Source organism: Oppia nitens, unplaced genomic scaffold, assembly GCF_028296485.1.
Source record: "Oppia nitens isolate AA-2021 unplaced genomic scaffold, nextdenovo-longstitch-racon4-pilon3 scaffold4_pilon_pilon_pilon, whole genome shotgun sequence".
Taxonomy (NCBI): domain Eukaryota; kingdom Metazoa; phylum Arthropoda; class Arachnida; order Sarcoptiformes; family Oppiidae; genus Oppia; species Oppia nitens.
In genome coordinates, this window is record NW_026533232.1 from 3,780,972 (window position 1) to 3,925,150 (window position 144,179).

General features: G+C 25.6%; 17 protein-coding genes across 25 annotated transcripts; 10 read left to right on the forward strand and 7 right to left on the reverse strand.

The window, feature by feature from the left end:
- The first annotated feature begins 4,197 nt into the window (after positions 1-4,197).
- Positions 4,198-6,719, forward strand: LOC128960064 (homeobox protein Hox-B4-like). Of its 2 annotated transcripts, none has more exons than XM_054306134.1 (2): positions 4,198-5,219; positions 5,974-6,719. In XM_054306134.1, exons 1-2 carry the CDS (start codon positions 4,580-4,582, stop codon positions 6,384-6,386), a joined length of 1,053 nt encoding a protein of 350 aa, XP_054162109.1. In that variant the 5' UTR covers positions 4,198-4,579; the 3' UTR covers positions 6,387-6,719. The 2 variants fall into 2 exon arrangements, with proteins under 2 accessions (XP_054162109.1, XP_054162110.1); XM_054306135.1 differs by having other exon boundaries at positions 4,198-5,207.
- A 28,422-nt stretch (positions 6,720-35,141) lies between these two features.
- On the forward strand, positions 35,142-35,918 carry LOC128960237 (meiosis-specific coiled-coil domain-containing protein MEIOC-like). The gene is made up of 2 exons (XM_054306309.1): positions 35,142-35,441; positions 35,499-35,918. The coding sequence occupies exons 1-2, from the start codon at positions 35,238-35,240 to the stop codon at positions 35,916-35,918; spliced, it is 624 nt and encodes a 207-aa protein (XP_054162284.1). The 5' UTR covers positions 35,142-35,237.
- A 4,470-nt stretch (positions 35,919-40,388) lies between these two features.
- Positions 40,389-41,489, reverse strand: LOC128960072 (uncharacterized). Its single transcript, XM_054306143.1, has 2 exons — positions 40,973-41,489; positions 40,389-40,735 (listed from the first exon to the last, which is right to left on the reverse strand). Exons 1-2 carry the CDS (start codon positions 41,387-41,389, stop codon positions 40,472-40,474), a joined length of 681 nt encoding a protein of 226 aa, XP_054162118.1. The 5' UTR covers positions 41,390-41,489; the 3' UTR covers positions 40,389-40,471.
- A 375-nt stretch (positions 41,490-41,864) lies between these two features.
- Positions 41,865-43,635, forward strand: LOC128960238 (DNA helicase MCM8-like). The gene is made up of 3 exons (XM_054306310.1): positions 41,865-42,194; positions 42,258-42,609; positions 42,668-43,635. The coding sequence occupies exons 1-3, from the start codon at positions 42,114-42,116 to the stop codon at positions 43,633-43,635; spliced, it is 1,401 nt and encodes a 466-aa protein (XP_054162285.1). The 5' UTR covers positions 41,865-42,113.
- Positions 43,636-45,950: 2,315 nt separating this feature from the next.
- Positions 45,951-68,864, forward strand: LOC128960056 (cAMP-dependent protein kinase catalytic subunit alpha-like). 7 transcript variants are annotated; one of them, XM_054306119.1, is made up of 10 exons: positions 45,951-46,032; positions 57,279-57,983; positions 65,261-65,478; positions 65,974-66,072; positions 66,250-66,332; positions 66,833-66,959; positions 67,021-67,116; positions 67,191-67,209; positions 67,278-67,546; positions 67,847-68,064. In XM_054306119.1, the coding sequence occupies exons 1-10, from the start codon at positions 45,984-45,986 to the stop codon at positions 67,985-67,987; spliced, it is 1,806 nt and encodes a 601-aa protein (XP_054162094.1). In that variant the 5' UTR covers positions 45,951-45,983; the 3' UTR covers positions 67,988-68,064. The 7 variants fall into 7 exon arrangements, with proteins under 7 accessions (XP_054162094.1, XP_054162095.1, XP_054162097.1 ...); XM_054306120.1 differs by lacking the exon at positions 66,250-66,332 and adding an exon at positions 66,593-66,675; XM_054306122.1 differs by lacking the exon at positions 67,847-68,064 and adding an exon at positions 68,074-68,864 and having other exon boundaries at positions 45,952-46,032.
- A 21-nt stretch (positions 68,865-68,885) lies between these two features.
- Positions 68,886-70,646, reverse strand: LOC128960071 (nucleic acid dioxygenase ALKBH1-like). Its single transcript, XM_054306141.1, has 2 exons — positions 70,631-70,646; positions 68,886-69,885 (listed from the first exon to the last, which is right to left on the reverse strand). The coding sequence occupies exon 2, from the start codon at positions 69,883-69,885 to the stop codon at positions 69,046-69,048; it is 840 nt and encodes a 279-aa protein (XP_054162116.1). The 5' UTR covers positions 70,631-70,646; the 3' UTR covers positions 68,886-69,045.
- Positions 70,647-71,065: 419 nt separating this feature from the next.
- Positions 71,066-72,959, forward strand: LOC128960060 (actin-like protein 6A). 2 transcript variants are annotated; one of them, XM_054306128.1, is made up of 6 exons: positions 71,066-71,208; positions 71,276-71,521; positions 71,594-71,694; positions 71,754-72,500; positions 72,582-72,668; positions 72,750-72,959. In XM_054306128.1, the coding sequence occupies exons 1-6, from the start codon at positions 71,184-71,186 to the stop codon at positions 72,828-72,830; spliced, it is 1,287 nt and encodes a 428-aa protein (XP_054162103.1). In that variant the 5' UTR covers positions 71,066-71,183; the 3' UTR covers positions 72,831-72,959. The 2 variants fall into 2 exon arrangements, with proteins under 2 accessions (XP_054162103.1, XP_054162104.1); XM_054306129.1 differs by lacking the exon at positions 72,750-72,959 and having other exon boundaries at positions 71,754-72,529; positions 72,582-72,646.
- Positions 72,960-74,035: 1,076 nt separating this feature from the next.
- On the forward strand, positions 74,036-75,995 carry LOC128960061 (hydroxysteroid dehydrogenase-like protein 2). Its single transcript, XM_054306131.1, has 4 exons — positions 74,036-74,363; positions 74,452-74,615; positions 74,678-74,821; positions 74,885-75,995. The coding sequence occupies exons 1-4, from the start codon at positions 74,350-74,352 to the stop codon at positions 75,811-75,813; spliced, it is 1,251 nt and encodes a 416-aa protein (XP_054162106.1). The 5' UTR covers positions 74,036-74,349; the 3' UTR covers positions 75,814-75,995.
- A 326-nt stretch (positions 75,996-76,321) lies between these two features.
- On the forward strand, positions 76,322-88,568 carry LOC128960055 (tyrosine-protein phosphatase 69D-like). Its single transcript, XM_054306118.1, has 11 exons — positions 76,322-76,716; positions 83,432-83,743; positions 83,930-86,122; positions 86,184-86,407; positions 86,554-86,600; positions 86,666-87,269; positions 87,334-87,427; positions 87,495-87,571; positions 87,631-87,885; positions 87,948-88,235; positions 88,298-88,568. The coding sequence occupies exons 1-11, from the start codon at positions 76,623-76,625 to the stop codon at positions 88,379-88,381; spliced, it is 4,272 nt and encodes a 1,423-aa protein (XP_054162093.1). The 5' UTR covers positions 76,322-76,622; the 3' UTR covers positions 88,382-88,568.
- Positions 88,569-92,334: 3,766 nt separating this feature from the next.
- On the reverse strand, positions 92,335-93,084 carry LOC128960074 (uncharacterized). The gene is made up of 2 exons (XM_054306145.1): positions 92,953-93,084; positions 92,335-92,892 (listed from the first exon to the last, which is right to left on the reverse strand). The coding sequence occupies exons 1-2, from the start codon at positions 92,999-93,001 to the stop codon at positions 92,450-92,452; spliced, it is 492 nt and encodes a 163-aa protein (XP_054162120.1). The 5' UTR covers positions 93,002-93,084; the 3' UTR covers positions 92,335-92,449.
- A 543-nt stretch (positions 93,085-93,627) lies between these two features.
- LOC128960239 (uncharacterized) lies at positions 93,628-96,508 on the reverse strand. The gene is made up of 7 exons (XM_054306311.1): positions 96,192-96,508; positions 96,023-96,111; positions 95,438-95,568; positions 95,167-95,375; positions 94,988-95,104; positions 94,712-94,935; positions 93,628-93,790 (listed from the first exon to the last, which is right to left on the reverse strand). Exons 1-7 carry the CDS (start codon positions 96,339-96,341, stop codon positions 93,628-93,630), a joined length of 1,083 nt encoding a protein of 360 aa, XP_054162286.1. The 5' UTR covers positions 96,342-96,508.
- A 937-nt stretch (positions 96,509-97,445) lies between these two features.
- Positions 97,446-98,756, reverse strand: LOC128960070 (mitochondrial coenzyme A transporter SLC25A42-like). The gene is made up of 5 exons (XM_054306140.1): positions 98,700-98,756; positions 98,512-98,559; positions 98,148-98,446; positions 97,827-98,083; positions 97,446-97,750 (listed from the first exon to the last, which is right to left on the reverse strand). The coding sequence occupies exons 2-5, from the start codon at positions 98,542-98,544 to the stop codon at positions 97,446-97,448; spliced, it is 894 nt and encodes a 297-aa protein (XP_054162115.1). The 5' UTR covers positions 98,545-98,559; positions 98,700-98,756.
- Positions 98,757-102,604: 3,848 nt separating this feature from the next.
- On the forward strand, positions 102,605-104,740 carry LOC128960057 (ankyrin repeat and BTB/POZ domain-containing protein 1-like). Its single transcript, XM_054306126.1, has 10 exons — positions 102,605-102,765; positions 102,830-102,948; positions 103,017-103,164; positions 103,238-103,397; positions 103,472-103,634; positions 103,697-103,908; positions 103,978-104,139; positions 104,219-104,419; positions 104,483-104,530; positions 104,581-104,740. Exons 1-10 carry the CDS (start codon positions 102,710-102,712, stop codon positions 104,737-104,739), a joined length of 1,428 nt encoding a protein of 475 aa, XP_054162101.1. The 5' UTR covers positions 102,605-102,709; the 3' UTR covers position 104,740.
- A 699-nt stretch (positions 104,741-105,439) lies between these two features.
- Positions 105,440-108,394, forward strand: LOC128959414 (mediator of RNA polymerase II transcription subunit 16-like). Its single transcript, XM_054305358.1, has 4 exons — positions 105,440-105,652; positions 105,728-105,874; positions 105,952-107,704; positions 107,773-108,394. Exons 1-4 carry the CDS (start codon positions 105,591-105,593, stop codon positions 108,370-108,372), a joined length of 2,562 nt encoding a protein of 853 aa, XP_054161333.1. The 5' UTR covers positions 105,440-105,590; the 3' UTR covers positions 108,373-108,394.
- A 1,725-nt stretch (positions 108,395-110,119) lies between these two features.
- LOC128960567 (endoplasmic reticulum junction formation protein lunapark-B-like) lies at positions 110,120-111,912 on the forward strand. The gene is made up of 3 exons (XM_054306684.1): positions 110,120-110,532; positions 110,599-110,843; positions 110,899-111,912. The coding sequence occupies exons 1-3, from the start codon at positions 110,506-110,508 to the stop codon at positions 111,902-111,904; spliced, it is 1,278 nt and encodes a 425-aa protein (XP_054162659.1). The 5' UTR covers positions 110,120-110,505; the 3' UTR covers positions 111,905-111,912.
- Positions 111,913-112,030: 118 nt separating this feature from the next.
- Positions 112,031-113,750, reverse strand: LOC128960569 (3-hydroxyisobutyrate dehydrogenase, mitochondrial-like). Its single transcript, XM_054306685.1, has 2 exons — positions 113,613-113,750; positions 112,031-113,076 (listed from the first exon to the last, which is right to left on the reverse strand). Exons 1-2 carry the CDS (start codon positions 113,677-113,679, stop codon positions 112,163-112,165), a joined length of 981 nt encoding a protein of 326 aa, XP_054162660.1. The 5' UTR covers positions 113,680-113,750; the 3' UTR covers positions 112,031-112,162.
- Positions 113,751-126,824: 13,074 nt separating this feature from the next.
- LOC128960241 (homeobox protein Hox-A1-like) lies at positions 126,825-129,764 on the reverse strand. Its single transcript, XM_054306312.1, has 3 exons — positions 128,873-129,764; positions 127,093-127,331; positions 126,825-127,019 (listed from the first exon to the last, which is right to left on the reverse strand). The coding sequence occupies exons 1-3, from the start codon at positions 129,762-129,764 to the stop codon at positions 126,825-126,827; spliced, it is 1,326 nt and encodes a 441-aa protein (XP_054162287.1).
- Positions 129,765-144,179: the final 14,415 nt, after the last annotated feature.

A 144,179-nucleotide genomic window follows, 5' to 3' on the forward strand; every position in this document is an offset into this window, starting at 1 on the left:
TTACTATTTGTATACTTCATAAAAAAGTTAGTCTCACTTTTGATAAAATATATGACCAAAGGTGACGACCCGACAGCACTGGTTTGTCCGCAAAGAGATTATGCGATAATTTGTCAATTTTACGAGCACTGGTAGTCTAAATGCTGTATACACTCTACGAGCAATAGTTGAGACACATTATGTTTAAATGGTTTTTGAGAAACATTTATTAAATAGCAGTGCAAAGTGAGAACAGCCTCATGCAGTGCTTCACTACTCTATGGAAACAGTTATTAATGCTATTGATGTGTCTATATATTTGATAGCTTGTCCTCACAACCCATTAGGACATACATACCATTGACTTGTTATCAATACTTTTAAGTCTAATTTAATAATTGATTACAAGTATGTGTTTTGCAATATATTATACATTGTAGTTAGTAGTAGTAGTGGAGTGTTGTCCAGTGGTATATATGGTAAATATTGATATTATAATGTGATACATCCTAGTGCTCTACATCTACCCTGTAGATCCGAATTTGTCTACTTGCAAATAGCAACCAATTCGGTTCTAGAGAGGTTTGTGTGGGGCATACGAGGCTCCGGTATATCAATGTATATCAATGTATATCAATATCAGTACCATTGGCTCCACACTAACTGTGCTACCGCTTGTCAGCAATTTTGAGACAATTTTCAAATGTAATTATAAAATTTGAACTCAAGTTTGACTATTACTTTAGTGAATGCCTTTAGCATTACATTTGGTTTGTATAACGTTAGCAATGCTTTCACTTGAATTCACTGAATTATATCGACTCACACATCGAGTTCTTGAATCCAAAGTTAATAATTTTGTGCTAAAAGTATGACTAAAAGTATAACTGAAAGTATAGCTAACTTTAAAAGTCATTAATCGTTGGCGTCTGAGTTGCTGTAGAAATGATGGATTATCCCAATCACGCACTGCCTGTGATTATATATTATTACAATTGCATCTGTAATTGCGTCCTCACTAGTTCTGTCCTCCCAGTCCTCTCATTCTCTCTATGTTTTTCAACCATTTTTTTTTGTTTTCTGCTTTGCTTTTAACTTTGGAATTAAAAACTAAAAGTTTGAATCACTGATTGAGGTCTAGTCCTCTACCAGTCTTGAGTTCTGAATTTGCTTTTTAAACTGAATAAAGTATTGTTATTAAAAATACATTTTCACTCAATAACACAATTTGCTTGACATCCCAGTGCTAGTGACTGTCACTTTGGTCTCACATATCCCCCACTTTTGACCCCTACTTAGAGCCAGAAATCAGCCTTTTTATAACTAACAGAAATACTACTTGAAAATAGTGAGACAATAGACACGAATTGTTTGCTTTTTCTTTTGACAAAAACTTATACTAAAGTTTGTGCTCTTATTATTCAATGGTTTGGGTGAGTGACGGGTGAGTGACTTCCGAAAGAAGTCCACCAAAAGTTATAACTTTTTTTCTCTCATTCAAATTGTTTAGAGAAATAAATATATTTATAAATAAAATATATTATTTTTGTCAAAGAATGTGAACTCAATTTGAGTGGCAATTGAAATGTTAGGCTGTTGTGGCAGTGATGGTAGTGTTGGTAGTGTTGGTAGTGTTGGCTGTTTGTTGGTTATGTGTTGGCACAAACATAATGAAGACCTTGCCGTCTGAAAGTTCTGCCATTTTTGCTCATCAGAATGTCAACCGATATGACTGATCACTGGATTCCCTATTGGGCTTAACATAGAGTCAACAATTTCATTGGTTCTGATATGTCTCCAAATATGAGATTTCTATCATTGCATTTCACAAATATATTTATATATGTATTCAATATATTATATGCTAAATAATAACATTACTTTACAATTTTTATGCCATTTATTATGTAAACATAATACGCAATCTAAATATTAAAATAATAATAATAAAATATTTATTTCATAACTTTTATCATTATTTATAGTAAATAGTGAAAGTAAACAATTATAAATTTATATAATATAAAGATAATTTCAATATAAATCCAAAAACATACAAACAATAGTGAAAACATTAAATAAATTAAAAAACAATTTGAATATATGTTAAAACATAAGAAATGCTATATTTATGTGAAGGCAAGTGAATTAGTATTTAATTGAATGAATAGCAAAAATGTATTGATTAGTGGATTAATGGTTAATATATGCAAACTAATCATTTGTGAGTTAAAGCAATGAAAAAGTCATTTTCAGAAAGTGGTTCGTCTTAAGAGTTGAGGCCTCCCCTCCCCTCCCGTGCGATGCAATGCTTTTAAGCGAAAATAAATTGAAAATAAAACAGATCGCGACATAAAATAATATTGATAGCTATGGTATTTGAAAAGCACCGGCACTTTCATATACAGTATATATATATATATATATATATGTCTCATGTTTTATTTTAATGTTAACCATCTATTGTTTTTTTGTGCAAAAAGTCATTCATATAAAGACTATGGGTGCCAATAGCACATACTAATTGTGTATGCCATACATAGTAGAGACATATTAAACTAAAATAAATCTAATCTTATCTGATGACGATATAGTAATTTGTTATTTTGGTTGTTTGTAAACTTGAGTCTAAGTAAAGTAACACTATGTTTACTATGTGAGAGAACCCATTTGGATAACATTATCATAATTATGGACTTATTATATAGTTATATATAACAAACTTATGCAATGTTAGTTAGTAAAGGTAGCAAATATCATATTAGTTAGTATGGTTGGGCACAGGGAAGTCAACTGATTACTTGTCCTTTAATTCTTGTGCATTCACTATAACGCTAGACTTACTGTTTTTATGTATTATATATTATATACACATTATATAGTGTACAATACAGTTGCCTACTATACATTGTTATAGTACTAAACTTGTATATATCATAGTATTGATGTATGCAATGAGACAATGGTTGTCATTAATGTGAATATGACGTGATGTCATATTATCAGTTCAGGTGTTACACAGCAAACCAATACATGCATGTCTGTGCTCTCTGTCATTACATTAATGAGTTCTCAGGAGATACAGGAGATGCCATTATGACATGTATTGCATATACACACATACATACCACACACACACACACATACATACATACATACAGACAGACAGACCATTGAGTACAGCACTGCAATACATTTGGCACAACTCGACACACACTTCACCAATGAATCCAATGAATATCACTGTAAACGACAACTTTTATATCAATATATGACTCCCTATTAATATGATTGAAAACAATTGAAAACAACTAACTTATTAAAATGAAATTTCTTTCATATTTACCATTTATTGAATAATCTATTAAATTAATCTATTATATCAAATATATCAGAAATAGTTATATAATTAAATTCATTTTTTTAAATTGCACTCATTTGCTGAGATAGTTATGTTATGTTTCAAATTACCAATGGATACAAATAGCCTGAAAATTATTTTAAATAGTTTATAATATATATTTCTAATATATATGTCTAATATGAAATATTTTTCGTATTTGTGTTTGTGTTTATGTTATAATTATGAATACTATAAGTATGTATTGTTATTAAACATTAGTCGGGAATACTATATTATTTGTACTGTATATATACATTATAAATATATTGGTGTGTAGAAAAAATAAAAGAGTAAACGGGGGGTAAACAAGTTTGTTATGCCAGCCATTGAATTGAGCGTTGCTTTTAGTTTTTTATACATTTTGCCAAATGATAGGAGAGTCAGCAATGCTATGTTTTTTACAAGTTTACAAACTGAGCTTTGGTAGGCTTACATCCTGGTCTACACACTATGCACCAGCACCAGGATGGCAAATAGTTATAGCAGGTATATCATAGAAAATTACTGAGAGAGAGACTTAGGGAGGAAAAGGAGAGGTGTGTATATATTTTGACTTCAATTGTTTGTATGGGGAGAATGTAGACTCACTTACTCTCAGTTTGCTTCAACTCAACTGATTTAGTATTATATCGTCAGTAGTATTGAAATATAAGTCTATGACTGGAGTGATCAGTGTTTGCAGTATTAGAAAGAGATATGTTATATACAGTATATATACTATAAAATATATATATAATATATAAATACACTATATATATATATATATATATATATATATATATATATATATATATATATACGATGTATGGTATATAAGTAGTTGCGATAATATATAAGTTGGTATACAATCGTTGGTATCTGTAGTTTGTGTAGCAATTCTGCATCAATCTATACTTTAGCTGGTATTGTAAGCTAAGCTAACGTAGTATTAATAGTATACTGTGTATGTGTGCCGACTCTGTTTGGTATATAAGTTGGGTATGAGTGGTGTGTAGGGTGTAGCCCATAAGGATGGGTAATCCATCACTGTCATCGATTACATTGTGACGAACCCCCCATGGTCACGATAGAGAGAGTTATGGTTGGCCTACCGCTATCACGTGCTTATGCTAATATGTGCTGTTGAGGTGGAGCCTGAGCACAGTTAGGCGACATCAGCAAAGAAAAATTATTTCCATCCAATTCACCTCAAAATTAATGGTATTATTGGTCATGAGTTCGTTTTTGATGAACTCTTCGCCAGCGGCCTATGCGTCGGCCGATCCGAAGTTTCCACCGAATGAAGAGTATTCGCAATCCAATTACATTCCGACTCTTCAGGACTTTTACGGAACCAGTGCTCAACAGACTGCTAATGTTCCCAATACTCATCAAACTCATTATGGATACCATCCACACCATCCGGCACTCAATTATATTGACCAAAGTCAGCAACAATATCATCACCACCACAACCATCATGTCGGGCCTCCATCAGCTCCTCCACAGTACTATACACCATGCAGTGCTGGCGGTATGGGTGCCGGTGCGGGTCCTCCGTCACATGGATCCATTCATCATCAAATTACAGCACAACATCAAATATCACCACATCATCAGTCGTCAATTGCACCTCAAATGTCACATATGCCACGAGTATCGAGTCCATCGGCCCTACACCGATCGCCATCACCAAGAACTCAGGCCTTAAGTATCGTTGAACCTCCTTCTCCTGGTGATTGCGGTATGTCTGTACAAAGTGGTAGTGACTCGGGTACTGGCAATGGCAACGGTGGCGGACATCCGGTGATATACCCGTGGATGAAGAAGGTTCACGTAAATCAAGGTAAATGCAAAGGTAATCACTTTCACCCACTCTTTCACCAATACTTTCACTTTATATTTATTACATTATCTCTGTTAGTGGTATCATATGTTTACATGTCTTAACAGTTAGTTTTAGTGTTTAGTTGAGACCTAACTCTAATAGAAAGCAATATATTTTGTCACATAATAGAGTTAGTAATACATGTGCCGCCTTTGCATACAAACCAATAATAATAAATCTTTTTAGCCGCTTTCTCTTCTCTCTCTCTCTCTCTCTCTCTCTCTCTCTCTCTCTCTTTCTCTCTCTCTCTCCCTTCCGATGTGATTCTCTAGTTTTTTTGTAATAATCTGATGGCAGACCTTTTCTTAAGTTGCCATCGATGGTACCGAACTAAACATAAGTCCTAACAATTTGTACCTTTCCTTCTTGGCCTCGACTCGATCGCCAATTTATCCATTATTTGTATGCCATAGACAGCACTGTTATGCATATGAATGATATAATGACTGAACTATTTGCCAACTTTTAAAAGAAAATTTTTCATACGATATACGATAGACTACATACTGTTCACTCTCTCTATTATTATTTATAGTATTATTATCATTGTATTGTTACAAAGTTTTCAAAATACTATTATTATTTAGTATTAAGAAAAACTTAAATATATACAATAGTATGCAATAGTATAGTGTTTAACAATAAGTCTAACAGTTATTTTAGTTTTATTGTTGTTTTGGCTTATTAGGCAATTAATTATATTTGTTGTGTTTTGGTTTAACAGTGCAAAATGGGACCACTTTTGGTGGAATGGAGCCCAAGAGGCAGAGGACGGCATATACTAGACATCAGATATTGGAATTGGAAAAGGAATTCCATTTTAACCGATATTTAACCCGAAGAAGACGTATAGAGATCGCACACTCCCTGTGTTTGAGTGAACGACAGATTAAAATATGGTTTCAAAATAGACGAATGAAATGGAAAAAAGACAACAAACTGCCGAACACTAAGAACGTGAAGAAAAAGAATCAACAAAACAATAACCAACAAAACAATACCAATAATAGCCAACAACAACCTCAACAACAACCAAATGCTCACGACATAAACCCAATGCAAATGGCAGGACAGCCACCAAACTTGCTAACTGAACCAAAGAGTGAGGCGCCCACATATGGACTGACAGAATTGTGAGGACATATACCATCACACCATTACTCGATAGACAGTCACACTATCATCACAACAATTACTTTAATACAAATAGTTACTAATCATTATTGACATATATGTGTATCTCATGTCATTTAGCATCATTGAAAAAACAACAAAAACTAATATATTATATAACATGTGATACAAATCAGCGATATTTTACTGTTAAATGAATTGGCTGTAAACTTATGAAAACTCATCACTTGATTGACAATAAAACAAATCATCATTTAATTCACGAATTTATAGACCAAAGCGCCAAACGGCTACATAATGACTATTAAAAAAAAACAAACAAACTTTGGGCTAACATTTTTGACACATTCCTGTGAATATATGTTTATTCATTATTATAATATTATATTATTATTAATATTATAAGTATAATCAAAGAGACAATTAAAAAGTTTAAATCTAATTAATTAAATGAAGTGTATTATAGAAATTGATGGCAAGTGTGCAATGATTTCAATCATCTTATTTCCAAACTATTCTGGGTTTTCATACTTTATTATCCATTAGTTTATTATTATATATAAACTACTTTATATATATATATATATATATATAATGTATATTTGACTATTAATTGCAAGAGACTATAAAAGTGTACAGAAAAACATATATGATATCATGAATTGTGAAGATCGTTGGCCATTAACACCCAAACACACCACTGTCTCCAACAACACGGAGTGACGAGTCATCGACTGTATGTCCAGACTATACTATAACTAATATAATATTTTGTTGCTATTTATATCGAGAAATGACAAAATGATATTTAAATACAATATAGAAATATAACAATTGATGACTATATATATATATATATATACCAGTGATTAACTTAAAACTATAGCTTTTCTGTACATTATTGTCAAAATAAAATAAATAAATATAAGTCTGTCTGACAAAAACTTAAAACTTTAGTACTGATTATACTATGAGAAAAGCAGCATAACTTGCATACTATATATACATTCATTGTATAAGTGATGGCAAAGTTTGGTAGAAATTGCTGATCGATTGGATTTTATGATTAATTTTCACTCAAACACATCCACATCAATGTTCCTCTAAATGTTATACTTTATCAGCGCTTCAAACACCGCAACCAATTGAAGCAATTTTCCCGAAATCAACGTATTATTGATTATTTCGTACCATTTCTTTGTATGTCTCTCTCAATCATATACACTGCCTCACTCCCTGTGCTCTTTCTTTCTCTCTCTCTCTCTCTCTCTCTCTCTCTCTCTCTCTCTCTCTCGCTTATTCACCCCCTATACCCCTCTTTAAATTTTAACTCAAGTTTTTGTGATTTGATAATAAGGAATGTAAAATTGTTACACAGTTTTTAATAAAACTATTACTGAAAAAAACTAAATAGCAATAGAAAAGTAAATATAACGTAATAGGAAAATGCTGTATAAATTAGATTTAAAATATATTGTTTAAGTAATGTTTTGTATTGAAAAAATCAGTCATTAATGAAATCTTTCAATAAATTGATGATAAATATAAATATGTTATATTATATAACAAACAAACATAAACAATTAAGCGCTGATAATGTCGGATCATATAAACAAATTTATAGAAATTGCAATTAATTTATTGTGATCGATAATATGATATAATATTAATTCTAATATATATAACATTTTTTATTCAATTCGCCGCTATTTTTCAATTACTAAGTTATTGTATTTTGTTTACAATTATAGTGTATTTAGATTTTTATTAATTATATACTAATATAAAAAATTAGTTATAATATATACAGTATGATTGTGTAACAAAATAATGATTATAATAAAATAACAAACTCAGTGATATAAGAAACTTGATATTTATTAGTCCGAAATTTATTACATTTATTATTTAAAAATTACTTTTAGTATTTTTCAAATATCTCATTAAATACAATTTATTTATTTTTCCACTATTATTATTATATTTACTATTTAAAATATATACTCTATTTATGAAATATAATATATATTTATGTATACTAATAATAATTCAAGTGAAAATAATTTTTCATATGATTTTTTGTTAATAATTACTGTACAATGAAATATCAAATTATTGCTAATAATATGATAGTAATTAGTGTTAATTTATTAAATGTATTTACACATCATTGACTTAAAAAACAAATCGCTGTAAATATTTAAAATGTATTTTGTTTTTTAATGTAAAATAAGAATTATCTTAAAAACAAGATTTTTTATCTAATTAACAAATTTTTAAAGTATACATAACTTTATAATATCTAATGTTTACAAAATAATACCTGCAGTCTGTATGCTTTATTGATGTTGTTTTGCTATATAAGAAACATATCATTTTATTTTCCAATAAATAATTCACTATTTTTTTATTTAAGTTAAAATAACATTGAAGCTATTTTTATTTTAAGTTTTGCTATTTATGTGTTCAATCAATACAAATATAAATTTATATTATAAACATTTTTGCCTTATTTTCTACATTTTGCATTGTTATGCAAAAAAATGTCTGTCCACTACTGATCACTGTATTTCATGGCATCTCTTTTTAGATTGTTATCGTCTCTCTCTCTCTCTCTCTCTCTCTCTCTCTCTCTCTCTCTCTCTCTCTCTCTCTCTCTACTGACACTCACAATAACACATTTACTTACTATTAGAAAATAATTATTTTTTTATTTTTTTTATCTTAGATTTAAGTTGACTAATCTCATAATAAATAGTTAATGTTAATAATCTAAGATAATATTAACTTTTTATATAAATTTTACTAGTTAAATAGTTAAAACTTATATAGTTAAATACTGTATGTTTGAGTAAAATGCATTTCAAATAATTTTATAGGAAACAAATAATATGTTATTTATTTTCATTATAATATTTTATGTTTGATTGTTGTCGATATCAACATTTTCGGGTAAAATATTGATTTATGTAATACATAACACAAAGTTCCTTATAATGAGTCCAATGACTAAAAGAGATCTCTGATTGTCATGATTTTGTGACATTACTTAATACATCAATTATTTACTTTTATTTGTGTATTTATATTTTTGAATTATTTATATAAAAATAATATTTATTTATTGATACATTTGTTTAAGACATAGCTTTAAAAACAATTAGAATACTAATAGAAAATACTACTTAAAAATTGTTTTATTTATATTATACATGAATTGACTACTAATAAAAATCTAATTTATAAATAATAATTTATATAATTATATTTTACATGCATTTAATTAATACAACATAATTGCTAAATATTAGAAAATAATTTCATCAATAATATGTTTAACATAATATATTTATGTTTGTATGCAATAAAAATATTTTAAACATAATTGAAATACAAATAAATTGAATTGAATTATCTCTTCATTTGTTAGAAAAGTTTATATAATAATATGTATGATTTGATAGATTATTAAGTAAGTGCTTAGAGTGTAGGGTAGAGTAGAGTTAGTAGTAGTTAATAGTGATAGAGTGTCTCAATAGTGTATAGTAAATATGGTTTAGTATGGTTTAGGTTATGTATGCAAATGGCACCTCCAATAGTGGATTATATTACACGCTTGCTTACGATGCGCTCAGGGCTGTGATCGATGGGTCTGGCGATGAAGTCGCTCACCAAATCGTCCCTATCTTTCATACTTAAACTCATAGATTTGAAAACCTTAATTCACAACACAATTATATCATAAACTACGGTATATACTGTATATATATATGACATTATATATATGACTGTTTTTTGTTAATAATTTGATAATATTTGCCACTTTTGATCCCAACATATTTATCAAGTCGTATACACGTCATTACATAACATGTATGGTTAGGTCTCTCATTAAAAACAATACTCACAATAACTCATTTACTATTATAAGTGAGTTGTATTTGTAGTGCCTCTGGGCTATCATCCATAGCTTTACATGTAATACAGTGGTGAACAACAAACCCCATAAAATTTATTATAAACATTATCTCTATTAAGAAGTCTCTATGTGTTCCTTCATTACCAGTGCCTAAACTGCCTGTGCTTTGCCATACAGTATCTAATATTAAAGATAATTAAATTCTTTAAATTGATTCAACATTTTTTTAAATTAATAAATTATGCCACTAATTATTTGTGTTTATCTTTACTTTTTCATTCATAATTTTACTCATATTTTTCATTCATATCATTATATAGCTGTAAATAATATACTGTAGTTTGTAATGATAAATGTGTGTATAAATTCAATGTATCGTATTATTGTGACTAAAACATAAAAATATATATTTAAATAAATTGTAACAACATTTTATTAATTTGATTGATGTCTATAGTAGTACTTGAAAAAACTACAATATATATCAGTATATAAATGTGATTAGTTTAACTATTTGAGTATAATTAATATAAATTTCTATATCTTGTTATATCAGTTGTAGATATTAGTAGACAATATTTACAAATCAAAGACCTCAATATTATGTATTAAATAGTAACATAAAAATGATTTAATTTTGTTAATAATAGCAATTCATGTGAACAGTTTACTATCCATTGCAATATTTACCACAAATATAACATATATATCGGGAAAGTGTTGTGAAAATATTGTAAGTATTTCTCGTGTGATGCTATGCTATAACTCTAATTATTACTTAGTTTTGATAGTGTTTAACATAGACTTGTATATTGCAATGACTATCGCTTGAATGCTCAACCATTGACAGCATATATAGTAAATGAATGGCAAAACAGATCAACTCAAGTGAGGCTTTACTCTAAATCAACTCTTGTATACTAACTATAGTTACCAAAACATCATATAATCTACTATATGTTATAACATAGTTAAATTACAATTAGTACAATTAATATATAATTTTATTATATGATATTAATATATCATTTCTATATTATGCCTCTAAAATTTTTATAAAATTTCATTTAATAAAATAAAAAAATAATTATATAATAAATTATTGATTTTATAACAAAATGACCAGAATCGTTTTATCTGTATTTGACAACTCTAATGTATAGAGAGAATAGAAAAAAAAATTTGTTTGAGAATTGATGTTAAGCTCTATATGTTTGTATTGAGACAGAGGTAAGGGAGATAAAGAGCACTGTTTACCATTAATGAAGGTAATACTCTTGAGAGGATCATTGCATCGCACAAATACATCACTATATCCATAGCACTCAATATAGTTGAAGAGCAACCATATAACATATATAGCATATATAACACATATAGTCACTACTTGTTGCTCTCAAACTATCCCTAATACCACTTCTTTACTTTTAGTTTATTTCTATTTACTTAACTCATAGTCATTATTTTGACTAAGATTTTCAATAAATTGATTGCAATTTTGTTTGTTTTTAGAGTGCATTTTCGCTACAATTAGATTCAACTCTTAACGCAATCAAAACACTGTTTATATGATTGTAATCATCAATAATGCCAATTATTTTTATTTCTAATATTATCACTTTTATGTTACTTTAATGCACTTATTAATAATTATTATATTTTATTAATGCTTTTAAAATTTAATATTATAAACTTTATAACATTTACTTTTCAAAATTGGTTTCTCTATTAAATTTTGTTTTGACTCCTAAATACTCTCACTTAACTAAAATGTGTATAATATTAGACATTAATTTTGTGATCTATTGATCCATTGATGAACCAAAAGTCTTTTTTAGGGTAAAATGTTTGTCACAATTGTTATAAAGATAGGGACAAAAGTTTGCGTCCAAACAATAGGATGCACAGAAAGGATTGTATGTATGGAAAGGGAGGCAATAAATAGAGTGATGTCTCTCGTGAGACACCATTCCTATCTCTCTTATACTACAACAAACCCTTTCCTTTAGGTTTTTCTTTCTCAGCTTTGATTTATGACTTAGATTTACGACTTTTGTTATAAAGGACAGTCGTTTTCAGTCAAATACTATATATTTCATAGCATTTTATATATCATTGCGAAGAGAAGTGCTATACACGAAGCAATGAGTAAACTACTCTATTGGTTCAATTGTATATAAATTTCATATATGTATGGTATGGTATGGTATGGTATGGTATGGTATGGTATGGTATGGTATGGTATGGTATGGTATGGTATGGTATGGTATGGTATGGTATGGTAAAGTAGTATAAAGAAATTGCCGCAAGCGGTGGCTTGTTTTAATAAGTTATGTGGCTTTTATTACTTACGTTATATATATACAGTGTATTATCATATGATTTACTAAAAGATGGGTTGTTTTTACAAATACAAGTAACAGTGATAATTGAGTTTTGCTAACATTATCTTAATTGCTTAATAAAAAATTTAGATATTAAGCTATAGCTCACACATATAACGGACAGACAATTAATTTGACAATCGGTCTGAAATTGACTAACGCTTTCATTTAACTATCGCTTTAAACACTGTCTGCTATTTTTCATTCACTTAATAAGTACAGGCAATAAAATTTAATGTGTTTTTGCGTTATTAATAAATAAACAATTTATTGCAAAATTTTGTATGTAATATGTTATAGACTGTAAAACACTCATAAATTATATAACAAACATCCAAACGACACACAAATTGTTTGAAAGCGTGAAACTGTTATTTTAAATAAGAAAATAATTTACTACAAAATTATTACAAAAATATATTAATTTATTTTCTCGTTATTTAACTCTTAAAATGCAAATGATTACTGAGTAGTATATGGTTTTGTTTTCAATTAAGCAAACATTCAATCGGTGTTGTTGTCAGTTGTGTCCCTAATTTATTGTCAGCTCAATGGGCGCTAATTACCAGACAATCCGATTGACATAAGCACTGGCACTCCAACTCCATGTTTGCTTAATTTGTATACTCTTTCTGTCATTTACACTATCTTTTAACACACACACATATCCACACCACATATGCATTTATTTTAATGAATTTCTCTATAATGTTTTTTGAAAATTATTTCTTAATATAATGTCTTAAATTTCAATGAGTTAGTCATGTTATTCATATGATGCTCACTATTGCCGTCCTCGCTATTAACTGTCTTACTCTACCTGTCTATCTATCTATTTATCTATATATTTATTTGACTCGTTTGCTGTCTCAGTCTATCATCAAAAAGTGCAGTAAATGATGTGTTGTTGGTATCAGAGCTGAACCGGTTGTGTGAAGAAGTGGTAGAAAAGAGCAAAAAATTGTGTTCAGATGTAATAAGAATGGAATGGAAGGCATATATTATTTGTTTGATAGTATAGTAGAAATAAGTTATAATCAATTTGATATTATATGCATTATATGCCATCATATCCTGGAAGAAATGCATTTTTCCCATGAGAGACACCGCACCGCCATATAATACCAGACCTTTTACTCAACACTATACTTAATAGCAATGGTATTCACATTTATATAAATGTATCATATTATATGTATAATGTATTATATATATATATATATATATATAATATTTAATGTCTATCCGAGTATAACGAGTAGAACCCAACAAATTTAGTGCATTCACCTTATTTTAAATGTTAACTTTAGCCCCGAAACTGGCCAATCATTTGGCAAATTTATATATAAATTATATATTTGTACTGTATATTCACATATGTATTAAGCAATTTGAAAGTTTTAAATTCAAGACATTCAGAATATGTTTATTTCATTTATGTTTGACTTCAGTTTTGATGCAAATGTCATTTAATTTTTTTGTTTTTAAGCTGTCATTTGTTTTCACACAAAAATTCTGGTTTCCATAAGACTCGTATTTATGAAAAAAGTTTGAATTTTAGTGACACACACACATACTGTATATATATATATATATATATACTCACTCATTCACTCATATATACATATATATATATACGACATATCTCCCACCCATAAGTCATTAATATCAATTGGTTATACTGCCTGCTGTCTAACTTTGGAACTGTTAGGTCTGTCCATAGGGCCGGTGTCCCAAACAAACATTTTTCGTTATGAGTTTACGTACAGTGAATGTTTGGTTTGACATATACATATGCATATGCATATGCATATATACATTATTAGATACAGCATATGATGCATATATCCTTGAATATACTGTACAATATAGCAATTGGCAACTTTTATACCGGTGCTCTTCTACACTGTGTTTGAATTGTGGATTTTCCCAGAAACCCAAAGAGTAAATCACAAGTAAAGCATTAATAACACAGTGTTTTGTGTTTAGTTTTGACTATAAAAACAAACACTTTATATGACATTAGGAAATATTAGAAGAGTTAACAAATACTGTATATGTATTAAATGAGATAGCAATGAATCGATTGAAAATAAATGGCATTTTAAATATAGTATTATTTTATATAAAATATTTGATTGAAAGCAGTATTAAAGAGTTATGCATCTGTTTCGCATATATATAGTAATACAATATAATAGTACTATATATATATACTAATACATACATACATACATTGGTGAATACAGTAGTTTTTATTATATATAGCATAAAGTTGTGTCGGTTTTTATATCAAAATAATCATTCTTTTCCTTTAATATTATTTACAAGAAAAATAAGAGAAAAGACAGTCATTGATGCGATACTCTTTGATATAACATATCAGTTGTTTTCCCCAGCGGTAAGTGCACCGGTAGATAGAGAGTGAGTGAGAGAGAGAGAGAGAGAGAGAGAGAGAGAGAGGACAGTGAGATTTGATGTTATAAATGGAGCTAAAGTATAGTACATGATTGCTTGAGTAAGCTTGCGTGTCACTGGCGCCATACTGACCATCACTGAGACTCCCAAATCACAGATCGCATATACATTCAAACTGCATGTCTTCAATGGTCTCTAACATTAGCTTTACATTTGGTCCGATAGCTAGTCGTGTATGGCTTCAAAACACTGTATATTATATATAATATAAAAACATTCATCTCTTCAGTCAAATTCAAAAATTACTGCAAAACATTATTCTCAACTCACTATTATCTCTGGGGTATTAAAATACATATAAAAAATACAAAACAAATATATATTTTATATGTCTGTTTACAATATATACTATATATATCGAAAGCTAAAATAAGTATTATATAAATGATATCAGTATTTGATATAAGCTTATTTATATAAATAAAAAAAATAGTATTTTATCATTTCACAGCATCATGTGTTAAATTAAAACTTGTATTTTAGATCATCTGAGAAACATTTTCAAGTATATCAGTAACAAAATGTAAATTGATATTATTGTATAAATAAATAAATAAAATATTAAGTATTTTTTAGATAAAATAAAAATAAAATTGCATTTAGAAATAAAACAAAGATTTTATATTTGTTTTTGTAATATGTTTAATAAGTGTTATGAAAATTCATGTAAATTAAAATAAACACATGATTGCAGAGAAACACCGGTTTTTGTATAAATTACTTTTTAAATCATCCATTGAATGAATAAATCTGAAGTTATTATATAATATATTATAACTGAGTTTAGGATGAACAGAGAGAGAGAGAGAGAGAGAGAGAGAGAGAGAGAGAGAGAGAGAGAGAGAGAGAGAGAGAGAGAGAGAGAGAGAGTCGACCATTGTAATGCTTTATGATATATACGCTATATTGTCGCTACTTTGTATATAATTGTTATGGATATGGTTTAAGCAATAGTATACAATTCATAGAGTTTATATTAAATGTATATTAGGTATTGGTATTGGTGTGAGTCCTTTAAGTGTCGGATGAATAATGTGAAGAGTCTGACCGATTGCCACATTAAATAAATCGCAAACAATTTATTATTTCATATGAAAACATAAATTTTCTCTCTCCCTCTCTCTCTCTCTCTCTCTCTCTCTCTCTCTCTCTCTCTCTCTTTCTTTCTTTCTTTCTTCCACTCACTCACTCACTCTCTCACTATTATAGTTAGTCAATTGTTATCAAATTTAAACATATTTTATAGACTACAATATTAAATAACATGTTAGCCATTAATTGTATATTTAAATGCAATAATTCATTTATTGATTAGATTTCTTAAAATATTCATATGTTTGATATTTTTAATATCATTTGCATTTTATTTGAAGAAAAAAGAAATTTTGATTAAATGTTTGACCAAATAATGTATTTTTGTTGTCAAACATTATAAATATAAGATAAAAATGGCCGTAAATAGAGAAATAGTTGTTTGAATGCAATATTTGGATGCAATGTATGGAAGAGATGTTTTGATAGCCCCGAGGTTTTCATGATTTTTTTGCAGAGTTGAACCCAAAAGCTGTCACTTTTATGAATAACTATTGGTTCACCAAATGATTGATTACACTATTCCTCACAATGACGTCACCTATAGGTCTCGGCAATAGCAGGGATGGCAGGGCGGACACAACACAAACATTTACTACCAGTGCTGCCGTTTATTTTGCCGGTTATAATCTAATGTCTCTTATGTTTGCTGTAAAAAAAGAACCAAAGAATTACAAGAATATAACATAAAATAAAAGTCCAAAACAACTGACGAACAAAAAAACTGTATAACCATTGGTTTGAAATTATTTTAAATATAAAATTAGAGACAAAACATAGGAATATAAAAATAGTGGGTTAGAAATGATAGGACAGAGGGATATGCAATGAACTCGTAGTTTAGCGCACAGTCGTATAGTAATTGCCTTTTAATTGCTTCGACCTTGTTTTGGATGGAGAGATACACAACTGATACACAACTATACCATTAGACAACTATCCAAAGCTCATTCAATATTACCAATATTATGGTTGTCGTTACTCTTTTTTTCTATATTTCTATCTATCTTTCTATTTATATATCTATTATTTAATAGATTGTGAACACTATTCTTTATTTTTTATTTAACTCTTTATATTATAATTCATATGAGGGCTGATATAGTGTACCACAAAATGCAATGCAATGGTTGTGATCAATAAAAAATCCGATATATAAGCGTTAGTGTATGGACAGGGAGTTGGTATGTGTATGTGTGCCCCTAAAAATATTCTTTGAGCAAATGCAGCTGTCAAGTGATGTTTCTTTGTGCATGAAAATGATGAATGACTCCATGACTGCACACACACACACACCAACACTACCAGCACCAGTACAACCAGAAAACTCAACTTCACCACCAATAGCACAGCCAAATGCAGACTTTGCTCGCAACACATATTCATATTCAGATACAATATATTAAATATAGTAAATGCGAGACAACAGTGAGTAACAAAACTGAATTATTAGTTGTAGTCAAAAGTTTGTTGTATATAATGGCATCACATCATAGATAGTGAAACATTGAATGAATAAAAATACTGACCGTCGCATTCAATATATGATAGTATTATATATCTTAAGCCTGAGTTGTCTCATCCATCGATGCTCTCAATGCTCACATCCCTTACTTTGTGTGCTCTGTTTGTGATGCTGTGGTTTTACATCATATATGAGTTGAATTTAAGCATTGCATCACTATATGGCTGACAGCCAGTGCCGCACGAAATGAGAATAATTAATGTTTTTGATGACAGCAAAGCATGTTTTGCAGCACAGGTGCCATACATTTCTGATAATTAAAAGCACATTCAATGACTCACATTAGCATTTCATTACAATTACTTAAATTTAATCAAATATTATAGAATTAACTAGTATTTACTTTTATCTTAAGATTTTCAACTTTACACAATTTATAAAATCAATTATTATCATATAATACAGGTATATATAAAGTATATATATATATATATATATATATATATAATTTATAGACTATTTATATCAACAAAAGATTTATTTTCAAATATGAATTCAATTGGATTATATCTGACCACTAATAACACACTCTTCACTTGATATGAAGTCAACGATATTTTAAAACAAACAAAATTTAATATTTTTTAAGCGATATTTTGTTTTATTTATATTTTCTTTAAACTTATCTTACATAACATTATCTTTGAATTTTAAATTTATTTTATTATTTTGCTAAAATGACATTTATCATAGAAAATACTAGCATTTATAGACAGACAGATAGATAGATAGACAGACACACACACACACACACATACACATACACATACACATACACATACACATACACATACACATACACATACACATACACATACACATACACATACACATACACATACACATACACATACATGAATACATACTATACTGTATATATATAGTTATTTTATATATGAAATAACTTTTAATTGTCTTTTGATAATCATATGCATGAGTCTTCAATGAAAATCATTTTTATTTATATAGAAATAACAATAGGTATAAATATTATAAATTCTGTATACTATATATAGCTTTGTAAATATATCTAATATGGGAAATGATTCGTTGAGAGAGAGAGAGACTTTTATATATCTTTAGTTTTTATGTATAAGTTATGAGAGAAGTGACTTTCATTTTAAAATGTATTCAATTTTTAACCAAATGTTTTGAAGTATAGTGAATGTAAAGCAAGGATTGATTTGCATATTTATTTTATAATAAGATTGAATTCAACTCACAAATCATTTGAATTTAAAATGAAAACTTAGTATTAGATTACATGTCAATTGCATTTCAGGTGAAACTGCATCTATAGCTTTAGGGCTTTTATCATTGCAGTGTTTTTGATGTGAAGGAATTGAAAATATATTATTTTAACGTTTGATTTCATACATTAACATATGAAATGATAACTTAAAACTTTGATAAAGTCTTAAATTTTAAGTTGAATGTAATGTTTGCAACACAAAAGTGTATGTAATTCGCATTAGTTGAGTCCCTAATAGCAGTGCATCTATGCTTAACATATGTTTTAAAAGCAATGTCTCTAATTGTTGTCTCATGAGGACAGTGAGCTCAGCACAGTATGACTGTGTCCTCCGTGACCTACCCTTAATGCGATTTCTAATTTTCTCTCGACTTAACACTGCTTATAAATTTACCAAATGAATGATCGACACTACTATAGAAAAATAGGCAAACATTGAAACACCAAAAACAAGGCATATATTAAACATATATAATGTATATAAAGAATACAAAATATATAAACATTGTATTGCCATTGATAGACACCAAATAGTAGACCATTTTAAGTGAAAACATTTCTATACTGATTCAATGTTCAAGACTTGGGACCCAACTGTCCATTCGCTTGACTACTTCCTCACAGCACTCCACATAACAGACCAATCCATCTAATGATTGATGTCTTCCTATACATTTGATCCACAATTTCTAACACAACCATCAACTCTGTTTCATTCACTTCAATATAACTATTATTTTTTGCAAATACCCTGTTTTTGATGTGTTTATCCTTTGGGAGCATTTGTATTACAATTTTCCATTTAATCGTCAAAAATGGAATTTGTGTAAAAATAGTCAACAAAAATATGTTATAAATATATTAAAATAAATTTTAATTTATGTTTAATTTATTGATTGCATGCATTCAATGATTCATAAATCAAAGTCAAGCATTTAATTAAATAATTGTTTTGATTTGATTTAATGCATCAAATCATATGTTATATGCAGTAAATATAGAAAATGTTTTTAGATTTGCCAAAAATTTATACCTTAAAACTAAAAACTAGTGTAAACTCATGTAAAATGAGAGTTAAGCTGAAAACAAGTGACACATATGAGTGAAACACGCATTTGATTGTCATTTGATTGTCTGATAATTTCATGTCTTTTTGCTTTTCATTTCTTTTAGCAATTTTGTGACCGATTTGAAGCTCTCACTCGACATAACTTTGACGGAAAAGCAACGCATAAATGGATATTATATGGAATCCAATCAAAATGTGATTTACTCGACTCAACTCCAGTTCCACTCAACTCCCAGCCCTTCCACACAACAGCTCTCTGTCTCTCTCTCTCTCTCTCTCTAACGTCTAATGCATGGCTTTGAGTGTTAGCGCTATGAAAGCAACTGACGACTGGATCGTTAAAAAGGTATATCAGACTAAAGTTTTTTTATCGACAATTGTAAGGCATATGAGAGATAATGCATGCAATGAACGACAGACAGACTATACTTTTTACACAACTTTTTGCTCTCAAATTATAGTTTGCGCTCAAAATTGAATATATAGTGAAAATAGTGAATACACTCAATAATATGGTTGTTTCTTTACTATATATAATACTATACTATCACACAATATATTATGCAATGCAACTGCTTTTGATGGACAGCACTGAGATATATATATATATAATAATAATATTGTAGACTCTCTTGAATTATATTGCGTGACATAACACACACCCATATAATACTTCCACTTTTTTGTTGGAAAAAAACATTTTGTTTCATATATTTTTAGTTCAGTTGTAGTAGTAGTAGAGGTTCTCTCCCTTTAATTACTTCTTCCCCCATTTATTGGCGCACAAGCATATTGTGTATATTTATTATACAATATAATATTGTATTAGAGGTAAAGCACCTATAATTCAAAACATATTTTCATTATAGACGAGAATTGTTACAACAAAGTTGGGAATATTAAAAAATATTTAGATTTTTATAATAATCATATTGATGTAGTACTCATATTAATAATATATCAAATGATTTGTTACATTTTCTTTGATGTTATGTTTATATATATATATATTTCTATACAATATGTTTATAAAACGAGGGATGAAAGCAAAAGGTCGTGAATGTGGTGTTTCCCTAAAAAATAAATGATAAACTATCACACTATGAATGTTAATCTTTTAACTTATAAAGTAATTAATTAAATAGTAGTTTTAGCGGAATATTACTAAAAGACAAAAAATAAACGAGTTTTTAATATGCGAAGAGAAATATATGAGAATAAAAACAAATCATACATCAAATCATACATTTAAAGCAACACTCATTAGCTTTTGGAGGCAATCCGAGTATTTAATCAACTTTTTCAATAAACTCATATATCTTATATTAAATACAATTATAACAAACAAACAAAAAAAGAGTTTCACTTAAATTAAGTTCATTTAATTTGATGGAGTTTTGCCCAACACTGGCAAACCATATGACTGGTTTACATTATATATATTTTTTTAAATGTCAAATATATAAGTTATAAAAACACTAATTTTGTCATTTTACTAACTCAAGGCAATTCAAATTTTAGCATCACTTATAAGCATATAAATTAAAATAATAAGTATAAACCAACTGAGTTACGTAATACTGCTAAGTATATTATGTCATACTTTAGTTTGTATTACAATATCATTAACTCTTACAAAACAAATGAAATTATAAGAAATTATTATAAATTTTCCTCCATTAATAGTAAGCATCTCTTTAATTGACAAATTGAATGGTATAGACAATCGACGTATTTTTATAAAACTATAAATCAATTCATGTTTATTTACTTGTAATAATAATAAGACATTAATTTTTATTTAAATAATAGCGGATTTAAACGCTATTTTTAAATATTTAGTTTGTGTTTTATTTTGTGTTTATTTTAAAACAAAATTGTTTTTATTAATAAACTTTTTGATAAAAACATGTTTAAGTGTTATTTTATTATTTTTATTATTATAATTATGAAATAAAGCCAAATGTTTTAAATGAGTTTTGAATTATTTTATACCACACTAAAAACAATAACTTCAATAAAAATATTATAATTTAAATAATATCAATATAAAAAACATAATAATCACAATAAAACTTACTTATTTTATATAAAAATTGTATATACTATAATAATTTTTAAAAACTATAAATATTTAATTTTATTGGATATTTATTATTAATGTGCAATTTTATTAGTTATGTAATAAAAAAGTGTTTTATTTCGTAAATAATAAATTATACATTTTATATATTTTAAATTAATATATAAAACAATTAATAAGTGATAAATATAATTCTAAATAATTGATTAAATTTGTATGACATATATTGTTACAAATTAATTTTTAAAAGATTATTATAATTTATACAAATAATAAATGGATTGAGTTTAAAGTCTACTACTGTTAAAATTATAGTAACAAACAAATATAAATGAAGTCATATATTGTGCCAATGAATATAACTATATGATAGGTTTAAATAAAAATTGTATGTATGTTAAAGTGTTGTCTCAATTTATTAGACATTTAATTGTAAACCATCACTAATTGTATTCAATTACCAATAGCTATCCAAATGACATGAATGATGGAGTGGGCTATAAGTTATATTTATAAACCAATCGATAGATTCGCTTCAGACTAACCTTAAAATATAACATTATATATAAAGTCTTATTGCTATATCTTTATGTATAGTTCTGGCAGATTATATCTCAAATAAAGATATGTATGTATTTTTTTACGCAAAACACGATTTAAATCTCTTATTCATTGAAATATAGATTACTTTATTATTTAGTTATTCTATAAAACATTAGATAAAGTGGACAAACTCGGTGTACTTTAAATTATCTTAAGTTTAAAGAAATAAGTAATTGTAATTTATCTCAATTTTCAATTTACATTAAATGTTATGTAGATTTTTTAGCATTAGTTATATATTGAATTTAAACAATAATTTTTTAGTTAAAAGACAAATAAAAAATATTTAATCATAATTAAAATAAACAAATTTAAAAATGTATTATTAAAATTGACTTCACTATTTTTGATTAGCATTAGACATAATCTTATTATAATTTATATATTATATAATTATTATTATATATATATATATAATTAAAAGTAGTTAATTTTTTAGCAAAATTGATACAATATGATGCTAGTTTTTTATCAATTTAAGAACATTGTATTTATTTGAATATATTACTATAATGTATACTAAAAATATGATAAACAGGTAGATAGGATGACATTTGTTTCATTGATGGTTATCGAGGCATTTCTAAAGCCGATTGTCTATTGAATGTATATATGTTATGATAGTATGAATTTAGTAATCAGTTCACGTTTATCTTACATTACTATATAGTCTAGAGTCTAATGATAACACAAAAATGTTTGTCTCAGTCTTTTATAAAAAAAATCACATTTATTTGTAAAACAATATTTTGGTCAATATTTTTTTTGGTGGTATGACTTATGACATATTTATAAACTATCATCAAAGCTATTCAAAACTCATTTCAACTGACTTTTACTACTTTTAACAATACATTAAAACCTATGTTATGACAATAGTCTAATAGATAGGAAATAAGTTACCATACGCTTCAAACACATAGTATTTATATGATATATAAATTGCATACATATATATAACTTTATATATATATATACATCAAACATGATAATAATATTTCTATTATCCCCTCCTCTTATTTTCTTATAAATAGCTTCTGGTTATTATCTGGTCATAAAACAAGTGTTATGTTTATTGGTGTTTCAATTTGCCAAAAGATAAGCTCATAATTGTGTTTTTCACTCATATTATGTTATGGAACGATAGGAACAGTCAGTCAGTTCTGAACAAACATAATGTAATAACACCTACAATATGTTATGACTGCTACACACTATAGACTCAATTATTCAATTGGGTTGGATATGTATTATTGCTCTAAAATTATTTAACAAAAAAATTAAATTAAATATGAGATCAAATTTATTTGAGTAATGAGTTTTCAAACTGAGAGGTGAAGGCGTGCGCCTATGATAGGTGTAGGCACTCATACTTATTAGATCTAACATCACTATTCATAAAATTGCATAAAATTGTTAACACCATTACTAGAGACAAGTCTAACTATTTACTGTTGATTTCAAGAAATAAAATGTAATATAAAAAACTAAAAATACATTGTTTGCCCAAAAATATTAATGTATAGTTAGTTATACATTATGTCATTGTTGTTGTTGCAAAAGGCAATCATATTTTAAATATGTATTTATATGATAGCAATACCCCAAAAGCAGGATTACAATAAGGTATATATATATATATATATATATTGAATATATGATATTATATGTAATAAAATAATATATATGTTGGGGTTTGTCGTCGTCTGCGGGCGTATTAAATTGCATTACAAAGTCCGTACTGTTAGCCCAAACCTATTACTATATTATATAACATTACTATAAGCACTAAGTTATTCATTAGATTCGCTTTTCATAATACAATACTTTTTATAAATATAGTATACAGAATATATATATATATATAATATCTCTATAATATACAAATGTATTATACATATTGCATAATACAGGAGACCGAGTATTACAAAACTTGAATCCCTTGAGATTAAAGGATTGTTGTGTTATATGTTTATGCTATACCATGGCTCGGGTGGAGCCAAATGAGAGAACAAAATATAATTTTCATAATAAGTTTTGTTGCTTACCTTATATTGTATATTAAAAATTACATTTTATAACATTTTCCTTGTCTTTTATTATCACTGCACTCGTAACATACATATAATATAAACTATGTTTTATAACAATTTTAGTTTTTATTAAATCATGATTTTAATGTTATAACATTTTTTGAAAACAACTCACTGAACACTAAACCATATGAATACTGTTTAAAACAGTTTGGATGACCGCAAGCCAGTTGTCCACCAGTTGTCCGACTCTCGAGTGGTGAGAGGACAACATATTTCATACAATGACTGTATTGTGAGTTAAATGAAAATATGCTCTTTTTCTGTGCCTTACCATTAGGTTTCTCTTTCTCTTCAGTGTTGAATGGGTCCCAATGGGTCCCTATAGACCACTACTGCTGCAAATGTCTCATTGATTTGCATTTGGTATTTGTCTCTCTCTTTGTCATATAAATAGTGTTTTACTATTATTTGTGTCAATTTAATAAAATTTCTGTAGAATTAAATAAAAGGATTGTTAAAATGTAATGAGTTTTAAGGTAAGCTTCCGTGAAAATGGGAGCTCAGTTATGATATTTTAAATAAATGTCTAAAAAGCATAATTTATCACTTTTGGCGCTCAACAGGAAAGCCAAATAGTTTCGGCATTGGTTCAGATGTGGCAAACATACCATACAAGCCATTGAATTGTACCAAAACAGCTCATATACCAGTTGTGAATCACTGGATCTTTAGCTTGTTGTGTAGGTTTGCTATATAACTATACCCTAATACCACATAAACTTATTATACTATAAATACTGTATATGGTATGTATGTATGTATGATGTATGCAATGCTCGACTTCAACAGCGATCTTCATTTGGATGTTTGTTATTAAAAAGTTTAACTTTTGCTTTTGCTTGACGTGAATCTGATTAAAGTGAATGTATTTTATTAAAAATATTTTACACATCAAACTCATTGCAACTTTAACGCTGTGTATACAGACTACACATTTTGATATTCCATATATACTGTATATACAGTCTATACATACACTCGCTTCTCATGATTGTATCACAAATACACACACACACACACACACACACACACACACACACACACACACACACACACACACACACACACAGAGAGAGAGAGAGAGAGAGAGAGAGAGAGAGAGAGAGATGTATTGAAGTAACTATAGTATGTATAGTACAGTATATACTGTATATATATCTATATATGAGTGCTGGTGTTTGGCAAACTCGGTTGTGTTGTGCTGTGCTATTGTATGTATAGTAGAGTACTGGCAGTGCATAACACTAGAGATCATTAATATCTTTTTGGGCCTCGTTTTTGACATTTTCGATCAGAAGCAGCTTAACTGCAAATACTGCAAAAAGGACGCAACCTTTATATAAACTGAATCAACCGTTCCTTACTATCCCTACTCACATACAAACCAAACCAAATTCACTACAATTTATTCAACTCAGAGATATCAGACTATTATTTAAGACAACAGTAACCAAGTTGTTGGTTGTATTCATATCAATATTACTGAAGTTATATTATATATAACTTATATTTAAGATAGAAATATAATTATATCGATATTAGCCGATTCTTGTAATTATACACTTATGAATATCTATTTATTTTAAAGTTCAAAATTTATCTAATTTATAATAATTGATTAAATATTAAAATCATTAGAAATAAGTAATACACAAAACAAGAAAATGTAAAAAATTATTATATATTTTTTTCTCTCTCTCTCTCTCTTTCTTTCTCTCTCTCTGGAAAATTAATGAGAGGTTAAATAGTTAAGCATTTTCTAACAGTTAATATTTTATAATTTTAATATTTTAGACGCTTTTCTCTATCTATACATAAAATATTAAGTGAATGTTTGCTGAAAGCATAACAAAATTATATGTACAGTATATACACAGTATATTGCATTAAAATACAATCGATTCGTTTTTATATATGTTTATAAGTGTATGATAGTAAAGAATATTAGGTTCAATATTGTGATCAATACTATTCAATAGTGGTTTTATTGTCACGCAATGTAAGCAACATTTGCAATAAGTTTCTCTACTTTTAATCGCATTTCATGTGAATGTGAATGTCATGCAATGCAAAAAAAACTTTTCTTTCAGTCGACTCACTCCTCCTTTTTCTACTCAATACATAAAATCCAATCTTCTCTCTCTCTCTCTCTCTCTCTCTCTCTCTCTCTCTCTTTCATCTATATTTTTTTGTACACAATATTCACAAACACTATCTATTTATTTCATAGTTTTTTTCAATGGTTGGCCTATTTTTCAAAATATATCCTACAATCCTTGTCTTATAGTTAAGTAACAACATTACATATTAAAATAAAATTAGTTATAAACAATTGCTTAGTTTTCTACTGTTTGTAATTTTTAAGAACCCATAAAATATTAAAAATAAGACAAAGCAATAAAAAAATATTTTTCACAATTAAAGCATAACTCGTTATGCCATGAATTATAGTGTGAACATAAATTCATACATACATACACATGAATTTTAGTTATACTTATGAATGTTCCCAACGGGTTGTCACCAAAATAGTAGTCACACCAGAATGGGTCAGGGAATCCATGGTATTTCTCCAGACATTAGTGCCAACACTTAAGGGACACAACGAGTCATTTGAAAGCTAAGAAACAATCGGTTCAAATGACAGTCAGTTGTGTTTGTTTTGCTATAATTTAATAAAATTCAAATTTGTTTGAGTAGTTTGCGAGATAGTGAGCGCCCCATGAAATTGAGGCCCACATCGAGTGACAAGAAATTAAAAATCAATTAACGATTATCACTAAAATTAATGCATTCATTTGGTAGTCAATAGTATGGGCAAAGAGTAGCCAAAGAAAATAGTCATAACTACAAGTACATAAGTACTTGACTATCTCTCTCTCTCTCTCTCTCTCTCTCTCTCTCTCTCTCTCTCTCTCAAACACACACACACATTTGGTATTATTAATTGCTGTTTGCATTTTATTTCAATTTTCAGATCATTATATAGATTTACAAAACCATTAACTCATATAATTTATTGCTATCAAAACAATAACTCTGAACACAACAGTCAGTCAGTGAAATGCTTTCTAACTTTTAGTGTCAAAGAAACAGTGTGTCAACAAATTGATGTAATTTTTAACAATAAAATTTTATAATGAATTAGATAATAAATTTATCAATGTTTATCTATGTCTCATAATAATATTAACCAAATAATTGTCATTTAATTCATCAAATCTAGTTTTTGTTTTCATAAATATAGTATTGTTTTATAGCGAATTCTATATAAAAAAATGAAATAAATTTGAAATATTATAAATATAATAATAATGAAAATATTAAGACAATTTTTATATAAATTATATTAGAAAAAGTAGATTTATATGGATCTCTCTCTTCTCTCTCTCTCTAACATGAATTATGGCGAATATATGTGATGTATAGTATTTACATTATACAGTAATGTGAATTGTATTTTGTTATACCTATATATACTTTAGTTTATACATTGTATATATATTATAAAAGAGTGGCACTGAAGCACATCCATCATTGGATTCACCATTTCATAGGCACTCATAGATCAATGTCGACGCCTTGTGGTCGACAACTAAATACTATTTAAATTGTTGTCATATTTATTCACATTTTTATTATATATTATATATTTTTATTATTATAAAAGACATTGACTTGATTTCTCTTGTTTATTATTTAACAAATATGACAATTAAAACAATAAAAAAAATATTTATTACTTATTAAACATTTTATTTATATATTAAATTAAAAGCATATTTTGAACGAGAATTTTTTAAGAGAATTTTGTGTTTTGATATTATTAAACTAAATTATAGGGAAACCTATGCATAATATTAGTCAATTTTTTGTTATAATATAAAATGTATTAAAAAAAATCATTGAATTTTAAATTGACAAAAGTATTGCCAACAAAACATTTTACAAATCTTTGACTTTAAGATTTACTTTGTTTAAGATATACAGTATATAAATGAAAATAAGTGCTAATTTTTATCTGGCAATAATAGTTTATACATTTTGAGTAACGTTTGAGTAAATTTTTGGTGGTTCAGTGGTTTATAATTTTATACTTTTTTGTACAAAATAACTCTCTTATGCAATAAATTTTGAACAAACCATTTGTTAAAAAGACAACAATATGTGTTTATTACAGGGTTTATAAACTATATAAATATCACTTTATTTAAGATATTTATGTTTATTATTATAAAACTATTTTTGAAATTTAAGATTGTAATAAAATATTAAGAAATCATATAATTTAACATTTCAATTATTTTTTAAACTATTATATACTGTATATATATTATTTAACTTGTATCACATTTTTAAAAAATTTAATCACAACATCACATTTACTGATTGAATGATTTATTAATTCAAATACGGTAACTTTTAACACTTACTTTCATTAAATAATTTTTTATTTAAATTTTTGTCTCTTTTTATTACAAATAAAGTCACGTTTTCTCTCTCACATTGTTTTTCAATTAATCTCTCCCACGTCTCTCTTAAACATAATTTTTATCAGTTATATATTTATACATTAGTCCTTAATCTTAATTATGATTCATTACAAACATTAACTAAAATGTCTTTAATTTTTTTTAAATAGTATATTACAAGTTATATAATGAACCGCAACACTAATGAATAAGGCGTTAAAATACATTATTTTCAATCCTTTGCTAACATTATTTAATACACCTTTTATTTTATATGCCCTCAAAGTTATCTCTCATATGGATTGATTGCAATTTAATTAATATTAATTTAATTTTTATTATTTTATTTAATTTTTCTTGAATGAAATTATTTATGCTTAACAAGTTAGTTATAACATTAATTTATTTTTATATTTTTTAAACAAAATAATTTAAATATAATTAAACTATCTATAAGTTATATAATAAATTTATTTATATAATACACATAATTAATACTTTATGGTCTGTGTGTTATTAATAGGTTTAATATTAATTAATATAAATTTATTTCGTTTATAATTTATTTGATCAACTCATAAAATTATTAGTCATATAAAACAAATATAAAATAATTGATTAATATTGTTTTTATTAAAACAATATAAACTAAATATTAAATATAATTAGATTATAATAAATAAAATGTTTTAGATTTAAATAAAGTTGTTAATATATGCACATTTAACAGAATATAATAATTTTAACTTTTAAAATTGTCATAAAAACATTATTGTCAACACATTACTAACATTAACTGTTTTGACAACAATTCAGCTATAATTTGCCATCAATTATACATATATTTATGATATTTACAACAATAGACTTTATTCAAACACAATTAGTCTATTTATGAGAAAGTTTTGATTTATTAAGAATAAATGAGTAATAAATTAAACTTTTAAATTACTTTTTTTTGATAATACAATGAAAATATTACACATTGCAAAAATGTTGACTAAATTTATGTGACATTTATATTACTATTTTACCGGTTTTTGAGTTCATTTTTGCATTTATGTCTAACCTATAGTTTTCATGCAATTTATTTTTTACTAAATACCGGTATTATATAATTATTATTATATTGATATAATATATATATATACTGTACATATAATTTTAGACAAATGGCAATTCCTCATTGAAAATAAAATACTAAAATCAATTTAAATTGAATTATATTTTATACTTTATCTATCTATATATTTATTACTGTCTCTAGTTTTATAGATAATTTATATTAAAAATGCTTTAACTTTATTTCAATTTATATATTATTTTAACTAATTGAAAATGACTACAACTTTAATATAGCAGAAATTTTTATATTAATTTATTTGATGCAGCATAATATGTTTTTATTTTGGTATATAATAAAATTTATTGATTAAACTTTTTAAAAAAATTATTTTGATATATTTTACTCTATTATACAAGTTGCATACAGTAGACATTTATATATATATATATATATATATATATATATATATATATATAAATGAATTTTAATATAATGTATAAAAATTTATTTAATGTAAATTATTTGTTAATTTGTGAGTTAAATATTAATATAATATTTTTAGAGATTTTAATTGAAATAATTTATAAGAGATTTACAAATTACTCGAAAATTATTAGTTTTTCAAATGATTTATGAATTGTTTATAAAGCGGTCTCTTATCGATCATTGAGTTAAACGATAGTCTATTGAATAGTACCTATTATTTAACGCACTACTGCTATAATATAAACACTACTAAAGATACTAAAAACATATAATAGTTATAAATATTATATGAATGCACTACTCTTTCCCTTTTACCAAAAAATATCCGATTTAACATTATTTTAAAAATACTGTATTATATAACTAATAAATTTTTAAAATATAAATAATTTAGATTATAATATATCATTTTGTAAAAAATTTAATAATTCTTATTTTTAATTTTTTAAGTGAATATAATAAAACAATATTGATAAATTGATTATAACACAAATTAATAACATTTTTATTTTTGATAATAGTATTTTGAAATATTGCTAATATTGTACTTTAAATGCTATGCAAAATAAACTAAATTTAAGATATTTTTAAGACTTACACAACAAATTGATGTTTTCTAACTTATAAATAAATATTTTGCTAGTTTTTAGTAAATATTTTATTGAATATTATCAAGTTTATATTAAATACTTTTCATGCTTTAATTATAATTGCTTAGTAGTCTTTATTTATTTAAATTCAATATAATTATTGTTTAATAGTTATTTATTACTGGCAATAAAATAATTATTATTTATTGTTATTGTGATTGTATAGTATAAAATTATAATTTATAACAGTAAACTTAAACAAACAATAGCTTATAAAAATATTTACATAATAATTAATTTTATTATAAATAGAAATATTATTAAGTTTTTTTTGGTCATTTTGTGAATGTTTAATATTGTTATAAGGCATGAAAATATGCACAAAAGTAAACATTTTTGTATTCATATATTTTTACAAAAGTCATTAGATATTAAAGTCAATGATAAAGAATTATATGAATTGTATATGAATTAATGGGAATTTTTATTTCAATTTATTTTGATTGTTAAGAAATTTATATATAATAATAGTTATTTAAAATATCCTTGAATTTAGTGTTTGTTGTTTAGCTGACCTGTCTATAATTTAAATAATATAAAATTTTAAATTATATACATTTAACAAATTAACAATTGAATTGAATTTTCACAAAAAATTAATAATTGTCATTAAATAATAAAATTGATAATTTTATTAAAATATTTCAATCAATTTCATTTTATTTATTAGCATAGTATCTACCTGTACTATATAAATATTTAAATAATGTAAAAAATAATAATACAATAATACTTTTAATTTTAATTAATTATTTAATTTCATTAAATAATCTTAAATTTTTACTAAAAATAAATACTGTATACTAAAATATTAAAATATTATAAATAATGTGCGATATATTATATTACAATACCAATACCAGTAAATATAAACAATTTTATGTGCAATGTTATCGCATGTATAATATAACAAACCCTATATAGTATATACATTATTAAATTTTTAGTTACAAAGCATGAAATGTATGTAATAGACATTTTCAATTTTTTACGAGATTTTATTGAAATTATAAAAATTTTCACAAAACTACTTTTTTGTTTCTATTTAATGTTTATAAATTATTTTTCGACAAATCTTTTAGTACATTATGTAAATGAGTAATACACTAAACATATAATTTTTTAGCTACCAGTTATTACAAGTCAATTAAAACAACAATTAAGGTATTACAAGCTTGTTATATGTAAATACATTTTTTATAAGTCTAAACAAAAATTATGTAAAAATAAATTTTGTATTTTTCATGTAAATATAAATAATTATAATTATAATTATAATTAAATTAAATTTATATATTATTATATTACTACATATTTATAAAAATGTTATATACAATATATACAGTATTTAATTTTAGTAATATAAACAATAAAAATATAAATAATTGTTTATAAATGAGACGTTTTATGAGATTTAATTAATGAGAAGAAATGAAAGTTAGGATAATTTGTTGGTTGTTTTAATGAATATAAATTAATAATAAATAACTTTATTTTTCATGAAAATCAATGCTTTTGGGTATTTCTCTCACTCTCTTTCAATCAGATTAGAGCGTAATTTTCAAACTCGTTATTATGTTATATAATATATATATGTATTTATATATAAACATATATTAATTTATATATACAGTATATATATAGTATGAAATAATATGTTATAAAAACTAATATAAAAGACAAACAAATCGTTTGTTTAATGGATGGCAAATAAATTCAGCAATTATTCACTTTTATACAGTACTTCATATTATGTAATAAAAACAAATTTTTGCAAGCAATTTAAAACAATTAATATGACATTAATTTTAATATTTATATTTTTCTTTATATATATGTATATAAAGAAAAATATAAATATTAAAATATATATAAACATTATTTTAAACCAATCTGTCATTAATTAAAATAATTTATTTAAAAGACTAATAAAGCAATAAATCAAAACAATTGCTACTTTTCTATTTACTACAAAATATTAACAGTACTGTGTGTTTGATATTAAAATAAATACTAATTTGAAATTAGTTAAACACAAAAATCAATTTCTACAATAAAAATAGGATTTAAAACATGTATTAATGTAATAGAATAGATGTCCATATTTTAGTGTCTCTTTAATTATGTCCCAAATTTAAGCTTAAAGTGTATGCCTTAATAGTTTGTGCCATTAGAGGCAAACAATGTTTAGTGTCGACCGATATTTTCCTGCATTTACCAGACATTCATTAATCTTAAGACTTGTGCCGTTATGTTATATAATGTAATGTAATGTTATGTTATGCTATGCTATGCTTTATAGTAAATTACTATCAGTACTATTGTATGACTCCCACAGCACCACTCCATCACTTTTATCCATATATTTCCCACACTATATCACATTCATTGCCAATATTTACAGCTATTTTTGTTTTATTTTTTTTTTAAATAAAAACATAGTTATATGAAAAATATGTATTTTGATTAAGTGTTACACATTTGTAATTTTATATTATTTGTTTATTTTTATTGACGATTCAATAACTTTTTTGAGAGTAATTTACTAAAAATTATATTTTATACGCTTATAAAATACATGTATTATAATTACTGTTATCATCAATTGTGTAACATTTTCTTATATTCATATAATCTATTATTTTTAGTTATTGTTGTTGTAAACTACTAATTATAAGGCAATTAAAATGATAAATCTATATAACTGTGCAAGGTCAATGATTTTACATAATATTGTAAATAAATATAGTTATACATTTATATGTATATATTTATAATAATTTTTCAATTACTCAATTAATTTAAAGTAATAAATCAAAAGTTTTAGAATTTTACAAAAAATTGATTTACAAAATTAGGTGTCACTTACTAATTGCTACATAATTTATAAAAAATAATTATTTATTGTAATTATCACTTTTTTAAATCTACAAAATAACTCAATTAAGAGTATAACAACTTTTATTTTAATTTAATTTGATGTAAAATTGTTTATTAAACTAATTGGTTATTATTATTATTATTATGTTTTATTATAATAAAATTAAAAAATTGAAATGAATTGAATAGTTAAATGTTAAGTATAGTTCAAATTTGTATATAATATTAATACAGTATTAATACATAACTGTGTTTAAGCTGTAAGTGTAGGCCAATGACAGTCGAGTCCCAGATTTGAGACATACATTGCCTGCAATACATCTTCTCTAAAAATCTTCTCTACAATAATTGGCGACAAAATATGTTATATATTATTAATATAAAGTTTAACTCAATTAATAAATGCATTAATAATATTAGTTATGATTGCAATTAATTAACTTAACAAAACATTTGCAAATATATATGCAATTAATTAATTAGTTTATTAGTTGATTACACTATCGCACGCTTTAGCAACTAAATCAATGCAACATTGCTTTTGCAGACCTTTTGGAGACAACGATTGACCGAATAATTAAGTAGACATAATATAGCCCTAAATGGTATTAGTTATGAATAGCTGTCACTTGTGTTGAATGCATTGTATTATTGAATATAATTATTGATGAGTGAAGTCAAGTGCCATACGATTGCATTGATTTCATTGTTTGTCATTTGAATGAATCAATGCTTTCATTTGTCTTAAGCAACAACTCATCCAAAATACTAATCATTATTATACTGTATATCATATCAAATGGCAGATAAAGGAGTTTCGGTTAACCAGAGTTGGGATCCATTGAATTATCCGCAAAATTTGTTTGCAAACACAACCGTACGACCCGTGCGATCGATTCGAGCCAGAAGTTGGACCAATTGTCTGGAGTCGACAAATCAATTGCAATACGAATTAGACAAATGTTATGAACAACTAAAACATTTGGAAAAAGACAGGAAAAAGGTTTATATTTTACATAAACTTTATATCAATTAACTAATTGTTTGATTGTTTATACAGATTGAATGTCAACTAAATGAAGCATTTGTTGGCCACAGGATTTCGTCGGCTAATAACATACCGATTCAACGGATGCCACCAAATGCTACCAAAATTGATAAAATCATTACAGATATGTCTCGAGAACACGCAAAGGTCATCACAATTGTCTACAAAATGGAGCAATTGATGGGTCGAGAGTTAGCCGATACCATACATAACACTTTGGAGAAATGGGTGGAAACACTTCGTCATTTGCAAATGAAACGCAAGTTTCAAATGCAAAGAAATGCCATCAATACTGTGGTCAATGGTTTGTCTGACGATCCGCTTATGGAGCAGATGTGTGCCGTATTGAAGGTGTTGTCACTGACAGTGCGATCCGTGCGAACAGCACTCTGGTCTTCGTCGGTCATCAGTCTTTACGATACATTTCAATGAATTTCAATAATTATTATACTTTATTATACACTTCTTGTAATCCTATCGATCAAAGTTGTGCCGCATTTATATGTTATTTTAAAATTAGTTTTATTTTTTATTTTATTTCTACTTTTGTTTAATTACTGTGTATTTGTTTTTTTAGATCAACTTATAATCAAAATTCTTTTGTTTTTAAAGAAATTGAAAATTGATTTTTATTTATTAGGACTCAATTTTCAACATTTATATCATGAAATTTTGTTTAATCAATTTAAGAAATTTTTTTGTTTAATTATAAATAATATAAAATTTCAAATTAACTAAGCTTTTAAATTATAATTAAAAACTTAGTTTCAATTAATTTATATTAATATTACTTAATAAGTTTATTTACTTTTATAAATGTAGTTACAGTTATTGAAAATCATTGTCTGTATTCTTAGTTAGAAAACATATTTTGTTTGCATTTCCTATTATTTCGATATTTTATTTATCGAACTTATTATTTAAAGTAATGTTTTATCAAATTTTATATTATTTTTTACATTATATTTCATGTATAGTCATCTGATATTTATATACCTTTTTATATGCGGCACAAACTTTTATGCACTTTTAATAATTGTAAAAAAATTATCGAAAATAAAGTTTATAAAAACCTCAAATTTATCATTTATGTTATTTAAAGGACCGGTATATGAATTTTTTCTTTAAATATAATATTCAAATTAATTATATAATAATTAATTTATTAAAATTAGATACTTTAATCATTAGTTTTTTATTAGTACTAATGATTATAAAATTAATATATTTTAAAAGTGGTTTAACAAGTGAATTAAAAATAAGTTGTTTTTGATAATTTCGGATAAATAATAAATTAGATTATTTTACATCCAATAAAAATGTTAATACAGTATTACTGTAATATTATAAATTAAGTTTTAAGTTTATATTTAGTTATTTTAATACTCCATCAATGAATCAATTTTCGATTTCATATTATAATATCTACGGTAAGCTTAAAACAAAGTTTTTAATAATTATATTTTAAACTGATATAAAAAATACAGTGAAATATTAATAGTATTTAATTTTTGAGTACAGTATAGACCCGCACTTAGATCCCCTGGTCATCAGTGGCTATATGTGAAAATGTGGGGCAATAAGTGAGATATATCCCCCCACCAAATGTTGATTTTAAAGAATTATCAAATACCCCCCACTATTAAAATAATTGAAGTTTTTTGAATGTCTGTAATTACCCCCCTCTTAAAAAATGAAATCTATTGACCGGTCTATTTAATGCCAAATAATGGGTAATTTTCAATTTAATGACCGATCGTAAGCTGATTATTGTGTTAATTATTATTTCTATCATTACTGTATTATCATATATTTAATTTTAACTATTTTAACATTAATTGCTATTAACTGGCATTTAATGATTTTTGATTGCAATAACCGATCTTACATATAACACTACCCCCAATCGTTACTTACCCCACGACTTCACATATAACCCTAGTAGGAGGGTATTTGTGAGATACAGCCCAATACCAAATGTTGATTTTTAAATTAAAAAATTTTGTCAGGGGGCTATATGCGGGTCTATACGGTACATTAACATTATTTATTTATAAATATATTAACTCATAACTACAGTAACTTTAGATATATGTGACTAAAATTCTGGTTTTATTCAATAAAATATTTGCTTTAAAACATGAAAATATGTGACAATATTTGCTTATAATTGTTTTGAAGTCTAAATATGTGATTATATTTAAAATCAATTAAGTAATTTTGTGTTACACTTAATGATAAAACAATATTTTATATATTTCTTATTTAAACTTAAAAAAACAATATAAAAATATTTAGCTTTAATGCAAATAATGCTTTCACTCCTATTGTCTTTTAGTAGACATTAGGAAATTGTAGAAAATATATCATAAATATTGTTATTAATCTACAAAAATTAACAAATAAATTTGCATTCATATAAAATACTATTTTTTTAAATTGAATACAAATAATACATAATAAAAATGTAATTCAACTATTATTTTACATTATTTTACAGTTATATGCGAAATATGTGCTTATATTTGATAATATATGACTACCTTTCAAAATATGTTGTTATAACTTATAAGTGTTTATGTGACTAAAACTTTTGATATAATTATTAGTTTTCAATCAATTGCTTTTATATCTAATTATTTGTTAATATCTTTAATCACTAAAAATATAAGTTATATGTGAAATAAATGGTCATAACTTAAAATAACTTCTCATAGATTCATCAAAATCGATGTCTATTGTATTATAAAATATTATTGTTTAAAAATAAAATAATAAATGTTATAAATATACCTATTTTAAAATTTTAATTTGTTAAATTTAAAATTAATAATAAAATTACTGTATGTATAAATAAAATATATAATTTATTACAACTATTTTTAAAAAATAATTTAAGTATCTTATTGTAAAAATACAAGTAAAAACTAAATATTAATATATAATAAACATTAAAAATTATTTAAATTTTCATTAATATTATATAATTAAAGTTAGAATCAATGAGAGATATATTTGACAAAACATCGGCTCATTTCAGTGTTAAATATATTAGACATAAAAGTGAACTTTTATTTTGAAAAAATATATTGTTTTCATAAACTAAAAACAAAACAAAAACCTGACTTTTGTTAAATCAAATAATTGATATCTAAAGTAATTTTATACCTTATTTTTATAAAGCATTTTCTGCAAGTATTTCTCTCAAAGTAAAGTATAAAATCGTTTTCATTAAGATATATACTTAGCATTACTTTTATAGATAAAATTTATTAATCATTTAGATTTTGATATTTATATTGACATAAAATATTAATACAAAAATTGCAAATAATATAATAAATACAATATATGTGTGCTTTACCTCATACTTTCTAAGTATGGTTTTTATTAAGTATTTGAAGTCTACTTTCTCTCAAAGTTTTGTGTTTTTGTTAACTTTAAAAGTCAAGTATAAGTAGTGTTTTTATTAAGAAATTTTGAAAATACTTTGAGAGATTGCTTTATGAAGACAGGGTATTAAAGTTAAAACCTTAAAATATATGTTATAATTATAAAATATCAATATTTAAAAATAATAATTAAATAAAATTTATGACAATATTATTGATAAGATAAAGACTTGTGATATTAATTGCCGACATTCAGTGCATTCATCAATAGGTAATCACTTAAGAGATATTCAAATATACGTTCACTTGAATTGTCAAAACATAAATACTTTCTCTTAAATAAAATAAAACGCTTTATTTGTGTGACCCATAAAATATTTTATGAAATACTTTAATACATCAGCGAGTCTTAAACAGCGGCGATGCTATTAATTACAATTACAATCTGGTCAACAATTGGTTCAATTAAAAAGTGACCAAGGGCAATGTTGTAGATAATTTTTAAACAGTCGACTGCAATTATATGGCAAATCATTCAATCAATTAAAAAATGACCAAGTACAATTTTATTTAGTTTAAAATTATCTACAACATTGCCCTTGGTCACTTTTTAATTGAACCAATTGTTGACCAGATTGTAATTGTAATTAATAGCATCGCCGCCGTCGCTGTTTAAGACTCTGTTAATAAATTTTAATAAAATCCTATATTAGTCATAAAAGTTTTATCAGATATAATTAAAAAATGGAAAATCGTAATTGACCAACATAAATTTATTTCTATAATATAATTTATAAACTAAATATCATACTTGCCTTGAAAACTAAATTGTCAACAAAATTAAATTAAAATATTTATATATTTATTAATAATAAATCTGATTGATAATAGGTATTAATATTTCATAAATCAATATTATATATAATATAATATTATAACTTATGATTATATTATCACAATTACCATCTCTTAGCCATTAATTGACTTAATGGTAATTATTTAAAATTGATTACTACTTTATTTTAAAGTACAGTAATTTGAAAATGAATTTTGAAATATAAATTATCTATGAATTCACTCTAAATATTGTATAACAGTATATCACGAAATGATATTTACGGTAATTTTAAAATGAATAATACTGTATATACCGATACTTATATAACTCTACACTCCTTTTCCTAATTAATTTAAATCTATATATATATATATATATAATTAAATATAGTATAAAACGGTATTTCATAAATTTTATAATCATTGATAGCAATTAGAAATATATTAATAAATGCTTTATCGTAATACATATTTATAAACATAACTCTTGTTAATCATATTACAGTATATTCTAACATTAAATATTTCAGATAAATTCAAAAATTGTTGATAATATACAGTATTTATATAAATTTATTTTTATAATTAATATCTAAATTGAATATTATTTATTATTAATTAATTATTACTGTAATCTACAATAATTATAATTATTACAATAAATCATTGAACACTAGATAATAAAGTGTAAGACAATCCTAATTTATAACATCTATAATAAGCACAATTTGGTTAATAATTAAAACAATTATTAACTCATTGTTGATCATTGTTGAGGAATACCTTCCTGTTATGGAAACCTTTGTCGTAGTGTTGCCACGACTCGGTTCGGATATCTTTAGCTGGAAATCGTGGGTCACCGGGAAATATGGTTTCCCTATAGAAGCTGATCTGAGGACCCCGATACTTTTCCCAATGCTCACGATTGTATTTCATGTAATACCAAACACCTAATACAGACAGATATATGAGAAATCCGCCGCCCATTAACTGACGAGTAATCTTCGGCCAATTCTGGTTCTGTAGACATTAATTATATTTTTTAAAAACTAAATTAATATTTTTATATTTTAATAATTTTTATATATTAATAATTATGATAAACATAATAACGAACTTTAAATATTAAATGTTTTAAAATATCAAAAATATAAAAGCATTTTAAATATTAATTGAATATCTTCTTCATTAGATTGAATGTAATTAAAATAATTACTAATAAATGTAATAATTGAGTAAAAGACAAGACATGACAACCTCTCCGGGAATAAACTTTTCAAATATTCCCGATCTTCTCAACCAATCTTCAAACTGATCCAAAGGCCAGCGATAGAAACGACGAATCGGATTGTGGTATTCATTATAGAGTTGTTTCACTTCAAACGGTTCCGATGGATGCAGATGTCTGTCGTGAATTGTCTTTATCCTCCACTCTCTCTGAACATTGTCGAAGTCAGGTCCGAGTCTTTCCCTTTCGTGTTTGAATCTTCCGACGATAGACATCGGCATTACACCACTGGTCGGATGCATCGGATATCTCGGGTTTTCGGCAAAGCTTTGCGTCGATGCCTTCGCGTATATCTTCTTCAGTTCTCCTTCACTGTTGTCTGGCTTGTGGTCACCCGAACCGTGAGATCCATGAGATGACCATAACTTTGAGGTCAAAAAAACCATTTCTTATGATTTGTTTATTTATTTTATTAAATATTATTAACGCTTTGGTTATAAGTTATAACAGTTAAAATTTTTTTACAATATCCTGAGACGACAACAATGTATAATAATACATGTTAATTTTAAAGTCCTATTCATTAACTAAGTTATCATATTTACAATTAGAGTCTAAGCTTTACAGTCATTGTAAGCATTAAATATGATAACTTAGTTAATGAATAGGACTTCTATTACATTGTTGTCGTCTCAGCAATTCGTAATATAATTTTATAGCGATGTCTTATCAATTGAAACAACAATCACGTCATTACTTATTCAACACTTTATTTAATTAATATTTATTTCAATCAAATCATTGATTATGTCATTCATAACAACATTTATTTCAAATTAATTTATCAAACAATTAATCACTCATTCATTCATTCATTCATTCAATTAATTTAATTATAATTCAAATCAATTGAATAATAGATTCACTGAAAGTATTTATCAAATGAGTCACTCATTGATAGCATTACTCAAACTATATTTAAATTGAGCCCAAAATCAGAGCCTTTTTATGTAAAATGAATGCAATGAACGCATGAATACAACGAAATACACACTCAAAGTGTGTAACACTTTATGCAACCAATCATTACATTCAAGACGTTATTGTTGTTATCAGTGATCGAGCGGTGCATTTGAAAGCATCGGCAGTCGGGACGCGACCACTGGACACATGGCTCACAGTTGGCTACAATTTGATGGACAACCCGATGATATGGCGGACACAATCAACTACAATATGAACGCCATTCAGGTTTGTATGACTTGATTGTCACCAATTGATGTCTATTTATGTCATTCATTCATCTGATTGCAGACCATTCAAAATGAACCCAATTTGTTGCGTCTGTTGACGGCTTCATTGTGTCCACAAATATATGGCCACCAATTGATCAAAAGCGGACTTTTGTTAGCACTGTTTGGCGGTGCAAAAAAACACGACAAACAGTGTCCACAAATAATAACGAGAGGTACGGTTCACGTACTTATCTTCGGAGACCATGGATCACATAAAGACATACTTTTAAAGAGTGTCCACTCGTGTGGACCGAAAAGTCATTATATATGTGGAAATACAGCAACAATGAGTGCATTGACCACACATTACGTCAAGACTAACAAAGATAATCAACAATTCGAGTCCGGAGTACTTGTCTCTCAACAAATGGGTTTGCATTCAGTTCTCATAAATGATTACTTCATTTGTTTATTTTGTCATTTGTTTAGCCATTTGTTGTATCGATGAGTTTAATGCCATGAATACAGTACAACAGCGGGCCGTACAAGAAGTTATGGACTACCAATTGGTTTGTTTTCATCGCAATGAAAAATACAAACAATTGGCGGCTAATACAGCAATTATTGCTGCCGTCACTCCTATTAATGGTCTCTTTGATAATGCATTAAATGTCTGGCAAAACACTAAACTAAGCAAATCTTTGTTATCAAAGTTTGATCTGATATTTAATTTGATTGATTTTCCGGATGAAGAATTAGACACAAAGTTTTCCAATGATTTACTTGTAATGCACAGCAATAGTGCTAAACGAGTTAAAAATAATCAAAAATTTTGTATACAAACCGATAATAATAATAATAATAGAGATGATTGTCCATTGAAGACAAAGTTGACATTTGGTGCCAATGATGAAGAGCCAGATTTAATTCCTCACCAATTAATTCGTCAATATGTTGATTACGCGCAACAATTTATTTATCCAACAATATGTGAATCAGCAAAGAATTTATTGGATGAGTTTAGTCGAAATATAACCGAATCTCAAATCAGCAAATCTGTGACCAGAAATCGAGAAACACTTTATCGATTGACTGAAGCCAGAGCTCGGATTGAATTAAGAGGTGAAGCAACAGAAGAAGATGCTCGCGATGTCATTGATATCGTTAGACATTCAATAGGAAAGGAATACTTTGTGTCAAATGCCATACAATCTATGAAACAATTGAACCAAATGTCGAGTTTCGGCAAAAATAAAAAATTGAATCCAAAAAATGTATTGAAATCTTTGCAATTATTTTGTCAACAAAACCAACAAAACGTATTGTCCGTCGACCAGATTATTGACATTTGTTCCGCATTTCAATTTCACTCAAGAGATGACGTTTTGAGAGTCATTGAAAAACTCAATGAAGAGTCACTTCTACTTAAAGTAGGCGTTGAATATAAGTTACTTTAAGTAATAAATTATTTTATTTTATCAAATTATTTATTTTATTATTTGTTATCACATTTTGAGTGTAATATTTGAAATTCCTATAATTATTTATCAAAATATGAACTCATTTATTACATATTATTATGTTTTGTATTATTGTAAACTTAGTTTGCTATTCAATTTCATTATTTTGTTGTTTTGTTAAATGCAAATAAACATTAAATATGTAATGAATATAAGACATGAAAATATATTATCATAAATAAATACATTGTTGAATATATTACTTTATATACATATAATACATATACGATTAAATTCATAGTGCATTTAAATGTAGAACTCATTAGATATTGTGATTATTGATTTTATTATAACTTTTTATAGCAAATAATAAGAAACAGAATGAGAGACTCTCAGAGAGAGAGAGAGAGAGAGAGAGAGAGAGAGAGAGAGAGAGAGAATAGCTGTACAAACATTGCAGTTAATGAAAACTATGATATAATTGTAATGTATATTATCGTAAAACACATAATCTAAAAATGGAAAAGTTATTTATGTTTAATTATATTAACAATAGTTAGTAAATGATAATTATATTACAGTATATGACTTTTAATACATTGATACTAAGAAAATCAATTTGAGTTAAACTTTATTGAATTTAATTCTTAGATTATATATATATATAGTATTAAAGAATTATTAAATTTTAGGTTTTAGCATAAAGTGTGATGTATAATAATATAAATACAATAATATTTTGAGTAAAAAAATGGTAAATTTATTAAAAACAATAGTAAATTTTTGTTTATTTTTAAAAAGTATTGCGTTTATAATTTGTTGTAACTCACATTTATTATAGTTTAATATTTATTTAAATAACATAATGAGACAACTATTTAAATAAATAATACATTAAAAATTATATTTATATTATGATTTATGCATTTTCATTGACTGACTATTAGTTATATTTATATTTACTGTATATAATGTATTAAATTATAGCGCATAGTGAATGTCACAGTTATTAAGCACAGGTAGGCATTCAATAAAAAGTCATACAAATGTGTATTTGTTAAGTGCTTTTCAAAGTAACGATAGGTTTTTCAAAAAAAAGTTGTTTCAATTATGAATTATGTGACATCAATCTCATCTCATTGACACTAATCATAAATCGCTTTTCAATTATAATGGTATCAAAGTTTTGTCAATTTATAAATTAATAATTTAATGGAAATGTAATACTAATATATATTTGACTAAAATAATTGATGCAAATATAATATTACATTTTAATTGGTTTTTATATTAATAGTTAAACAATTTATTTTTTCTGTATTATTAAATAAGTATTATCAGACACTTGAATAGTCTGTTATCATAACATATTTGGATCATAACATCAAATTTAATCAATTTATAAAACTATTTTTATTTAACATTTTATATAATTACATATATTTTTGAGACTCTCACTTAATAAGTTATATGATTAATAAAGTGATCGATTATTATATACTGTATAATACAGGTATTATTATTATTGATATCCAATCAAATAAATAATTTTCAAGAGAGTAGTGATAAAAGTTTTGCAGTGAATATCAGTCAAACATTTTTTAACAGTTAATTTCATCATTAGTTTAAATGTATAGTCAATTAAATAGCCAACAAATGTATGTATTTGCGCACATTTGAGACCAAAACTGGTCATCACTTGTAATCATTTATCATATAATAGTTTTGTCAGTCTTTAATGAGTCGCGACTTCAATCACTTTGACGTGACTTTGCATCAAATCTAACGTTATATATAATATTTATTTACCGTATTTACTCACATATACAACATTTTATAAATGATTTAGTATTGGCACTCGTTTTTTGCTGTGTTGTCACCGCTATTACATATTTTTTACTCACAACTCTAATGTCATTATAATAATTGCGATACAAAAATCATAATATTAATCGTAATATTAAATAATAAAATAATTGAAATCTAGTATCTATTGTTTGATAACTCATCATAGATATCGACTGATATCTATCCTAATAAGTAATTATATTAACGTTTAAAACACTTTTTAAACTTAATTTATAACTCTTTCAATGATATGCTTGTAATAATTGAATAGCAATTGTGTAATACAAATGTGTTGAACGCCAGCTAACTATACACCGACTCTATACCAGCCTATTATTAATCACTGATTCCCATTGTATTTCAATTTTAACACTAAATCACTTTCAATTACAACTAATTATTATACAACTCTTTTACAGTTTGGATATAATTATAATACGGATAATAATTGTTAAAATTGATTCAAAATTGACAATTAATTATTTACATTAAACATAATGTCATTCAAAAAACTTTTCAGCAAAAAGAAAAATAAAGGAGGAGATGGTATGTCTTATTTTTATTACATTTATTATATTAGAAATTATTTAGTATTTAAATGTAATTTATTTGATATTATTTTTAATTTTTTAGCTATTTTTTAAATAATCAAACAAATAAAAAATATAAACATATGATTATTTGATTAGTGAAAAAATAGCAATTTATATAATAGAAAGTCTAATTTAAATACACATTTTTATAATATTAATAATTATAATGTTTAATAATTTTTTGTTTTAAATTATAAGTTTGCAATTAATATATTTATTTTGTTTTTATTATATCAATTTTGTTTTAAAAAATTAAAAACTATTATATATTTTAATTATTAGTAGTAGTAATAGTATTATTATTATTATTATTATTATTATTATGGACTTATCGTATTGGTGTGAATAGTCTTATGAATTGTGAATAATATTATACGAAACTTAAAAATAACTTAAAAATCATTAAATTTTTTATATAACTTAAATAATATTTTTTCTTTTATAGTATTTAAATAATAGCAAATACAGTAATAGATATCATAAACATTATATCTACTTTATTATACTTTATAATGATAACTAAAACAAATGTGTCGATAATAATATTCAATGCAATGGTATGATGTGTACTAAAAACCATATTTTTTAATGACATGAATACCTTTACGATTTAAAATGTAGTTATTTTTCAATATTTTTTGTATTTGAAGGTTATTTAATGCGTATTTCAAACAATTTTGCATTAAATTTAATATATAAATATAAGAAATCACTTTCACTTATATCCATTTATTTAATATATTGAATATATTTTAAATGAATTAATTATAACTTAAATATAAAGTCTAATTAATTTAAAAATAAATCAAGAGGTAAAATTTAACTTTAAAAACTGGGATAAATTATAACTTATTTATAATGTATAAAATAATAATAATTTGACTTACGATGTATTTTTTAATTGCACTTAAATAGCATTACATACAATAATTTTAAATACTGTATAATGTGTTGCAAACAATACAATCTATGCTTAATATAGAAATCAATTGATATAAATAGTGTTATTTGGAGGACAACTATTAGCACCAAATTTTTATTTTATAAGATTTTAGTATTGAGAAACATATGATGTAATATTTATCATTATTTAACTATTTTTCATAATAATTCATAATAAATAAATAAAATTTGTTACATTAATTTTATATGGATAATAAATTTTAAATATAATATTATTTATTAACTTTTTACAGTATATCCATTTGATTACTGTTAAAGTTTATATAAATTATGTAAAAGTATGTCTTATTATATATTAATTTGCACCTCAATTAATTCAGTTACAAAAATAATTATTTTTAAAAATTTTAATTAGCGTATTACCTGTATATTTATAACATTAAATATTATTAGACATTGGACATAATTTTGAGTGATATTGCAAAATATAAATATAAATTGACTAGTATTATAAATAAAAATTATTATTTTATATATCAATTTTTATTACATATTTAAGAGCACTATATCATAATGTTAACATACCGTACAGTATATTGAATTACAATACTATACTAATAAAAAAGTTATTTTATGAATTAAAAATGAGATTACATATACTTGTAATATTGTAAATGTCTGTAAATCAACAAATTAACAATTAATATAAATTAATACATTATATTTACAACTTATACTAAATTATAAAAATATATTTAATATTTTAATTCTACAGTAAATTAATATTTTTATTTTATCTCTGTGTTTAAGTTAAATTATTTGCTTATGGTTATATAAAACATATCTGATCCAGTTAAAATAAATATATATTGTCATAAAACTATTTTAATAAAAATAATTACTCTATATATTTTATTAAATATTTATTCTCAATGCTATAAAACACATTTATCTGTGATTAAATAAGTTGTATCAAAATATAAGCATTAAAGTGTAAATACTTTACAATATTGTTTTACAAATTTTATTATTGATTTTCAATGTGAGGCAAATTTATAATTACATAGTTATAATTAGTTTTTAAAAACATTTTTCTTTATAAATCAAATATTCAATATTCAATATGTTATATTTTAATGTATTTAATCAACAATTATATTATTGCCATACACTATACAAAATGCTCATAAATTTGTTGGATTTACTAATATTAGATAAATTATGATTTTTTATCTATCATTTGCTGTTAGATATTACATGAGTTCAACATTTTCTGTAATATTTAATCGTTAGTTTTCAATATTATTATCATTCATGTGCTAGAAATGAATATTTTATTTACAAGTGTTTTAAAGTATAGTTTTATAATTATTAAGTTTTTGTGAACAGTTCCCGGTTTATCAGTTTTTTATAAATATTATTAAATATATTTTTTCAACTTATATTCATTAATTAATTAATATTCACTTTTATCGGACCATTGATTATTTTATTCAATTAAAATGATATATTTAAAGGAAATATTTTAATAATTAATTATTTCATTTGTCTCACATTACACGTGAAAATTGTATTTAAAGCTATATTCATACAGTACTACTAATACTAATTTTGTTGTTTTCATGTTTTGATGACAAACTTACTAATTATATTTGTAAATATAATTTTGAAGGACATTATTAAACATTATTAAATTGTTTATTTTTGTCTCACAATTATTATAAAAAACAATATATATATAATTATTTCTAATTATAAATTAGATATTTATTTATTAATGATTGCTTCGAGCAATAATTCATTGGTATATTTGCTTATAGTTTCACATTTCAACAAAACGTACTAATATTTTGTTAGAAAATAAGTTATTGTCTAATCAAATGACCGCTAAATCAATGCATATATTTTTGCATTGAGAGACACTTGTTATTACAGATATCTAGTGATGTAAGTGATTGAAAATTTTGAATATTCAGATAATTCAGTTAAATATTCAAGAATTTAAAAATAAATTCATTCAGTCGTTTGTGGCGACCTCTGGTGTCAAACTTTAAATTAGATAAAAACATGTATACATTTCAGATTTTTAAATGATTTTTAATTTAATATAATATTTTCAAATAATCTTCGATTATAAATAAAAACAATTTCGAAAATCGAAATTTAATAAAATGAAAACTGATAATATTGTTAAAATAAATATAAAATTTAAATTTAATTACACAAATAAATATTTAACAAATTATTTTTATCGTTTTATTGTTCAGTTTAATGTTTTTATTGATAATCGTAGATTATTTGAAGATATTTTAGTAAAATAAATTGAATAAATTTTCAATTGAATATTCGACTTAAAAATAAATTAAACTGAATTTTGCATCACTACAGATAGCTTAATGAGAGACAATTTTGCATTTTTATAATAATAATAATTATTATGTGTAATAAATGTAATGTTTCAATTGATAAACTAATTTAATTTATCTACATTTTAATTTTATAGTACAACTAATATATATAAATATTTATAAATTGCAAAATACGATCAAAAGGGGTCACACCTTGTGTTACACTATCTCAACAAACATAGAGTACTAACAAAGTTAACAATAAAAGTAAAATAATTGAAAAAAGAGTTGTCTGTATTTTAGTTTTTTATTAATAGACAAAAGTTTAATAATCAAATATAATGAATAGGGGTTTAGATTATAATAATATAGTAACTGAAATAAGTGTTTATAATCAATAAATTAATAATTACTGTAATTTTAGAAACAAATAGAATTTATAAATATAAGAATTAAATTACTGTATTTTGTAAAAATCAAAAATATATAAATTATAATTTATATACAATTTTTTTCCAAAGTAATTATGGTTTTTATTTTATCATCTGAATATAGCATTTAATATTGTATACAATTTATAGCTATTATCTGCAACAATAAAAATTCATATTACATTTTTAACTATATATGATATTTCTAAAATACTGTTAATTTGAATATCAATTTTAAGTTGTTTTTAATTTTACATTTTATAAACTTACTTATAAAATTACATAAACTTAAATATTTATCATTATTATTATTATTATTAATTTTTAAAAAATATTTTTTAGTCATTATTAGTGGTAATTTCTAACTAAATATATCCACCGAACACATGACTAGTGGACGCTATTCCCGAAATTTTATAATAACTTATAAATAACTATTTCAATAATTATTAAAAAAAATATGAGCATTAAACTGTCAAATATTGCAAAAATATATGTATAATTACAAAATATTTTTTACAGAAATTATTTAAACATATAAAATGTTTTTAATTCATATTATTTTTAACAATAGAAATAATTAGTATATTTATGTATATAATTCTTGTAAATATAATGAATATAAATGAATCATATATAATATTATTTGCAAATATTAAAAAATAATTATTTGTTTTTTTTGACAATACAATTATTGACAATTTTTTCTAAATTAAAAAAATATTTTAATAGATAAAATTCTGATTTGAAGAAAAAAATCAATATTTACATATTAATTATGTTTTATTTTAATTTTTTAATGATATTTAAGATAATATATTTATAATTTAATATAAAATTTACTCTATTTTAAAACTTAAATTTTATTTGTTTTTCTGTATATATATATATAAATAGTAAGATTTTATCGATTAATAGGAATATACTGTAATAAAAACATAAATATACCGTATATTATAAATGATATATTGTTTAAATATGTTTGTATAATAGGACAAAACATTTATATATTATGCAATAAATAAAAATTTTAATTTATATAAAAAATTAAGAAACAAATTCACAATAAAATAAATGTTTGTGTAGTGTGTTATTTTAGGAAAAATAATTTTAAATAATTTATTTATAAATATACAAAGTAAAAAAACTAAGAATACATAAAAATATGTATGGAAAAGTTGATATCATTGTTAGTTATTTTAACCATTTTTTCAATCAAAATTGAATTTTTAAATAAATTTTGTTTACTGTTATTATATAAAAATCTCAAAATTTTATTTGTTCACATATTTCACTAAATTTATCACTAATTTGTTTTAAACCATTATTATACGATATATAAATATTTGCTTCAAAACTTTAATTGGTATTTAATTATTTTATATATAATATAATTATTATTTCAATATTTATAACAAAATGCTGTTTTAAACTAATGTATAATCAAATGATATATATATTTCATACTAATGTAGAGTAAGTATACCTACATGTGATAAGATGTGTATTTGTTTGTTTCAATACTTTTGTTTACATTAGGGATTAATTTTTCTACAATAAGAAAGCCTGGTGTGTATACAGTGTATACACTACACACTATAGATGTGGGAAAATAAAACTTTTCTCAATATTAAATATCTATAGAAAATTTCATTTATTATTCTACTCTTTGATCTTTATATAAATTACAAATAAATTTAATTGAGTTAATTCAAGTTAAAAATAGTTATAAAAAATAGTTTTAAAAAAATATCTCACAAAATGGTTTAATTGGGTTACTTTTATTATAAATTCATTTTATTAAAAAATAATAATGCAAATAAAACAAAATTAACATGGTCAAATTTCTTTTAGAACTTTGTTAGAAATGATCTTTTTTGTCCAACTCTAATGTGTACTCAATTTTCGACAATAATTAAATGTTTATAATTATAAAACTCTTTGAATTTTATTTAATGTCATAAACTTAATAGAGATTTTCTATAAATTGTAATAATTAAAATGTTGAAATTAATTAAGAATAATTATTTTTAGGATTTTATTATTATGTAAACTAAAATTTAATGAATTTGTTTTATAATTTTATGTTCAGTTTTAAATAATAATTTTAATTTTTAGTAGAAATGTCACAATTTTAATGAAATATTTTTCTTTCATTAATTATTTTTATTTTTAACACTTTAAATGTATTATATTATATTGTTTTTTGTCAGAAATGTTTTATAAGAAGTTAATTAAATTAAAGTCAAATTAAGATTAAACTTACTTTTAAGTTGTTTTAAAATATAAAAATATTAATTATATTTTTTCTTAAAGAATATCTGATATATAGAAAAATATAGAAAATTAAGATTATGTTTAAAAATAATGAAATATTAAATTTTTAAATTTAGTTAATTTTATATATATTTAGATAATAATTATTTCAAATCTAATGGTAAGAAAATATTTAACAATTTGTAATGTTTGTACTGTATATAGTATTATGCGATAAAAAATGTATCGCTTATTATGAAATATTATACAACAATAATCAATAAATTTATACGCTTTGACTTTTTCAGTGATTTATAAACAATAATTACATATATTTTTATAAATGAGAATTTACTTAATATTAGTTTATAACTTAAAGTAGAGTTAAAACAAAATAATTATTTTTACAAAAATTATAGTTTTATTAAATTTCATATTAAATTTATTTCTATAAAATGTCAACATTTTGTTTCTATTGAATATATTGTCTAAAAGCAAATGTAATTATAACAAGAAATGACATTTTAGTTGAATCGTTATTTCAAATTAAAGCGTCGATATATCCATTGATTTTATGATTATCACGAACTCCTGTAAGTAGTGCATCCTATAACTGAATTCTATATTTCCGTCCGACAGTCTGTTCAGGACTTTTTGAATTTTTCAAATTTTGACTTTAGTTTTGGATAAAGCGTCAAAAATAAGATATAGAGGATCAGGGTCAAAAATGTTCTACATTTTCAAGAACTTAGAGAAAATGGCGTCCAAAGTTAAAAGAAAATTTTTTAATTTTAAGTTTAGATTTTAATAAAGCATATAAATATAGTATAAATTGTAAAAATATTTTATATTTAAAAACAAAATGGCGGTCGAATTTTAAAAAATACAATTTAATTTAAAATTTTGATAAATTACAGAATATAAGTATCAAAATATTGCTATTTGATACCCTACATGACTAATGTTGAGTTTATTTCGTCTTACTGTTTCATTTGATAAATGCTTTCTATTGCTATCAAATGGTTTATATTCTATTTTATCAAATGATTTTAAATCTAAATTAAATCTATAAATATTTAAATTATTTTAGTTTTACTGTAATATGTTGTATAATATTTCATAAATTCATTAAAAATTCTATTTTAATAATTCTAGAGTAATATCTGATTTATTATTAATTGAAAAATTAATTTAAATTATCAATATCTTAAATTTTTTGACATTTGTTTTTATTATACTATTATTCCGTTCATAATATAAAATATTTAAACATTATATATATACAGTATATATGTATATAGTTTTGGCAAAAAACAAAAATTTTTAAGATAATGGAGAAATTTTTAGAAAGTTTCCAAAAGATATTTCTGTCTATGTTCTGTTCTCTCGATATTAATTATCTTTGTAACAATACATTATGATTATGATTATAATTAATAATTAAATATTTTTAGTATTTTAATTAATAATTAAAGTAAAATTTCTATAAAAATTTATTCTTGAAGAATTTACTAGAAATTATTTTAGTTAAATTTATTAGAAGTATATATAATATTTTCCTATATCTCTAATTGTATATATCATTAAAATCTTTTATTTTGTATTAAGTGTCTTAGCATTGTTATAAAATTACAAATATTATAATGTTTTAGTTAATAATAGTTTCATTTAGTTAGTAATAAAAATCTGGATTTTATACAATATTTTCGTGACAAATAAAATAATATTTACAAAATTATTAATAAGTATAAAATATTTTAAGTTTAGAATTTCTGTTTTCTCGTTTATTTATATACATTAATAAATACAAAATTAAGACAATATTTTTAAAGTATTTGCAGTGTTTTATTGCAATATAAAAATATTCAATATCTAAGCTATAAATTTTAATAAATTGATCGATATTTGTAGATTTTTTTTCAATATTGAGTTATTTTACTATAGATTTTTTTATCAAAGTATAATATGATTTATTGTTGGTATATCAATTTATAAGTTATATAATGACAAATATATATTAAAAAAATTAATTGTGTATTTAATAGACATTAAACTATTATATGTTTATTTATTATAAATATAATTAATTGTAAATTTCTTTACATATTAAAAGAATTTAATTATATATTTACTATAAAATAGTTGAAATGCATGGATAATGATTGTGAACTAACGTTAAATCTTATTTTTGAGACAATCATTAGTTGAATTGAATGATGAAAAATAATAGTAAATCTAAATCCAATGCTTACAAGTGTTGAGAGATTTGATGATTATTACCATTGATGTGCAGCGCATGTGCTCATAGACTCAGGTACTCGTTGTGTCTGTTCTCTAGTTTGTAGGTAATAGAGGAACAACAGGCAAAACATCCAAACAATCTCATCTCATGTCAACTCAACTGCCTTTTCCTCTATAAGTTCATAGTCTTCGAGTTAATAAAGACTGTGTATATGTTTATATGTGTTAGAAATAAATAAGTGTTTAACAACATCACTGACCATCACTTTTTTATGTTGACATCAATTGATGTGTTCAATATCACCTAAATTTCTATCAATTATTAGTTTTAATTAATTTAAATCTCATATTTTTAGTCATTTACTTCATTGTTTAATAGTATTTTATTGTGTTATTATATGTATGAAAGATACTGTAATACTAAGCGATCGTATGAATTGTATTGATTGATCCTCCCGTTCACTGCTCTCGCAATCTCTTTCTCTCTCTCTCTCTCTCTCTCTCTCTCTCTTTCTCTCTCTCTCTTTCTTTCTTTCTTTCTCTGCGTTTTATGCTCTCTGTGTATCACAATATTCAAACTACAGTATAAATGACGATAATATACGAAGAGACACATATCTGACAAACAGTTTGTCTTTTTATATTTCATATAATACTTTATCATTTGAATACATGACTATCATCTCAACTAAATTTTCAACCAAACCTCTGCATCAGGTGTTTCCATATATCTATGTTTTCATAGTTTTCAAAGATCTACTCATTTTTTGATGACATGTAATCATTATAACTCATTTGTGATAACCATTTGTTTGCCATTTTATAGAAATAATTATTATTAATTGGTGTAATTGAAACTATTAGTGAATATATTTACTGCATTATTAAACAATATTATAACACAATTTGCAAATGAGGTAAAAAAAATTCTTTAAACAATCAATATTTTCTGTGATTGTTGTTTCAATTTGTCTCAAAGTTTAATAAATTTAAATTAGCTTTCCTTAAGAACATGTACTTAATATTCTTGAAGAATATTCTTTATAATACATGAGATTTTATTAAAATCCTCTTTTCATGAAATATAAAGTAAATTATTATACAAAATATTTTTTATCAAATAATCAGTTCTAAAACGTCAACCTAAGTATGAGTATATTAAAATAGATCAATAAAATATTTTTTAATAATATTTTGTTTTTTAAATATTTAGATAGTATTTACATTAGTGTTCAATCGTTAATATTTATGTACTATTTTACAATAGTTTACAAAAGTCTGTTAGTTTAAAAATAATTTTTATTAAATAATACAATAATGAAATTTATTTAACTTTTATTTAACTGCAATGAAAATTATATCATTTGTAATAAGAGATGCATTATATCGTAAAATGAAAGTTATGTTTCAGTTATTTTTATATATGTTAACCAATTGCACTGTAAAATTCATTTCATGGCATAACGATAAACATATAATATATATTAATATATATATTTTTATACTTTAAAATATACAGTAATTCTTACAGAAACTAATAATAATAATATTAAATAATATTAGATTAAATAAATAATTGTTATTTTAATACATTGTATAAAAATTATTTTACTATAATATATGTTGAATGATAAAAAATATCATTATTATAATCATTATTTAAGTTAGTAAGTTAAGATTTGAGTAGTTATAATATAATATTTTAACAATAAGTTTAATGACTCAGATTTATGTTGATTAAAATAATTTCAATTTTTAAAGGAGGAATTATATCTTGAAATATCTATTAATTTATAAAAATTTTAGTTAAATAACATATTTTAAAATACAAATGGTATTTATATTCAGTAAATATATTTAATAAATTTAAATATTATTAATAAAAAACAGTTAGGTGTAGAAAAATGGTATTTATAAATCAGTTTATTTAAACTATTGAAATTTAAAATTTTGAATTTTAAACAAGTTACTAAACAGATTTTATTTTTTAAGTTATTAAATATTTTATTTGCGATCTATAAATCTATAAATTGGTATATTGTATATTATAAGTGTGCTAAATATATATATATATATTGTAGTTTAATATCTATTGTAAGTAAATATTAAAATCTATATAACAAAAATAAATAATTTCAAATATTCTATAAATTTGATAATGTATTGAAATATTGTTTTTATATATTTAGTTGAAAATATGGAATATATAAAATGTATCAAGGATGATTAACATTGATTAACTATTGGGAATAAAAGTCTTGTATGACATCCAAATCTAATGTATTGTTTTACAATTTGCAAAACAATAATTAACACAAAATTGCAATAATAGTCAACATTGAAATGAATATAATTTTATTGTTGAAATAATTATGTCATTAAACTTTAATTTGAATGTTTTCTGTTGAAAAGCGTTTATATTTATATTTTGTTTATAGTATAAAGTGCTGTATTTAGTATTTATGTTTTTATAGTTATTTTTATACATTTGCTGACATCACAAACACACACTTATATAAAATATCGTTTTCATTGATAAGATCTTACTTTAATTTGTTGATATTAGGAATTACACTCTTGGGAGAGGAACGGGTTGTTTAATAGAGATGCTATGCTTAGGAATAGATAGTGAAATAGAGATGGTTTGGGACGAGGAGTGCGTGATGTCTATACATACTGTTTAGTGAAAACTTTTGTCACTATTTGATCCCCTCTTTAACTATTTATAGTGTGTTTGTATGTTTACCACTATATGAAATGATATGACTAGTAAATAGACTGTTATATATGTTATATAAGTTTTGAGAAAAATTAGTCAAATCAGTGTGAATGTGACACAAATGACACGAAACTTATTTACTGAAAATAATATATTTTTAATTTAATAAACAGATATTTTTGTAAAGCTTTTAACGTTAAAGTTGTTTTATAAGACAAATAGAAAATATACTCTATATATAACATAAATTGAATTTAAATTAAAAACTAATTATATTTTTGCATTAATTAATACATTATAGTAGTGCTGATTAAGTCGAAATCAATTCAAGAACAGTCGCAATCAACTCTTGATTTGGACAGTCGTCTTAAAGAGTCGTCTTCATTGTATAATAAGTATTCATTGTCTGAGGCTTCGCATACGTCACAAACATCTCACGGAAGTAAAGAATCGACATATTCTTCGAGTTCGGGTTCGTCACTGAATCCATCAGTTGGACTAAATCGTCAGACATTAAATAGTGATAACAGTCTATCAGTTGGAGCGCAGGCATCGCATAATAGGAGTGATAAGAGTGCGCACAAAGACAAGCAGTCAGTGAAGCCATCAGTGGCTGTAGTGTCATCAGTGCAGCAACACATCAGTCATCCTACACAAGAGTCACCACAAGTGTTACACCACAAGTATAAAAGTCGATCGGAAGCAGCACAGGGACGGTCGGGTAGTCAGTCGACCAATGAGTCGAACCATTCATCATCGGCACAGACACACCATCACAATAACATACATTCAAGTGGAGGAAGTGTCAAAAGCGATACATTTATTAAAACAAATTTGAAAAACAAATCAACTGATCATTTGGTTCAAGAAGTAAATAATTCTAGAGATACGACTACCGGTCGTGAGTCGGGTGCCATCAGTGGTTTGAGTGCTACCAGTAGTGTCATTAAGTCGCTAACATCAAGAATGCCTAAAGTCAAGGATAAGGGAGGCGACACCTTTGACTGTAAGTCAACTTTTAATCAATTTCCTAAACTAACTGTTTCTAAAATTTGTTTGATATGATCATCAGTGCAAACCTTAGAGAAACACATTTTGACTTTTTATTCAATTGATTTGCATTTATATTCTTTAATATAATAGACTTTGTGTTCCTATTTCTAACCGACTTTCAAACTGAGTGTCTATTTTTAGTAACACAGCTATGAAACAGGAGTCGAGAGTTTGCTCCCTGTGCTTGTTATGATGATTATAACACAACTATATACTGTACAGTATATATATATATATATAACATACTCTTGACGATTAAAGATTTTTCAAATACACTACACTTGTGTTCAGTACTATTAGTGTTACACTATTATATATATATATAAATACTGTATATATATAATATATAATATATAATATATAGGTTATTTAATCAGTTTTATTTTTAGAGTAATTCCTATTTCCAATTTCATTGATATTTTCTAAAAAATATCAATATAAACATGACTTTCCATTTATTAAGTATTATTTCTTTTTTATTAAGTCATAATGCGATGATTTGTAGTAGTCTTAACAAATCATTAGTAAATCCATTCAAATTATTTTATTATATACTATTTGATATCTACACACACACACACACACACACACACACACACACACACACACACACACACACACACACACACACACACACACACACACACATCACACATACATATATAATATACACACCACTCGACAAAACTGCTGATTTGAAATATTCTTATATGACTTACATAAATGTAAATTCGCTTATTTCACATCAAAGATATTTTGAAAAATAATGAAAATAAGTAAATAATTTTAAATTACTTAAATTAACTTTATATATAACATAATTTAGTTAAAAATATTATATATTTATATATTGTATATAAATATACAAATAAAAATTTAATTATAAACATTCAGTTACTTTTTAATTTAGTTTAAATGGGAAGATATATAAAAATAGTTTTAATTTAGTCCACAAAAAACCCTATGATTTATAGTTTAAATAGAAAACAGTGTTTTGTTTTTGAAACTGTATTCATAATCTAAATTTAAATTGATTTTAAATAGTTTATGCAATAATTATACTTAAATGACATAATCTCTTGACATAAATTATGTAATCAAAATTTTGCTTGTTCATTTTTTGTTGTTGAATCAAATTGCTTTAATTTAAAGTATAATCTGTTATTTACTAATTGATAATGATTTTATAAATATAATTTTTATTTAGTTTTTTACATATTTAACATATTAAAATTTATTGTATTTTGACTATCGTATTATATAATTATTAATAATCTAAAATAACAGATACAGTATTAATATTTTTATAATATTTATTGATTTTTTTATAAACAAATGTGTTTTTGCTTTTCAATGAATGATGATTTATGGCTTATTTCTATACTTTCTTTATAGCTATATATCAACAAATTTGTCAAATATTATTATTTACAAAATATAATATATATTTGCTGTAATCTAATGACTGTTATAAATGACAGGGATTTATATTTTAGTAAACTTGCAAGGTGATTTTATATTATATGTTTGTATAAAAATATTGTGAAATTAGAATTTATTTATATTTTATTATTTAAGATTAGTATAATTATAACAAAAATCTTTAATAAATAGTATTTTCTAAATAAATTTCAAGTATAACGATATTAATGAGTATGAAATATATTAAATAAAAATTAAAATATTTAAAACATATTTGTTTAATTTAATTCAAATAAAACTGTCATAAATTACAATATTTGTTTCAATTACTGTCTTCAATAAAGACGTTTAAATATTATATAAATTTGTATTTACTGTATATATCTTATAATACCATTATATAGTGTATGAACTAATGAAAGTAAGTATTAATAGTATTGATTGAATACTTGAAGAACTAAACCAATAAAAAGGTGTTTTTCTTAATAATGTATTATATATTATCAGTGAAAGGATTTACCGGAAATGTGCGAACTTTTTATCCGTATATTGTATTAGAAGTAAAGCTCACAGAAATTTTTTTTGAAGACTAATGATATAAACACATGACTAAACCAAATGACTAATATTTAATTAGATAAAAGTATAACATATTTATATATACTTATTAATGTAGATTTATAACTAAAATAAATTATAAAACGATATATTATATGTGTGATAATAGTAATTAAGTTTTCAAGAAATTAAAAATATATTAACAATAAATATTGTCATTTAAATTTCATTAGTCATACAATTTTTTGTGTAAATTATTAATAAACATAATTTATCCAAACTTTCCAAAATGTATTATATTTTAGGACAATCCTTGAAATGCATATTAAATTTTGTATATAGAGAGACACTATTTCTCTAAGTATTAATGATTGATAAAGTATTATTTAATGTAAACATTTCATACAAATATTGACAAAATAATTGACAATTTTTAAACAAACTTTCAGAAAAGTTTGTTTCTAAAACATATGTGTCTGTCTGTGTCTGTGTTTGTCGCGTTTTTTGCGAATTTGAAATTCTGACTTCAGATTTGGATAGAACATCGAAAATAAGGTATTTTGGATCAGTATAAAAATAACACCTCTTGAGGAATATAGACAAAATGGCGGCCAAAGTATAAAAACAGACTTAAAATTTTGACTATTAATTCATATAAAGCTTTTAAATGTATAATAGAAGTGTTATAAGTTAGACAAGTGTTAGCCTATCTTGCCGTTAGCAAAGTCAAAATGGCCGCCAGTTATTAAAAATTTTGAAAGAAGTGAAATTAGATATAATTATGTATAGTATAGTATAAAATAAATATAATATAATTCATAATAACTCACTCATATTATCAATGTATATTTTGGTCATAATATGACTCATAAGGAATAATATATATCAGTAATGATTTTTTTTCTTATAATTCGATTGTATAAAAAGTAATTTATGTCATCAAAGTTTGTTTTTGGCAATGCTATATAGCATTCTCATTTTTTTAATAACTGCAATTTCAACAAAAGAGTTTATTTATTTTAACATTTATATAACAATTATATTAATAGTTAATTTTTAAAATTATTTTTATTTTAAAACTTTGAAAAATGTTAGGAAATATATTTATTTCCAATAAAATATTTGTTTTTTAATCACATTTTATAATTTATTTATTTTGATTTACATATGATTATTAAATGTCTTGAAAATTGATTAATTAATACTTTAGATCTCAAGGAAATTAAATTACTATATTATGATACCTATAGATGAAAAAATATAATTACCGATGAAAAAAATATTAAATAAATTCTTATACTTTTATTATGAAAAATTTAAAAATCTTATTTCAATGCTTTAGATGCAATATAAAAGAATTTTCATTTACATAGATTTTAAAATTAAAACTATAATTATTTTATAAAAATATCCAAAATTGTTTAATTGGTGTTATTAAATACAATTGAGTTTTAAGTTTGCAAATACAGTGCATGATAATATTATTGTGTAAAATGATCTAGGTGTTTGTAATACAGTATTTTCAGATATGTGTAAAATAAATCAAAATAAAATAATAATACTATTGTCTAAAACATTTACGAGTTTCTCAATAAAATAGCTCAAATAATAATGATAATGTTAAAATAATAATTTTATTAAGTTTAAAGAAATTTAATAAAATTAAAAATTAATTTTAAAAAGTAAATTGTTTAAAATTTAATTATACAAATAATTTTATCGTATACTACTATGCGAAAATAACATAATAAGCATTTTAAATTTTTAAATATGGTCATTTATATGTAATAATTAGGGTTTGATCAGATTCCCTCCCTCGTCTTATTTTCCATAAGTTCCTTATATTCCCTCTTCCCTGGGAATTCCCTGGGAAGACATTTCCTTGTGGTACCACCTATCGTACCATAACTCACATTACATAATGTTTAATTAAAAACACGTTTGTATAGTAAATGACTGCAAAATGTATTTAATGTTTTTACTAAATGTTTAATAATATTTGAATCATATTTTGATTGAGTTATTGCTAACATACTGGTCCCAATTGAAACACATAGTCATTGAGATTAGGTACTTTATAATGTATGACAAATTATATTTTCCCTTTCTAACGATCAAGGGAGGGAATATAATATATTTTCCATATTTTCCGGGAAAATTGGAGGGATTTTATTTGGGAACTTCTCTCCCTGGGAATCTCAATCTAACCCTAGTAATAATTAATTTGTAATAATTTCAATTAAAAACATTATACTATCAAATTTAAAATTAAATGATATAAAAATTGAAATTAATATCTTAGTTCAAAAATTGTATAATATTTTTAGTTTATTTATTTTCTAATTCATTTTTATTTAGTTATTGATTTTTTTTATAAAATGTTATAACATATAGTACTTGGCTTTTATCTTACTGAGCACATGTATGTGGGAAAAGTAACATGCTACATTATATCTGAAATAAATAATACAAATATTGTAAAACAAATGTGATAAAACTATATTATATATTTTTTAAAACATACATTTTTAATAAAAATTAATTAGTCATTTTTTATTTTATACATTAGTGATTGCGCATAATAAAAATTATTATTATTATTGAATAACATTTAAAAATAACTGTTAGTGTATCTTATAATGTGATATTAGAAATAACTTAATTATATTTATAATATTTTATAATTTAAAGTTTTTATAATCATTTTGATTTACTGGTTTAAAATAATTAAAAGTATTTAATATTATTTTAATTGTCATTTTTATATTTTATTAAAAAATATTCAAGAGTATATAAGCGATGGAATTTCTATATTATTTCTTATAAAATTCAAATACTTTTTAATTAATAATCAAAATAATTTTAAAGACATATATTAGTTATACTTTACAAATATGTATCATAACTACAAATATTAGTTAATTTTATTACAATAATTTATAATTATAAAAAACTGATTGATCTATTGTAGACATTCTAAAAATCTATTTTATATAATATTTTAATTATTTCAATACTTTTTTGATTATTTAAAATTTATAAAACAGTTAAAAGTAGACGTATTGTAAAAAGTCATATTTTAATATTTACATTATATTTGTAAATCCATACTGTATATATATACAATATATATATAGCTAATGTTATACAATTTACAATAAAATTATATTTATTTATACGGTATCAGTATTTTTATTAAGTATTAGGTAAACTATTTATAATATATTAAATTATGATTTTGTTGTAATAAAATAAAGTATATATTTAAATGTAATATAAATAGTTAACAAAATATTATATTTCTCAGTCTCTTTAAGACTAGTAATCTAAGACTATTATTATTACAATTATTGCAATGAAAGACATGTTGACAAATATCCCGGATATGTCTATAGATTTCGATTATTTTCTATTTTTATATTATTTATTGTATTTATACTTAAATGAATTGCAATTTGTATATATCATTGATTTAGATATATGTACTTTAAATACCTTACAGTAGTTTAATTTATCAGAAAATCTATTTATGAAAATTAATGTAGCATGCACATTTATTTATGTACAAGTACTATTTATTATTATGCAATTAAGGGGCGTATTTCATACAATTATTAATATTAAAACTAAATATTATTATAAAAATTTATTATATAATATATCAAACTAATTTAATAAAATGTTCAAATATATAATTATCTAAAATTACAATCAATTAAATATTTACTATAAAAAAATAAAATAAAATAACTTAAATATTGTATTTACTTTTTGAAAACAATATTAAAATTAGATTTGTAAAATTTAAAATTAATTTTTTATAAATATTTAGTCTAAATATAGAAAATATATAATAAATTTACAATATATAATATTTTTCAATAATTTTTTACTAACACTAAGTTTTTAATATAATAATTTCTATGCATATCGTTAGAGAGATTTTTATTTAAACTTTTATTATAATCTTATTTCGCCTAATATTGTAATTATATTTTTTCACGAACTCCTGAAAGGAGTAATTATATTCATTCTATAAGTCTGTCTGTCTGTCTGTCTGTCTGTCCCACATAGGTCAGTGGTTCGAATCCAGGCTCTGCTATAAATTATTTTTTTATTTTTGTTGTTGATTTTTTAAGTTAAGGAGTTCGTATGGAAATGCTTTTGAAGCATTCTCAACTGGTTTTAGTTTTATATTTAAAAATAAACTAAATATATGTCCTGTAGTTTATCAAAACTAAAAGCTAGACTGACCACATCATTTTGAATGTTCCTGCATTTTTTCATCTAATAGTTTACTTGTATATTTTTTCTTTAAAAATAACTACATATTGAACTGCATGATTACAAAATAACATTATATTCATAATTTTATTAATGATTATATTTTTCAGTATTTTAACGAAAAATGCAAATGAATAAATAATTTTTATATTAGTTATTACTTACGTTTGATTGATTACAACTGATTTTTAAATATATTATTTAAACTATAAATACATAATATAATAATATTAATTTTGTTTTATACATGTATTATAGTTATCTGTGTCCAATCCTCTAATTCATATATAATACAGGTATTACCTGTTAAGATGGTTAGTCTAGATTTTTGGGTGCTTTAGTGATGTTTAAAGGGTTCATATATTATATGCTGTAATCTATTAATACAATCACCTGATTGTTGAACACAAATGATAGCATCTAATAGACACTACATATAGTGAATGTGTGATAGAAAATACATTTGTAATAAATATGTTATAAATGATGAGTATATTAGTGATTGAAATGCAATGTAAATGTGTGTAACCAAGCAATTAGTTATCAAATATGAACTTATATTATATTATATGATATTTTTATAGGTTTTTATTAAACTGTTAGCTTAGGTATGCATTTAATGATAGAATAAGAGGACGTAATTGATGTGTTGTTAGGACTATATGTTTGAGTTGTGTGTCGATTGTGTCAAAGTGTCGGCCATTTGAGTGATTTAAGTGAAGGTTTGACTGGAGTTACCATTGATTGCAATACTTATAGAGATATCATATTATGTTTGTATATATGTTTGTTATGTATGTATGAGTAGTGTTGGACAGTGTGTTAGTGGCCAGTCATGGGTAATGCCCCGACATCTAAAAAGGGCGATCCCACCGAAAATGGTACCATTGATGACAAAACAAACAAATCTATTACTATTTTTTGATACCATTATTAATATTATTGTATTTGAATTGATTTAAACAGTTAAGCAATTTCTGGAAAAAGCCAAAGAAGACTTCGAGAAGAAATGGTCGACTCCTTCATCAAACACTGCATCACTCGATGACTACGAGCGCATCAAGACGTTGGGAACCGGCTCTTTCGGTAGGGTTATGCTTGTGATGAGGAAACAGGGAGTTGGAGGTGGAGGTGACCAACAACAGGGAAAATACTTCGCTATGAAGATACTCGACAAACAAAAAGTATTGTTTTCATAGTTTACGCTATTATTTGCTATGATTTTTATATCAATTGTACGACCAATTAATTAATTAATATTAATTAATTGTATGTTATATTATAATGATATACAGTGTATAGAGTAGTATATATGATAATATAGTTGCCATTAAGTTACTCATTAAGTGGTAATTCAAAAATAGCACAGTATTTGTAGTATACTTGAGGATCAAAGTATTGAGTTGTCTATAAAATTAATTTTATTGAGATATAACTCACTTATTATAAGAAAAAATGTTATAATTGCTTAATATAATAGTTTATAACACTATAATCGACATTTAAAATATTTTATTATACATTGTTATCATTACAGTAATTATAGCATTGATTTTAATATTGCAATAATAAAGTTGAATATTATTTTAATTAATAATAATTAAAGCTATAATAAATGTTTTGTAATAAATTGTTAGAAATATTAATATTAATATTATTACTATAATTTGATTGAATAGGTGGTCAAACTTAAACAAGTGGAACACACTTTAAATGAGAAACGAATTTTACATGCAGTAGACTTCCCATTCCTGGTTCATCTAGATGCACATTTTAAGGTACCATGCTTATTTTAGTTACATTACAACTTATCATGGTAATTATATATATATATATAAAACACAGAAAAGCAATTTTGCTTGAATTTAAAGTCAAATCAAAAAAAAGATAAAAATATTTTTTTTTGTTAGATTTGATGTTAATTTGATTGATAAAATTGATTTAATGATTGTTAGGATAATAGTAACTTATATATGGTAATGGATTATGTGCCGGGAGGGGAGTTGTTCTCTCATTTGAGACGAATAGGAAAATTTAGGTACAGTTTATCTCATATAATGACTACTAAATTAAGCTCAAAGACACTACTTCTTTGTCTATCGTGTTTTGACTGAACTTTTAATTTTTCGTCTATTGCTCACAACTGACCAAAATATTGTTGATATGCTGTGAATGTATGAGATATTGTCTCTGTGTTGATATACTTATAATACTGTAATAATACTAAATGATTGATAATGTGATGTACTGTGCAATGTATACAATGTATGTGAATGTGTGTTTGGCATTGCTTTGTAGGACAATTCCTACTTATATATGGTGTTGGAGTACGTGCCGGGAGGAGAGATGTTCTCACACCTCAGGAAAAGTGGAAGATTTAGGTAAACCCTAATCTCATATCACTCACACCTTTCCCATTGTTTTTCTTTTATTTCAAAATTGTTTTGTTTTGTCTAATGCTTGTGCTTTGAGCTAAATTTTATTAATTACTATAATTATAATTATTTAAAATAATAATGTTTGTATTGCATAAAACAGTGAACAGGCGGCCAGATTTTATGCCGCACAGATTGTATTGGCGTTTGAATACTTGCATTACTTAGATCTCATTTATCGGGATTTAAAGCCCGAAAACCTTTTAATTGATCAGCAGGGATACATCAAGGTATTGATTGAATTATTATACATTTATTTAGTCAATAATTTAACATTTGCTCATACATTAGGTAACAGACTTTGGTTTTGCTAAACGTGTAAAGGGTAGGACATGGACTTTATGTGGAACACCTGAATACTTAGCCCCAGAAATTATTTTAAGCAAAGTATGTATTTCTTTAAACAATGTGTTGATAATGAAATTTATAATTTGTTTGTTTTTTTTTAAATTTAAAAATAGGGTTATAATAAAGCTGTCGGTGAGTTATTTTATTATGCTAAACTAATTTAATTAGTATATATTAACATTCAATTTAACAATTGATAGACTGGTGGGCATTAGGGGTATTGATATACGAGATGGCAGCCGGCTATCCGCCTTTCTTTGCCGATCAACCGATTCAAATATATGAGAAGATAGTGTCCGGAAAAGTCCGATTTCCTTCACATTTTAGTTCAGAATTGAAAGAATTGTTACGAAACCTATTACAAGTCGACTTAACCAAACGTTATGGCAATCTTAAGAACGGAGTTAATGACATAAAAAACCATCGATGGTTTAGTTCTACCGATTGGATTGCTGTCTATCAGAAAAAGGTTTGTTTTATTTAATATATTTTATGCCAAATTTCATTTGAATGACTGCTTATTACTAACCAAACCAATGTTTTAATGCATTTTTTAAAATTTCATTTTAATCTTAGTTTTTAAAAATAATTTTTACTTCTTTTTATTTGCATGTTATGTATTTCACAATTAACAAAATTTTCAAAATATTAATTTTCATACTAATACTTATGGCTCACTTGACACCCAATGCATGCTCAAACCTGCACGTACCTCACACACCCATGACCTGCACGTACTGACCCATATCCTGCACTTATTGACCATTAGTCGCCGAGAGTGCCTCTGGTGCCTAAGCTAACACATAGCGGAGACACTCGTCATTTTGAACAATACGAAGAACTTCCGAAATCTGTATTCAATCGACGAAATGTCGAGAACTCATTCTGTGAAGAATTCAAAGAATTTTAGCCCTAAAGTGTTTCTCATAATATAATTATCGTCTAATTTATACATATATTTCATTTTTCTGTGTCCCTATCCGGTGCTGTCGTTAGGTTGAGGCGCCATTTCTGCCCAAATGTAAAGGACCGGGAGATACGTCCAACTTTGATGACTATGAAGAGGAGACTCTGCGCATATCGAGCACTGAAAAGTGTGCGAAAGAATTCAGTGATTTTTAAGACAAATTCACAAATAAGTCATTTATTATAATTATTAAACTATTATCCCAACTGTTGGCTCAATCATCACATAAATGGACACAATTGAAGACTGAAATGACCGAATCGTTCAATCAAAGAAGTGCAAAATAATTACCCGACTTTCGGGAAAACCGATTCTCGATTCGATCGCTTCCGTTATTATATGATACCTAATCCATGAAATTGTTTTAAAACTAAAGACTAAACAATATTTTTTCATCAAAGTAGTGAAATTGACAGAAGATATATCCATGAATATGACCATCATTTTTGAGCTCAACAGTTGACAACAAAACCATTAATAACATTACCTTTCGGTGCAATTCTTTGCTTTGTTTCAAATCATTGTTTAACTTCAGGACTCATATTCTGCTCCAAAAAAACAATTCTATAATTTTTATTAATATTATGCATTCGGACAGTGATTGAGTGCCACGTCTTGTAAATAGTGATATTAATTACTTTTAGACACTTTATTATTATTACCTAATACTACGGATCGGCAGCAAACCATCAAAACCATGTCAAACAAAACTAAAAACCCATTAATTATTATTGAAATTACAAAATTTAGTTAACAATTGGAATGGTTTAGGGCTTATTACAAATTATTATATATAAATATATATATATATATATATAAATTAAATTGAAATACAATATAAAAACACTTTCATCAACTCTAGTCGTTTAGTAGGATTTTACAGCTTTTAAAATAAATAAATAAATAAATAATTTAATTATTAAAAATTGTAATTTGACTAAACTGTAAGTCCTTTTAATAATAATGATAATTAATAACAAATTTAAACAATTGAAAAATGACTACAAAGACATTTGTCTTATATTGATATTAATGCGTTTGACTTTTTCATGTTTATAATTAACTGAATCGTTGAATACTTTAGGAATAGCATGAAATGCTTGTCTACTTTGGGACGACATTATCAACAAATCTCCATCTCTGAGATATATAGAAACTACGGGTTTGGTCGACCATTTAGTGGTGTCTCCGATGAGGAATATAGCAGTTGATCCCAAACTTAAGCTAAAAAGTGGTGCCGTCTTATTGGGTTCGGAGTGATCGGAATGCGGACATAAAGTGGAGCCGTTATTATAATAGTTGATTAGTCCTGATTGACCATTGAATGTATTAAATCCTAACGATTGACTTATGTATTCAAACAATTGCTGTATTTGTATGGGTATAGGACTGTCATTGGATTCGTCGTACATTTTGGTGTCCCAATTGTGGTGATAACCAAAGCTAATCCATCTTAGATTTGTGTCTTGTGTTGGCGGCAGTGATATATTTGCTTTCAAATGATCGCATTCAGTGTATGGCAACTCTTTTAATAAATAATGAAACCATTTGTTTGACGCCTCTTTAGTCAATATCTGCGGCACAACAAGTAGTCCATCGACTGAATCAATTGAAAACATTTTCCAATTATTAATGTCACGAAAGTCTTGTATTAAAGGACTATCAAAGCGATTGTTGTTTCTATTGATAGCAATCTCTTTGATTTCATGTCTCGTCTCTAAATCGACTTTCAAAAAGTCTATTATCTCATTGTTTGATGATTTTAAGTATTCATTATTCTTATAGTACTTAAAGATTGGTTTAAAACAATCTCTTTGATTATCCAAACAATTGTCAGACATCTGTAAAGAATATTCTTAACTTAAATATTTCAATAAATATAGAAAACATTTTTATTTATTTTTAAATTATATTTTATATAAGATTTATGTTTGGCTTTATATTTATTGACACATTGAGTGCCAATTGAATAGCAATGCATGAGTTATATAAATAAATTGCTTAAATTGAGGCCTATTTTAAGCTTACGATTAAAAAACACTTTAAAATAGCAAAGACTATGATATGACTCGCATTTATTGTACGATATATTTAAACATAAAATCAAATTTCAATGCAAGCCTTAACACTGCTATGATTTTATATGTAATTTTAGACAATTAATGCATTCAATGACGTATTGGACACTAATTATAATCATATTTTTTATATGAATTAATAATACATTTCATACTAATAACTAATCATATGATATATATCTGAAGCACTAAATGTGCCAAAAATATGTCATTTATATCATTTCTAATTAGAAATTTAATAAATAAAAAACAAAATATTTATATCCATTTTACTATTAAAATGTTATTTAAATACAATGTATTGTATACTAAAATTAGTGATAATAAAAATAACAATACATTTAACATATGAGGTGTGTTTGATATTTGATAAAACAGTTTAATAATTAATTTATTATTAAGTCAAACAAATGTAATGAATATATTATTAAGTTTTAATTGATATTAAAATATATAATAGTTTCTAAAAATTATATATTTAATCAAATTAACTAAAATAAATTAATACCTCAAATGTAGTAATTTTGATTTGTAAACATTTAAAAACAAAACAAAAAATAAAAAATTGAATTAATTAAAAATAAAAATCACTTCAAATATTTATTACATAATCAAATTAAAATTATTTGTTATTTACTAAACTCATTATTTTTAAATCATTTATTTAAAATTGATATCAATTTTAAATTTTTACGTTAATTAGCGGTTTATTAAATTATATAATTTACACATGTATTACAATATTGTATCGTTTTTATAATTTAGCCAAAAGAGGGCATTTTTGTCAATTTTTAATAATAATTATTATTATTGTTTATATTTTAATTTAATTAAATGAAAATTAATATATAATAAATAAAAAAAATGTAAAATTTATCAAATTTTAAAAATCCAATTAAATCAATAAATTAAATATAAAATAATAAATGACTTAATCATTAATATTCAACACATTTGATTGTATTGACAGCGCATGCGTTCAATGCTTTCAAAACATTTATTAAAAGAGAGACAATTGTTTTGATTTGATTGTAATTTCAGTGAATTATTGTCATTAAGTGATGAGTGGAGGGGTTTATGGAGGAGGTATGACATTAGGGGTGGGCTTAGTATTAATGACACAGACATAACATTTGATGTCTTTACTAAACAGACGAAGTCGGAGCCCTTGTCTTCGACATCGGACACTACTCTATACGCGGCGGATATGCCGGTGAAGACTCACCTAAAGCCGAGATACCAACGATGGTGGGCGCCATCAATGACTTTGTAGAGACCAATGCTATGGACATCGATGGACAACAATCACAGACACAGAAGAAGTACTCGATCGATACGACTGCTATTCATTCGCCGCGAAAAGGCATGGAAATGACCACTTTCTTGAAGGACGGGATGAGTAATGATTAACAATTATTTTACACTTTTATCATATATTTGAACCACAAATTTGTATATTATTTGCTTGAAGTTGAGGATTGGGATCTGTTTGAAAATATTATGGATTACACGTACAAAAAACATTTGAAATCGGATTCAATGTTACATCCGGTTCTGTTCTCTGAAGCGTCGGTTTGTGAATATCTTTTAGTAATTGTTTTCAACACTTAACCAATGATTTGTCAATTTAGTGGAACGTTAGGGCAAAGAGAGAGAAGATAACGGAAATTATGTTTGAAAAGTACGGAATTCCCGCTTTCTTTTTGGTGAAAAATGCTGTTTTGGCCGCATTTGCCAACGGGAGAGCCACTGGTATTGTTTTGGATTCGGGCAGCAGTCAGACATCGGCTGTTCCCGTACACGACGGTTATGTCATACAGCAAGCAATTGTCAAGTCTCCACTCGGAGGAGATTTCATAACAATGCAATGCAAAAACTATTTTGAAGAGCACAACGTCGAAGTTGTGCCATATTATGCAATTGGATCTAAAGAGGTTGTTAAAGAGGGTGAACCTGCAAAGTGGACACGAAGAACAACTGTTCCAACTGAAGGACTGACGAAGACGTGGCAAAATTATATGGTCAAAGAAGTGATTCAAGACTTTCAGGCCTCATGCCTTCAGGTGAGTGATTCGCCTTATGATAAGGAAATGGCCGATAATATACCAACCGTTCACTACGAGTTCCCCAATGGATATAATCAAGACTTTGGTTCCGAACGATTTTTAATACCAGAAGCTCTGTTCGACACAATGAATATTAAAGGTATTACCGCTTCTGTTATGGGAATGTCGCAGATTGTCACCACAAGTGTTGGAATGTGTGACATTGATATTAGACCATCACTTTATGGCTCTGTTATTGTGACGGGAGGTAATACTCTTATCCAAGGTTTCACTGATCGTCTTACTAGAGATTTATCCACTAAGACTCCACCCGTACGTCAAATTACAAGTTATTATTACCGGTATATTGTTTTATCATTAATTAATATTTATATATATATATATTAACCACAGAGTATGAGACTTAAAGTTTTGAGCACAAACTCGACGGCTGAACGACGTTATGGCGCTTGGATTGGAGGATCTATTTTGGCATCACTTGTATGTTTGAATTATCAACAATAAAGTTACCGATATATCAATTATATTTATTAATAATTATAAATATTTATTATATTTTAGGGTACTTTTCAACAAATGTGGATTTCTAAACAAGAGTATGAAGAAGGAGGTAAAGGACAGGTCGATCGCAAATGTCCTTAAGTAGTGGTATAACCACTTGTTCCGCCAAATCTTCACTTTTTTACTTTAATCTCATCATAAATTAACATTTTATAATTTCATTGACTAAATAAATGCATTTTAATTATTTATTTGTACCCTTATTAAAATTAATGAAATGTATTGTACAACAATATTATGAAATAAATACTTATAATAATATACTTTATTATTATTTTTGAATCACATAATAATATGGGAGTGAATTAGTGCACTAAATCCGTTATTTATTAAAGTTATAAAATCATTAGTAGTTTTGCAGTTAATATTGAATTAAATAATTCTTTTTTAGTTTAAAATTACATTTTTATTTCCTGTAATCAAAAAATAATTCTTAAGATTTAGAAAACTTATTTAAAAAATTTAACAAAAATATTATTTAAACTAAAGATCGTTAATTAATTAGATTTTTATCACAACTTTCATTTTTTTTTAATTTGTTATAATTATTTTACAAATTATTTTTAATTTTGATTTTTTACTGTGTTTAAAGTAATGTATAAATAACTATTTATTTAAAAAATATAAGTTAAGCTTTAAATATGTTTTTTCTAATAAAACAAACTAAAAATAAATCACAATTAATAAAATATAAATAATTAATAAAAACAATTAAAAAAACAAAATAAATTGTATGTAAAATTTTGATTATAATTATATTAAAATATAATATATTATTTCTGAATCACACAATAACATGGAAGTGTTTATAATTTTTAGTGTTAAATAAATATTGCTAAATTATTATTAGCAATATAGCATTTAAACTAAAAAACTAAGTTTTCATATTTCAGATGTCATTAAAATTTTAAAAACTTATGGAAATATTTTTAAAAATAAATGATTTATTAATTTCTTAAACTAATTGTATTTAACTGCCGGTATATAAAGTAATAAAATTGTAGTTTTCGTAAGATTTACTTATAAGTTAAAAATTATATTTTGTTATTAAATATATTATTTTGTTTGATATGATATTTATTGATAATTTGTTTATCATTGAAAAAGTTAGTGAAAAATATGGATAAAACTTGTTTTGAATGCAATAATGGGTCGAAAAGAGATCGTTTGGGCGATTGGTTTGTATTTGCACTCAAATACACTCTCATTGGATCTCATTTATAAATATACGACAAATAACTTATTTATGCAACAAAAAGACTACATTCAAGCTATAGTCAACTCACCCAAACACAGCCCCAATTGTACCCAACTGTCCATAACTATAGCTACATATACTCTACAATTTTGTACATATTATCAACATTTTTAATATAAGCCAATCATTGATGAGTTGTTGTGTTGTTTTGAACATAAGTTCCATTTTTTTGTAATTAAGTGAAAAATATTGTCAAATAAATTAAACATACATTGGATTCAAATTATATATAAATTTAATATCAGTTGTCATTCATTTGTATTATTTTTTAACAAATTGTTTGTTTTGATTACAAAAGTTTTGTCACAATAGTAGTCATCAATTGATATCATATATAAAACAATGTTAAACACTGGGTTTGTATTGCTTTTAAAATGTTTACCAAATTAATTGATAAATACTAAACAAATAATTAAAATAAACATTGATTTAATGCAATGACAGAGTATTTGCCGGAAAAACTATTTTCATAAGCGGTGGCAGTCGTGGTATCGGCAAAGCAATAGCAGTCAAATTGGCCAAAGACGGCGCAAATGTGGCCATCGCTGCCAAAACTGTTGATATACATCCAAAACTTGAGGGCACTATATATTCGGCCGCTGAGGAAGGTTTGTTGTCTTCATTACGTATTATTTTCATTTATATCACTATCAATCAAATTATACAATAGTCGAGAAAGCCGGCGGTAAATGTCTTCCCATTCAATGCGATTTAAGAGATGAAGAGGCCGTCAAAAATGCTTTGGAAAAGACTGTTAATCACTTCGGAGGTCTCGATGTGTTAGTCAATAACGCGAGTGCTATCTCTTTAACAGGTATTTGACGAAATGATATAATATTTGCATTAATTTTGTTGTTATGTGTCAATTGAATTAAAGGTACTGAAGAAACAACAATGAAGAAGTATGATTTGATGCATACAATCAACACTCGGGGGACTTTCATGTGTTCAAAGTACGCCATTCCTCATCTCAAAAAGGCATTAAATCCACATATTTTAAATTTAAGTCCACCTCTTGTAATGACTCCCAAGTGGTTTAAGAATCACGTGGCCTACACTATGGCCAAGTATGGTATGTCTATGTGTGTGTTGGGTATGTCTCATGAGCTCAAGGATGTTGGTATTGCTGTTAATGCTTTATGGCCGCGGACTGCAATTTGGACGGCAGCTATGGCTATGTTGGGCGGTACTAATGAAGAGATGGCTAATAAATGCCGAAAAGTCGACATTTTATCAGATTCTGCTTATGGAATACTTTCGAAGAATTCTAAGCAATTTACCGGTAATTTTGTGATTGACGAAGACTTCCTTCTCAGTGAAGGTATTCAAGATCTGAATCAATACGCTGTCAAACCCGGACACACACTTATGCTCGACTTTTTTCTACCCGAATCTCAATCCAATAAAGGAGATAATGTTGTAGACATGTATGCAGATGTCAATAGTAATGAAACTCAAAGTAGTGGAGTCTCAAGTGATGGTAAAATTGATAAAATATTTGCCGGAATTAAAGCTTCAATTAGTGATGACCTCAAGAAAGATATAAACGCTTGTTTGGCATTTGTCATATCGGGTCAGAATTGGCTCATTGATGCCAACAGTAGCCGACCACTTAAAGTGGAGAAGACTGAAACCACTAGCGCTGATGTAACTCTTATTACCGACGATGAGACCTTTGAAAAGATGGTTAGAGGAGAGTTGAAGCCAACTAATGCTTTTATGGCCGGAAAACTTAAAATTAAAGGCAATATATCTGTCGCTATGAAAGCAGAGAAATTATTTTCCTCTTTTAAATCAAAGTTATAAATATAAATAATTTTGGTTTTTTACTGATAAACTCATAAGACTTAATAGACTATAAGGAAAACAGAAGTGCATTCAAGCATTTATTTATTAATAAATGTGTTAAAGAAATATATTTTTATTGAAATTGTTATTAACAGTTAAATATAATCTACAACAATGATAATTAAATTTATGTACAAAAATAAATATATACAATATTTTTATATAATTTATATTATAATTAAGTAATTAATTAGTTTTTATATTAAAAATTGTTGTAATAAATATATTTTATTGTTATGACATGAATTGTGATTACAAAGGCTATAACAAATAATAATAATATAACACTACTTTTAAGTTGCAATTAATTGTTGAAAGCGAAACAAATATTAAGTGAAATGATATAAAACTCTTATATAAAAAACTATACGACAATAATTAGCATTAGTTTGTTGTCATAAATATGCCCTCCGGTTATATCAAAATAAATATTATATATTTTATGTATTGAGTGAATGAGTGAGTGAGTGTGTGTGTGAGCTATACATACCGTACAGTATATACAGTAGTAGACTGTATACAGTGTATAGAGTGGGAGCAGTAGTCAAATGACTGTATAGTTGTTGTGATGTTTTAGTGTTGAGAAGAGTGAAGCACTCGTCAGTCAATTGATTGACGATTACCACTGATTATCGGTTTTGATGACAAACAATATGCCGATATGTATGTCCATTGAGACACACTTTAACCATACGATAACCATCTGTTTGTTAGTGATAATGCAATCAATATATTTGGTGTCATTGATGATGTGATTATTACCAGTTATGGTCTACTATTTAGTTGAGTTGTGTCTCATATTATTGTCGGTCATCACAACTGTTTCATCACAATCACTGACCGCCACTAATGGCACTAATGGTGAGTCTATTAAAAGATATTTAAATATTAAATGAGTTGTCAATGACTTTGTATTGATTTAAAGCCGCAATCAATCAGTCGTTTGTCTCTATTGTTGACATTAATAGTCTATAAACAGTAGTCATATGAATGCAATGCAATGTATTGAATGTCTATTGAATACAATCAGTGATTTAAATGACATTTGAGTCCAACACTTAATAATTGCTATAAATTTATATTAATATTCAAATTACTATACTTTTAATCATTCACTTAATGTCAATCCATTTTACAATATATTCATATTATTCATGTATTTAATATTTAATATGATTTTATTATTTTTAATCAAAATCTAATTGACAACAAAATTAGTCGTTTCTTACTTTTATGATTTATAATGACATTTATTGAAGCATTAATTGATTGATATATTGATGAGTTAATAATTATATGATATATCATATTATCATAATTACATTGATATGTTTGTTATGATAACATTTTACTATTGGTTGACTTTATAATTAATTTGATATATTGTATAATAATATATGTGTAAAAAGTTGATTATCTATTTAATTGATGAAAACTGATTTAACTTAAATCTAATTGAATATAATATAATCTGAAAAATCTTGTAAATGATTGACAAATGTATTATATGTAGTGTTCGGGTAAATCGATCCGTCGTTTTATTATTCAAAAGCTTCCTATTTTCCCCCCTCACTGACAATTCCCAGGGAATCTATTTTCTAGTCCTACCACCTCTTGAACCATAAACAGCAAATTTTATTATAAAATTTGAATAACAAATCTTGTATTTAACTGTATTTTGAGTGCTATTGTTAGATAGTATTACTAAATTCATTGAAATCAAATTTATTTTTAAATATTTAATGAAATTTTATGCAAAATATTAAGTTTTGGTATTATTAATTATAGAAATACAAAATATATTTTCCTTTCTAACGGGCCTAGGGAGGGAAAATTGGAGGGATTTTATTAGGGAACTTCCCTCCCTTGGAAAGTTGCACATACTCTAATTATATGTAGGGTTAGATCAGATTCCATTGTTTTGTTATCCAAAAGTTCCTTATGTTCGCTGCTCTCTGACAATTCCTGGGGAATATATTTCCTTGTATTACCACATATTAAACTAAACACACATTTTATTATATTTTTTGAAAAACAAATATTATATTAAATTGTATTTTAAGTTGTATTGGTAAATAGTCTAAACTAAATTTATTTATAAATGTTTCAATATTTTTTTTTGCAAGTTTTGATACTATTTATTGTAATAATATAAAATATATTTACCCTTTTTAACGATCAAAGGAGGGAAGTTAAAATATTTTCCATATTTTTCGGGAAAATGGAGTGATTTTTTAGGGAACTTACTTCCCTTGGAATGTTCATCGAACTCTAATTAGATGTAATAATGTTTATGCAATTATTGTATATTAATAATACAGTACTTATTATAATAAACATGTGTTGAATATTTATTAATAGCAAATAAACATATGAATGAATTTTACCACAAAAAACTCAGTCTCTAATTAAATGATTTATTAATAAAATATTCAAATTTATATAATGACAATATATTATTAAGATTTATTTATTTATTAATTATATTTATATTTTTTATTTATATAACTTATTCATATTGTTATACACTTAAGTAATAATACTGTATATAAATATCAATATAATATTAAATATAAATTATATAACTATTGGTAAGGAAAAGGTTTAAACAAATATTTATTTGTTTATAAATAAAAATTTAACTAAAAAATATAATTAAATATTTAGTATAAATATTAATCTATTTATACAATCTAAATATAAACTACAACTAAAATGTCTTAATAATACAATTACCGGTACTTTAAAGTTTGTTATTAAATTTACTAAAAATATAACTATCTGTCACTTATAGTTCAAAAAATAATCTATAAAATGTTATAAAATTATAAATTGGCAATCTTTAATTATGCTAAATAACAATTCAGCATAATTTAATGATATTATATGTTTATAATCATTTAATATGAAATAAAATTAAAATTTAAAATTTTTATCTGACATACGCTTGTTATTTAAATATAATTTTAATTATTATATAAGATTTATTAATTATCTTTTTTAATTTCATTTTTAATAAATATATTGTTTATTTAGTTGTTTATTAAATCAATTTTTCAGTTATATTTAGCCATAATTTATTAATTACAAAAGTTATTGTTTTAATTTAGAAATACTCATAACAATACATTATGACTGAAATATCTCAACAATATATGTCCTCCTTTTTCATTCATCCATTATATTGAATAGGAAACAGTGTCTTAAGCCTTAAAATATTATCTATTATTACACTATACTTTACTTGATATGATTACTATAATATACTATACTTTAATTTTCTAAAGAAATATTTTTAATAAAATAAGTTAATGTTGTGTAGTGTATACAGTATTTAATGGAATTATCTATTTAAAAGGCGACAGCATTTTAATTGTGGTACTTATAAATTCAATCAACACATTGCTTAAGTTTGGTCACATATTATTATTTTACTAACAATTTCATATTATATAACCAAAACGTGATTCATTTATGATTTAATGATACACAATTATAGTATTACCATTAAAAAATTGTCTCATTAAATTGATAAATATTGTTTTAAATAAGTGGAGAAAATAATAAATATTTTATATATAAATTCTGGTCAAATAAAAACAACATTATTTTTCACGAATCGATTCTGTGTTTGCATTGATTTAATTCTATGTTATTATGAATGCTATTCACTGTTGTGTCGATTCTCTACAATATAAATGGTATTCACATAAAGGCATTGAATGAGTGCTGACAATCAATAAATGATTCAATGATTGAATGGGATATTAGATTATAATAATTTCAATTATATTTCAACATTAATACATTCAAAACAAATTAAAAATATATTCATATAATTTTGCTATTTATATATTCATGTAAAATTGCTTTATAAAATCGATTTAAATTTAAATAATTTTATTGCAATTTTTGTTATTGTTTGCATTTAAAAATATAACAATATTGGTTGAAATGCGATACAATATTTTGTAAATCAATTATTTTATCATCATTTGTCTATTTATAAAATCAAACATATGATTCTCATAATTAAATAACAATAATAATATTGATTGTGTAATAAATGTATCATTTTATAAGTTGTTAATATTTAAAAAAGACTAAATTTTTGACCAATGCTTCTCTTATAATAGTTATATTTGAAGTAAACATATAAAATTGCAGACAAAACACGTTAAACACATTTTTCTAGAATAACTTTTCTCAAAAATGAAATACAATTAAATAAAAATATTTTTATTTTAACTATGCTTTCTAAGTACAGTTGATAACAGTTTGCTATACTATAATTAATTCAATGCATAATATTTATAGCTCCAGTTTGCTATGAGCTAACCAGTAACCTATCTCCGAAAGTATATTATTTTAAAATTTATATTAGATAATAAAATAACAGTTTAACAATAAAATGACCCATCACAAAAACCTATATTTTAACTTATCATTCTGTAAAACAACAGTGTCATAGCTCATGGTATATCATAATACTTTAAATTTAAATTCTACATTTTTAAATATAACAATTAATTAATTCATACTAATTTGGTAACTTATTAGTAGTATATACTGTATGTACTAGAGATCGGAACCTAAATGGTTTCGGTTCGGAGAACCGTCAAAAACCGGAACTGTTTAACAGTTCTTAAAATATGCTCCTGTTCCGACCTCTAGTATGTACTATATATGTATTGTATTCATCCCTTAGTCTTAGTTATTCAATTCTAAAGAGTTATTTCCAAAAAAAAGTGAGTCACCTATTTTGTCTACAATTATATATATATATATATATATATATTGAATAAATATATCTAAATCCGAGACATGACATGATTGATGATCAAATAGTTTTGCAAACTATTATACACTAGATTTAACATTTGTTTTGTCGTTTGTATAACTTTTTGGTTAAAACATTATATAGATTTAGTACAATATGTATGATATGTTACTGCTATTAGAAATTTTTTGAATTTTAAAAAATAAAAAATACTATTTTATTGTTATAATTAATGTTGATTTCTAAATGATTAGTTTACTCTACTATTGTATTGTGTTTTATTTGATACTATATGTTACATAACATAATGAAATTAATTTTTCGTTATTGATATCAATTTTGAATCTAATTGACAATTTTGAATCAAATTACACAAACATTTAAAGACATGAATCATCTCTGAGTGCATTTGTACCGTATTTATCATACTTTTAGCGGCCATTGACTCTAATGTAGGCTATTATTGACTATAATATACAATACGTATGATGTGAATGATGTTTCATAGACCGGGAGTATTGGTAGCAACGAATAAATGTATAAATGTCTTATAACTTATTATTGATTGAATACACGTTGTTGTTTGAAATATTAGATCCAATAAATTCTGGTCTATATTATGGTAATGATTGTAACAAAAATGTTTAGTTTTGTCCTTATAAAAGCTCATATTTATATTGACAGTATATATATATAATTTATATATTTTATATATTGCTGCGGGACATCACAATGAAGCAGTCTCTGAGAGAAATCATAACAAACATAGTTTCATATATATATGATATATTGAAAGTATTGAGAGCCATACCGATGCCATTGATGGTATGTTTGGGTCAATTGATTGGTAGTTTTTTTTTTTGCTTTACTTCTCTACTTTTCTTCACTTTTTATTTTAGACAACAATACCTTTCGGTTATATGACTTTAAAGTGCTTTTATTTATTGAGAAATCAATATTATTATATGAGACTAACTCCAAATTCAATTGAAATGTGTATACAATGTGTAGAATTAATGTATTTTTCATAAACATTTGTATATTATATTTGTTATATTTTGTTGTATTCATTATAAATTCATATTAATATTTTGTATTGTGTTTTGCTTTTCTTGCAAAACCTTTTTCAAATGAAAGCAAAGTGATTATAAATAATTTATTTAAAGGCAAATCATTGCAATTCATTACCATTGACTGACTTTCATTGACTATCCATGACTGCCTGTGCTCTTAGTGATCAAATGATGGGAAGATGGGCTCATTTCATAGCTTTAATGCATTTTATATAGAAATTTGTTGCCAAATATCTAGCATTTGCCAACATTTCTCTCTCTCTCTCTCTCTCTCTCTCTCTCTCTCTCTCTCTCTCTCTCTCTCTCTCTATTTCTCTATTTCCATTTATCTCATTATTGTGTTTCTTATTTCTATTACCTCATGTAATGGGTTGACACAAATTTATTTTTGATTAACATTTGTGAGACATCATTACCACATTAGACCAGTTATTTCATGATATGAATTTGTGCTCAGATTTATATTTAGATAATACTGTACATCATCACAATGATCACAATTGTTACATATTGGTTATAATTAAATGATTTTTTTAATCGTAGATGATATATATAATTAATATTAAATATTTCTTACTTTTTAATTTATTTGTTTTTATATTCTATATATTTAAAAGCAGATAAAGAATATTCTATAATTATATATTAATTATGAATTTATGAATAATATAAATTTGTAAACTTAGAATTGAGAATAAAAATATGAAATTGGGATATAAATTACAAATTGATGTATTCTTAACATTGTGAGTAATATAGTGTATATTTGTATCAATTATTTGTTTTGCTAAGTCGTGTTATTTTTACATTTCATGCAATATTTTATTTATACAGTATTACAATATATTTACTGAATACTTGTTTTGTTCTATATTTGTGATTATTGATAAAATTATTAACATTTAACAGTAAATACAATATTAAGATTCATTATAAAGCCAAGAATATTGCAGTATTAAGAGCTCGTTTACTAATTAATTATAATTTTTTAAAATTTTTAAATGAAAGATAATGTCATTTTATAATATTTTACTATTAGGTACATTAAATATCATAAAGAAAAATAGCATTGAATTTATTACTTAAATCGATACGAGAAAAGCTCTGACAGTTACTTACATTAATATGCAGTTCCTCTTACTTACCCCTGGGCTCTGTCTAATGGATTTGCATTTTTATTTTATTTATAACATTATATATTTAGTAAATATTCGTATATTTAATATAATATATAATATATATTATTGTAAATATTACATTATCTCTTACATTCATCACATAAAATATCACACTTTTTGTGCACTCTTTTAATGTTTGTTTTTCTTCACTTTATAATTAATGTCTGAAATGTTATCATTTAAAAAATACATTAGATATTAAAACCAAGTTTATCCAAATAACGTGGAAAAAGATGGCATAAATAATACCTATAAACATAATCTCTAAAATCATTAATTTTTGTTTGAATTGATTTGACATAATTTAGATGAATGTCTTAATGACATTAAAATTATTGGTTTTATGAATATACTGTAGTTATTGATATTATATTTTATTGAGACTTCCTTTTTCTAAATGCTTTTTATAAAACTCCAAACCTTTCCTTTCCTGACAAACAAGAAGTGCTTTAATATTTCATTTATAGTTGAAATGATTCATTGAATAATATATATATAATTTAATTAATTTTCTTTTAATTATTGCTTTTACTCTAATATTTCAGAGACAAATGCACTGGAATTGACAGTTAACTCACAATTATTGTCAAATTGTAGTAAATTAGAGCTTATATGCAAAATCAATGACAACTCTAATGAAACTGTCAATATTTGGTGGACTTTTCGTAATCAAAATATTAGTCAAACACCGGACATAATCGAGAGCTATAGTCACAGCACGAGTGCCACCAATCACTCAAAGCTGACCATTGAATGTGCCGTTCAGTTAGTTCACGACGGCATTTATGTCTGCAATGGACAGCAAATTAATGGATCCAAACAAATCACTCGTAAAGAAACAAATGTTACCATCTTTAGTATGTATTTTTTTTTCTTAAAATATGGCTAAACATTAATATAAAATAAAATGAAATATAAAAAGAAAATATTTAAGCATTTATTATATTCAGTCAATTTAGTTTGTTATATATTTTTTTATTGACTAACATTTCATATATTTAATGACAAAATGTAATATTGTATTAAATTTGTCACATTTATAGCACCGCTTCAATTGACAACAATACCAGACAATGGAGTGTTTGAACAGAACTTTGATTCAAAAGCTAAATTGATTTGCAAAGTAAAGGCATTTCCAAAGGCAACCATTAAGTGGTATAAATGGCTGACCAATGAGTCCATTGAAGTTGAAAGCGACGGAAGGCTTCTTATTGATGACATCATCAATGATGAGACTTCACAACAGAGTATACTCAGCATTGAATCTCTTAAGCGATCAGATAACGGGTCATATATGTGTAGAGCTGACAATCACTATAATAACAGTGAATCTCAGATTGATTTGATTGTCTTTGAAACGCCTGACATTGAATTTGATCGAATTGAGTCTTTGAATCCCCGTTCAGCTGCCGTCCACTGGAAGGTCATATATGACGGCAATCTTGTAGTCGATAGGATTGAATTACATATAAAAAACTACAGTATTGTCGATTCGGATTGGATTATCAAAGAGGAAAATATTGGGACCAATGATTCACAATCATTCATTGTAACAGACCTGACACCCGGTGCCACATATGGTTTCCGTTTGGCGGCAATTAATTCAATGGGTCGATCGGACTGGAAATCAATGAACATAACGATGCAATCAGATGTGCCCTCAAAGATCACTGAAGTTCATGTCTTTTCTAAAACTAACGAAACTCTATTGATTGGATGGAAACGGCCGACGCATGACAACGGCGCCCAGATTTCACATTATGCCATGATTTTACGCGACTCATTAGGAAGTGTTATATCTAACCAAACTCTTAATGTTAGTTCAGGTACTTTCCAAAACCGAAGTAATTATATGACATTTATGCCAAACTTAATTTCGGGATCTCATTATGAGTTTGAAGTAAAGGCCTGTTCTATAATCGGTTGTAGTGAATGGTCAGATATTTTAGATGCCGTCACTTTAGATGGATCATCAGATCCTCCACGAAATGTCAAACTTAATTGTTATTACGATAGCCAAAGATTAACTAACAACGCGACTGTTGTTTGGGATTTACCGGACAATATCAGAGGGACTGTCATTGGATATAATGTGACATTTGAAGCATTTTCGACGTATAGAAATGCAAACAACCAGAAAGTGATCGATCAATTCAAAGAAGCTTTTGAAGTGTCAGTCAATCAAACAGAATTGCATTTAGTTATAAAACCCAATACAAACTATACGGTTAGGGTTTGCGTAATCAACCGATCGGGTTGTGGCCACTTATCGCATATATCAAGTTCAACGATGTGTACCTCATTGGTCAGCACTCCCATACAAATGCCATCAAACATTAAGTTAGAAAAAGTTAAAATTGATGACAATTCAGGTATATCTAGTCGTCTTTTACAACTACATATACCCCGAGTGTCTGAGAGAAACGGACCCATACTTTGCTATAAAGTAGTAATAATTCGTTTACCAAATCATTTCAATGCTACCCATATATTACCTGTCACTCCCGTTAAACTCAATATAACAACATATAGTCAGGTGCATAGTAACACCCACTCGTCATTATATGAAGATATGTATTCAATAGGTGCTTATATTGCAGAAGAGTTTAATTCAGATAATTTGGTCAACAATATAGTGATTGGCGACGGAAACTCTAATCACTGTACTATGGATTACGAAACTCGTTCTCCGCGACGATTAACTACAGACACCACTGCTGCTAATGAGTCGACTCTTGAGATGTCATTAAATAACATATTTGACGGAACGTTATTTCCAAACACCAATTATACCGGTTTTATTGAGCTCACAGTTTTGGGACCAAATAATACTTTATTGACTAAACAAACTAATTATTTTGAGCCAATTGAGACCTCATCTCTTAGTTTGATTTCTTCAAATATTGACAAATCTTATTCATTATTTTCATTGTCCGACACAACACACGGAATACTTTTCGGAATTATTTGCGGTTTATTTTTGGTTTTAGTATTGCTTTCGTCTGTATTGTGTTTTATTCAGAGAAAAGCAAGTGAGACATCCGCTTCTGAAGACGAGAGGATGGGATTAACAGCACTTATTAGGAGAACAGTTAATAAGCATAAGAACGGAAACATTTCTAATAATATTAATTTAAATTCAATTCACAAATGGGTTTCCACTCCTATTCCTATTCATAGTCTTCCTGTGATATTTCAAGAGAAACATCAAAACAGCGATTTCTTATTCCAAGCGGGTATTAAACAATTGTTAAACAAAAATACAATTATATATTAATTTTTATTTATTTTTGATAGAATTTGAAGCACTTCCTGAAAAATTTTCCGACCGAACCACTACAGCAAGCGATGCACCCGAAAATTTGTCCAAAAATAGATATCCAGATATTAAAAGTTACGATCAAACTCGTGTCCAATTGACAGCAATCGATGGTGTTATCGGATCTGATTATATAAATGCAGATTATGTTGAGGGCTATAAAAGGCGTAAAATGTTTATTTGTGCTCAGGGACCTATTCAGGTTAGTTGTACTCTAATATAATAATGTATATTAAATGTTTTTGTATTATCATTTGTTATTATCAATAATGTTAATATTATTAGAAAATATTTTATAAATTATTATAAGTAATATTTATTATATTATACATAATATCTTTAAAATAGAAAACTGTTAACGACTTTTGGAGACTTGTTTATGAACAGAAATGCCGGTAATATAACAAAGAATTTTATAATTGACTTAAATTATTAATTATATAATTTGTTGTTTATTTAGGATTATAGTGATGTTGACCGGCATTGAAGAACAGGGAAGAATAAAATGCGTACAATATTGGAGTGAAGAACAGCCAAAATTAATATCAAATCTATTTAAAGTTAGTCTGAAGAATGTTCACAAATATTCCGATTATATTATCCGTCGTTTTAATCTCGAGAGAGTCGATGGCACCGAAAATCATGAGATATTACACTTTCATTTTGTTATGTGGCGCGACTTCTTGGCACCCGAACAGCCCTCTTGGCTCTTAAGGTTTATCAAAAGGGTTAATGAATACTATTGTCCAGATATGGGTCCCATATTAGTTCACTGTTCTGCAGGTGTCGGTAGAACCGGTACTTTCATAGCAATAGACTCATTAATATCGCAAATTAACGAAAATTCTTCCGTTATAAACATCTTTGAGTGCGTATCACAATTGAGACATCAAAGAAATCATTTGGTTCAGTCAGTTAAACAATACATTTTTGTTTATCGGGCTGTCATGGAATACATTGAGTTTGGCGACACAGAAGTTGAGGTCAGTCATCTAAGAGATCATTATAGACAACTTAAAGACAAATTTGATGGCAATGTTAATGGATTGGTTGCAGAATTCGAGGTAAGTTTTTGTTGTTGTTAATTGGTTTTAATAAGTGATTATAATGTTTATTGTTATGTTATAGAAATTAAATGATGTGATTGAAGATCCCAAGTCATGTGTAGTCGGAATGATGGATATAAACAAAAATAAAAATAGATATGATTTCATCATTCCTTGTAAGACAATATCATTAGACAATTATCTAATATTTATTAAACTTATTAACAATTTTGCTATTTTTAGATGACATTAATCGAGTCATTTTGACGCCTTTGCCATCAAAGGATAACTCCTATTATATAAACGCATCATTTATTCGAGTATTAAAATATTTTTTATTAATTATTAATTTAATTTAACAAATATTTACAAAATTAAGGGATACGATCACACACTGTCTTTCATTGTAACTCAAGACCCAATGGAGCACACAGTCAATGAATTTTGGTGGACAATAGCTGAACAAAATGTGTCGACTCTTGTAATGTTAGGAGAGTTGGGCGACGGACAGAGCAAATGTCATTGTTATTGGCCTACAGAAGAGTTCGACTGCGAGTTCGTCAAAGTCAAGTTCTTGGCCGAAGAAGTGACACAATTCTACATAAAAAGGATATTTGAAGTGACACACAAAAAGGTCTTTTCAATCAATTTGTTTTTTTTATTATTTTTTTGATAAATTATATTTTTAATCAATAGACCAATGATTGTCAGCGAGTGATTCAATTTCAATTTCTTTGGTGGAAAAGTGGTGTCGTTGTTCCCGATTCTACCGCTTCTCTCATTGAGTTAGTCGATGCCTCGTTAGCCACAAACACCAATTGTTTGTCACCTATTGTTATCCACTGTAGTGGTGGCGGTGATCGTTCTTCAGTATTTGTAGCGTTTGCCTCATTAATACAACAAATCAAATGCGAAGAAAGAGTCGATATTTTTCAAACTGTGCGATACATACGCTCTCAACGGCAGTGTATGATTCAAACTATAGTGAGTTAAAAATATATCTAATTATGTTAAATGTCTAATACTATTGATTTGATATATTTCAGGCTCAGTTTGATTTCCTTTTTAGAAGTTTAATCGATTACATTGAAACTCATAAATTATGTGATTCAGGAGACACACAATTATAGTTTGATATTTTTAAGCATAACTTTTCATTAAATTTTATTACAATCGTAGCTATGATTGAACAAATCGCTCAACTTTTTAATACAAATTTTAGTAAATTTTAATAAAAGATTGAATAAACCCAATGACACTTTCGATACACTGTTTATTTAATTATTAATTATTTTTTTTATATTATGATGAGTAGATGAAAATCAATTATTATTATAAACTGATTTTTGCAATACTCTATTAAAATAAAACGTTATTAAAATTATTGCCCTCAAGTTTTCATAAATTACCGTAATATTACCTATTATTTGTAATAATAATAATAATAATATATATATACCGGTAATATAATAGTGTTTTATAATTCTTCATTATCAAAATATTTTGACGAATAAAGAATTTTTTGTATTGACATAAAAAATCAGATTCAGATGAGTGGTTTTGACTGATTGTGATCTTAACCGTCACAATATAAATAAATTGTTATATTGTTACGCATAATAATAATAATATAAGTATTTTAATCGAAATGTACCATGGGTCTATTCAATCTATTTTAACTTATTTATAAAATATGCACATTTGCTCAAATTATTTCTATTACTATTTGACAATATTTCAAAAGAAATGCTTTTTAATTATTATGCTATTTATACGGTAATTATATAATTATTATATCTTAATAATTGTGCCAATCAATGGATTCATAGATGATAATACTTATAATTATCATAACAAGTATTTTAAATCTCATTTTTTTGTAACAACAAAAAAAAACAAACAAATAGATAGTTTTGTTATAAACAATAATGAGTGAAAATGATGTTTTAAATTTTTATACCTTATGGTAGGACTCATTTTATTTAATAACTTTTAAAATTGTTGATTAATAATAATGATAATGTAAATATTATTTAATTATTATTTAAAATAACATTTACCGGTATAGATAAATTTAATTTATAAATTTATAAGTATGAATTTTAAATCGGTTGATAAAAGTTGAACCAAATAATTTGTTAATAATTTTTTTTATTTAAATTTATTTGTATAAAATATTGTTTTATATGATTTTAATACTATTTATAAAATTTTTAATTTTAAATTTTAACTATATTTTTAATATTTATATTAATAAATTATATATATATATAAATATTATAGTTAATAATAATTACTTTATAGTTTTTGATGTATATCGTGAACATCAAAATCATTGTCTTGCATGATATCAATTGGTCTAAAACCTGAAAAATCGGCTAAAGAAATGTCAGCATTGAGTGACAATATTATCTTTTTTATTGAATGACTTTGCTTTCCATTGTATGCCAATGAATACATTAATGGGGTTCGTCCTGATAGACCGTCCCTAACATCTAATGATTAAAATTAAAAAATTTCTCAATAATTATTTTCAATTTTTATGATAATTAAGTAAAAAAATTTGTTATAAAAATAATATATTGTCAATAACTTACTTATATCTGCGCCGGTCTTTACAAGGATTTTAATCATTTCTGCGGCAGATTTGTGGTCACAATCGACACACATATGCAAAGATGACAATCCATTTATATTTAAAGAATTCAAAATATAGTTTTTTTGGACACATTTTGACACTAATATTTCTAAACAACTTTTATGATCATATTTGACGGATAAATGAATTGAATTTTCTATATTTCTATCGACAGAACTGATATCTGCGCCAAAATCCAGTAAAACTTTGACAAGACTTGTATTTCCAATACAACAGGCGATATGTAATGGAGTTTGTAATAAATTATTTCGACAATTGATTAGTTTTTTATTACTGTTATTAACAATAAAATTACAAAAATTGCTAACTATTTGGATGTCTAAGTTGGCCACAACTGCCAAATGAAGTAAACTATTATCAAATAAAATGTCATTAAATGTAAAAATAATTTAACAATGACTGACACACTCACTGATCTCCCTCTTCATCACATTTATTGAAATCTTCATCATTTGTATTATTTGCTAATGAATTGCATCTTTTAAGTTGTTTTTTAGTTAACATTATTATACAGTATATTGATTTTACTATATATATTGATTGATATATGTTTACAAATTTTAAGATACGTTATTATATTTAATAACAATAAATTGAATTGAATTAATATTCATAGCACACAATCAAAAATTGGATTAAAATAATTTCCAGAAATTATATCAAATTATCAATGAATTAAATTTTTAAAAATTAGTTTTCTATAATAATCTTACATATAGTTTGAAACAAATGCTATTACAATGATTGTTGTAAATAATATTTGAGACCAATCTTACAATATTTAGTGTATTATGTGTTGGTTTTTACTAAATTTTGGGGAATCCATGAATTTGATGCAAACTATTATTAGTTTACTACTGAAAATAGTGTATAACTTGTTTTAATTGACAACTTTTGTTGCCCTAAATCTTTAATTCATACTTTATATGTATGGCTAGTATTGATAAATTTGGTTCACTTTGAGAAACAACTTATTTGACATATTTATTAATGCATTAAATTAAGTAATAATTAATTAATTTGAAAATCGTTAGATATTTTGATATTAACAATACAAATACTGTAAATGTTTGTCACTAAAAATTTCAATAATATTTATTAAATAAAATTTTATATTTAAATTAATAATTGTTTCATTATATAAAACTAAATATTATAAATATACACTATATATATATTAATAGTATATATACTGTATATATAAGTTAATTTCATGTCACAAAAATGTTGATATCATTTAACTTTAAAATTTAATAACTTTTATTACTTAAGAAAAATCGACAAATTTAGTATCAAATAAAAGAGTAATAAATCACAATTAAATTGATATACTATATGATTAAAACTAATATTTAAATAATCAAATATATCAAGGTAAAATTATAGGTGTCAATAATTTACGTACAAAAATATTTTTCATGTTTTTGAAACGCGCGTGATTTAAGACACATTGTTTGGACCAATTGTTTCAATGCATTGTTATTGATTTAAATACACTTAAATAAGTAGTAAATGCAGTGATAATCATCAAAATGGTTTAAATACTATTTCAGATGAAATTCGTCAAAAAATGTATGACAGGACAGTCAGCACAGGAAAGTCATACACAAAGATAGCAAATGTGTTCAAAGATAATACATCCGATCGATACTAAAAGTCAAAAAGTATGGAACAGTTAAAAGTGATAGGAAATGTAGAAAATGCAAAAACAGATCAGATTTTGAGTAGAATTATAACAAAAAAATAAAAAGTTAACAAACGATGAGATAAATGAAGAGTTGGCCGAATCAAACATTTTGTGTCACAACAACACTATTAGACATCTGATCCGAGAAATGGGTTATTACAGTCATATTGTATTACACGAAGACGTCAAATGATAAGACTAACAAATCAGAAAAAGACTTTACACTAAAGTACATCAAAATGCAGATATCATTCTGGAAGAAGGTTTGCAAACTGTATGTATTGGAGATCATAATCCATATAAAACATTAAATGCTCTAAAATTTAAAGTTTAAATAGTAATACATTTATAGTTTATTAATAATAATTTAATTAAATGAGTGGAATGTCGACTGGAATTTTCAGTTATTATTATTTAATTTTTACATTTTTATATAAATGTTATCTTAATAAGTCTATATTAAAATTATTAGTAAAAAATTAATTAAAACAATTTACCATATATTTAATAATATAAACTTTTTATTAAATCTTATAAAACAATATCATATAATATATTATTGTAAATACTATATAATATAAAAATCTAACATTTATTCCTAATAAGATTCAAATAAAATTGAATTAACAAAATAACATAAATTTATTTTATATGACATTATTATTAATCAACAAAATTTGGCTGTTTTTGACAATTTTATATCATATTTATATTATATATATATATATATATCCTATACATAAATAGATTGAGTATTTACTTTAGTTTTAAAAATATTTCAAAAATGAGAATCACTTTCTTATTGTTTTAACAATATTATCACCAAATATAAGGCAAATGTGGACCAATTGGTCAATACTTGGACTGAACAGCCTCTTCATAAGTCGGCAACTTATGGTTATCAGACCACTGACTATCACTTGATTCATCTATTGGTGGCGCAGTTGGCATACAAGACACTGGTGGGTAAGTCATGGATGGCATCAATGGTGTTGTGTGTTGTCGTAAATGTGATGTCATTTGATGTCTTAAATCAGCGGTTCTCACATTATTAGCGCTATTTTGTTGACCAGTAGTTCCGTTAGTCACGACTTGTGTGACCACCAAATGTGGACTAAGAACAGCTCCTCGACTCAGACGACGGCGACAACAACAGCGGACACAACATATTACGAGTGAAGAGATGGTCAAAATGATGACACATATGATAACAAATGCGACCAAATCATCACTTTTGGTCAAATAAAACAATACTATCGATACAATCAATACAAACAACAATAAGACCACCAAATCTGCATTTAAATGATATTCATTTCAGTTAATTAGTTATCAATACATATATTAGTAATTACTTGGTTTGTGACCATCTCTTGGTCTCTGATTGTCACTAATTGTCGGCATTTTTAACACATTTGACAATAATATCAATGATTCATACAATCAATACATCAAAAACATTGCATTCATTGTACACAACATTGCATTGAATTACAAATATTTACATTAGAGTTGTCAACAGTTAACACGGGTTTCGGGTTACGGGTATTACAAGGTTTCTATTGTTGAAAATTTAGTAATTAAAGTAACATTTAAAACACTGGACTTAGTATTTGATTAATAGTTATCATATTATTAATTATTTAAATACACAACTTTTGTGTCAAATTATATAATTTTGAAAATATGTTTATTTATATCAATCAATATACTGTATGTAATCAAAACTATTTGAAAGTTAGCATTAATTACTACTATTAATAGTTTACATATCATTGATATATCTATATTTGACTTTAAATTTCAACATTGATTTCAATTAAAACTAATTTATTAAATAAATAAATATATTTTTATTTTTATAACAATAACAAAAGCTTATTAGTTAATAATTTATAATAAAAATATAACATAATTATATAAAATATTAAATTAAAACTTAAATAATTAAATGACGTGAAAAAACAAATTGATGTGAATTTATGTAAATTTTAAACCAAATTATAACAAATTTTTTATTTATGACTCAATCACTTGTTATCTCTAAAGATGTGCTCATATTTTGGGGGATAATCTGATCCCAAATCGCTATTACTGTCCAATATTGGCGCCGACGGCAGTATTGTTATAGCAGTATATGAAAGCCGAGATGTGTTATCATTGGTGACCCGATATCGGGGCAAAATATTTGACCTATTATTTGGACAAATTTGTGGACAAAATAGTCGGAGAATTATGTATCCAATGATCAGAAAAAATGTGACAAATGTTAGAAATATTATCGGAGAGTTTGAAAACAAACAAATCATCAAAACTATTGCGATGGCTATTATTGTTAGACCTATTGATTGAATAATTTATATATAATAATATAAATTAATTAAAACAAATTTCATAATTAGTTATATAATATAAATTTTACTCACAAATGACTTTTTGATTAAAATTTTGATTATATTTTCTTTCCCAAATAAAATTCATTTCTTAAGCTAATTGTTTTTCAAAAATTTAATGACAAGTTTGTAGATCTTATAGTAATATGAAATCCATTTCAGTAAAAGATGATAATTGTTTGAAAAATAATGAAAATATGTATTTTGTGGCCATTTTTGTAAGCATTTGGATGTTATATGTTTTGTATGAGTTTTTTCTTAACTATAACTAAATCATAAGCCGTTTAATAAACCAGTTATTAAAAGATTGAAAACTTGTTTCTCCCAACTGTTTGTTTGTTCCTATTTTTCTGCTATAATAATAATAATAATAATAATAATAATAATACTGTACTTATGTTTTGTTTTTTCCAGTGATTAGGTTTTAAAACAAATATTTCACTACATTATTGACTGCATTTCTATTATATTTTCATATGAATTAAATCTTAATTTTAAAATTTTTATAACCAGAGATTTAAATTTTAAAATTTAAATTTGTTATAATTTATAATAACTATTCTTTTTATTTAAACTACTTATTTTAATTATAATTAATAGATGAGATTTATATAAAATTTAATAAATCTAATTCAAATTATTATTTTAACGGTATAAATACGAAAAATTTAGTTATATTAATATAAAATAATAAATGTTAGAAAATATTCATTTTATAGAGTTATTTATAAAAGTATTATGTCTTTCAATGACTTCTTTAACAATAAGTTCTTCAATTTCAATGTTATCTTCATTGGAAATTGTGATCATTTTGTGGTCATTATTGGAAACAAGAGTCACTTTATATTTTCTTGTATTTAATTCATTGGCGATCACCAGTTTGTGTCCATATTTGTTGAGAGCAGTCCTTGCTTTCTCCAATAATATTGATTCATCCGTTTCCAACTATAATCATATATATATTTAATTATAATCATAATTAACAACAATTTATTACTTTAAATGAGATGACAAAAGCGTTTGGGACCCAAAACTTGACGAGTGGTCGCAATACTTTGGGAACCAATTCAAAGTTGATACTCAACTTGTCATTTGAATGTATTTTATGGACTGCCTTGAGATTAGTTTAGATTTTTAGTAAAATTAAAATTAATTCAATAAATCCATTACTAATACCATATTTGCTGGGGGTATATAAAAGTCAGAGACAGCGGCCGCTAAATATAGCATAACATCCGCTCCTTTTAATTGCAATATTAACGCAATTTCCCGCAAACAGTGTAAATACTCGGCTAATGTCGTGAATGTTATGCTTAGTAAGTGGTCTTTACTTTTGTTGAATAGTTTTAAATTTGATAGTATTTTAGTTGACATATCGGATGATACTAAAAAGTTATATAAAATTGTTATAATATAAATATAATAATTATTAAAGATATATTTATACTTTTAATTTCATTGTTATCATTGACTTGAAGTGACAACAAAAATTCAATGGCATTTAAATGTCTTACAAAAGGTTCCAATGATTTTAAACGATATAAAAATATCACAGAATATCCCATTTCTATAAAATATCTATTTTCATAATAATATTTTAAAAATTTATTTTTAATAAATTATTACTTAATATTAATACAATAATTGTTAAATGTATTATAAAAATAAATATTTCCTTGGAGTTTTTCTATAATTAATTTAAGGAAAATTCAAAAAATTTATTCAATATTTGCAATTATTTTGAAATATCATAGTATGAAATTCATACTATGAATGTTAAAATTTAATGTCAACTACAAATGTCATTTTTAAATATAGTATAAAATAATTACATTTAATATTGTTTTAATATTTTATTCTTTTAAATATAAATTAGTTACTTTACTAAAATTTGTATACTATATTAACTAATTTATATAAATCTATTAAAAATCTATAAAATTTAAATACAGTAATGTTAATGACGTAATAATAATATCATATAAATAATATAAACTTAAGTAAAAATTAATTAAATCACTGAAAATCATACTCAGCTGAAGCCGAACCTCGAGTTCCGGCAGAGAAGTTGTCGACAAAGCGAACGGTGTTGTGTTCGAGGGGTACTGTAGTTCCCCCGGACTGGTAGTCAAGCAGTTAAACAGTTAAACATTTTCAATATATTTAGGTATATATTAAGTAAACCATCAAATTATTAATACCGTTATCAAAACAATCCTTTTGTCACTATTTTTATTGCAAAATTGTTGAACATCTCTATGAATTGCATCCAAATTTGGCGGCGGTTTTAGTTCACTAAAGAAGTGATCGATTTGTTGCTCTTCGGCACTCATTTGTTGGTTGATTTCCATCGAAATTAATGTTAATAATGAATAACTTCTTGAATCAATAACAGTAGTTCCAGTTGTTAGCAGTTAAGTACTGTCTCTGTAATGACACGTAAACATCACTGACACACATGTCTGGGTCTGTCTGTAGTTTGCGATTACAAGGCGTGCGCTCTTTGAACCACAAATCAGACTCTGAAGAGTCACTCAACCACTTATTGTTATCACTTATCAAATAATAATAATATTGAATAAATCACATCAATACTAATGTACAGTATATTATAATATACATATTATAATATACTATACATTATTTTATTATAAACTAAGAATTTTTAAAAAGTAAATTTAATTATCTTTAAAAAAATTTACCGGTATTTTTAATACTATTAATATTATATGAATTTATATTTTGATTTTATTTATAATGAAATAAATAACTAAAATATAAATACTTTTTCATAACAATAACGATTCATATCTCTGTAAATTTAATAATCATTGACTAAATATTTATATTATGGTAATATATTTTATGAAAAGTTAATAAATAAACTAATTTTATTCAATTTAAATAAACTTTTATATATGATACTTTTATTTTGGGAAAAATTTTAAATTAGTTTTTAATAATCAAGGATATTTAATTTGAAAAATGTTATAATATATTGTACAGCATTTAATTTAGTATCAAAAATGTGATAAAATTATTATTTATTTTTAAATGACTGACACTTGTTATCATATATTAAACTCATTTCTCATTGATACCAATACGTGTACTTAAATATTATATACAATGAATGACTTGCAAATGTATCGTTAATTTATAAAATCAAGTGAAAATGTTTTAATATAAATTATAATTTATTGCAATTAATATTTACAAAACCGGTAATTGATTTGAAATATTGACATTTATTTAATAATTAAAACTATTAAAATTATTTAATATTTAAAATTATTGTTTAATTAGATTAAAACAAGTAGTTTCTAGAATTGTATCATTCAATTCCTATAAACAAAATTATTTAAATTAAAAATAAGAAAACTTGTAAAAAGTTTTAAACAATTAGAAAACAACAAAAATTCGTTTATTAAAACTAAAAAACATTTGTCAATAAGTCATCTATTGATGAAAACGGTTATGTTTTTTAGAAATTTGTTAATTGTATCAAAAGTAGTGAAACTAATGCCGACAGCAATGGGACCCTTAACCCAATTAAGGCTCAGACCTTTGTATAATCCACTAATCAAACCTTCCTCTGTCACCACTTTTCTAATGGTTCCCATAATAGTCTTATATTCATTATTCGTTTGCATTCGTCTCCTAACTATATCTAATGGATATGAAGACGATTGTCCAATAAGTCCAGCACAGGCACCAAATGCTAACCTTTCAAAAGGATTTGGTTCACGAAGTGTGTACTCTTTGTGTAAATAAAGACAACAAAATGTTTTTAAAATAATTATTTGATTGACATCGCAATCATTTGATTGTCAAACCTGAATGAAATCTCTTTAGTGTTTCATAAGTAAAGAAACCAAATCCAGAGTAAGGAATAACACCGAGAAGTGTTGGAACAAATCCGCGGTAGAGGTTCACAAACCTTTCATTCCTGAAAACAGATGACAGATCTTTGTATTGCTTTTTGTGTGTGACTGCCATCCGAGCCCGCGCTAAGTCTAACGGATAAGTGGCTGTAGTCGACACAACACCGGCCAGAGAACCGGCCAAAAAACTGCGGCCCGGGTTTTGGCGTCTGTTAAATCAATATCACAAATGAAAACACGAGTAAACAAACGTCAAAGACATTAATGACTAACTTCTGTGCGTTTGTCTCGACTTTGAGTAAATGTTTGAGCTGTTCATGTGATGAGTACTGTATGGCTGCGTATGGCATCACCCGAACCATTGTGGCCGAGTTGCCCCTCCAGAGACTCATTAAACCCGATTTATGATATGAGTTGACCAGAAAGAAAACGGCTTCACGAAAATTGAATGACATGTTTCGGGTCTGGAAATTGATTTTTGTCCGATCGAGTGGTGCGATCACAGTCTTGGCCAGTGCTCCGGCCGTCGCCCCCGCTATCAGGGATGAGATGACCCGATGTGAGTGAGACAACTAAGACAAACATACAAACTATTTGTTAGAAAATGTCTTTTCATACAATTGTCTCATTACTGTACTTCATGTCTATGTTTGCCATCATTACCAGCCATTCATATCTATTAACACTAAAAGTTTAAAACAATATTTCAATCAATCAATTAATAAATGGTTTTATTATTGAATACTAAAATTCAAAGCAAATAACTATTTATTCAATTCATTCAAAACGTAATGCTTTGAAAATAAATGTATTAAACGGACAGACCTTCAAAACATTCAAATCACATGTCATTACGTCATGTGATGTCACTCTGGAATTGCCAGATATAAGTAGAGATGAAATCCAAATATTTTCAAAAAACCGAACCGAAATCATATAACCAAACCAATAGTCAAATTAATAAACAGATAATGCTTTCAATGATATTATTACAGTCTCATAGCATTCATTTCGACGAGTGATTCAATAATATCGACGAATGAGTGAATGAATTCGACGGTGAGATAAACAATTCGATGAATGCATTATTGAAATCCATGTATATATCGAGTGTCACAAACTGTACACAAAAAATCTTATTTTCATTTTAAACTCAAATGTTTTTCTATTGTTTTTTCTAAAAATACAATATCTGTCTATTTTTCATGTCTTAACAAAAAAATTATTTATAATTAATTTAACTACTATTTGTATATCATTGTAAAACATTGCTAATAAATACTTGTTTAAAATATACGTCGATTTCAATAATGCATTCATCGAATTCATTCACTCGTTCGTCGATATTATTGAATCACTCGTCGAAATGAATGCTATGAGACTATTATTAGTTATTTATTTTATTTTTATAACAAAATTGTCAATTGTTTTAGTCATTGTTAAGAACAGTAATTAATTTTATTGTAAATACATTGATATGGCATTGCTTTACATAAGAAAGTAATCGTATAATTAATGCTTATAATGAACATAAAAATTATGAAATCTACCATGTTAATAATTATAATTATACACACATTCATATAAATACTAACAGTTTGTAATAGTAAAGTTTATTTATTTTAATATATCAAAAATAATTGATCTAGTAATTTATTATCAATATGAATAATGTTCCATTTAGGTCATAGAATATTATAAAATTAATTAAATCAAAATATACCATGATACATCTCAGATATAGCAGTTTGAAATTTCTAAGTTTTCATACTTCAACGTTATTTATGAACAAACGACTATTATTTAGAAATTGCCAAAACACAATTATATTTGATCTAGCTCATATACTTTTTTAAGATATGGCACCTCTTTGTCCTCACATACCTGAGCTGTAATACCAAAAAAAGTTTATTCATAAACAAAGATAAAAACTAAAACCGTTTTCGGTTCCGGTTTTACGTTTTAACTGAACTATGTTTAAGCATACTATCCATAAGCACCGGTAGACACTCCTCATGGAGTAATACTCCTATAAGAGAGTGAATTCGTTACTATTGATGGCTTGATTTACACATAATATTAGTCCACAAAACACTCTCCACTCACAACAAACCATCAATTTATGTGTTGTAATATACATACCCTTCCAAACTAACTAAGCCCTACCCCAACCTCAAACCTAACTTTTCGATTGATATATGTATAACTAATGCCAGTATATATACTGTACTTTTATACACAATTATAATTTTTTATATAATTGATTATTTATACAATGTGTATACATGTTAAACATTGTTAAACTAATTTACATAATTTATAATTTAATTACTACATTAAATCAGTTATAATACAAAACAATGACTGCACTAAATAAACTGATTTTTAATAGTTTATAACAATAAGCGCACATTCATACCAACACTTTCAAACCAAAACATTAAAAAATATTAATAAGCAATAGAAATGACAATAAAAAATGCATATAAATAACTATTTATTATTTTGCGCCCAAATCATACAATAAAAAAAGTTATATTAAAAATATTTTTTATCAAATAAAGTTTTAAATATCTAAAAAATACATTCATTTTAATTGTAAAGTTATTTACAATTGTTTACCGAAATTGTCGATCATATCGCTTGCTTTTCTCACTTTCGGTTAAATTAGTATTTTTGATATTTTAACGGCACTGTCGGTCACGGGTCTCATATTTAGCGGTCAAGTTTGCGGGCAAATGTGGTCACAATAGTCGGTGTTTCGTATAAATTATAAATTCAATAAATTAAATATTAAATAGTTTTAATAATTAATTTGAACAAATAGTTATATAAAATTATAAAATAAAGAAAACTTTTTATTAAAACTAGTTGTGTGTGAGTTATATTTGATAAAAAAATAAAAATTAAAAACTATTAATTATACTATTATCAAATAATTAATTAAAAAATTATTAATAAAATATATTTTTATTATCATTTAAAAATTATTAAATATCTTGCAAATATATTGTATAATATGTACAGGGTGACTCAAAAATATTTATAAACTATATAATTTTGAAATGTATGTATATATTTTGTAACAAAAAAATACTTTTAAAATGTCGCGCTATTATTAATTATAATAATTTAAATAAAAAAATAAATAAAATATTTTATTATACACTTAATTAAAATATAACTATATCAGGGTTGCTAAAGGTTTTCGATTTCAGGGAGTATAGGGTGGATTAAAATGGCAAAAAACTCAAAAAAGTTTGAGGGGATATAGGGGTGAAATTTTTTTACTGCATTTTCAAACAATTTTTACCAAATTTGAGTAAATTCCTTCTAAATTCCCAATAAATTATCAACAAATACTCAAAACGTTTTTAAAATTAATAATGCATATATATATATATATAACTTTTTGATTATAATATTAAAATTATTATTATTTAAATATCTAAAAATTATGTTATCAATATGACTACAGTTTATTAGTTCAATTATAAGTTATCAACAATATTTAGACGATCGATTAGCTAAAATAAATGTTCTAATGATATCATTTTATTATTATTATTATTAATTATAACTATAAATTATTTATTCATTACATAATTATTTTTAATTCATTATTTAAATATTTTTATAGTTAACAATAATAGTTACAAATATTTTCGTACACCCTGTACATATACTCATAATTATTATTTTTTAAATTTCTGCAATTTAAAAAAAAATTATAGTAAATAATTGAATCTAATGTTTTTTAATAATTTATGATTTATATTTATATATATATAATGATTTATTGAATAATTAATTAATTAATTTTTATAATAATTATTATAAATGTTAAAAAACTTTAAATATATATAAATATATTGTACGTTATGTATGGTTGTCTATGTGTTACCAATTACATGATGTAATCTATCGTATAATAAACTATACAATTGTTTGTATGAAAGTGTTGGTATGATTGTGCGCTTATTGTAATATAAATATATTATTTATATATTAAATACATTATAATAAAATTATATTACGAATTGCTGAGACGACAACAATGTAATAAAAGTCCTATTCATTAACTAAGTTATCATATTTAATGCTTACAATGACTGTAAAGCTTAGACTCTAATTGTAAATATGATAACTTAGTTAATAAATAGGACTTTAAAATTAACATGTATTATTATACATTGTTGTCATCTCAGGATTTTGTAAAAAAATTTTAATTGTATTACAATCTATTCAATGTATTCAATCTCGTCATATAAAATAAGTTTACAATCGATATACTGTATAAAATAATAAATTTATTAATAAGTATTAGTTATAATCTTATATAAAATTTTGATATATAATAATAAATAGTTATTTAAATTTATTTAAATTTATTATAGAAAATATACTATAATATATAGTTATAATTAGGTTGTCCATTTAAAGGTGATAAAAATAGTTTTAAGTCACTATAAAAGTTAGTAAAAATTGGCAAATAATTACTAACTAAAAGTTATAATAATTATTATTATTATTTTAATTCACAAACTTACTGTAGATTTTAATTAATTTTATTATTAAAAACAATTAAAACTACAATAAATTGAAATAAAAACATTAGAAACCGAAACCGTATTGAAAAATGTTTCGGTTTTATGCGGTTCACTGAAACCAAATGGTTTTTGGTTCTGATCTCTAGTTTAAATAAATAATAAAATTTGTTTTTAAATTCTATTTCTGATAGCAATAGACGGCAGTAATGAATGAAAAACAAAATCATATGATTTGTTGAAAACATTCAAACGTTTGGTTTGTTTTTAGTGATCATCTGTTAAGACATGGATTTACAAGACTTGTTTCAGAGCTGTAAGAAAGGAGATCTCAATATCATTAAGTATGGCTACAGTTATATCCATCACATAATGTGATCAAACAATTGGTTTGTTTTTTGTTTTCAGACAACTTGTCGATCAAAAGGAGGTTGAGTTGAATGTGAGGGACAAATGGGATTCAACGCCACTGTATTACGCGTGTCTTTGCGGACACACTAATGTCGTCAGATATCTTCTTAAATCAGGTTTGGTTACCATTTTGTTGTTGTATTAATGAACAGTTAGTTTGACTGAAGATGCTCTCACTTTTCAGGTGCCAGATGTGAGGCCAATACTTTTGACGGCGAAAGATGTGTTTACGGAGCACTGACTCCTGAGATCAGAAATATTTTACTTAAAGATTATTTGGTGATCACATCAAAAACTATTCAACGCAACCATTACGATGAGTTCTTGAGAAAGTAAGTAATTCAATGCCCAATCAAGTGATAAACTAATTGATTGATTTATTCAAACGATTTTATATATCATCAGATGTCTAGAAAGTGGTGACTATTTTGATGTGATATTTTCAGTACACAATCGGATCTTTAAAGTCCACCGATCGATACTATCCGTTACCTGTGATTACTTCAATGATATGTTTAAAAATAAGTGGAAAAATAGGAAAATTATTTATATTAACAATTATAAAGTAAGTTATTACTGTAAAAATAATTACAAACAAAATTGTTATTAATATTATTTATATAATGTACTAATTATTAGGTGAATCCATTGGCTTTCAACATATTATTGCTATATCTATATACCGGTCGTCTTGAATGTGATCTTCATTTGATAGAAGATGTGAAATCATTGGTCAAACAGTGCAAACTCTATAGACTATTGCAACAAATTGATGATTCCGTCAAAAAGATACATTCATTTGGTTTGTTTTTAAAATATTTAAAACATTTTATAAACAAGTTTTTAAGTTCAATGTCTATAAAGAGTGTACAAAACCCGGAACTAATGTCAGTACAATCACTGTTGAATCTGAAACCCATTCGCATCACTTCAATATACTTTACTTGAATTGTATCCCAAGAGATGTTCACTTTTGGATCGATGGCTCAGAGCTGCCATTTTTGACAGATTTTTCGTCGTATACTTTCTTTGATGTTTACTTTAATGTAGAAAATCAACTCTTCAAATGTCATAAAGTTGTCATTTTGTATATTATTTATTAGATATTAGATTATTACTGATATATACTGTATATCATATATTAGGTCTTCTTTAGCGGTCGAAGTGATTATTTCAAAGCATTATTTAACGATCACTTCATGGAAGCGAAGAAACAAATTAATGGCATTCAAGTATTTGAATTGTTTTATATAAGTATACAAACATTTCTGGTAATTGCATCTTATATTTATCAAAATAGTGCTCAGGTATGTTATAATTATAATTAGACATTCAACTTATATAGATTAGCACTATTATGTTTTTTTTAAATTTAATTACCATTAGTTTAATTTGAAAAATGCATACGAAGTCATAATGACTGCCGATCTTTATTTAATGCCGGGTTTGAAGAGACAATGCGCTAACTTTATTGGACAACATCTGACTGTTAATAATGTTATATCGACTTTATTAACCTCTCGTTTATTGCAATTAACTAAACTCGAGGGTCAGTGCGCAGAGTTTATGGCACAATATCTCCATAAAGTAATATATTAAACATTTAATCAAATTTAAAAGAAATCATTTAACATTTATTTTAATTATTAGATTATAAATAAAGAGGAATTTAAGGATCTTATTATAAACGATGCAAAGGTTTGTCAAAATTGATTTATGCAAAACAAAAAATTATTTATTTTTTACAGGAGGTTAAAGGTCGTCAGGAAACGGATACAATTGACATAATCGATGACATCAGATATAATATTACAAATAATGTTCAGACATTTTCAGCCATGTCTGAGGCCAACGATAAGCTCCGTATGATTGAAGAGCTTCTGGAAAATATAGGTTTAGACGCATAGATATCTTAATATATATTATAAAATTACGTTAAAGTTTTATTATTTTATATTTGTTGTTTACATTTATTTGATTTTAGTATTACAAATTATATAAAAACATAAAATTAATTGTTTTATTTATATATTATGTTCAATTTAAATATACGACAAGTTTTAATAATTGATTTATATTAGAGTTGAGCAAAAAGTTTTAATATAAAAACATTGGTTAAAAATGTGAATTTTTTGTCAAGATTTTGTAACTTTTTAAATACTGTTTTTATGTTTAAATTAAATATTTTAAAAATAAGTGATAATTTACCGGTAATATAAAATTTAATAAAACGTTTTAAAAAAGATTTTCTAGTTTTTTCAACAAAATGTAACTTTTTTATGACTGCATTTGCATATAATTTTTTCAAAGTACATGTATATCTTTCCATATAGTGATAAATAAAACTAAAATACAGTATATGGTCATTTTAATATTTTATACCCAGGGGCAAATTTTCATATAATATCACATTTTTTGTAAAAGGTTTTTGCGGTGTTTAACATATAAATTAATACACAATATAAACATATTTTTTATTATTTAATAAAGAAGTTTCAATATTTGATTGTTAATAAATAAAATTAATAAACTATTGTTTTATAAAGTTATTATAATAACAGTATATATACTGTACTGTAATTACCGGTATTTTACACAAAACAATGGGTGACGTTATATGTGTTAATGTATTGACAATATCATTGACATCGATGTCAAGTCTATTATGATTTGATTTGATATTAGATTTGTTGATCACTTAATGGCCATAATATCATAATATCATAATATCTTTGTATTGTTTAATCACTTGTAAGCCATGGATCAAATCTATTCAGTATTGAGACATAATTCAAGTGTAAACAATGGATTCACTGAATGGTAATTATGATAAAATGTATTTAATTATAATGAATGAGATATTAATTATTATTTGTATTGTATTTTATGGTAAAGTGTATCACAATTGAGTCCATTATGTTGTATATCAAGTGGTAATATAATGGCCTTCACGTCGACCACTGATTTAAGTGAATCAGTGCCCAAATGGATGGTATTTCATGTATATGTCGTCGACCTCAACATACCATATAATCCCTATAAGTAATATCATATATATATGACTGATATGATTGTTGTCAATAAATGTGATAACTTTTGTATTGATAATTGAATTTCAGAGTTAGCTCACACTTAGAGGAGATAACAGCTCTCGAGTGGGATATCAGCGGAACTAAGCTATTGATTGGAGACGTGACGGGAAATATAGAGTTGTGGTCAATGAAAGACTATTTAATCAGTGAATGGTATTTACTACACGTCCATCAGTTTTGTGGAGAAAGAATATTGTCATCCATTTGGTTTCACAACGGAATCAAAATTGGCATCAATTATGATAAAAAAGATATAAATGTGTCATATCTGGACAAATACACTCACACCAAGTTTGCCGCTTCCGTCCGACAGTTTGGTGGCAAACCTACCGAAGGATATTTAGCTATTTCTAGCTCTGGACTCGTCTGCGCCTCACTCTTCTTGTCTGACGGTACTGTTGTCTCCGGAACTGAAATCTTAGGTCATTTCAGATCTAAACTTAAACGCGTTGACGTTTGTTATGCAAAAAATGGTGATTTCCTTGTAGTTGCAACTAATGGTTGCGCCGACTCTTCAATTAATTGTTACGGAGTGACTGTTAAAATAAACGCCAGCACTAATCCTCAAGAAAAGCAAAGATGTCAAATCACATGTCAAGCATATACCAGCTTTTATATGAGTTGCTCAAAATCACTTACCACTGATGCTTATCGTGTGATCACTCATCTCAAGTTTGTCTTGAGAGAAGCCGCCGAAGCTGTAGTTATAGCAGCTTCGGGTGCTAACGGATCTACTGTTGAATTGTGGGAATTGCGAGAAAAAACTGTATCTATTCATAAAATGTTTCAAAACAAAACAAATAATAATAATAATGATATGAATAATCCGGTGCCGGGACCTAAAACTGTTGTTTGGCAGCACAATACCAGTTCAAGTGCAAATTCAAGTGTCGTCTCAATTGCTACACCGAGACTCTCATTATTTGACACGAGTCCTCCGCCATCCTATATATTGGTTGCATTTAAGGACAATACAATCAAATGCTTTTATAGAGAGAATTTGCATTTAGTGGTAATCTTAAATATCGGTAATATTCATAACCGTAATCTCGATTCAAACAAATCATTTGGGATGCAAAAGGCATTGACAACTCAACCGTCAATGACAACAATCTCAGACATGCAGTTCACTTGGAGTAGTTGTGCAATGGTTGCCATTGATTCGCTGTCACAGATCTATGTATATAAGTTATCGCCGATCACAGACCCGGGCGGTGCTATGAATCCTAATTACGCTCAAACAATGCTTGAATATTGTTTGGTTTCCGGTAACGACTGGTGGGATGTTATCGTTAGCTTAAAACCAAATCTTATCGAAAGTGTTTGCGAAAGAATCACCGAATCTTTTATGAATAAACAACAACTAGAAGGACAACAAAAATGGTTGAGTCGTTTCCTTACAATTAAAGCTTCTCTGTATCGGTGTCTTAACAACAGTAGTGCTAACAATAGCGGTCAATGTAAAGCTGGAGATTTTTATACACTGATTATGTTGAATGCCATCGCAACCACACTTAAGTCACTGTTACGGCCGCGCGATAACCACGAAAACGAAGGACCCGCTGAAAACCTCAGTCTTCTCATACAAAATAAAGGCAATGATTTGCAATTCATGAATGTCGACAAAATTCTCATGAATTTAGAAAATAAGGATTTTTGTGTCGAACCACAGATATTGCAATCATTTCAACATTTGCATCAATGGATAGCAGATCTAACCCTTTTTTTATTGGCATCACTTCCTCAACAGTATCATCACAATCAGTTCAGATTTCCAGGGGTATCAATATATTCAATACTGTATATTATTTATGTTATAATATTAATTATTGTTTCATTTAATTATAGGGCGGATTAATATTTGATACAAAAGCGTTGAATACATTAAGAGAGCTTTTGGTGATAATAAGATTTTGGGGTCTAATAAATTCCGGTTGTTTACCCATATTCACCAAAATGCAGGATAATTTAGATGTCATTTCTCTTCTCTTTAAACTATTGTCTAAAACAGTGACTGAAAATCTCGATGAAAGCCTATTGGATGAGTGCTGTCTTCTTCCAAATCAAGTATTGATTCCTCAATTAAATTTATGCCTCAAAGCTATAGGTATAGCGAGTCCAGCACTTTATAGTAATGTTCTTCCTCTACAATTTGAGTACTTCATTGAGCCGTCGTTTTTAAAATTTACGGCTAAAACTCATTTAATTGATGGCGCAGTCAATTGTTATGCCGGTCGTCGACTTGATGTAGTTCGTTATGTTGGATTGGGAGCCATCAATCAGGACACGTCTAACTTGCGCTCATGTAGTCGCTGTAATTCAGTGTCATTGCTTAAACCAATAATGCGATCTCCGGCTACTCGTGCGTGGGATCAGAGATGGATCAAGAATTGCTTGTGTGGCGGACACTGGAGGGTCAATCAATTTAATAACAATTTACACACTTAACTACATTTACTAATTTATTATATATTTATACTATATTTTGTCATTATTTTTGTAAAAAAACAATTTTCAATTATGTATTGTAAACCATGATTTCAAGTTTATAATTATTAAACATTTTTAAAATGTATTTATTTTTTCAATAGGTTGTCATTTTATGCACTGATTATTAGAAATAATTAAAAGTAAAGTAATTGCAAACTAAATTTGATTTATACTATTGATCTACAGTACTGTACAGTACTATTGATTTATTATTATCCGGTATATACTATAAATAGCTTTCACTTTATTTAGCATAGGATTTATTATAATTAGGGTTAGATTGAGATTCACAGGGAGGGAAGTTCCCAAATAAAATCCTTCCAATTTTCCCGGAAAATATGGAAAATATATTATATTCCCTCCCTTGATCGTTAGAAAGGGAATATATAATTTGTCATACATTAAAAAGTACTTAATCTCAATGACTATGTGCTTCAATTGGGACCAGTATGTTAGTAATAACTCAATCAAAATATGATTCAAATATTATTAAATATTTAGTAAAAACATTAAATACATTTTGTAGACATTTACTATACAAACGTGTTTTTAATTAAACATTATGTAATGTGAGTTAGGGTACGATAGGTGGTACCACAAGGAAATGTCTTCCCAGGGAATTCCTAGGGAACAGGGAATATAAGGAACTTATGGAAAATAAGACGAGGGAGGGAATCTGATCTAACCCTAATTATAATAAAAATAATTTATATACAGTACAGTAGATACTAAAAATTTGGATACTTTTTTCTTTTAAGTTGAATACAAAAATTTCACTCAAATCATTGAAAAATTAAATAATAGACTGAGATTTTTTTTTTAAATTGATTTTTAATAAAATATTTTGTACTTTTATTAATTACAATTTTATTTATCCATACATACAGTATATGCAAACAAATTACTTATATAAATATACTTTTGAGAAACAAATAATCTCTTATTGTTTTATAGTTATTGAAAATATACTGCGATTAACATTAACTGATCGATCCTTTATAAGCTCAGTCATGTGTTAACCATTTAGTGATCAATTTAGTGTTAACTAACCCAATGTTAAAAACATCATTTTACACATCAATACTTCAATATTTTACATAAAGGCTTCAAAATATGTTATATTCTGTATATTGTACTGTACTGTACTGTACTTTAATTGATTTATTGTGAAAATTAGGTAACTTTTACTTGAATGTAAAAACTTTAATACTTAGTTAAACTAAAAAATGCTAATAAAAATCAGTTACTCTCATAAAAGCAGACATTATGATAAAAATTTAGGTAAACTTTATAAATAATATTAATTGTTTATTTAAATTTAATACAATTTTTTATCATAATTACTTAGTTATTGCAAAATTATTTAACAAATGATAAAAATAGGTCACAAAATAAAACATTCAAAAAGTTACTGTAAATTATTTATGTAATAATATAATAGATTATTAAATATAATAAATTAATTTATTTTCTCCTATTTTACTAAACCTGTATAATAAACAATATATAATAAAACAATTATTATTATTATTTTAATAATTATTAGATAAATAATAGAAAATGTATTTAAATGTAAAGTTTTGTCGATTTAATTGTCAAATAATGACTTTATATTTACATTTGATGTTTGATTTGTTACTTCAAATGAAAACTATTTTCAAAAAATGACAAAATGTGTAAACAATGTAACGTTTTATATGAATGAGTAATTGAATGACTGAGTGATCACTCAATAATAGTGTTGTGTTTTGCCATCACTTCTTCATTAGGTTTTGATGACTTGAATGATATTTGTGTGTATTATCTGATCCAACAAACCATATGTTTTGGTGATTTGTGATTGTGATTGTGATTTGTCACACATTTGTTAATAATTAAAAATAAAAGCCAGAAGTGTTGGTTGTGTGAACACGTGTGACAAATATATGACATAATTATTATTATTATGATCTTCTGTGTGACCTATTGTGACCATTGATGTCATATTTAATGAAGAAGTGTATTATATTTTAATTGTTTTGTTCTGCAGTTATGATAATCTTTGTTGAAATTTGATAACAATTAGAGTAAAAGTGTTGAAACATTGAAACAATGGGTTCACTATTGTCTATATTTAGGGTATTGTTTGGCATTTATTTTAAATTAAAAATTAATTATTATTTTAATAACATTTTATTTGTTTAGACAAAGAGGGCTACAAAAGCTATATTAGAAGATATTGAGAATGAGATGGAATCGCTTCAAGACTTGAAGGAAAGCGCTTCCAAACGTGAAAAGACAGCTATATTTGTCTTCTTAGTGTTTATAGTCATGTGTTATACGATCGCGGCTTTCATTTTATTTCGTTATTACATTGTTTTCAATACATCTAAAGAAAATCTGATCATTAATTCTGTTGCTTTACTTGTATTTATTGCCACAATCTTTGGGTAAAATAGCGAAGACGTGTTTTTATTATCTATTGCTAATTATTGAATTTTTCAGACTTTACGGTTTAAAAAGATTACTTCATTGGTATTACCGATGGATTCAAGAGTATATCAATGAAAGGCTTAAACATTTGAGAAGACAAAAGAAGAAAATATTAGAGAAAGTGAAAGAAACTGAAAACTTTAAGGACGCCAAAGAAATTCTTGAGAAATACGATCCAAACGCTCTCTTTGAAGGCGTTTCCTTTCGGACGCTAAGCAACACTCCTTTACTTAATCAACCGACACAATCAAGATTATCAATAGATCCACAACTTAGATATCGTGGCGGCGGTGCTATGAATACTCCCATTCGTCCGATGCCTGCTATCATGTCATCGACACCTCAGAGGCCAACTATGACAGGCTTTAGCCAAAATTTAATAAGAGGTCCACAATTGACACCACAAAGAATGCCAATGATGGCAATGCCACCACCCGTTCGATTAATAAAACCTATTTTACCGCAAAGGCGTTCAGTTATGGATAAACTGGTGGATTATGTTGTAGGCGATGGACCTAATAATAGATATGCACTCATATGTATACATTGCTATTCTCATAACGGTATGGCATTAAAGGATGAATTTGAATATATTCAGTATAAGTGCGGTTATTGCAAACAATTTAATCCGCCCCGAAAGGTCAGACCAATCGCTCCTCGCATTGAAAGTCAACGGACATCTCTACCACCAGTTATAGATGAACCAGAAAGTGATACCGAATCTGAAAGGGGACGAAGCAATCAACAGACAACTAATATTCAAGAAATATCGACTCTTAATGACGTTCATAACGATAACCACAATAATAAAGACAGTGATAAAAATCGAGTGCGATCTGACACAAGTGATGAGTCAATTGATGCACAGACTGTGAATTCGACCACAAAAACAGGTTCTAATGAGACAATCAATTGTAGTGAAGATGTTAACCAAGAAAGTGAAAACAAACATCAATTAAATAGTAATAACAGCGAAATAGATAAAGAAATACCTTTTATTGACGAACAGAACATTTGATAATTTGTTAAATATTTTAATTAATTTGAAATGTTTACATCAATTGATATAATATCCATTTCAATAATTAAATTAAATTATTAATTATATTTAGTCATAATTTAGTCGAAAATAATTTATTACCCAATTTTAAATCTCTGTATATTGTGATAGAAATATAAACTAATGATTTTTATTAACAATTTTATTGAAAAATAGAGATTTTTTAATATTAAAACGAGATTCTTTAGGAATGTATTGTTTCCATTGATATGTAAATTAACTTTTTTGGTCGAAATCTTGGAAAAACTTATAAACACTGGAAAAGTCTTTATCGGAATAGCCGTTGTTTTTCATTAGTCTATAAATTTGATGGGAAAGTGTTCCCAAAGGTGTTGGAGAGTTAACTCTTGTGGCAGAAGATTGTGCTAAACCTAAGTCTTTAGTAATAAGTTGAGTCATAAACCCTCCCTTATATTCATTACCCGCCGGAAGATTTTGGCCTAAACCGGGCACCGGATTATACACTTCAGAACTCCAGGAACGACCTGAACTGACGTTTAATATTTTGGTCATAAGTTGGGGTTCAAGACCGAGATTTTTGGCTAAATTTAATGTTTCACTTAATCCAATCATTGAAATTGCTAACATCATATTATTACAAATCTTGGCCACAGCACCCGTTCCCACGGGTCCGCAATGAAACACGTTTTTACCCATAGATAACAATAAGTCTTTGATCGCTTCAACTTCGATGGCATTTCCGCCGACCATAAATGTAAGCGTCGCCGCCCTGGCAGCCGGCACTGCACCTGACACGGGAGCGTCCAAAAAGACGGCTCCTTTTGTTTGCGCTTCACTTGCCATTTGTTGAGAGGTCTGTGGATCGATAGTACTCGAGTCTATCAAAAGTGTTCCCGTTTTTACTTGACTTAACACACCGTTATCACCACAATATACTTGTCTTACGTGAGCACATGTGGGTAACATTGATATAATTCTATCACATTTGTTGGCCACATCTGCTGGTGAGTGTGCTATCAGAGCACCTTTATCTGCAAGCGCTGCCATTGCTTCTGGATATACATCATAAACAACCAGACGGTGTCCTTTATTTAATAAGTTTTGAGCCATATTTGAGCCCATATTTCCTAATCCAATGAACCCGACTGAAGACTGTGATGTGTTTCGCACTAAATATTTGGTTCATATTTGATATTTTAATAAATAAATCATAATTTACCAAATAATATAAAAAATAATAATTTTATAATACAAAATTCATTTTTGATAAAAATGAAAAAAATTAAATTTGTAATAATTATTAATTAACATATCCATATGGATAAATTTTATAAACATAAATAACAGATATATGATATTATTGTTATTAAAACTAATTGAATTTTCTTAACAAGTGTTAGTGTCTATTAGATTAAACTGATGGCAAATAAACGTGAAAAATATATTTAATTGTATTGACAACAACACACACATATATATTAGTGCAAATATTCTAATAATTAGCATGCTTAATTCATTAACATATTATTGATTAATTAAAGTATTTAAGTTATATTAAATTATATATGTATTCAATGTATTATATCAATATTAGTAATTGATATAGTACCATGAGCAATCATCTTATTAAATACACTATTATATGTATGATATTAGTTATAACTTATAATGTCTAAATAAAAACTTATTTTAATTATGGATATACCTTGTATTTTGTTGACCAAATTGAAGTATAATTTATACCGAAATTGTAAGACATTTTTAATCAACATTTTGTTAATAACAAATTGTTATACATATATTTTTAAAAAATTTATTTAAAACAATTATATTTAATAACTTAAAAATTGATTGCCAATAGTTTATAATAATGAATTCAATGCCACCTTATCTATGAGTTTGCGCTTTTGGTGTTATTTTCAAATATTTTGTACACAAATATCAATTGAAGGCTATGTTGAAGATATTTTAGACTAATGCTATTATACTGTACTGTACCTATAAATTATAACTATAGCTATGCAATATCGGGGTTTAAATGGTCAAAATCGGTCGGAAAATCGGGAGTAAAAAATGACAAAATCGGAAAATTAAATTTTGTTTATTTGCTATACTACTGAATCAGTAGTACTGATAGTCAATAGTTGGTTAAGGTATACATTTTGACACAATTGTCTAATTTCGGCAAAAAACACTTTTATACAGTTTTTCGGGATTTTTCCAAAAAACACTCAAAATCAGGAAAACAATAGGTGTTTATTTCAGTCTAAATGTTAACAATTGTATAAATATGAAATTTCCGACGATTTAATATATAATAAGTTTCTGGAATTGCCGTTTATGCATAGCTCTAGTTATAATATATAAGCAAGGTCACTGTGAATATCAATATTAAGATAGTCTAAGAAAAATATTTTATTTTTTGTTCATTCAATTAATTATTTATTTTTTCATTGATTTTATTATTTAATGTTATCAACTTTAATTTTTTATAAATTGTTGTATAATTGTTTGAATGTCAAAAAATAAGTTTATAATAACACTAACATATGGTATTTGACAAGATTTGAATTGATGTTTAAAGGATTAAAATAAATTTTAGTAAAATCATTTAATAACTAAGTCTATTAATTGAGTCTACTATGAATATTGTAATTTTTATAATTATATTTATTACTATTACAATTACAAATATATAATAAATACAATATCATTGAAAGCTACAATTTTAGATAATAATAATAAATATTTTTAATGATTACTTAAATATAATTAATTAATTTTATATTGAAATTTTTAGTCTACAATAATTAGAATTAAACAAAATGTATATTAATTCACATTTAATGAAACACCTCTGTATAGGAGATTAACATATAGTTGAACACATTAGGTATATATATAATATATATAATATAATGTTTCATTAAATATGAATTAATATACATTTTGTTTAATTCTAATTATTGTAGACTAAAAATTTCAATATAAAATTAATTAATTATATTTAAGTAAACATTAAAAATATTAACATTCATTGAAATTTATTAATATTTATATAATATATATTATATAAATATTAATAAATTTCAATGAATGTTAATACAGAAAATATAACTTTTTTTAATTAATTAATTTGTTTGTTTGTATTTTATTACAATTGTGTCCATAAAGTAGCACAAAAAAATGTTTTTTTTAAGTACTTGGAAAAATATATTAGATATTTTACTTAAACAGTTTAAAATTTTCACACATTAAGTCTATTAAATAAAACTTCTATTAATATTAATACAGTATAAAAACAATATAAAATACAATAAATATTAAACTTTTATAATTATTTTTAAATAGCTAAATTGTACATTATAAATGTGTATAATAATAATAATAAGTAAAAATGTTTGTAATAAATAATATTATTATATAATTGAATATCCTATATAACATTAGACATTAAATTAGTCATTAGATGTTTGATAAAACAATCATTTAGTGAAACACACACAACATATACAGTACACACACGAGGAGTGCATTAGTCGTTAGTTCAATGCCACAGCACAGCCCCATATGAGAGAAGGGGTGCTTTGGTTGGTAATCACCAGTTCCTCAGTAATGTTAAAAAACAGCTTTTTATTGTTTATTGCCTGCAAAACAACATTTATGTTAAGATATTCTTCTCCTATGAAATAAAAGTACGAAATTATAGGCTTTGATTGGTTGCATAAAATGCAAATCAGTCAATGGGTCGTAATGTTAATTACAGTCATCTAAATGCAATGCAATTCAAAAATTTTTTGTTGTTGTTAAACTTGCTATTAAAATTATTTTTAAAATTTATATGTATATATATTACACAGATTTTCAATTGCTATGTACGCTAACCAACCCCTCCAAGAAATATATAGACAAATACAAGAATATATTACCCGTGCCTTTAGATTATCTCAACTTTTTATACTTTATAAAGTATTAATACTTTTATTAATGCTATAGTAATTGTAATGATGAGTGTTGTAGTGAAAAAAAAATGAATTGCAATTTTGTTTGAATAAATTTAAGCTATTATTATGTAAGAAATAAAAAACAAAACGAGTGGTTCAGCTAAATGTTAAACAAAAGTTTTTTTTGAATTACAAAGAAAAGGCCGCTATTTTCGTGACACCAAAGAGTTCAGGCCCTCAATGAGTCTTTAATTGTCAAACAAAAATGCTTAATGTTTTCATATTATTATTTTTAATATATATTGCCTTATTATTTCTGGTTTTATATTATAACTACAACAAAAAACAAATTATTAGTTTATATTTTAATTATTATAATAATATATTTGAAATTTGTTTCATTCATGAAAATCAAAACTTATAATTTACTTTACTTTATATACAGTCTATGAAGCAAACTATACACAATTAAAATCTATTTTATTTTTATAATTTACATTTATTATTTACTAATTTAAAATTTATTTTTATTGTAAGTATATTCAAAAATGTTAGTTAACATTGGATTTCAATTAACATAATGTCAATATAAATATTTTAATGGCTAAATAAAATGGGGTTTATTATAATGTCAATTTTTATGTATTTTATATAATAATTAAAAAATATATTTAGATTTATATTATCCAATACACTATTATAGTTATAATGTATTGATAATGCAAAATATATTTGTGTTGTTTCAAATTTATGCACTAAATTAATATTATATGCTGTAAATTATTATTAGTGATAATAGTTTATTATATATTCATTTTATACAAACCAACCCTTAAGAATAAATTAAATATTTTGAATAAAATATATATATTATACATACCTTTTTTTGCATTTAGTTATATAAAATATAAATTGTTTAAAAACTTATTAAATTCTCATTATTTTTATGTTAATGCTTTGATATATGATGTATTGCATTAAAAAATAAAAATTGTTTTATAAAAATGTATTACATTTAATAATATTAATAAAATGATATTGTTTATAAATAAATTATAATTTTCTAATATTTGTTTATATTATTAGTAATATATAAATATAATTAAATTATTATAATACGTGTTTTAAAGAGTTACAATATAATTAAATAAGAGAATCAATTAGTTGAGATTATAAATTTCATATATTTATTTGAAAAATTATCAGCTTATTTGGTTTATACAATACAAACAATAATATTTTATAAAATACATTTTGGATAACACATGGATTTGAATCAATAGCTTATAGTTAAAATGATACTCTCATTCATCAAAATATGATAAGAGATTTAATAGTGCAATCATTTTATTGAACATTTGTTTTGTGTGGCTAAAGGGCTTAACAATTGTATAATTTGTACAAATTGTTTCATTTACAATCTCAATCACATCTAGTGATTGATCTATTGTTTTAGTTTGCATTTACTTTCTTAACCATGTATTATATTATAATGAAATACTTTCAAAATTTATAAATTTTGTAATTATGTAATATTAGATTTTTAACATAAATTTTAAAAATTTAAAATAAAATTGATTTAAAATTATACTTAAATTATAATTAGATAACATTATATATTCAAAATTAGAAATTATCAAACAAGTTTGAAATAATAACAAAAAACTAACTTTACATAAAAATGATATTTAAAAAAACATTTTTAGATAACAAATTAATGGTATATTTTGATGAAATCTTAGGGGATTTGACAATATGTGGGTTCATATATGAATACCACTGTTTCTCACTAACGCACGATTGCATGAAAACCTTATTATAATTCATTTTTTGTATGTTATATAAAAATAGAGTGCATTTGATATGATATGATAAGAGATAAGTAGAGATCAGGATTTTGATATCACAATGATATTAGAGTGAAGGCAGTGATGGCAGTGATGGCATACAAATACCTTTTGATGCATACATGAGAACTATGAGGCATCAACTGTTCAAACTCAGTGCTCATCCCAGTGCTCAGTCGGCACATTAAATATGCATAAAACTGGTGTTAAGGCTTTAAAGATAAAAGTTTGCCTACACTTTGCTATGAGTACTCATAAATAATCAATAAATACTTGGCTTTAAGATATACATAATAATATACATATATAAAAAGTTACTAATATATTAATTGACAGATAGACTATCTTTTGCTGTTATTTTATTTATTTAGTTTATTAATTGTTAATCCACTTTTACTTTACTTTAATATCTAAATTAAATTATATAATAATTTTTAATTTAAAAACAGATGATGTAAACAGAGACTTCATTTATAAATTATAATAAATAAACAAATATCTAAAAAAAGATTAATTATTATATTTACAATTTTTTATTTATGATACATTTTTTAGAACACTTGTAATTTATTTTTTAAATATGAGATATCTTATAAGTTATAACTTTAGATCACAAATCTTACAAATAGTTTACTATAATATATTTATGACAGACACCATAGATTCAAACATTAAAAATTATTTTTAAAATGAAAGCTTAAAACAATGATTTATAGTTATATATTTATAAATTTATGTTTAATATTCTAATGTTGTGCTATAAGTTATGATATACCATATAGTTATCATATAACCGTATATAATACTATTCAATATTGTATTTATGGTGTATATGTTTGGTGTGTTTAAACTTCAAAAACATTTCAATAATTCATTTTATGTCCGTTTGATTTTTATTAAATTTATTTCAAAATTACAAACAAATGAATTGTTGTAATGTGTTGTGTCAAGTCTATGAAATAAAAAAGAGAGACAAAAAAATAATAATAAAAGATATTTTTGTTTAGAAGAATATTATACACACTATATCACGAAATAGAGAGAGAGAGAGAGAGAGAGAGAGAGAGAGAGAGAGAGAGAGAGAGAGGCAATGTTGGCAAATGTTTGCCCATTGGATGCCATTAATCAATGTCTGACAGCGAGACAGTGGAGTCACAACTCATTCTTTGAAAAATATTTATGTCTTCAATACATAACTGATTAGCACAACAAACATGACTTCACTCTCTATGCCATTACAAGACATCCAACATTTATCGCCACTTATTCTTATACTTCAATACCATTATTAATGACTTATTAATTAATTTATTTCATTACCTTAGAAATTACATATAAGCGGTAATATATTTAATATTATCTAAAATTAAAGTATATTTATAATAAAAATAATTTCTAATCAATATATTATACTGTATTTGAATCGGTTTAACTTCCAGCTCACAGATAGCCAGAGGCCTATTATAGAGTTTAGAGAGTATTTATTGTGTGAATCTTTGGGTTATATCTATTGTGTGAATGTTTTGGGAATAAAAGTGCTAAACCTTTAAGCGTTAATGTTATTGACATTTATATAAAATACATTTTTCAATATTGGATTATACATTATATTTAATAACTATTATTATGGATACAAATTTTTGACAATTATTGAAATATATAATTACAAAAATAGATAATTGATATATTAAAAATTTAAAAATAAATATAATAATAAATATATTGAAATTACAGGTTACTGAAATATCAATTACATATAATTTATTTAATTTAGACTCACATTTTATCGATTTCTATATTTTTTTTATTATAGTTTGTATAATATAACTTACAAATTATGTAATATATTAAATTGTACTTGTATGACTAATATTATATCCTATTATATCTAAATGTATTTCGAAATATTTAATAAAAAATACTAATATAAATATAGTCAAATGTTAAATAATTATCTAGAAAATTGTTAAATCAAGCATATATTTAAGTATTATTTATAATTATTGTTTATGTAAATACATTTAAGTGCAATATTAAATTGTAATATTTTAACTAATATTGTTTACTTGTAATTGGAATATAATATTAACATTATAAATATAAATTAAATTAAGCGGACAGTTAGCATAACTGTAAAAATAGTTTAAATATATTGTGCATTTAAATTGTATGTTTGAATAGCCGTTGTATATGTTATAGAGTATAAACAAATTACATTTACATTAATTATTTTTTGTGAAAATATGTTTAAAAAAGATCTATAAATTTGCTTTTTATAAATGAACTGTGAATCACATGAAACTTATGTAATCTAAAAGTACTTAAACGATGTCTTTATTAGATATGCAAATGAAATACTAGTATTTGACACAACTTTGTGATCATATGTGATAGCAATGTCTAGCAATGCATTTATATTATCACTAAAATTGCTCTCTATTTTCATCTTTAAGTTATTTATAAGATATAAATGCTGTACAGTATTGTCTATTGTATTATATGATACTAAATAATTTAAACAGATTTGTTAAATTTAAAATAGACAAATTTAGTTATTGTATTATCTGTTCAATTAATTAATATATTAATAATTTAAATTTTAGTAACAATTGTTTTGCACATAAAATCAAAATTGTTATACAGTATAGAGTGTTTGTGAAATAAGTGTGAGAAATGAAACTTTTCGCATGAATTTCTCTTTTCTTGTGTCCACATCATTGCTGCCAACTCTCTCTCTCTCTCTCTCTCTCTCTCTCCACTCATTCACTCACTTATATGTCTTTCCTTTCTTTATATCTTTGATTCTCATTTCTCTTTAGACTCAAATCCTAAAGTTATATTCATTTGTTTCTCTCTCTCTCTCTCTCTCTCTCTCTCTTTCCTCAAAATATATTTGTGTATTTGCCTGAGTTGTAGTAGTGAGTGATCCATCATATATAGGACAGACTAACTCACAGGTGCTTTTCATGTGCATTGCTGTCAAAATATAGGAATCTCTTAAAGGAATGCCTGGGAATGTGCTTCAAGACTGAACAACAGTACAGTAAAGCAAAAGTTTAATATAGTTTTCCAAAACTCTTGGGACACATAAGTGTTGCCATCAATAAGTGCTTTCAATGACAGAACCATTTTCTTACCATTTGATCAGTTTGTGGACACACACAGACATATCATACAACAGACCAACACATCGGACGCGTTTGTATTGATATAGTTGACGGACAAAGACGGTGAAGACGTTCTCAATATTAGTTTTAATCCCTTTAGACATCAACTGAAGGCATAACTGACTTTAAACTGAAAATCTTACTCATAATGAATGCATTATATGTATCGTTGGCTGACTCTGACACTGACTGTCACTGATTTGTTTGATAACAATTGAATGTCTTTTGACAGATTGACAGCAAAGTCACAGGCAGATGATTGTCATATCCACCACTACTATCCCTATCAATAGATATCAATAGTATTATAATATCAATAGATATCAATACTCTTTATCAATGAAACAAACAATAGACACTAAGTGTAGGTGCTGTTGGAGGTGCTTCTCACTGTCAACTGTTTGCCTAAATATTCAAAACAAATAGTTTAAAAGAAATGTTATAATTTAAAGAAGAAATATATTTGAAAAGTGAAAATATATGTATTGTTGTAAACATAGAGGTCAGTCATCCATAAGGTTAGGTTAGATTTGCATTTAAATATTAGATATGTATATATACAGTATGTAATACCCGGCTGTTTATGTAGATATGGCTGTATTTTGATTATAAGCTCATTACAATAATTAGTACCTAAGCTTTTGTGGCATCTTTTAAATTACACAATTGAGTAATTATCTAAAGTTTAACCATTTCAATGACATTGATGAATGAGTTGAGCCAACCTCCCTGTTGCTTCTATAGTCTTATAGTTGATATCATTATGCCTTTCCTTATATATATTGTATATAGTGGAGACCAGGACTTAAAAATAAAATAATAATAATAAATAGTAAATAGTTAAAAAAATATCGCCACAAGAATTATTTTTAAAAAGTTGAAAAATATTATAGAGTTTATATGATATCAGAGATACTTATAATTTATAACATAAAGTAGTGTAAAACTAAACGCTATGTTATAACTTATGTATAACTATATCTCTCTCTCTCTCTCTCTCTCTCTCTCTCTCTCTCTCTCTCTCTCTCTCTCTCTCTCTCTCTCTCTCTCTCTCTCTATATATATATATATATATATATATATATATATATATATCTTGTGAATATAAGTTGGATATTACTTGCCTGAAGCCAATAATTTGTTTGGGGATACAGTCGGCAGATGAGTACATATCATTGCCATCACTGTACCGAATGTATGAACTCATAGCCATCACTGTCACTGATTGCCATCAATGCAATTAAAAGTCACAGATAGGACACAAGTATCCTATTTGGAGACATTAAATATTCAACAATTAAATGATACAAACGTTTGCGTTTCACCACATATTGACTCACAATTTCAATGAACACCAGATGTGTCCTAACCTACAAACAATACCATCACTAATGACTTCTTGTTTATATCAAATCAATATTTTCCTCAATATTTTCCTTTTATTTAAACTGTTGTAATATTATTATATCCTTTTAGAAATTTTCATTAACTTTCGTAGTTTAATGTATTTATTGTTTTCCTTTAATTAAAATATTTAACACAAATCTATTTTTTATATAAAAATTGTGCAATAAATTTAATTTATTAAAATAATATGTATTAGCAAATAAAGTAAATATTTATTTTGTTTGTGCATAAGTATTAGAAACAATTTAATAAATTGATTATATAAACTAATATAATATTACATATAATCTATTTCATATATCTTTTCTAAATAATAGATGATTTATTAAATACAAAAAAAACAATACACTTATAAAAAATGATTACTTTTGTGATAAACTATTTTATATAAAATATTTTTCTATTCAAAACATCATTTCCTCAAAGTATACGAATATAATAAAAAGTAAGTGATGTGTAAAATTTTGTTGCTCTATGATTGACAATAATTCATGCTTTAAGGTGTTACAAAAAATCACTAAATATAATATCACCAAGTTAAGGCACAATTATTATTGATTATATTTTGATTTATCTTTAATAAATATACTGTCATCATATAAAGTTATAATAATATTTACAAATTTAATATAATATACAATTACACAGTATGAGATTTATTGGCATTTGATTTACTATATATATATATATATATATATATATATATATATATATATATATCTAAATATAGTTACAAATATAATATTATAAATTTATTATTAAATATAATTGTCTATACTGTATAATACGATATCAAATATACCGTATATTTATATTAGCTAATCAATATTCATTAATATACTGTACAAAACAAAGATATAAATATTATTCAAACAAAAATATCACAAAATCATAGATAAAAGTAAATATTTATTATTAAAATTAATTTTTAGAATAAATTTCATTCTTATTACTGTTTATACTAATTATAATTACAAATATTTAAATATATAATAAATAACTTTTAGAACAATTTATATAATTTCTAATAGACAATTGTAATGTTAAAATAATAAATAATATCTAAAATGAAGTCAATAAAAGTTTTGAGTTTATTTAATCCGTTGGACACATGCAGACAATACGAGACACTTAAACACTCTATTAAAGACTAAATGACTTTTAGTGTCAACTCTTTTGTCAAAAAAGATGGGTTGAAATGAAGGACAGAGTATAATAACAGTGTAAGTGAATAAAGAGGAGATTATAGTATCATAAACTCAATACAATGCAAATGAAATTACAGTATTTACTATCACTTTATTATGTGATATTCATTTATATAATGATATGTGGATTTTCGGATTAGTTGGACACTCAGTCAATAAATGACTTTTCTAATCAAATATTATATGTTGTGTGTCTTATAAATAAATAATGTAAAATTTAGAAATGTTTTGATTAATCAATTGAGTGCTTGTTTTGCCAACACATACTGTTTCAAATTAGATGCCTATTAATCATTGATATCATTAAGAGTAGTGATCCGTTTAATTTATTCCTATAAGTGTAAGATTTCTCTCTTCAACACACATATGTGCTCTACTAGTGGTCTTTCAAATTTTAAGGGTAGGACTATTGTTTAAAAAGAAAGAGAGAGAGAGAGAGAGAGAGAGAGAGAGAGAGAGTCATATATAAATGTATTGGTAATGACAAATGCAGTTGCGGTTAATCATTGGCTTCACCTCTGGTCCGTTACAATCATTTATAACTTTTTCTCTATTTTGTTAATTGGTTTTTGAGTGGATTGCTATCCATTTCACTCTTAACTATAATATTCTCAACTTAACTATCATTGGCTTTATATTGACTATTGTATTATAACTGAAGATTTGCTCCATTGCTCTATAGCTTCCTTTTTTTGCACGTAATTCCCAACTCAAACACTAAGACTACAAATATAATAAACGAGATTATGATAAATGGTATAAAATACAAATACTGACGCAATCCGATCGATACACACATTCATTCAATTGCTCTCTTTATTTACAAAAAGTGTTTTACTAAATATCAATATTAAAAAAATAAAATAAAATATTTTCTTTTTAAATCTTAAATTAAGCATTAGTTATATGAAAGAAACATATATTTAATGTTTTTAAATACATTTACAGATAATGCCGTTACAAATGCATACATAACTTTATGATAGTTGTGATTATGAGATGAGCTGAACATCAATAGGATCTAAAAGACAATCCTATTGTCACAGAGAGGGAACAGTCGACTGTTGGTTGTAGCGATGTTTGTTAGTGACCGTCATTACAATTGTAAACTGCTTTTAGGACAGCAAAAAATGTTGGCTCGAGAGTCAGTTTGATAAATGACATGACTATGCCTTCATATGAATATACAGAATATGAGAGTAGAGAGCGGGCTGTAGTATAGAGTACAGTGTTGTATGGCTACACCTAACCGATAGCAGTGATGGCAATGATGAATGACCAGTCCTTTTCAGCAATGCTTTAATGGACGTAAACAAAAGCAATACAACGTTGTAATACTGTATGCTTTCGTCAAATATAAATATATTGAGAGCACAACCAATTTGTGGCTTTTATTATGATTTTCTGATACTTTATGAGCAATAAATCTCTGGCGAAGACTCACTGACTTTAGCTTACAATCAAAAAAGCTTTTTGTATAAAAAAATCTTTTGTCGATTGGATACTGAATTTTCTTGCGACTAATCTTTTACTTTGATTATACTATACTTTACTATACAGTCCTGTGTTATACATACAGTATATACATAGCATTTAGTGTTAGTTTTTCAATCGCATTCATTCTGGTCTGTCTTCAAACTAGTGATAGCCCAGAGCCAGAGTGTAAGCCATAGTCATATTCAGAGTCCCTTCTCTTCAATTGCTTTCATATATTCGTATATTTCTCAATATATATATTGCAATATTCAATATATAAGCCTATTTGGTATCACAGTTGCCGTCATATTATTTCCGTCACAAACTTTTTGGTCAGAATGTGATTAGAGGTTCTGTCAAACTGTGATTAATATCATGCGGTGCACAGCACTGGCATCATAACCTTCACTATGCTATTATGCTCCATCTCCTCCCTGAGCCCTTTAAAACTCATTTTCTTGTAGTATTATAGCACTAAATAATACTTATCCATTATTTTTTGATCTAAAATACCTTTTTACAAATTTATAGATTTTAAAAAAATTATTTGAAGTAATTCTAAAGTTACTGGTTAAGATAAAAATACATTAATAGTTTGTAAAAATAATTAATAAATGTCTTTAAAACATGTATTTAGAAATAAATAATAATTTATTATAATAATTTTTAGCATCAATGTTATTATACATTTTGATATTTATATTTGTATCAATAAAATTCCACTTTATACCTGATTTATAACTTTAGTTATAATTTTATTATAAATTTATATTGAATTTTAGTTTTATTTAATTAATTTTTGACTGACTTTAAGGGTAAAAAAATACATCAAAATTCCATTTGTATTAATGATATTTTATAACAATTAGTATTATATTAGAGTACATCTAATTTTAGGGAACTTTTAATTGTATAAAACGCTTTTCATTTAAAGTTAGATTTATCCCTTTATGCATATATTTATAACATCAAGTCTAACAAAATAAATGACAAAACGTTTTAATTAAGGCCAGAATTTCAAATGTAATAAAACATTGTATGTAATACAATAATTTTTTTTAATGATGATATCCCTGTTTACGGGCATAACAATTATTAGGCTTATATTTTTTGGAAAGTCCATAATAACAGTGTTACAATATTGTATTAATAGTAATTATTATTTAATTAATTAATAATATAAGACCTGTTGCCCAATGGTTTGTGTATATAGACTTAGTTTTTAATAATTCGGATTGAGTTGCATTCAAAAAATAATTAATTAACAATATCTTACTGTAAATCATTATATTTTAATAATTAAATAATAAATTAATATTAGCAATTAATTAAGATGGTCACAATTATGGCACATAAAAATTAACTAAATTATAAAATTATAACGCAAGCATAATATTGAATAATTTTAAAAATAATTATTTAATGTGTTGTTATTTTATAGCATAACGTTTTTTAATCTCAATAAAATTGACAAATTATTCCTAAATATTAATAACACTTTGTTTATAAATGACAACTCATTTAAATAAAACCTTTTTTATAAAATAATTTTTTTCTTAATTGAAAGGGAGTCTCCAAAACCGCTAAAAAATCTCTTTAAATATAAATTTTGCTTCAATAATGTATATACTTCTATATTTAATATATCAATATATGTACATTATTATTGTAAAAGAGTATAATATAATAATTATTAATTAATATTTTTACAAACAAAATCTTTGAGTATTAATTTCTAAAACTTATAAATCTTTGTTTTATATATATATATATATATTTTATAATACATAATTCGGTTCAGATTTTTTGTGTGATTTTTAAAACATTAAAGAATACACAAAAAACAGTTTTATAATATCATCAGTTGCTTACTGTGGACCTGAAGAGCCGTCATTTAGTTTGGGAGAAGTCGGTGAAAGTGAAGCCGGATTTGATGAGTCCGAGTGTTGAGTAAGCGATGAGTTTTCGCGATTTCCCGACGGCGGAGGTGTTGATGTGTCCGATGGTATCAATCCTTCTTTCATTCGCTTCTTTTGTTTCATTCGTCTATTTTGAAACCAAATCTACAGTAATGTATATAACGGTATGATATTAAATGATGACAAAAATTAAAGTGAAATAAGTGTGAAATCATACCTTAACCTGAGTTTCATTTAACTGTAAAGCGGTTGCGATTTCAATCCTTCGCGCGCGAGTTAAGTACTTATTAAAATGAAACTCCTTTTCTAATTCGGTTAACTGTTTTGTGGTAAAGTTAGTTCTGCCCGTATTGTTGGCCGCGAGACCAGCTGCCAGACTGGCAGATGAGGCACAGTTAGAGACGGCGATCGCTGATTGAGGCCCTCCATTGAAACTGAAATCCGGCGCTTTGTTTACTAAAAAAAATGAACGAAAATACTCTTAGTCTCTAAACAAATGTTTATTCAATTGAATTACTAAAACATATATTGTGTTCAAACAAATAACTAAATTTTTAGTCGCTTTAACATAAAACTACATTTGAGATCATTTACAACAATTGCAGACAACTAATACTTTTCCTATTTTAAAGACCAACCAATGTTTACTTTTTCTCACATCTCATACTTAAATAAATAGTTTTTCACTGCTATCGGTGCAGACCCTCCCAACCCATCAAACAGCTAACTGTTTAAGAGTTAAGATTTTCTCAGTTAATGCTTTTATTATTAATCGTGAAGAAAACAATTAATCAAATGTCCACTACTTGTGAATTGCAATACTCTCTCTCTCTCTCTCTCTCTCTCTCTCCTTCCTTTCTTTACCGCATATTATGGAAGTCCTAATACAACCACAATGAGACTCATGGCTCACATCTTCATTCAGATGTGTCTGAGCTCTTAAACCTAACCTTTCCTTAAATAATTTTCTATAATCAGTGAAACTAATGACCACTGAATAGAGAGATCTTTATGTATTGAATGTTAAATGTCTGCTTTGTATGAAATATTGTATGAAATATTAAAATATTGCGAATATTTGACTCAAAGAGAGAGAGAGAGAGAGAGAGAGAGAGAGAGAGAGAGACTGTCTGAGAGTTTAAAAGTAGAAAGACTTCATTGATTTAAAAATCAATAGTTTGTAAGCATCTGTTTGTTGTGTTAGTACAACACCTGTTGACTTTATAATTGATGATATGATTGTCCATTTAAATCAATTTATTTGATATAATGACTAAACAACTAATTGACTCAAATTTTTTAGTGCCGTTTGTTTATAAAATGTGTTATTAATAATAAAGGATTTGTAATAAAGTAATTCTTAGTATTGCAAAGTATAGTAACATTTGAGTAAAAGTTAAGTCAATTATTTGTGTGATTTTGATAATTAGAAGTTGTGCTCAAATTTCTCACTCTTTAATTGATTTATTAGACATTGAAAGAGGAGTCGGTTTCCGATTCTTTGACACAAAATTAGATTCAAATCTGTCGTCTATTGAATCGGAACTGTCTTTTTCAATACACTTTGCGTGTGATATTGAATTTATGGTTTATTTTGAGTCAAATATTGTCCACAACTGTCCCTAAATATGGCATTCAAAGGCCGTTCGCAAAATTTATAGCTTTTTTCTAAGAGACGGACGCTTAGCACAGGACTAATAGTCTCTATTAGGAACAGTAGTTCAATACTACCCGACATTACATTCTTTAGTATGATTTATGACATAATAAGTGTATTTCTCTTTGCTTTACATTACTATCGACTTATTCACAGCTAATATAATGAAAACAACTCTAAAATAATATTACAATCAATTATTTAGTCATTTGTTTATATATAATAAATTTTTGGTTGTATACTATTTTATAATTATATTAAAAATGGTATTTATAATGAATAACTCGAATAAATTTACAAATATCAAAATATAAATACAAAAAAATTGAAGTTAACTTACAGTTAGGTTTTGGTATATTTCTCTTCACTTGCATCCACTTGTATTGAGGCACTGGTGCTGCCGATATTGAATTGTTTTGGGACTGTCGTGTTGAGGCCGAGTGATGATGCGGGTGATGGGTATGATGTGGCGAGTGATGCAAATGTGATGCCAAATGATTTAAATGATAGGCCGTACCATTTAGTTGACCACATGTCATATCGGCAAATGGTTGGGCGTCTCCATAATGTGCCGAATGTATACTCGTTTGATGGACTGAATTACTATTTCTTCGCGATAATAAACTTGTGTCTAAATATGTCGAGTATTGAGGTGTTGTTGTTGGTGTGCCTGAAATGCCTGTTCTGACGGCACAATCAGATAATGCGGTTAACATGTCCTGATGTCCTGACGATAATTGTGGGCCATCGGTGTGCGAGAAGTCCCTGTATTGATGAGTATAGCTTTGATGTGTTGGTGTGACTGACAACTGTGGTGGGCCTTGAGCTACAGGCGGACCTAATGGAGGTGCTTGTGGTACTACAGCACCAGATCTGGCATCACTATAATGACTAAGTCTTTGGTGATGTGGTGGGACAGGATTTGTGGCATAATTTGGTTGTGATAACTGGGTGTCTAAATTAGTATAACTCAATCCATTGGGTTCACTGATAATACCATCTCCAAATTGGTGCACTTGTGATGACATATGCAATGGCGATGCATATGAATGATGGTTAGTGTTTGGTGTGGCCCCGGATATGATGCCAGTTGTCGATGCAGTTGACAATTCATTGGAAGTCTGATAATATGTCAAATCTGGGTGATTGTGGTGATAGTTCTGGTAATCACTGGTTGCGGAGCCATTATGACAAACACTGGCCCCATAAACAACATTAGAGTTCATAATCATTGATAATTTGATACAAAATCACATATCAATAATTATAACATTCATTAGATTAGAAACACAACCAATTGAGTGACCAACAAATCACTGCTATCTCTTTGATTTTAAACTTCAATTAAATTATTTAAGTTTTATTTATATCATAATTGCCTTAAAGTTGAATCAAAGTTAAGTCAAAAATTAAAGTTTACATATCAAGACATGTGGTAATATTTTTTGCGGTGATGTGTGTCGATAGCGGCGCTTACATTGGATTAACTGGTGCTAATGGGAGCCGGGAATAGGATCTGGGAATAGGGCTCAACAAATATGGGTGTCGTTGAAAGGCTGGTATACGTCAGAGAGTAGCGACCAATACTCGAGTGCCCATCTTATGTGTGGCCCAACTCATGCCACGCTTTTTCAGACTTACTATGGCTTAGCACTGGTTTACTGATGACTGTTTGCTGGACTTCTGGTTCTATCACATCCACCTTAGGCTAAGACAAGTTCGGCTGGCAATACATGCCATACACCGGTGTCACTGATGGTCACAACCACAACCACTAAACTTCGATTGAACTCACAATCCATACGATTATCATAATTTGAATCTCAGTTGTAAGGTATGTGTTGTAAGATTACAATCTCTGTAAACAACCCCAACATCTAATCATATAATTGTATGCTTTAACTCGTTGTCTAACATATCAAATCATATCCTATTCGCGATTTTCTAATTATTTTATATAACACTCACGTTCTCTCTCTCTCTCTCTCTCTCTCTTTCTTTCTCTCTATCTATGCATATATATCTCACATACTCTCGCAAACATTAAGACTTATATTTAATGTTCACAACAGTCTCTCAACATTATATATAACATAAAATATTGTAGTCTTTTCTGTTGCTTTAGATGACTGGTTACGCCCTAACGTATGCGTCTATGCGCTAACACATCCACAGCTCAGTCTGTCTTTTTTGAATGTGATTTGCTTTGACCATACTTTCCATTCTTTGTGCTCATAATATCCATTATATGCATTATAGTCGACTATATTAATAAGTTAAAGCTAACTGAGCAAAATGTGAGCAAAATTGAATGATATATAAATATACAATAATATTTGTAGTGTTATGATGTGTGTGTTTGTGCAACCCGTGGTTTTCATAATAAACTTAATCACACAATTGGCTCACTTCTCACTATCTCTCTCTCTCTCTCTCTCTCTCTCTCTCTCTCTCTCTCTCTCTCTCTCTCTCTCTCATTGCACAAAACAAACTCTGTATTTATTATAATTAATGATTTTTCCTTTCAGTAGTAAATCTCTTATTAATTATATTTCACTTAAAATATAAGTACCGTTTGTAGAGTACGTGTGTCTCATTTATTCATACAATAGTTAAGCACTTATAAGAAAAGCATCATTAGAGAGATAAACATTAGTTTTGCGGCAAAATTACTGAAAGATATTTAAACACTTAAAAATATTAATGTTGTCTATTCAGGTGCTAAATGTTTATCAGTGTTCCCACGCTATCACTATAAACATGTGTCTCATATCATATTCCCAAATGAATATTTAAGTCCACTTTAGAGACTTTAATCGATATTAGGTATGACTTGAAAGGTAATCAAAGAAAACATTTGAATGTTTAAAACGTAGGGTTTGTACAAAGTTTGTAGTCATTGTAATCATAGCTTCTCTGATAATCTCAAACTATGGTGTCCTTCATCTATGTTTCTTAAGAAAAAATGCAATGCAATCAACTATAATGTTATATTCAGATCTATACAACTGTTGTATTTTATATACAATATATATATATATATATATATATAGTATTATACACTACTGGCAACCGGTTTCAAAACATTTCTCTTACTTCTTGTCCGCCAATGATTGACATTGCAATGACTTAACACACAATATATTGCAATATTTAGATACACAGTATATGTGTTGCAAATACTGTATACACTAATGCAGTCTCTATTGTGTATATAGTATACCAATTTCTCTCATCTTTCATAAGACATTTTATTTCATGAAAATAACAAAAATAATGCATTGTTTTCATATTATAACAAACATCAGGGGTTTGCCATTCATTTCCTGTTCTCTATCTGTAAAACTCAAAAACTTTACCGAAAAAAGATAGCAAAAGATCCCAAACCTAATGTTATATCACTGAACCATTGCACAGACAGATGTGTTGTGCCTTTCATTTCTCGCTTTTATAACATCACATCTAAAGCATTGTATGTTCAGCTGATATTACTCTCACTATTCAATTGTTTGATTGTTTTTAACAATTTACTAAATTTTTGTTTATTATTATATTTACGCTTTTAAAATATTAAAATAGTATGAAAATTTATATTATTTATAACTTGCAAACTATTTACTATAATTTGACTTTTTAAAAAATATTATTTAGTATTTTATACAAAAATATAATATTAATTATAAATTAAAAAAAATATATTTCATTTTTAATTAAGTGAAATTATTTGATAAATAAAATACTTTTATTTTGCCTAATATAAAATTATAAGTTTACTAACTTTTTAACAACTATAATAATATTTCTAAAATAATTATTAAATAAATTGAGTTTTTAAATATTTTATTACTTACATATAGTCATATAAACAATATATTGACATTCAATATTATAGTACATAAAAGTATTAGCAGTTTGTTTAATTTTTTTATTAAAATATTAATTAATTAATATAATCAAAAATATTTTATAATCAAAAAAATTAAAATTACATGTAAATTATATTAGTTTAATGTTTAAAATGTTTAACAAAACTTTAAAATTACATGTGCATGACTTTTATAATAATAAATAATTATTTTTTAAATACCATTAAAGCCTAACATTTAACGTTAAAAATTATTTAATTTTACTGTAAATATTTAAAACTAGAAAAAATATAAATATAATTTGCATAACACTTATCGTATATAAATCTCAATATTAAAAAGCAATGAATATATGCAACGCATGACTAACTTTTGAAAATATGGATCGAAATAAATAGCGTGTACTTCATGTTTGTAACGATATAGTCGTCTGACTGTTAACTCCCGGCGCTCGGCATTAACTTTGCGTGCGATTACTTAGAAAAATACCACTCCATTGCTAGCCATCGATTGATTGGAAATAAGTAACAAAAATATAGATATTTAGTGTACCATTCAATACTCAAACTACATATAAGGCTACCATTTTTGAGATTATCAAATCATTTGGGCATAAATTTTTCATCAATGCTCAACATATCGTATAATTTAAACACATATTGATAATAACTAATTGGTCTAAACATTATTTAAAGTTAATCTTTTAAATAATAGAGTATCACACATTTTATTAATTATATTTTTATTATTAATATAATTAAGTAATTGAAAGCTACCAAAAATTTTCAATACAATTCACTATAACTTCTCAATAAATAACTATAATATTTGTACAATAATTTTTGTTTTGATGTCAATTTTTGTTAATATTCTCCGATTACTGAATCAATAATATTATAAATTGAAAAATATAATTTCTTTATTATATATATATAGTAAATTGGAAAATATACTAATATAATAGCACTTTAACAATGAAAAAGTTTTAAAATTATTTTTTAAATTTTTATATTGAATTTGTAGTATAGTCAGGATAGGAATGTTGGTTAAAGTACTGGTAGATTCTTATGACAAAAGTTAGCTCACAATTTATGAAGTGAGAGAAATCTCATTTTACATTTATATGTAGATTTAAATAAAGTCAAAACAGTTTAAATATTTTATGTAATTTATCATTCATTTGAAAAAATTTATTTAACTTTAAAGTAAAACAAATGTTTGGGTTTACGACATAAATTTATTATAAAAGTGGCATTGTTATTAATGTATTAATTCAACAATAATGTTTGGTTTTAAAAATAATTTTTGACTGTTTTATGTTATGCCAATAAATGTTATGAGAGAGAGAGAGAGAGAGAGAGAGAGAGAGAGAGCAAATAATACCAAAAGCCTTACTTTTATACTTATAAGCCTTATATTAAAGTTTAGGTGAAGTTTTTGCACTGTTTTAATTGAATACAATTTCTATTTAGTAGAGAAAAAGTGCTAAAATTAAGGCACTCTTATAGTATATGTCAGCACTTGGATGTGTTGGACTTATTCTGCAGTCTCTGTGGACATAAATGGTATGGTCTGGTAATGGCAATGCAATGGATGGTGTAAAGTATGCATAAATGTGATGGAAACTGATCGATAGGACATACATGTGAGAGTCGAGCGCCGACACCAATAACTAACACATTGACTGAAAGTAAGGCTGTTTTGTGAAGAAAACTAAGAGCTAATCGATTGCTTCCAAAACAGCACTTCTTTGAATTACTTAACACATCTATGCATGAAATGTCTGTGTTTTTACTCCGTTGGTCTTTATGTGTCTAACTGTAAATCAGATGCATATGTGGCCACCGGTTGTGATGGATTCGCACCAATTTAAGTGTCCACTTCTCACCAAAAGTCAATTGATTGCCAAATACTTATCCATACAATTATTGTGAACCACCAGTGATCTAACGTATGATAAATTAGTTTTCATATAAACATAACATAACATATATAATATAAGACACAACTATTATAACAATTTATTACTTATAATGATTAATGATGTCTACTGTTTAGTGTTTAACTATTATTTAGTGTTCTCTCGTTTTCACTCTTTAAAGGCCTTCTTATGTTAGTTTTTATTTGTTTAAACTGAAACATACAAACAAAATACATATAATATGGTAGTATCACTATTTACAATGAATTTTAGCAATAGTGCACAAACAAAATACATAATAGTTTGTATTATTATAAAACATTTGTACATTTATAAACTGATGATAGCCATACAAAAAATTGGAGCTACTTTAGCTACTAATTGGGTGGCTTTAGCTTATATAATGGTACAAACATTTGATATTATTGATGATTGATGTCAATGTTGGTAATGGTGCCAATGATGCCAATAATATCATACTATAATGCCAAGTAATTCACTTTTATATTAGACTATTTGTGTTCAATTGAAAAATGCTCTAAAATTCAATGTAATGTTAAGCTAACAAATAAATCATTGCTTTTATATACTTGTGGAGTTAGAGTACATTTATTTAACAATTTATTATATATTTATTGTATACTAAACATAACACTAAACTACTATCAGTGTTCAATGTATGCAATAAGGGTGTCAATGTGTGCCAACTAATGCTATTAACTCCATAAGCAATATATTATTCCTTAGTATATATATATATATAACTTATAGGTGATGTGTACGAGAGGACGGCTATATAAACGGTTGTTCTTTGGCTTGAAATGGTTTTGGATAAGATTAATGGGTCGACTGTCATGTGTTTGTTGGCGACAATGTCGAGCAGATTCTCGTGTTTTACGGCCACAAAACCCATGTTCACTGTCGATCATTAGGGCCTCCCATTTGACAAACGGCTATCCATTTATCAATTGCGGTATTTATGTTAAACCAATTCAATTGCCATTTGATAAATTTATACAATATTTTCTATTATTATAACTCAAAGTAAACTTAAATACAAACAGTAATACAAAATATTATAGAGAGTGATGTGTTTTGTTGAGGACATCGTTTTGTGTGTAAAACTATCAATTCTTAAACATTTTTGTAAATAATGTTTATTTCCAATCCTTATGCTTAATATATGTCTCAAGAAAGATCACCTTTAGTGCCCAATCCCTCAACTTTTTGCATATATTATTATTTAAAAACATAAAACATGCACTCAGTTTGTATAAAAGGAGAGGTCAGGGCTGGCAAATGAGTCAGTGCTCATTGGCTCAAATCGTTTAACTTATCATTTATTACATATAAGCCCCAGTATTTGGGACTATGCTCTACACTAATATTATCACTGATATGATGGCCTCTCACCAACTGAGTGGAAAAGGACCACAACTAAAAATGCATTATTATCTACAATATATATACTGTATGTATGAGCTTAGTGTGGGGTATGGGATGGGGAGAAAAATAGTTGGGTGCAGTTATGGCCGATACATAGCTTATATCTGACAGATGCTATCACCGGTGCAACAATATATTGAAGAAAACAAAAATTAAAAAAACATTTAAAAATATGAAGTAAAACAGTTTGAAAACAATTTTTGGCTTAAAACTTATAGCAAATTTGGCATAAAATGTGTTTTATTTAATAAACATTTTAACAATTTTTTTTAAACATAAATAATTTTATTTTATTATTTTTAGAGAATTTATTTCATATAAACAATAGAAAAAACTGTAGGAATGAAAAAAATTATAAATAAATTGACAGTATTTTGATAGAGAGGACGACTGATGTAAAAAGCATTGAATTGACGACAAGAAAATGATTTGAATGAATAATTTAATGATTTTAGGTTTCGGTGATTTATGAGACACTCTCACGCAAACAACCGACGACTCATAACAAAAACCAACACAAGACTAACACTAAAGTAAAGAGTTTCATAAATGTGACACAATTTGTGTGTTATGTTATATTGTATGTATGTATGTATGTATGTGTCTGTGTGTGTATGTGATTGTATATATACCTGTATATATATATATATATATGTGTGTGTGTGTGTATGTATGTATTTATGTGTGTGTTTTAGATAATACATTATTATTATTATTATATATGCCGGTGCCAGTGGTCATTGGGTATATGATATGTAATGATAAATGAGTGCCTTACGTGCCCGTAACCAACACCTTCACTAAGATTAAGATTGATGTTCAATATATTTTGCTTAAACATTACCATCGATTTACACCAAAACAAGTATTGTATCGTATATTTGATTTACTCATATATATAACAAACTCTTGTTTTACGTATAATTCTCTACTAATATATAATCATTTTTCATGTGTTTGTTTTCTCATTAATTATTGTTTCATCGATTCATTTATTATTTAATTAAATAAACATTGTTTATCTATTTGAGTATCTGTTTAAGTATTTTGTTTAATAACTATCCAAAAAAATTTTTGACCAAAGATTACCAATCGATAAAATAAAATATTTATTTTTGATGTATTAGTAACTATAAGTATTGACACATACTTTTGAAGCATAGTTATCCAAAGCATATCCATTGGCATCGAAAACAGTATATATCAGCCATCGATGGCTTCACTTATTCTTATTAGTTGTTTATTGTATTTGTCTGATATGAAAGTTATAGATATAGTAAAAATGTATTAGTGATAGTATAAAGTGGTTCATACAATACACAATAGTGTACAGTATGTTAGTTAGTAGTGGATATGTATGTATTTGGTGCGATAGAGTCAGTTGTGAGGTACGTATAGTTAGTTTTTCATACAAAGCTCTTTGTGAAACATATTTCCAGTGTATTCCAGTGTATGTCAATTCTCTCTCTCTCTCTCTCTCTCTCTCTCTCTCTCTCTCTCTCTCTCTCTCTCTCTCTCTCTCTCTCTTTCTCTTCTATTTTCATTTCTCCCCTCATATATATCCCTATCCCTCGATCAAAGCCTGTGCTGTAATGAGTAGGTTCTGTGAGTTTCAAACCGAGCTCTCAGCCCGCCTAGTGATCCATCATTGTCCACAAGCGCACAAATATTCGGCACAAATGCTGTGCCAAACCATCAAGTGCTCAGACGACCAAAGGCATAGACACACACACATATATATATATATATATATATATATATATATATATATTCGGTATATGTATTAATAAATATGATATATACATACATTCGTATATATCTATACGTTATATACAGTTTGTGGATCAGAACCAAGTTATCCGCCAGAAACCCGTATAACGAGCAACTTATACATGTGCCTCATCTACCAGTGCTGATCTAAATGTAATTATAATCACTGCACGAAATAGGCGGCACTCAAAAAATATGTATTACCGACAACACTACCAAAAAACATAGTACCAATTGGTTTGCATCCAAATTCAATACCATTTATTAATATAACATTTACTACTCTTTCTCTCTCTATAATACATATAATATCTATATATTAACTTAGAAGCTTATAATTAACTATATTTCTCAAGTTTTCAATTTATTTCTATTAAAATAATTAAAATATACTTATATTATTTATATTTTTATAAAAATTTATAAAATATTTTATTAGTTAAAAAATACCGGTATATTCCAGTATATAGTTAACAGTAAATTAAACACTTATGTTTTTATAAATGTTTATAAAAACAAAAAGATTTGGTGATTAAAAAAAATTAATTTACAAATTATTTGCAGATTAATGTCATAATATTTATTTTTAAACATAATATAATATTTAGTAGTTATATGATTGTCGGCAATGTTTGCTAAACTTATTAATAACTTGATATGTCTTTTATTATATAATTGATTATACAATTAATTGCTTGTTTTGTCACTTAATGCACGAAAAGAGCGCCACAAAGTCAGGAGATTGAGTGACCCAATGCTATGAATGCGCCCCCAATAAGACCCCCAATAAGACCCCCAATAAGACCCCCAATAAGACCCCCAATAAGACCCCCAATAAGACCCCCCATTCAATGATGCATTGCATCAATTATATCAACATTTAGATTGTATGCCAACAGATGGCTATAGCGCTACCAATTGACTTAATAATAATTTCAATATAACGTATGATATATTACTCCTATATTCACTGTTTTTGGCAATTGATTACATAATATAATGTATATTAAAGTATATGAAATATTCAATAATTTTGTGTTAAAACAAATTGATTATAAACTATTTTATTATTTAACATATATCTATGTATATAATTTAATTTCTCATATCTATGTAATATCTAATGTGACACAATTGATATACAAGTAGTGTAAATATAATGAAAGCAATCTATTAATTCTTTAAACAAGTGTGTCGTCTCTACTAATGTAAGAAAAGTTTGTTTTTTCAATTCATAATACAGTATAATATGAAATATAATATATCGGTGTTATATTGAATGGAATTAATTGAAAAGTTAAGATCATATTTTTATATATTGGTATAAGTAATATACAGAAAAAAATATTTCTCTCTATAATATTGAAAATGTATATAAAAAGTGCATTACATGAATATATCATATATTATATAACAATGAATGCATAAATGCATTAACGTTAGGACTTGCAATTGGCTTCTTATCGCTATTTTTCACATTTAAAAGCATATAATAAATATTGGTTTCGATTTTATAATTTAAGGCGAATTTCTCACTTTTTTTTATCATTCAATACAATCATTTTGAGACAAACTTACAAAACTGTTGTTAGAGTTTATTAAACAAGTGATTCAAACCACTGATACGATTGGCTTTTTTGTTGCATGTTTTTAGTTATTTTCTCTATTTATTTATACAATGTTACGTACAATAGTTAAAGATATGTATAAAATACAGTTAATATAGAATTGCTTTATGAATACAATCCAAAAAGTGATTGCATTGACAGTCAGTACTCCATAGATTTCTATACTATTTTTCTATACTTACATATAATAACTGAAATTTATCCTTTCATTCGTTTCTCTATTTTTATAGTTATTATAATATAAAGAAAAAAAGTAAATCAATAAATACTATCTTTTTCTACATATTCTTGTATCTCATTCTCTCTTTTAGTAATAAAAAATGTTTGCAAAAGAAAGCAAACTTTTGTTGGACGTAAAGGATCTGCGGTTTCTTTCCATATACTTATCGACTCATTTGTTATATTTATTTTCAGATACAAACTAACAGAGGATTTCCTTTGGATTTATTTTATAAGTACATCGCTTTAAATTAGAGCTCAATTATTGTCAATACATAGTATTTATAATGTAATACAATATAATATAATATATATTTCATTTAAAAATATGGACCTAAAATGTAATAACAGGAGTAAAACAAAATACAACAACAAAAAAGACAAAAAGCAATAAAAACAGAGAATTATATGAGTTATATACCGTATATACTATATATGTATATATATGAAGACATTTTTTAGTAGTATTTTTGATAAAAAATGGAAATTTAATAGAGAATCAGGAAAAGAGAGATATGATTGCAAACAGTAAAGCATTGATTGTTTTTGACAATCGCGACAATTTCGAGGCACGTCTACTGTATATAAGCAATCATATCGTAGAGTTTGAGTATAGTTTGATATATGACTTGTTATTTGTGTTTATTATATACATTTCGGTCCCTTTGGTGAGCGCCGTAACGCTTGGCTGCTCTCCTGAGTTCAGATTCGGTACTGACAGCGATGTCGGGGGGAAAACACTACCAAATGATTGATCGGATGGGAAACGCACTGAAAGAGAGAGCATACATAACATACAGTTGAGAGACTACACTACCATACCATACAACCAATACACTGCATCTCTCTCTCTCTCTCTCTCTCTCTTGTTTTGCCCTTTTTTAGGTTCCTTTACTTTCAATACTTTTATGTACATCTAATGCTTTTAATGCGAATCTTTGTTGATAACGGATTTGCATGCAGTGAGAGATAGGATGAACTGTTAGACTGTTTCAGACAACTTAAATACATTTTCTCTCTCTTCTCTCTCTCTCTTTACTCTACTCTACTATTTTATACATACATTGAGGCAACTGAGAGATTGTCAGTAAAACACTGAGTGAGTGAGTGGGAGAGTTATTGAGAGAATGGGTGAGTGAGTGAGTGAGTGAGTGTGGCAGAGACAACAAATACATGAAAGATTGCTAAATGCCATACATTATAGGTTTTAAATGCACTCACGTATAATGACATATATTCATATATTTTATATATTCAATACTAATATAACGTGTTTTTTGTTTTATAGTTATGCTTAATCATTGAATTAAACTAACAAATGTTACAATTTTTAATTATATTCTCTAAGTTAGAGTTTATCAGAATATTCTTTGTATTCAATAAACAGTATATATTAGTCAATATTTTATACCAATAGTCCAATAGTTATTGATTGATTCAATTACCACATTCAGTATTTTCTTAATTTTACAAATGCATTAATTTCCATACGATACAAATAAAAGTGAAAATTCAGCATTTTTTTAGCACTGTATAGTTTGTATACAATGTATAGCCATTCCTTATAATGTATGTGACAGCAATCCCATGTCTACTCTCAGAGTGTCTCCAATATATATATTATATATATTGTATTCAATAGTAGAGTACAGCTGTCTTCATGTCTTATACTGCTCTTTAAGCACAACAGCTGACGCTTTTCAATGTCTTTTTTGTAAAGCTATTGCTTCATACGTATGACTGTATTCTCCATTGAATGTCTGTATTTTAGTATCCGATGCATCACTACAACCAAATTTTACTATCAGTGCCACAATACGTACCAATTCTGAAAGCTATGTATACTTGTATATAACATTACATAGTATGCACTACCAGTAAAAAAAGACAACACAAGAGTTTAGAGAAATGAGTGAAATATCTGTGAGAGTGGGGAAAGACATGAAACATAGGATCGCATTTTAACGACCAAATAATTTGACAGCTTCATAGCTTTTGGGACATACATACTATACATACATACTATACATCCTTACTATACATCTATACAATACTTCATACATCCATCAAAATCAATATCCAAACATATTTTCTCTACAATCATAAGATATTCATTTAAATTATAATCCTTTTTATTAAAATGCAAATTATTGCCATTTTATTTGCAATTTGTAGTTTTGCTTTATTTTATAATTTATAAATATATTTACAGTATAATCGACTAAAAAGTACCAAAAGATGCATATTTTGACTTTTTAAAGTTTTGAGTTAAACTTTATAAAAACTAATAATACTTTTAAAATATAAAATAATTTATATAATTTAATGAGAAAATTAAATTCGATGCAAATAATTGTAAATTTTTTATGATTGATATGATTGTAAATTAGATTTGAACAATTATTTTTATTTTTCAATTATATGTGATAACTTATTTTCGGGTTATAGATTTGTCTATAAATATTCACAATAATGCAAACTCACATTTTTAAAATAAAATGTTTTTATTTGTAACAAATTTGCTGAAGTTAAATTCTTTTTAATAATTTATAAAATTAAAATATATGTAAAATTCAAAAGATAATTAAATTTTTATAATATTTTGATCTCTTTTATCTTATAATTCTATTATATAATTTAGATTAAATGTTCAAAATAAAAATTATCAATCTGTAATTTACATTTCTACCATATAAATTAACTGACAATATTATATTTTGTTTGAAATTTGATTATAGAAATAAACTTGTTATAACAAATTGTTTAATTAAAAAATATAGGTAGTGCATACAACTTGTAAAGAACCATGGTAATTCAACAATAAAATAGATATGTAATATTTGGAAATTTTAATCACTAGTACAATGTTAAAAATTATAAAATTTAATTTAATAATTTGAAAATCAAGGAATTAGATTTAAAAGAGTAAGATATAAATAATAATAATAATAATGGCTAGAAATGCATATTTTTAATAAGTAAACTGTTCATAAAGTGTCAAAAAGAGACAGGTTTTGAGCTAAAAGCAAATGTAAAGCATAAGGCCTATGATATTAGTGATGTTAGTGATGGCAGTAATGGTATAGCAATGTGTGTGATGTTAGCAATGGTTTCGGAGTAACACAGCGTGAGAGCTGTCTTTACATTTTCATCAATCATTTCTCACTCCAAGTATTACACATTTAATTAAAACAATACTGAAATGCATTCGACTTTACTTTGCTTTAAATACTGGTAAGTGATTCCTTGGGTCCAATGTATCCATACATAACTGGTATATATATTATATTATACTGTACTGTACTCTACCAGTGCTCTAAACAGTACCGCAACTCCGCTACTGATGTCAAGTGTTTACTGTTTTAACCAAAGCTTTAGCCGTAGTAGTGATAGCCATAACTATAGCCTATAGCTATTCTCCATTTAGTTTTGTTCACTAAATTGGAAACAAAGTAAGTTTTTATTGAACAAATGTTTCAATACAAGCATATAATTGAATTTCATGTGAATTAAGAGGTCATTGCAATCCATCAAATGTCACGTCCACTCTCATTCAAACCAATGCTCAGCTAAGACAGCAAATAATAACCAAAAAATCTAAATCAAACTATTCTTCGAGAGCACAAACTTTGATGGCTGTCCCCTACATATCCACTATTGAGTTATATCTACTACCAGTCCCTGCAATTTGTCTCCAAATGGCTCACAAACTAATTTAATTCATAGAATTTTATCTCATTTATTGAGAGATTTTCTATAAATGCATTCAATAAATAATTTAATAAATTCAAACCAAAACCATACTTTGGGATAAAAGCAAATATTTCAAGTACCGACTCATATCATATCATATTTATATAATTAAATATTTTTCATTTGTTATCATTTTAACAAATTCCAAATTTCTCACAATTTAAGCTAATTTTTATTTATTAAATTTTCATTAATTATTAATTTATATATTGTTTGATTACTATTAAATTGTCAACATTTTTATATTTACAAACAATCTATAAATTTATTGCATAATTAATGTTTAAATCTGGTTAATTAATTAAATTATATTTTATATTTACATACTATTAATTTGATGATTATTTGTAAGTAATGTCATACTATAATTTAATAGTTAAAACAAATATTTAGTAAATTTTACTGACATTGAAATTTATTGGACTACTAATGACATGTGACCCTTAATAACACTAATAAGTCATTTATCAAAAATATAAGCTAAAGGTAAATAATATTTGAGTTATATTTATAAATAAATAATGCATTGCTTGCAAATTGTATGACTGACTGATTGATGAATTTATTACAAATAATGATTAATGATTACAATGTGTTGTATATTTGTTTTGCTTATATTGATATCAGTAAATCTTTATAAGTTGTTAATTGTAATAAAATCAATGTTATGATTGGTATCAAGTATTTTGTTTGATTAATGATAGGGTCTATATCTATCATAGTTAATAAATTATCATTTATTAATTTTATTTAAGCTAAACATAAATTGTTAATTAAATAGTTATTATTAAACAAAAAATTAAATAAATTATTTATTGTAAACAAATTATATAAATTCAGCAAATTAAATTATATAAAAGTTAATAAATTAAATTAGATTTTAAACATTTTTATTATAAAAATAAATAAATAAAAGCTAGTATATGATTTTTGATGTATTTGAAATTATTAAAGTTTATATAATATAATTGAGTGAATTAATTGAAAAATTGATATAAAAATACTGATTTTTTAAATAAAACAATAAAGAATTTAATTGAAATT

Bases quoted from the DNA above. Each gene is read 5' to 3' on its own strand.
- LOC128960064 (XM_054306134.1), top strand. From the start codon at position 4,580: ATGGTATTATTGGTCATGAGTTCGTTTTTGATGAACTCTTCGCCAGCG. The intron at 5,220-5,973 runs GTAATCACTTTC...TTGGTTTAACAG, and splicing joins AAATCAAGGTAAATGCAAAG to TGCAAAATGGGACCACTTTT.
- LOC128960237 (XM_054306309.1), top strand. From the start codon at position 35,238: ATGGCAGATAAAGGAGTTTCGGTTAACCAGAGTTGGGATCCATTGAAT. The intron at 35,442-35,498 runs GTTTATATTTTA...TTGTTTATACAG, and splicing joins TGGAAAAAGACAGGAAAAAG to ATTGAATGTCAACTAAATGA.
- LOC128960072 (XM_054306143.1), bottom strand. From the start codon at position 41,389: ATGGTTTTTTTGACCTCAAAGTTATGGTCATCTCATGGATCTCACGGT. The intron at 40,736-40,972 runs GTTGTCATGTCT...TAATGTCTACAG, and splicing joins AAAAGTTTATTCCCGGAGAG to AACCAGAATTGGCCGAAGAT.
- LOC128960238 (XM_054306310.1), top strand. From the start codon at position 42,114: ATGGCTCACAGTTGGCTACAATTTGATGGACAACCCGATGATATGGCG. The intron at 42,195-42,257 runs GTTTGTATGACT...ATCTGATTGCAG, and splicing joins ACAATATGAACGCCATTCAG to ACCATTCAAAATGAACCCAA. The intron at 42,610-42,667 runs GTTTGCATTCAG...TCATTTGTTTAG, and splicing joins ACTTGTCTCTCAACAAATGG to CCATTTGTTGTATCGATGAG.
- LOC128960056 (XM_054306119.1), top strand. From the start codon at position 45,984: ATGTCATTCAAAAAACTTTTCAGCAAAAAGAAAAATAAAGGAGGAGAT. The intron at 46,033-57,278 runs GTATGTCTTATT...AATACATTATAG, and splicing joins GAAAAATAAAGGAGGAGATG to TAGTGCTGATTAAGTCGAAA. The intron at 67,547-67,846 runs GTTTGTTTTATT...ATTGACCATTAG, and splicing joins TTGCTGTCTATCAGAAAAAG to TCGCCGAGAGTGCCTCTGGT.
- LOC128960071 (XM_054306141.1), bottom strand. From the start codon at position 69,885: ATGTCTGACAATTGTTTGGATAATCAAAGAGATTGTTTTAAACCAATC.
- LOC128960060 (XM_054306128.1), top strand. From the start codon at position 71,184: ATGAGTGGAGGGGTTTATGGAGGAG. The intron at 71,522-71,593 runs GTAATGATTAAC...ATTTGCTTGAAG, and splicing joins TTTCTTGAAGGACGGGATGA to TTGAGGATTGGGATCTGTTT. The intron at 72,501-72,581 runs GTACGTCAAATT...TATTAACCACAG, and splicing joins TATCCACTAAGACTCCACCC to AGTATGAGACTTAAAGTTTT.
- LOC128960061 (XM_054306131.1), top strand. The intron at 74,616-74,677 runs GTTTGTTGTCTT...ATTATACAATAG, and splicing joins ATATTCGGCCGCTGAGGAAG to TCGAGAAAGCCGGCGGTAAA. The intron at 74,822-74,884 runs GTATTTGACGAA...ATTGAATTAAAG, and splicing joins GAGTGCTATCTCTTTAACAG to GTACTGAAGAAACAACAATG.
- LOC128960055 (XM_054306118.1), top strand. From the start codon at position 76,623: ATGGTCTACTATTTAGTTGAGTTGTGTCTCATATTATTGTCGGTCATC. The intron at 76,717-83,431 runs GTGAGTCTATTA...CTAATATTTCAG, and splicing joins CGCCACTAATGGCACTAATG to AGACAAATGCACTGGAATTG. The intron at 86,601-86,665 runs GTAATATAACAA...TTGTTTATTTAG, and splicing joins GTTTATGAACAGAAATGCCG to GATTATAGTGATGTTGACCG.
- LOC128960074 (XM_054306145.1), bottom strand. From the start codon at position 93,001: ATGCCGACAATTAGTGACAATCAGAGACCAAGAGATGGTCACAAACCA. The intron at 92,893-92,952 runs GTAATTACTAAT...ATTTAAATGCAG, and splicing joins AAGAGATGGTCACAAACCAA to ATTTGGTGGTCTTATTGTTG.
- LOC128960239 (XM_054306311.1), bottom strand. From the start codon at position 96,341: ATGGAAATCAACCAACAAATGAGTGCCGAAGAGCAACAAATCGATCAC. The intron at 95,376-95,437 runs GTATAAATATAT...ATAACTTTTTAG, and splicing joins TGATAACAATGAAATTAAAA to TATCATCCGATATGTCAACT. The intron at 94,936-94,987 runs GTAATAAATTGT...ATATGATTATAG, and splicing joins CTTTTGTCATCTCATTTAAA to TTGGAAACGGATGAATCAAT.
- LOC128960070 (XM_054306140.1), bottom strand. From the start codon at position 98,544: ATGGCTGGTAATGATGGCAAACATAGACATGAA. The intron at 98,447-98,511 runs GTACAGTAATGA...TGTTTGTCTTAG, and splicing joins ATGGCAAACATAGACATGAA to TTGTCTCACTCACATCGGGT. The intron at 98,084-98,147 runs GTTAGTCATTAA...TTGATTTAACAG, and splicing joins GTCGAGACAAACGCACAGAA to ACGCCAAAACCCGGGCCGCA.
- LOC128960057 (XM_054306126.1), top strand. From the start codon at position 102,710: ATGGATTTACAAGACTTGTTTCAGAGCTGTAAGAAAGGAGATCTCAAT. The intron at 103,165-103,237 runs GTAAGTAATTCA...ATATATCATCAG, and splicing joins TACGATGAGTTCTTGAGAAA to ATGTCTAGAAAGTGGTGACT. The intron at 104,420-104,482 runs GTAATATATTAA...TTTAATTATTAG, and splicing joins TGGCACAATATCTCCATAAA to ATTATAAATAAAGAGGAATT.
- LOC128959414 (XM_054305358.1), top strand. From the start codon at position 105,591: ATGGATCAAATCTATTCAGTATTGAGACATAATTCAAGTGTAAACAAT. The intron at 105,653-105,727 runs GTAATTATGATA...TTTATGGTAAAG, and splicing joins AACAATGGATTCACTGAATG to TGTATCACAATTGAGTCCAT. The intron at 105,875-105,951 runs GTAATATCATAT...ATTGAATTTCAG, and splicing joins ATACCATATAATCCCTATAA to AGTTAGCTCACACTTAGAGG.
- LOC128960567 (XM_054306684.1), top strand. From the start codon at position 110,506: ATGGGTTCACTATTGTCTATATTTAGG. The intron at 110,533-110,598 runs GTATTGTTTGGC...TTATTTGTTTAG, and splicing joins CACTATTGTCTATATTTAGG to ACAAAGAGGGCTACAAAAGC. The intron at 110,844-110,898 runs GTAAAATAGCGA...TGAATTTTTCAG, and splicing joins TTTATTGCCACAATCTTTGG to ACTTTACGGTTTAAAAAGAT.
- LOC128960569 (XM_054306685.1), bottom strand. From the start codon at position 113,679: ATGTTGATTAAAAATGTCTTACAATTTCGGTATAAATTATACTTCAAT. The intron at 113,077-113,612 runs GTATATCCATAA...CCAAATATTTAG, and splicing joins TTTGGTCAACAAAATACAAG to TGCGAAACACATCACAGTCT.
- LOC128960241 (XM_054306312.1), bottom strand. From the start codon at position 129,764: ATGATTATGAACTCTAATGTTGTTTATGGGGCCAGTGTTTGTCATAAT. The intron at 127,332-128,872 runs GTAAGTTAACTT...CATTTTTTTTAG, and splicing joins AAATATACCAAAACCTAACT to TAAACAAAGCGCCGGATTTC. The intron at 127,020-127,092 runs GTATGATTTCAC...ACATTACTGTAG, and splicing joins TAAATGAAACTCAGGTTAAG to ATTTGGTTTCAAAATAGACG.